We start from the raw sequence: 115,449 nt of genomic DNA, 5'->3' as shown, positions 1-115,449 counted from the left end.
GGGATTGAGGTTGTTTCTGGGAAACTAGAACAAGTGAGGCTACATCCCATATTGGTTTTAAGTAGGTCAACAAGGAACTTTTTCTGAAGGCCATCTTGATGGACCCACAAACACGGTAGGTGGAATTTTTATGTTTACATCTCCCAAACTTGTATTTTAAGCTGTCAATCCAACTCCATCCCTGTACAAATAACCAACATGGACCCCCTCCTGCTGTGATGGCAACTGCATAGACTGATGTAACTGTTAATGATGGCATTTTTGCATATTTATTTGCACATTTTTTACACAGACAAAATTTTAAATGAGCATTCAGGGAAACTTTGGACATCCAAATCCCCACACATCCGATCTCTCCCCTCAGCAATTGTTATTCTCATTTCTATTTCACTTTATTAAATTGATACTTTAGTTTAATTCAAATGCTGAGGAAGAGCACAAGAACAACAGAGCGTCTCGGTCACGGTGCAATGCTGGCTGCAGTGAAAGAAGTGATTGAAGGAAATAATCAGATTGGTTGCAAATAAAAGGATATTCCAAAATCAACACTGTTGAGAAATATAAATCAAATGAAAATATAGAATTATGTCAATTACATTATGCAAAGATTGTTTTAAAGTTATGATTTGGATTTTAAAGTTTAAAATAATTCAAATTTTTCCTGCTGCCGCTCTCGCTGGTTACAAAAAAAAACAAAAAAAACCCACAGGCCTTCCTCAGTGCATGCTGGTCATAAACCCACCTGTTTAAGCTAAGATCCCAATAATCAATTTTTCAATATATCCCAACATTAGACAACAAACTAATAAAGAGCTCCTATTCCTAGAATTAGCTTTTTTTCAGGGACCTATCCTGTAGCTCATACAGTTGACAGTGGCATCTCCTTTCAGGAAAGTATCAGGCATGATCAAACCTTCAGCCAGGATTTTCCTGAAACACGAGTAGAGTTTCACTCACCTGTCTCTACTGCTGTTGAGAAAGATGGTTCATGTTCTTCCAGTTCCTCATTTGCAGCAGCCTGATGGAGAACATAACTTGTTTCTCCTCAGGTCTAGGAATCCACTCCTTTAACAAGTTGTTAAAGAGAACCAAGTGGTGTCGTTCTCACCTGGAATAAAGGTTTTATAAGTGGTGGAGCTTAATTTCCATATGATGCTTGCAACTTAGCCAAAAGCTCCGTGTCTTCTGTTGGTAGCATTAACAGTACGTGCCTTTTTGGCTAGGATGAAAACTCCCTGTCCTGAGCAGCTTGATGATACCAGGCTGTTTTTGTTAAAGGACATGCTCTTGGGCCAGTGTATCTCCCCCATCGGCAGAACATTAGCAGTTTCTTTGTTAATCTGTCACCCTCCTACATTCCAGTAAGTGAGGCATCCTTTCACTTCATAGGCATGTCTGAGTGAAACCTTTGTTAGTCCATCCCTTTGTATGTCATTGTTCTTGGGCATCAGTTGATTCAATTCAGTTTTATTTATATAGCACCGAATCACAACAAACAGTCGCCTGAAGGCACTTTGTATTGTAAAGTAAAGATCCTACACTAATACAGAGGAGCCCAACAATCAAGACACCCCCCTATGAGCAAGCATTTGGTGACAGTGGGAAGGAAAACTCAGTTTTAACAGGAAGAAACCAGCAGAACCAGGCTCAGGGAGGGGCAGTCATCTGCTGCGACCGGTTGGGGGAGAGGAAGCAGACAGGACAGATGCACACTGATAATGTTGTAGATGGACTCATTGTAGGACTGTCACAATATTGCTTCAAACAATTGTGACCAGGGAGCTCACTTTTATAACATTATTGCCATATTTGTGGAAAACAGAAATCAGAGACTACAAGTGTTATTATTCAAATTCATCAGTAACTAGCACTTAAAATACCAGTGTGGGCATAACTGTACAAAGCTATCTCAAATGAACATTTATTAGGATGTTATGTGTGGTACTAACAGGAAATCAAAAATGTTTACAGTGTGCTGCGGCTGCTCTCAGGACTGATATGGGGACCTAGTTTTTTCATGGCTGTGGGTACACCAGTGAAAACTCTAACACTCCAGCCACAGCACACAAATATACAAGTCCAGACATGCAAAACGGTTACACTTTTATAAGAAAAGAGATTGACCCACAAAGTGAGTTCAAGCTTCATCTCATAGTAAAGTATCAACATCTCACATCCATGAGGTACTGAAGTTCAACATGAAGTACAACAGTGTTAAAACAGGCTATTCGGCTTTTAGCTGGAGTTTGTGACTGTAGATCTTTCTCTCTCAGCCACCTTATGGACGGTGTCACCTGAAGTCAAAGGCTTGTGTCCTGCAGAGAAGCAGGTAAATGGGACACAGCCGGGCCGTCATCCTCAGCACAAACTGCTGCTGACTGGACACCACCCTGTTCTCACTGAGCACTCAGGGTGCTTTTTACTACAAGCCACATTCATTACCTGCAGCATGCACACACTCACACTCCAGTGAATGCAGTTTGGGGTTCAGTGTTTTGCTCAAGGACACTCCAGTATGCAAATGGATGAGCCAGACATCCCTCTCTACTGTAATCCAAACTGCAATTTTGGTCTCAAGCTATTGAAGGGAGAAGTGTAAATAAGCCGCACACTAGACATACCATAAATATAACAATTTAAATAGAAATATAGCATCAAGTAGCATATTGCAGAATTAATCTTCACAACAAGGGGAAGGTGTTGAAATAACTCTGTACAGCAGACAGAAATAAGACTGCGTAGTAGAGAAACAACAAAATCACATGATTTACTGGAAAAGAATGTGTGTTTTGGTCTGATGTTTTTGTGTGTACAGGACCCAGATGAGGCCGTTAACAGGCGACAGTGAAGGGCACAGAAGAAGGAACTGATAAGCTGCTACATGCTTGCATATTTCAATAACTGTGTAACTGTGTCTAAGTCTGTATAAAAGTTGAACTAAGATAGAGAGCGGTGACAGACTTGTGTGAAGCTGCACTGACTGCATCAGGCAGCTTTGACAACTCTGAACCAGATTAATCTGTAAACTGTTTGAAATGGCTTTATTAAATGTAATAATTGGACTCCTTATTCCTGTTTTGTGTCATTCCTGTTCGATAAAATGAACACGCAGAAACCTAAAGGCTTAACCAGCAACACACACACATTTAACTATTGAAATTCCTACACTATGAAATTTATTTCTCTTAAACAACACACGCTAAATAATTTCTACCATCCATCCCAGCTATCACAGGGAGATACAGACAGGGCGTCATTCAAAACTACACTTTATTAACATGTTTTCATAAATTAAACTATGAGTGACCTATTAATGTCTGATTTGCATACATGAACGTGGTTGCTGTGATGTGATCACAGGGCACTGTGTGTGGGGTGACTTCATCTCAGCTGAGGAACCAAAGTCCCGATCACAGCCGAACTCATCCAGGAGTTTGAGTATTGATCGGCTGCAGCCGGAGGCTGGCAGGAGCCCCACCCCCCCCCCCCCCCCCACCCCCTCCTTTCCACATCATTTGTATTCTGAAACGATGAACTCCAGTAACCCGAACAAGTCACGCGAGGTCTCCGGGCTACGTCATAGTTGTGGGTCCCGCCCTTTAATCACCCTATCGCGCAACAGCGCCCGCAGGTCTGTAGTGATTGGACGAAGCCTCACATCCTCGCTCCGTGATTGGCCAACTTTCCATGTCATCCACAAGATGTGCCGCGTTGCACCTTCATTCATGTTCAAAATAAACTCCGGTTATTAAAATGTCTTCATGGTTCCTGCTTAAGTACAAACATCGCACGTGTGTTTCAGCTGCGGCCGTAAAACGTTTAAAAATGATGCGATAACTCAGTGCGTGCGTTTTCATTATTATCGTTATTATCCATCGCAGGCTAATCTATGACCTGACCAATGATCTTGGCATGAAATGACGACTCTTATAACGATCTCACGTTTGTTGTTGTGCCAAAACGACGCTGAACTCCAGTAACCCCGACTCGGTTTTTTGTGAGCGCATCCACCGAGTTGCTCCATCACTGGCTGAATCTGCGAGCCCTGCCTCTTTTCTCATTGGACTGTTGGGCCAAGCGGTTGTCAGCCCATGTGGCGTGGGCAGGCAGAGAGTGACACATTTAAATTCATCAGAGGAAAAAGATTCAATGAAGCACGGAGGCTAACGCCAAGCACAGAAAGCACAGCAGCAGCGCCGGTGGCAACTGAACGGAGCGGTACGACTCAAACAGGCGCTGAGCGGCTCCAGGTCGGAGTTTTTTCGGGAACATCCAAACAGTCTGCGCACAGGTAAGTCCGCTGACGGTACCTGCGGAGCCGGCTGCGGGGCCCGGCACTGTACTCCCCCTTCATCTCACATTACAGTCGACTCTGCTGCGCTGTTACATTAAACAGAAAAGAGTGCGTTACCTGCGGCACCTGAAATTTGCCTTCTGTCGGTGTTTCTTCTGCGTTGTGGTTGTGTTGGGCCTACATGCTGCAGCAACACGCAGCGTGTGTTTGAAGCTGTGCTGTGGGGTTGGCTGTTAACGAGCACGGTCACGCTAAATGAAGAAATGTTGAGGAAAACTATGCTAGAAAAATAGTTATCCAGCGGGCCTGAAGCGGAGCAGCCGCAGTCACAGACTCTGCTCAGACTTCATCACTCTGATTTTCCATGTTTACACTTGCGCAGTTTGGGATGCTACAACTGCGGATCCTACTGGGATGCAGGAAAACTTTGGGCCCGGGAGCAACCGGTCTCCCTCATGTGAAACCGGCTGAACCGGACTAAAGTGTCCGCTTACTGTGGATTACAGTAAATGGCCCAGCAGTGCACCTCTCCTAATGTGGTGCTGTCAGAGTGCGCAGGTTCATCCATCCATTCATTCATTCATCCACCCCACCCCCTCCCACCCTTTATCCCTTGTTTGGTGACCTGACCTCAGTGTGATAACAATGCGAATGACATTCATTTTTCCTACTCATGTTTTAGGCTCATCAGTCCTGCTGAAGTGGAGGTATATACACAGTACCAGTCAAAAGTTGTGTACCTGGATTCAATTCAGTTTTATTTATACAGCACCAAATCACAACAACAGTCGCTACAAGGCACTTTATATTGTAAGGTAAAGATCATACAGTAATGCAGAGAAAACCCAACAGTCAAATGCCCTCTGATGAGTAAGCACTTGGCGACAGTGGGAGGGAACAGCTCCCTTTTAAAAGAAACCTCCAGCAGAACCAGGCTCAGGGAGGGGCAGCCATCTGCTGTGACTAGTTGAGGGTGAGGGGAGGGAGACGGGACAAAAGACACACTGGAAGAGAGCCAGAAATTATTAATAACAATTATGATAATGGATTGTAGCTATACCATGGGGAGCTGCTTACTGTCCTTTAGATGGACTTGTACTGTATACTGTATATATGTTCCCAAGAAAATGCTAGTTAGACACTAACAGCAATACTAAGTGTAACTGTGAGCCAAGTCTTTTATTTCAGTCATCTTCTCAAGATTAACAGACTAATCCCATCAGTTTTTATAGGAGAACTTGATTAAAAAAACACACACACACAAACACTAGCTGTTGGCATGCAGGCATTCAGAGGCCTGGTTCCCCCTGAGTGATACAGTGCCACACTGACACTTTGTTCCGATGAACAGCAGCGACCAACACAGCGGATATCCATGGCTTCAGCTGTTGTTGCTACAGGTCACTGAACCTGATTGATATTCAGAGGTCTCCGGGCACCACATTGCTTCAGGCGTTAGCATTTCTATAGTGCTTTCTAGTCACTCAGACCCCTTTAAACTAGAAGCCACATTAACCATCCATTCATACAGTGCTTTATTCTATCCACTTCAAGCACTTCATCTGCCTCACATCCACATCCAGTTTCAAATCACTCATTAACCTGACATGCATGTGTTCGGACTGTGGGAGAAACCCACTCAGGCACAGAAAGAACCCGGCTCAGCTTCCCACCGGGAACCTGGCTGCTGTGAGGCGACTGCTAACCACGAGTGTCCTCATGATGGAAAAGTGGACCATTAAAATATAACAATATTTGTATAAACTTTGAATAAAATGAATACATTCATTCATGGCACTGTTTTAGAAAGGATCCACACATGACTTTTAGTGCCTGAAACCTCTGCAGACATGAATGTGTGGCAATCAGCTTCACAAAGGGAAACCTTTTAATAACAGCAGTATTATAACAGTGACTCACACAGGAGCACATAAGTGAAGAAGGTATGAAGGGTGACTTTGGGGCTTTCAGCTCGTGGGAAGGTGAAACTGATGTGGAAAGGAAATGAAATCCAGGAACAAGTTTTTCCTGTCATCTTAGTTCCAGTGTGGAGTAATTAAGGAAGCTGAGCAGACGGCATTATTGTTTGCTGCTGTGAAGATGGTGACAAGTTAGGTCTTGCTGTGGCATTTTGAAGAGTGAAATTCAGAGTCTTGACATAAAAGAATACGCTGGGGGAAAAGACCAGGAGGATATGCGATCAGTATAATTTGTAACTCATGAGGTGGGCAGACTGTCTGCAGTTACTGTGCAGCATAGCAGCCAGCGTGTAGTCAGCAAATCATCTCTGTGTGCCTGCAGCCATGTGTGTAATCTGGGTCAAGATCAGATAATGGACTGAAGAAGTTAGGTTAGATGTAATCCAAGGCCCGTTTATCCTGGAGTCCAAATCCCTTCAGCTCCTGAGCCTCAGAGAGGGTCAGTGTAGCCTGTCAGTGTTACTGATCCGTGTTTGCACTTCCACCTGATTTCCCTCATTATGCTGTAATGTTGAAGATGTCTGCGTTTTGTTGTTAGGCTTTGCTCACATTCAAGTCATCCATAAACATCTGTGCCATACAGTGAGGTATTACAGGCAATGAGCTTAATTTCACACAGTTGTGGAGGGCATGCCAAGCTGAACGCCATCTGGATCCAATCCGGATTGTGGATTTGCAGGCTGGGAAACTCCATTTAATGCATATTTTTGGCCTTATCTTAACAAAGGCACATCATCATCATTGGGTGCAGTAAAAGAATTCCAGCTTCATCAGTTTAAATTCAAAGTCATCTCTGCTGATGATGTAAGCTAACACTGACCACAAACACCACAGCTGCTCTGCAGCAGTCCAACACAGAGCTTTACTGTAAATTTACCACAGGGCAGCAGGCTAACCTGTTTATCCTGCACTAAACTGCAGTATTTTCATGCAACCTTTGAATAACGCAAAGTTAGTGTACCTCACTTTGTTTTGCAGGATGTTTCCCTCCATTTAGGCTCAGATTGGTTTGATGTTTGAAGGCGCAATGATGTGAAGTACAAACCTCCCCCAAAAAGTAACGAGCTTGTTTTGAAAATGTAAGGAGGAGAAAGTAAAAGTACAAAGTTGTCAGAAAAATAAAAACTCAAAGTACACATACCTGAAAATGCTACTTAAGTACATAAATGAAGTATTTGTACTTTGTTACTTCCCACCTCTGGTCACGTACAGTAACAGATGCAGCAGATTTTTTTTAAAAAACAACTTTGTGTTAACAGTTATCGTTTAGTTGTGTTACAAACATGAAAAGATCCACAAGTTTTTTTCAGTAACTGATTTTTACTCAAATGGGCTGCCAAAGATGGATCAGAAAAGTTAGTTTTATTGATCTCACACACACACACACACACACACTCTTTCTCTCTCTAGCTTTTGTTTTGTTTTTGTTTTTGTTTTGTGGGCGACTGTCCTGTCGTGCAGCCAGAGGTTCTGTACTGTGAGGTCATTGTGAGTTAGAGGACAGCATCGAGTAGTCTGACCTCCAGTATTGATCACGTTCATTATGTCTTTAAAATGCAGAATGTTTGTCACTGATTGGCTATGTCCTTTGTGTTTCAGTAATTCAGTATGGATGACATAGTCATAACTGGGATATCAGGCCGCTTGCCAGAGTCCAGTAACCTGGAGGAATTCTGGGAAAATCTTGTCAACGGTGTGGATATGGTAACAGAGGATAACCGGCGATGGACACCAGGTAAAACCTCCCATAAAGCTTCATTTAATCCTTTAGTTTAACTGTTTGTGGTCAGACATGCATTCCTGTGCCCTGTGCTGCAGTAATGTATTTATTGAATTACATTAAATCATATACAGTGACATCAACACATCTAATCCACAAACGGTCTGCGTACATTGTGCAGGTGTAGCGTTGCCTTGTGGTAGTTGCAGTCAGTGAGAATGAAATTGCCAAGAACTTGAGTTTATTAGAATTTGGTACATTTTAAGTTAAAATACCTAAAAATAACTAGTCTTCTGAAATGTGAGGTGGAGTGATACTCTTGGTACTGGCTGAGCCCGCTCAGGCACAGTTAGACTCATAGGTTGCTTTTTTTGTTGTTTTGTGAAACTACAGCTAAACTGAAAACTGTGTGTTTTGGACTTGACTGTAGCCGCTGTTGTTCCAGCCTCTCTGTCAGTACCTTGAAGCCACTTTTTTAGCTTGTACACTCCAAGCTGCTGGAGCAGTCTAGCACATCATGGCCGGGGTTCACCAACACATCAGCGGCCGTCAGTAAAACCTAATTAGAAACATTGTTTAGCCAAATCGTGCAGGGTGTGACTCCTGGTCACCGTGATGATTTTATTTAATTTTTTTGATTGTTTTCTCTATTTTAGCTTTTAGGTTTTATTCATTTTACTGGACTACTGTTGCTCTCAGTTACTCCACTTTACTACTTCTCCTTTTATTGATATGAATGTCTGGGTCTTAGAATTTTTAGTTGTCTGTTGTTGGTCTTAATCATCATCATTACTTTCTGTATGCATCCAACTTCTTGGTCTGATTATTTTTAGTGTCTGATTGTTACACTTTTTTATATTGGAGAACTGCTTTCCAGATGGTGCACAGCTTTACTCTGTGGATGGGAAAATTGTAATTTTTGCTTAAGAAGTACGACTCAAATCTGTAAGGAGGGAAAATTCTTCTGGGAATATTAGCTCCCTCTTTGGCTCAGTTTTGTCAAATTTAAGGAGTAGCACCTTTCTTTTGGTGTACAGAAAATGGATTTTTAAATTTCTGCATACACTGTAACCTGCTAGATGTCTGTGTTGTAAATCTCAGGAATAAGTGTTTATGAGATTGTGTGTTTGGTCAGTGAGCTGTAAACGAGCACTCAGCTCTTGTGAGGAACGATCTGGAAAGTAATGCTTCTCCTCCGTTGTTGTTATTCAAGGTCTGTACGGTCTTCCAAAGAGGAACGGTAAGCTGAAAGACATTAGCCAATTTGATGCAACCTTCTTTGGAGTCCACCCCAAACAGGCCAACAGCATGGACCCCCAGCTACGTCTCATGCTGGAGATTGCCTATGAGGCTATTGTCGATGGAGGTGAGAAAGCAAAAATGACTCAATTTTCTTTTTTCTTTTCAAACAGTGGTTTAGTTTAAAATCGGTCTGGCAATCTGAGTGAGACTACCTGCCAAGTAAATGTATTTTAAAAATGAATGTTGTGTTGCAGGACTGAATCCAGCCTCACTCCGTGGCAGTAAAACAGGCGTTTATATCGGTGTGAGCGGCTCTGAAGCTGGTGAGGCATTCAGCAGAGATCCAGAGGAGCTTCTGGGCTACAGCATGACCGGCTGCCAGCGTGCCATGTTGGCCAACAGACTGTCTTACTTCTTTGATTTCAGTGGTATATACACACACACACACACACACACACACACAGCTCAGCTTGTCTGTTGGTTTTCTCACTCGTTACAGGCCTTTGTGTGTTAATGTTCTTCTTTGGCTCCAGTTCTTCGAGGAGCTCGCAGTAGTGTTTTGTCTCACACCCATGTGTGTTTGTGGTGCAGTGGTGTCAAACTGGCCAAACACCACATCATTACCAAAGAGCTATTGAGTTATTTCAGGCTGAAATCAGCCCTCTGGTGTGGCTCAGGGTCAGATTTGATAATGTGTGTTATTACTGTTCATCAAAACTATTTTTTATGCATTTAAAAAAAAAAGTCAGGAAGACTTGGAAGAACTAAAGAAGTTTAAAAAAAAAATCCAATTATATAAAACAGAATCAGAGAAATTTTATGATCTCACATTGGTTTATCTTTCTTGCTGCAGTATGCAGTATTGTGAGTATGCAGTACTGCAGTAACCCCTCAGCAGCGCTCTCTGGTCTGGGGGAAACCTGGCTGGGGGGGGGCAGACAGCAGCCAGGAGTGCTGATTGTCTCTCCACATTAAAATGTTCATTTTCACAAATGAATTTTATAATCACATTTTGAATATTAGTTGGCTGCATTTGTATTTTTCTTTTTTTTTTTAATGGTTTTAAATGTTAGTTGGATGCTGAACCTGAAATGAATTTGGACGTCTGAACTAAAACGGTCTAAGCATGAACATTACTCACAGCCAGCAGTCTGTCTCACTTTTGTTCAATTCTGAATTATTACTGACTTCTTTTAAAATGAATTTTGTTTACTTTAGCATTTGTTTTTAATGAGATTCGTCTTCATAATTCGTTTATAGGATTGTCTCAGCAGCTGGTTGCTCAGTCCCGGTGATTTCTACTTTTGGTCACCTTGAGTTGTTCCACAGCATGTGGGTGTGCGTGCAGTATGTGGCATCTCGCTCTAATCCACCCTCATCACCTTTTCTTTCCAGGTCCCAGCACTGCCATAGATACAGCGTGCTCCTCGAGCTTGCTGGGTTTAGAAAATGCCTTCCATGCCATCCGCCAGGGCCACTGCGATGCCGCTTTGGTGGGGGGAGTGAACTTGCTTCTCAAGCCAAACACTTCAGTGCAGTTCATGAAACTGGGCATGCTCAGTCCTGAGGGGACCTGCAAGTCATTTGACGCTTCAGGTAAAATAAAATCATGGGAACATCGTTTGGTCTAAAAGGCATAACACGCCTTTTGACAGAATTAGTTTTGAAGCCTCTAAGTTGGAGCAGTGCTGATGCTCGACTGGTTGGTCGATGAATCGATTGCTGTTAAACACATATTATTCTTAGTGTCTTTAATAATATTCAGTAATGTGCAGCCTTTTCTATCACATTTGCCCATCTTTTATTCTAAAATTTCTCTCTTTGTACTTTCATGTATTAGGTGCACACGAGCACACTGCGTGGTTAAACCGTTACGTTTCTGTTGTCTGTCAGGAAATGGATACTGTCGGTCGGAGGCAGCAGTAGCAGTGCTGCTGACTAAACGATTGATGGCTAAAAGGGTCTATGCAACAGTGGTCAATGCAGGAAACAACACAGATGGATACAAAGAACAAGGTATGGTGGTCCAGTAAAAGCATTAAAAGTTCTATGCTACGATGCACGAGTACTACATCCCGAGAAAACATGTCAGCACTTGTGGTGATTGTAAATATAAACACTATTAAAGATCAGCAAATATTGTTTGTTTATGGGGGTTAGTTGTAGCCAGAGATGCTAGATATGGTGAGAGAAAAGTCGAATATCAAGGTGCACCTTTCTTTAAGCGCTGTTCTCAGTGAGCAGAGGGGAGCAGTGCACTGACTGGAGGAACGGTTTTGTTTATCGGTCTTATGTCACACATTCGCTCAGGTGTAACATTTCCTTCTGGTGAGATGCAGCAGAGGCTGGTTCGCTCACTCTACCAAGAGGCCAAGATAACTCCTGAGCAGGTGGAATACATCGAAGCCCACGGCACAGGAACAAAGGTCAGTGCACGCAGCAGTCTTGCTTCTTAATCGCACCTATAGCCTGGTTGTAGTGCTACTTTTCACGAGACAAACAGCTGATGAGACAGAAAGATGGACACTGATAAAATTAGGCTTTTATTTCTAAAACATAAACCATCCAACATCCGTCTAATGTTACCCACCAGATACATCTTCCATCTACACCCCCATCTCTGCTCTCTCCATGCAGGTCGGGGACCCACAGGAGGTGAATGGGATTGTCAGTGTGTTCTGTGAATCAAAGCGAGAGCCTTTGCTTATTGGCTCCACCAAGTCCAACATGGGTCATCCAGAACCAGCCTCTGGTCTGGCTGCCCTGGCAAAGGTAAGGGGAACAGCACGCTGAAGATTTGAAACATTTCTTTACCTGAAAATGTTTTTTTCATTGATGTTTTCACACAATGTAAGAATAAAGTCAAACAACTGGATTTAAGGCAAACTGTTAGACATGCTCCTGGAAGACATACATGGTTTGTTCATATTAAAAGAAGATCGATGTGATTGATGGGAAAAATGAGCCAGTAAACTTCACAAGGCAAATTATTTATAATCTTTTTAGTAAATATTAAATAAATGTATGCTCAATTTAAAGGTAAAAGCAGAGAAAGAAGCTAGCTCAGCAGTACTCCATGAACTGAATTGAGTTCATTGTCATTATTAAGAGAATCTGAATGCAAGAAACAATATCAAAAACCAAGATTGAATGGCTATGATCTTCAGTCTTTTAATTAATACTGCCTCTAAAACGCATAAAAGCATGTAGTGGAAGGAACACTTCTGAAAGTCAGTGAGCAGTAAACACAATAAGAAAGAAACTGTGTGGTTTGCTGTCAGCACGGTCTAAAGGTCAGTGTCTGTGATGGTTTTGCTCTGATGAGCATCAGTAACAAATATAGATTCTCAGAGCATCTTCACACCTGTAGTTCATTTAAACTGGTCCAAATCATTTGATGAGTTTGTAAACTTGTGCTTTGGTTTCTTATCGTACAAATAAAAATCCAAGTGAACTCTAAGCAAACTGCAATGTTCAGTTCACTTATTGGCTGGATATGTCCGGGGCAGTAGCAACAAAAGCAAATACAGGAAGAAGGTGCTGTGCTCTGGCCTCATTTCGCAGCTAGTTGCTAGCCCGTACTGACCTTTGCACTTCTACAGTATCCTGCCGCATCCCAGAATGCAAAGCACATCTGCTTATAGGAAGATATTTAGCTCAAACTTGCAACATACAGCAGGTAGTTGGGCCAGGTTGTGTTCAGAATCAAAGGGGTCTCCGTGTGGCTGTTTTGGTCCACACCCAGGTGTGATTACCATGTTTACAACTGCACAAACCAACCAGAGTTTGATTTAAATGGGCCACACACTGCAGGTGGAAAACACCCTTAGACTCAACTTTGCTCCTTGATTTCTCTTTGGGCAGAAAACAATTTTTCCACAAGGTTTAGGAGTGTGTTTGTATGACTTTTTGACCATTCTTCCATAAGTGCATTTGTGAGGTCAGACAGAGAGAGAGAGAGAGCGAGAAGTGTGATTCGTTTCTCCAGAGAACACGTCTGTACTGCTCTAGAGTACAGTGGCAGTGTGCTTTACACCACTGCATCCAATGCTTTACATTGCGCTTGGTGATGTAAGGCTTGGATGCAGCTCTTCAGCCATCAAAACCCACTCCATGAAGCTTTCCATGCATTGTTCTTGAGCTAATCTGAAGGCCACATGAAATTTGGAGGTCTCTAGCAATTGAAAGTTGGCGACCTCTGCGTGCTATGAGCCTCGGGGTCCTCTGACCCCACTCTGTCATTTTACATGGTTCACCACTTTGCAGCTGAGTCACTTTTGGCAATATAGTGTATCTCCAATGCTCTGCAAGAGTTGGTTTGCAGAATATGCATTTTCCTGCTTCAGTGCCACATAAGTTTGACAGTCATCAGCATAAAAATGTAATGTAATGTCGTGTCTTCTGAGAATTAATCCAATGGGAAGTAGGTACAGCGAGAAGAGAAGAGGGCCAAGTATAGAGCCTTGAGTCCCTCCACATGAAACCCTTCCCTAGTTCCCTCACATGCTCTTTTGAATGTTTTTATAACTATGACTTAAAATTTTAGTAATTTTTAAGTAATCATTATTAAACTCTTGGTCATGTATTTTATCTGACATGTAGGTGTTACTTTCTTTGGAACGAGGAGTCTGGGCCCCCAACTTGCATTTCAATAATCCTAACCCTGACATTCCCGCCCTCACTGATGGTCGGGTTCAAGTCGTTGACCGGCCCATTCCCACTCGAGGAGGGATTGTAGGGATCAACTCTTTTGGATTTGGAGGTTCAAATGTTCATGTCATCCTTCGTCCTGCTGAGAAAACGACTGCCTCAGCTTTGCCCGGGAGGCTTCCCAGGGTGCTTCAGGCCTGTGGGCGCACGGAGACCGCAGTGAACTCCATACTTCAGAAGGGGAAGGAACACAGTACAGATGACACATTCCTGTCTCTGCTGAATGAAGTGTCAGGAATCCCCACTGCCAGCATGCCATACCGAGGCTACGCTCTGATTGGCGCTCAGAGTGACGTCGTGGAAGTGCAGCAGGCGCAGGCCGCTGCCAGACAACTTTGGTACATTTGTTCAGGTGAGTGATTATACATGATCAAAAAGAAAATTCAAAAGAGATTTCAGTTCAAATCATAATTGTTTGCATTTATTACTTCTATAAATTATAGAAAGATAGTTACAGTTTTTAGAAAGCTGGCAGATTTTGAAATTGATGATTGGATTAATGGTGGAACGAGAGTATAAAGGAAATTCAATCCACTGCAGAATAACAAAGCTACACTATAATTTAAGTGTAATATGACGTTTAACACCTTGAGGTGACTGTCGTCATTTGGCGCTATATAAATAAAAATTGAACTGAAGTGAATTGAATTTGGATGGGTGAGTGCGTGAATACTTTTGGCAATATAATGCATCTCACCCCCACGGCTGTACTAATTGCACAGTATGTTCAGGCCATTTACAGAGCAGATGTGTTGTGGAATCTCTCTTTCTAGTGGCAATGCCTATTTTAGTGTTAGGATTGTGGTCTTCAGCTTATGGACGCAGCACAGCAATATGAAACAAGGTTTGTGGAACATTAGTAATGAGACTCAGTGCTGCTGCTGAGCATCCACCAGCAGGCCTGGAAAAAATGAAATACAGTACTGGTGTTTTATTTTAATTTAATTTAATTTCTGAATCTGAATCAAGTCTATATAAAAATGAACACATATACACCCCATGTTTTAAAAAACTGAAAGTCTATGTGCAGCAGGTGTCCCCAGCAGCTAATAACACGCTGCTCAGTTTTTGCAGAAGTGGACACAGTGAAAGCAGTCCAGGCTTTTTCAGTGAAAACACATTTAATTTTGAACTGTTCACTAAATGTAGACACATTGCTACATTAAGATGGATGACAATTTATTGTGTTAACAGGTATGGGAACACAGTGGGCAGGCATGGGTCGTAGTCTTATGCAGCTGCCAGACTTCAGAGACTCCATTCTGCGGTCAGATTCAGCGCTGGAGGAGACCGGCCTGGTCGTGTCTCGTCTGCTCATGGAGGCTGAGGACGGCACTTTTGAAGACACTGTTCATGCCTTTGTTGGTCTTGCTGCTGTACAGGTACAGTATTGCTGTGTTCAAGGGCAAAGTGAAATCATTTTTAATGTGCACTTTTAGTGAAGAGCTTTTCTTTTGTGGCGCTCTAAATATTTTGACCTCACTGGTCTGGCTTCTAGGCCTTCTCAATGTATTTCCTGCAGCCTCACGCACATAGTCACCCTTTACTGTGGCACAAATTGTAGTCGGGTTTTGAAGCTGAATGTTGACTGACTGAACATATGAAGTCCAGGAAAGCTGCTGAGACCCTCGTGACAAAACTCAGGCAAGCCATACCTGAGGCGAGCGTATAAGCCCATTCCTGAAGCATTTAGGGTTCGGAGCACTGACATTTTGCCCATCTCAACCCTGCTAAAGTGCACTCTGTTCCCAAAACACTGGCCAATGTTTTGGGATTTACAGACTCATATTTAGATATTAAACATGTCCTGATTCTTCTTGAATCTCACCTGTAAACACCCCATCCAACCATAAATGTTTGATGCAAATTTCCTCATGAATGTTTATGCATAGAAATAAAGCTGCTGGTCAACTGATAGCCCTGAATACTGCAAACAAGAAGCGGGTTCATATTCCCCACCTCACCAGGAGAGGGAGAGAGAGAGAGAGTGCCGATTTGACTCCAGAACTGTTGGAATGAAACGCTCGGCTGTATACATGTAACCTTTGGCTATGCCCAGGTCACTATATGCTGTTAAGGCAAAGTACTAGTGCAACATGCAGTGAGTTAACCAAACAAGGCAAAAAAGAGTAATCACAAATCCTCATGTCTCTGCTTGCTCTGTGCTTCATCTCCCGGCAGATCGCTCAGATTGATCTGCTCACCAAGCTGGGTCTGCAGCCCGATGGCATCGTAGGACACTCAGTGGGAGAGCTGGCCTGCGGCTATGCTGACGGGTCCCTCAGTCACAGTGAGGCCATCCTGGCTGCCTACTGGAGAGGCCGTTGCATTAAGGAGGCCAAACTTCCCCCAGGTGGCATGGCTGCAGTTGGTAAGTGAGACTGCATTTATTCTTCCAGGAGGAGCCTGGAAGAAACAAAAATAAATATTTAGCTGCACAAACATGCCTGTAGCATCATACTTTGGACGGGCGCTTCTCAGCAACATGGATCACAAGAGAGTTGAAGGGAGACTGAATGCAGCCTGATACGGTGGAGTATTTGAGACAAATCTGCTCTGTTAGGGCAGCTGTTCACCTTTCAACAGTTAGTTCAGCAGTAAACCAAGGCACACAGCCTGGAAAGAGCCTGATAGGTTTTGGAACAAGTCTTTGACTTTCCTTGAGTGGTCCAGTTCTGACTCTCCCAGTCGCTACAGAACATGTGAGATTTAAAGGTGGCTGTTAAAAAGCTTCTGGCAGTGCTTTTTGATAAGAGAGGACTAAAAGCTCTTATACTTATTCTAATGAATGCATGCTTCTTTGTTTTTTGTTGCCTTTGTGCTGTCTGTGTTGCAGGGCTGACCTGGCAGGAGTGTATAGCTCAGTGTCCTCAGGGAGTGGTTCCAGCCTGCCACAATGCTGAGGACACAGTCACCATCTCCGGTCCTCAGGTCACACAGTTTCTTGGTTACTTATTTGTCTTTTATTTAAATTCCATTTAAAGCTTAAATTTCACACAGTCTGACAGCTCAAGCTGCTTTAAGGCTGAAAGATTTATTTTTGCACAATTTGGAAATTGTTCCTAGAAGTAGCGGTGCTAGCTATTTTTTGATGTCCAAAACTCCTCTTGACTTTGTAAGCAGCATTTAATTCACTCATTTATTTTGAGTGATGGCAAAATGCAATAACTTAATTTTTAGGTACATTCAGCTGAATGGATAAATCTCTGTCACTGGACAGTGATAGAAATGCATGTAGTGCTTGCTAATAAATATGTGTAGGGTTTAAGAATTGGCAGCTTGGCCGATGAACTAACTTGCATGTGTATAACATGAACAAGCTGTAATGTATCAGGTTAATAGGATTTATCTTAGACGGTCCTTTAATCTCAGACATGTTTCAGCTTCTGTAATAAAATGCAGCACTGGGAACAGTCTGCTGTCGGTCACTTTCAGCAGCGCTGCTGCTTCGCTCTGATCGCCGGCAGTGTGCCACTCACTGCTTCATGAAGTCCTGTTATTATCTGAGTGTTTCGCCAACACCATCTTGGTGTTTTGAAACTGGATGTGATGCAGGAGGTTTGGATCTGACTCAATGCATTGTTATCACACTACTAGAAACAGGTGGACTTTAAGGTTCAGTCCCACACCTGCAGTTTAGATGGCTAAAATATGGCTAAATATTAAGACATTTTTAAAATACTGGACAGCAGCTGGAATGACAACTAGTAAGAAAAGCACAGTAATTGACCAACAGCTGGTTAACAAGCATTGAAGGAACTCTGTGAATGATACCATGATGATGCTTTGAGCTATGTAAAAATAAAGTGATGTTGAACAGAGTAACAGCACCTCTGCTGACTTCTTTCCTCGATGCAGAGCCATGTTTTAACAGCTGTGGTATGTCTGACCTTTCAGGAAGCAGTCAGTGCATTTGTATCCAAGTTAAAAGAGCAAGGAGTGTTTGCAAAGGAGGTGCGCAGTGCCGGGGTCGCTTTCCACTCCTACTACATGGCCTCCATCGCTCCAGCCCTGCTCGCAGCTCTGAAGAAGGTACGTTGCCCTGCTGCGTTTGAGGTGCGTGCAGCAGTCACAGCTGCTGCCTCACTATATTCTCATTTCAGCAGAATCAGGGCTTTGGCTGCTACAACTTCTGTTATTCTTTGCTAAACTTACTAGGAATTCACAATATTTGTATCATCAGTGTAACTATAGGAACTAATTTATGCAGACTAGTTGTTTTTGTGCAGTTTATTAATAAACTCGTCATGTCATTGTAGGTGATCAAGGAGCCACAGAAGCGCTCGTCACGCTGGGTGAGCACCAGCATCCCTCAGTCTGAGTGGGACTCTCCTTTGGCTCTGTACAGCTCAGCTGAATACCATGTCAACAACCTCGTGAGCCCCGTGCTGTTCCAGGAGGGCCTGAGTCTGGTGCCCGAAAACGCCGTGGTGGTGGAAATAGCACCTCATGCTCTGCTGCAGGTATGCTGAGAGTACTGTTCAGTACTGTTCAGTGCTGTTCAGTGCTGTTCAGTGCCACTGAACCACTTAGCCTCTGAGTGCAGCTGAAAAGTTTAAGGGCTATAGCCAGCAAATATCTAGACCTAGAGTTCAGTTTCTGTCTGCCAGCCATTGCTTATAAATATAAAATGTATTTAAAATTGAATTAAAAAAGGAAACCATCCTCACAGAATATCCGATGTTATCTCATGTGTTGCATACGGATGTTAACCAGCATGCAGTCACAGACTTCACTTTTCATCATTTCTGTTCTGAAAATGAAAGTTGATAAACTGTTGAATTTTTAAAATTTTATAATATTTGCCAATAAGCTGTTCAGAGTTATCTCTAACTGAACTTCAGCAAAAACAGTTGCCAATATAAAACTCCTGAACGTTGAATGGAGCAATTAAATGTGCACGGCCTGCAGGTGGTGCCATCGAAGAAAATTCTTGGGATGAAGAATCATTGTTTTAAAACAGTATGGTCACTGTTATGACTTTTGTATTTATTTTTTCTGTATATATTCAGTGGTGCATTTTTTTCCCCACAGGCCATCCTCAAGCGTAGCCTGAAGCCCACATGTTCGGTCATCCCCTTGATGAAGAGAGGCCACGCCAACAACCTCGAGTTTTTCCTCTCAAATATTGGAAAAATCTTCATGAATGGGTGAGTTAGTGCCTCACTCAGGTTTCATTTAGTGACCTATGCTGCACGAAGTCTTTGTAGTGACAGCTGCTGTCCTCCTCTCCCCTTTTCCCACTCACTCACATGATTCTTTTAATGCACCTCTGTAGCATCAATGTGGATGGCAATGGCCTGTGCCCAGGTGTGAACTACCCTGTGCCAGCTGGTACTCCAATGATCTCCCCCTTAGTGCAGTGGGACCATAGCCAGACGTGGGATATCCCAAAGGCTGAAGATTTTCTGTCTGGCTCAGGAGGATCCAGTTCTGCGATCATCTATAACATTGGTAAGAAGTCCACTTGTATCATAATAATAACAAATAAATAATTAATTATTTATTAGGAATTGATTAATTATTTCTATGGTGTCTAACTCATCTTTGACCAACAACAGACATAAACCCAGAGTCTGCAGACCACTATCTTATTGGACATAGCATCGATGGGCGTGTCCTCTACCCAGCGACTGGTTACCTGGTGCTGGCCTGGCGTACCTTGGTGAGAAGTCTAGGGGTTGTCATGGATTCCACAGCTGTAACCTTTGAGGATGTGACTATGCACAGGGCGACCATCCTGTCAAACACTAGTGAGTATAGCAGCATGGCGGAGCAGTGGGGTTCTGATGATGTTTGATGGCTGTGACTCAGGATGTTGGTAGTTTGATTTCTGGCTGCTCCACACTGTGTGTCAATGCATTTTTGGGCAAAATGCTGAACCCCAACTTGCTCCCGATACGTTGATCAGAGTGTGGTTGTGTGTGAATGTCAGGGGTCAAAGGGTAGTTATAGGAAAGTCAATGAATCCAAAACACCTGCTCAGTGGTGCTCTTGTCAGTTTAATCTGAACTATGGAGTCAAACTGTTTTTTATTTGTTTTTCATATTACATTTGAGTTGTTCATGGTTTGTTTTAAATTGACATGCAAATCTTATTATTTTTTTTTTGTGAATTATTTTGTGTTGTTATACACTTTGTAACCCTGTTTCTGATACGCGCTGTAAGATTTAAGCTTCATTGTTCTGGTTGTTGTTATTGATGTAGATTAAGCTGTTTGCTGTCTTTTCTTCGCAGGTGTCCAGTTAGAGGTGCGTCTCATGCCCGTCACCAGAATGTTTGAGGTTTCAGAGAATGGAAACCTCGCTGTCAGTGGTAGGTATTTGTACATTTCAGAAGAAGACAGCGATTTACGAACAGTTTGATTTCAGACAGGCCTTCCAATAAAAAGCCTAAAGTTTGTCAATCATTTAAAGCTGATTTTGTAATTGAAGATCAAACATACACAACATGCAAAGAAAGTTTTTTTTTTTTTTTTTTAATTTTTTCAAATATGTATTTTTATTTAACCCTTTAACAGCAGGCCATCGCAGCTGAAGTGCCCGTTACTTGACCTCAATAGCGGGGAACAGCTGATTGAGACATGGCATATCAGCGCGTAGTCGGCTGATCAAAGGAATGTTGATCAGCTGGCTTTTTATCGTAACTCTGCAACCATTTGTCCTATTGAAAAAAATGCAAACGGTACCTGAAAGCCCAGAAATTGCACATCACAGCGATATAGGGGTATTACGGTATTTGTTACCGGAAGTCCGTGAATGGTGGCACTTTTGAAGTATGTTGTGCCACGGCCGATGCATTCGGCGTAAAAGGGTTAACACTGATATCTGATCAGCCAGTCACATAACAGCAAGTCAGTGAATTTAGATATGTAGATATGGTGCCAGACGGGCTGGTTTGAGTGTTTCTGAAACTGCTGATCTGCTGGGATTTTTCCATTTTTTTGGACCATTCAACATAAACCATCTCTCAAGTTTACAGAAGATGGTCCGAAAAAAGAGAAAGTGCCTGGTAAGAAGCAGCAGCTGCTTCGAGCAGAAAGGAAGATGACAAGAACTCATGTAGCTATTCATTACAACCAAGAAGAGCATCTCTGAAAGTGCAACATGTTGAACCTTGAAGCGGATGCTACAGCAGCAGAAGACCACAGCGGTTGCCGCTCCTGTCAGCTAAGAAAAGGAAAAGGTGGCTACAGTTTACACAGGCTCACCAAAACTGAACGACAGAAGACTGGAAATTTTTTTTTGTTTGTTTTTTCCTGGTCTGATGAGTCTCAATTTCTGCTGCGGTGTCCGGATATTAGGGTCAGAATTTAGTGTAAACAACATGAAAGCATCGATCCATCCCACCTTGTATCCACAGTTCAGGCTGTGGGTGTGATGGTGTGGGGGATGTTGTCTTGGCACACTTTGTGCTACTTAGTACCAACTGAATATGATTTAAATGCCACAGCCTTCCTGAGGTGCTGTTGCTGACCATGTCCATCTACCAGCAGGATCAAATCATCTCAAGCTGGTTTCTTGAACATGACAGTGAGTTCACTGTAGTCAAATGGCCTCCACAGTTACCAGGTCTCAGTCTGATAGAGCACCTTTGGAATGTGGTGGAACGGGAGATTGGCGTCACGGATGTGCAGCCAACAGATCTGCAGCAACTGTGTGATGTTATCATGTCGGTATGAGCCAAAGTGTCATTCAGAATGGCACTGCTTGACTTTTGATGAACACTACATGAATTTGGTGAAGAGAAAACTGTAAAATGACTTCAGGCTGTGCTTCTGAAATGCTCCCCTGGTGATTTGAAGCAATATGAAGAATGGAACAAAACTCTGGTGTCACAGGCAACCAGCTGGTGTATTCTTAGGGTCAGCGTCAAGCACAGTATACAAGTTTGTTTTTCTTACATTTGCGCTTAGACAGTAAATGAGTAAGGGTCTGAAGACTCTGTTCCTGTGAATCTGTCTCTCATTCCACAAATTGTTTTCAGGTAAGGTGAGCATTCTGGAGGATGCAGCCCTCGAGTCGTTCCATAGTGAGATAAGTCGGCAAGCTGCCTCCATCACTGACCCCTCAAAGAAGCTTAAGGCACAAGAGATCTACAAAGAGCTCCGACTGCGAGGTTATGACTATGGGAAGACCTTTCAGGGGATTTTGGAGTCAAACACAACAGGTAACAGTATGTTTGTTACTTTGAAAGTTTTTTGTGTGTGTGTATATTTAAAATCTATCGTGTGTAGTAATCTGAAGCATTATTTTTCTGACTGGCCTCTGTAATCTGGTTCTTCTTAGCAGACAGTGGGAAGCTGGAATGGACGGGAAACTGGGTGACATTTCTGGACACCATGCTGCAGATGATTGTAGTGGGGCTGCCGGGTGGTAGTTTGCGTTTGCCAACCAGAATCCGCTCAGTGTGCATTGATCCAGCTGTACACCTCGAAAAAGTCTTCGAGTACACTGAAGGAAAGCAAGGTGTGTTTTACTCGTTCATTTATGCAATATGCATGTAATATGAAACAATAGGGACTCGTGTTTTCTTCCTAATCATTATGTTTAATGCAGCACAGTGGTTTGTAAGGTGAATTTTATATCCTAAAAATGCAGCAATACATGGTCTTTAAGCAAAGAATTATCCTTTTGTAGATGGAAAACAAGAACATATTAACTGGTACTGAATTACAACAGAAAGATACGAGATCCAGAAAGAATTTCATATCCGTTTCTTGGCTCTGTGTTTTTGCTCCATGTTTTGAGCTTTTCAGCAGAACATCTCTTTGATTCCCACAGCTGTTGATGTCCATGTGAACCGTCACCTTGACAACATCATCGCGGGTGGAGTCAAGATCTGTGGTCTGCATGCCACAGTCGCCCCCCGCCGGCAGCAGCAGCACAGTCCCCCTACCCTGGAGGAGTTCTTGTTTGTTCCCTATGTGGAGACGGAGTGCCTTTCAACCAATGGGAAGCTTGCAGAGCAGCTGAGGCTTTGCAAAGGTACAGATAAGCCCTCCATCATCTTTGTAGTGTATCTTTAGAAGGGGGTGTAATGTCTTTGGTATATTAGCACTTTTGTAGTTTTAATGACCACTTGAAGCATTGTTATAATCACTCGTCTTCTTTACTTACACACTTAGTGGCTTTATAAAACAAATCGAAAGCAAATTGATTTTTTGTAATGAGATAGCGTCTAAAAATCAGCAAGATGTGTAGAAGTCCGCCTTCTCTTTTCCGTCCTCTATATCTGTGTTTGTTTTTCTCTCCTCGTTATCTAGGTTTAATCTACCGACTGCAGCAAAAGTTGGCCCCTCATGGTGTCAGGCTCTCTGTCCCTGGGCTAAAGGGGGGGTCAGATGAAACTATTTCTAATGGTGAGCCTGCTGAGCCCGCTGAGCCCAGCCTGGTACGGCTGCTAACGCTGCTCTGTGGCCTGGAGCTCAATGGGAACCTCCATTCTGAGCTGGAGCAGGTGGTGGAGAAGGAGCGGGTGTGTCTTCTGAAAGACAATCTGTTACAGGGTCTGCTAAACGACAGCGCTCTCAGACATTGCCTCGATATCACAGTGGAAAACAGTACGCCTGGCAAGATCAAAGTGTTGGAGGTAACCCTAAAAAAGCAGCAGATTTGAATGGCTGAATTATGACTGTTATAGCATCAGTATATTTACAGTCTCTAATCGTTTTCATCTCTCTGACTCCTGCCAGGCTCTCTCAAACGATGGCCAGCTCTTCTCTCACGTCGTGCCCCTCCTCAACATCCAACCCATGCTACAAGTAGAATACACCGCAACAGCTACCGATCTGGATCTTTTGTCCCCCCATCAGGCTACCTTTGAGGAGCTTGGTGTTGCTTCAGTTCAGTGGAACCCTTTGACAGGCCCAGGTGTTGGAGACATGAGTTCGAGTGCAGACTTGGTGCTGTGTAACCATGCATGGGGTCCACTAAAGACAGACCCCAGGCTGCTGGTAGCAAATCTGGTATCTGGAGCCAAACATCATGGGTTTGTTCTCCTCCACACTCTGCTAAAGGGAGAGACTCTGGGGGAGACTGTTTCCTTCCTTTCCAGCACTGTTCAGAGCAACAGTCAGCAAGGACTCCTCACACAGGTCAGTGGAAGCAAAATCCAATCTTTTTTTTTTTCCTTTAAAGCTTCAGGCTCAAAATGTAATTATTATATTTGAATCCTATTCTCATTCAGGTGAGCTGTAACATGCTATAAGGTGATTTTTGTTCATATTTTTGCTTTCATTGCCAGGCTGAGTGGGAGAAAGTGTTCTCAGAGGCCTCTCTGAACCTGGTGGCTGTCAGGAAGTCTGTTTATGGCTCCGCCCTCTTTCTTTGTCGTCGTCATCAGTCTCTGGGCAAACAGCCCGTTTTCCTGCCCGTGGACAGCAAAGACTATAACTGGGTGGAAACACTCAAGGTTGGTACCATTTGTGTGCAGATACTGTTGAAACTGACAGTCTTTAAAGCATTTGAATGAAACAGGTCGACAGAACCTGGATGGATTCTTGGATGGGCTAACTATAATATTCACATTTGTTTTAGTGTGTCCAGTTTTTTATTTTGTTTTTGACCAGTTATTTTGTTTTTGACCAAGTTATCTAGTGCCTCAATTGAGGCACTAGATAACTTGAACTTGGTTGATAACTAAAGTTACTATTTCAAGTTGATATTACTAGACTCTGTTAAAGCAGACCAAATGATTTTCCGTTTGATTTGCTCATAATGCAAAACCTTCTAACCTTCTAACAAACAGGGCACTTAAGGTCAGTAAGCTTGCTGAATCGCTCTCTTACAGTGTAATGTAAAATGTTAGCAAAAAGTATGGAAAATTTGTGTGTGTATGTATTAAAAACCAGCCCTTGAGTGGTATAACAGTGTGTCGCTGTGATCTGCAGCAGGAAATGATGTCGGAGTCATCAGACCATCCAGTGTGGTTGACTGCTTCTCAGGCACACTGTGGGATTGTGGGAATGGTCAACTGTCTACGGCAAGAGCCAGGTGGCAACCGGATACGGTAAGACAAAACTTAAGGCTTATCTGTGATTTTGAAGTTTCTGTGTTTATTGGAAGGGTTTCAGTCAGGCTTCAGTGTGTATCATATTACAGAAACAGCACTACTGAAAGATGCATTTCTATTGCTGATCGTAGCTGCTTATATTTCTGTATTAAGCCAAATGGCTTAAATCAACTAGTTAAAACTACAGATATATCTGAAAGACAGTCTGCATGACTTCTATATTCAGACAAAACTGAAGGTTATCGTATCCGGCCCCAGAAAATCAAGGAACATGGTTTCAATATGAATCCAGAATTTTCAAAATTAGAAACATCCTGTCTTACATTGATGCTGAAAAATAAATGTGTGCAGTACAGGCAAGAACTAGTTGCAAAACTAGTTGCAAATCTCATTTTATTCGCAATAGAACGTCAAAAACATTAAATGTTTTAAACTGAGGCATTTTACTATTTCATGAAAAATATGAGCTCATTTTGACTGTGATGGCAGCAACATGTCTCAAAGTAAAGAAAAGGCTGGTGTGGGGGTGCCTGTGGAATTGGCAGCTTGCACATCTGGAAAGCTCCATCAGTGGTATATACAGATTTTAGAACATGTGCTCCTATCCAGACATCTTTTCCAGGGAACTTGCATATTTCAGCGGGATGATGCTCACCCACATACTGCAGCTATTCCAACAGCATCATGATGTAGTAGAAGAGTCCAGATGCTGAACTGGCCTGCCTACAGTCCAGACCTTTCACCAGCTGAGAACATCTGGAGCATCATGAAACAAAGAAGACCCAGGACTGTTGTTAAGACAGGATGCTACAGAGTGGGAAATGTTTGCTGCCATCAAATTCAAACTAAGATGATAACGGAACATGTTATGTTTAATATTTAATAAGTAGCTGCTCCACATTGTGATGCTCTGCATGTGGTTGAAGGAAATATGGTGGTCAGAGAGCAGTTAGTCTGTGGGTGTCATGGACGATCAGGATAATGGGAACTTTCATCAGTCAATCCTGGTTCAACACTTTCGGTCATAAGTGTTGTAGATGTTATATTATTTGTGCATTACAGTATCTCCAACATCACACAGTTCTCACCATCCTTCACGTCATAATCTTCTTGTGCCCCCTCCCCTTTTTCCCTGGTTTGTCTCGCCGTGTCACCAGCTGTGTATTTGTGTCCAATCTAAATGAGTCTTCAGCAACACCCAACCTGCAGCACGGCCATAAGTCCATCGAGTCAGTGCTGGAGAGAGATCTGGTCATGAATGTGTTCAGGGACGGACGCTGGGGCACCTTCAGACACCAGCTCATCTCTCGTGGTATGAAAATATTGTTTACTTTGACTCATATTACACTCACGTGTTTTCCACATTAGCTGATCAGATGTAATCATCATGTAAGCACAGAAAAGCACAAGAATAAATAAACCTGCAGACCAGCTTCTTGCTAAAATATATTTTAAAAAATGTGAAAACTCAATAGTCAAAGTGGCCCTTCTCATTAACTTCAGTCTGGTTTAATTGATTGGAGTCTTTTTTTGGTTACTCCTGATTGCAGTTGGGTAAAGCTTCCTGTACATCTGTCCAAAATGTTGAAGGACATATTTAATGTGAATGAGATCAGCAACATAAAACGTATTTTATGGTGAATGTCTACATAAATGCAGGTAGTTCTTACCACTCTGAATACAGTTGCATTTTAAAACACTTCAGCTGCAATATTTTGCATTATGAAGACTGATGAAACTGTATTTTTGCAAAATTAAAATGGAAAATATGGAAACCTATTTTGTACTATATGGTACAAGAATGTTGCAGCACTCCTGTGTGGCTGTGTTATGCTTTGCAAAAAGCACTGACAGATGTCAGGTTATAGGCACCCTAAATGTTTTATGTTCTTTCATTTTCCTTTTCTGGTTTAAGATTCCTGCATAAGTAAATGCATGAATCACTGAGTTGTGCAGTCTTACAGATCCCTAAAGGCATTAAAGTAACACCTTAAGAAGGTTTGGAAAGCGTGTTTAACATTTTTAAATTCAGCAGAGATCGTATCAGACAGTATTTTCTCTTTTAGATTTTTGTCCATGGCTTATGTGCTCACTGAGGCATTTCTGTTTGTTGTCAGATCTAAATGAAGCGTTGACGGAGGCTGCTTACGTCAATGTACTGACCCGAGGTGACCTGTCTTCTCTGCGCTGGATTGCTTCCCCACTTCGCCACTTTGTGGCCAATAGCCCTAATGTACAGTTGTGCCACGTCTACTACAGCTCGCTCAACTTCAGGGATATAATGCTGGCGACTGGCAAACTGCCACCAGATGCTATACCAGGTAGAGTGTGTGTAGAATATACACAACATGTTAGTCTCTCTTGATTCTTCGTATCTTGTTTGTGTAACTATGAGAAAATGGAATTAAATGTGGTCATATTGCACGTTAATTCATGGCTAACTTTTTGTGTTTGTTATTGATTGCGAAGGGGACCAGGCTTTGAAGCAGTGCATGTTGGGTATGGAGTTCTCTGGTCGTGATCCAAGTGGTTGTCGTGTGATGGGGCTGTTGCCTGCTAAAGGCCTGGCGACAGTCGTGGATGCTGACAGAAGGTTCCTTTGGGAGGTTCCCCACAGCTGGTCAGTGTCGCTTTTTTCAGATATACTGATATATTTATGTGTGTTTAATTTGTAGATTTAAATCAAGAAACTGTTAGAATGAATCAATAAAAGACTTCTGTTTTTTTTATTATTATTGTACATCTCCAGACCTTCATAGATGCTCTGGTGATAGAAATAGTTACTAATTAACTAACTGACTAAATGAACCAATAAGCTAGGCCAGAGGCTGCAGTGGTGCCAGTTTCTTAAGATCTATTCATTCCCAGGTGATTGTCAGCATTTGTCATCATAGCTCCCTGAGCCACACTGCTAGCACTAAAGCTAGTTAGCCTTGACAGCTCCACTCTTTTCCTCATTCCTCATTCACATTTCAAAAAGTCGGCATTACACAGCTGTGTTTAATAATCAGGGGCGGCTGTGACTCATGTAGTAGAGCCGGTTATCTCCAGCTCCTCTAGTCTGCATGTCGTGGGAAAGATGCTGAATCTGAGTTGCCCCCATGCAGCCATCAGAGCGTGAGGGTGTGTGTGAATGCTAGATAAGTGTTTAGGTACAGATAGAAGTGTGTGTGTGTGTGTGTGAGAGAGAGAGAATCTGTTCAAATTGGATAGAAAGGTACTAAACAAGTACTGAAGCTCCCTAAAAGTCCAGTTTGAACCACTCCTAGTTTCACCATTTCACACACATCATTTAACCCAATGACAAGTGGCTTCACTGATGCAAGCTGGATCTCTGGGTACAACCCAGAGGCCAAGCGGCAGTCTTCAGTGGAAGCATCCATCATCCATGGTGTATGTGTGTGTTTACAGGACACTGGAGCAAGCAGCCTCTGTGCCAGTGGTTTACGCCACTGCGTATTACTCTCTAGTAGTGCGTGGCAGGTTACGACCTGGAGAGACTGTGCTCATCCACTCAGGGTCAGGAGGCGTGGGCCAGGCTGCCATCGCCATAGCACTCAGCAAGAAGTGCAGAGTCTTTACCACCGTCGGTTAGTATTTAACACTCACGCACAAACTCAGAGTAACAAAAATGAACTGATATTACTACTCATTCATTTTGGATGTAAAAGCTTCCTGCTGCTTCAAAAATCAGCCACTTTCTTTTTTAATAAATGCGTTTTTCTCATCAGGTGTCCCACACTAATGAGAAACTGCAGCGATATAATCAGAAATACCGTCTTTTTAACCTTAACTTTTGTGTGTGGGTCTCACTAGGCTCCACAGAGAAGCAGACCTACCTGCAGAAGAGGTTCCCTCAGCTATCAGCAGAATCTTTCGCCAACTCCAGAGACACCTCCTTTGAACGGCACATTCTGCTCCACACACAGGGCAAAGGTCAAACCCTTCCAATTGGAGTGTTTAGCTGCTTTTAATATACTAGGATTCAGATTTGTTTTTTTCTATACATACAGGTGACAAATGAAAATAAAATTAATTAAATTGTCATAGAATCTCAAATCAAGGTTTTGGATTACCAGTTTTTGCCAGGACACCTTCAGTTCACCTTGACATTAATTCTCTGGAGGGATGGAAGGTGATTCTTCCAAAAGAGCTTCTGGTGTGTTTATGACAGTGGTTCATGGTACTATTTAGAAGGTTCTGGGCTTAAACTTGTAAAATTGTTTGTGAAATTTGCATCTTGTGCCAGTGCGGGTTTCCTGCTAAAATCCAAAGACATGCTCGTTAGGTTAATTGGTAATTCTAAATTAACCTTTGTTGATTAAGCAAATGGAAGGAGAAATGCCAGCCTTCTGTATTAACTCTCTGTGAGATTCAAAAATAAGGATTTTAAAACACAGTATGGAATACAGTACATATACTATATGTTTTTTAATTCAGCAAATAACACTTGTTGACCACATTTCCACTTACTTATACTTTAACTTTGTAATATGTTATACAGTTGCTGTATGTGACGTGCAGGTGTGTGTGTGTGTGTGTGTGTGTGTGTGTGTTTCAGGGGTGGATGTGGTGCTGAATTCTCTGGCTGAGGAGAAGCTGCAGGCTAGTATTCGCTGCCTTGCTCGACACGGACGATTCCTGGAGATCGGCAAATATGACCTTTCCAACAACACCCCACTGGGTCAGTAGAAGGCGTCACAGAATCAGGCTTACAGTAACTGAGCCAGTGTCAGTTACTTTCAGCAGTAGAACATATATTTTTCCATCCATCCATTTTCTTCTGCTTATCCAGGGCTGGGTTGTTTGGGTTTATCGTATATATTAATGCAGCTAACAAAAGTGTTATGTGGCTGACAAAACTCTGGGTTTTCTTAAATGATTACTGAAGTAATTGAATTTAAGGGGGCAGCTCAAATAAATGCTGCCATGATAGTTGTCGTGTTGTTGTGATCTCTGCAGGTATGGCTTTATTCCTAAAGAATGTGGCATTCCATGGCATCCTGCTGGATGCCCTCTTTGAAGAGGGCAACCAAGAGTGGGAAGAAGTGTCCCAGTTGCTCAAGGAGGGCATCGTGGAAGGAGTAGTTCAGCCTCTAAAGACCACGGTGTATGAGAAGGACCAAGTGGAGCAAGCATTCAGATACATGGCTCAGGGCAAGCACATTGGAAAGGTCCTCCTAAAGGTGGGTTTCCTCTTCAGCCTCTGATATTTGATAAAGTGTCAGTGAAGTGTCATAATGTTTGTAATAAACCAACCAACTCTAAATGTAGTTCATATAATTGTTATGTTACTGTGACTGCAAACTGCACACATCTTCTTACTGGCCTTTTTTTTCCTCATAGGTCCGTAGTGAGGAAAAAGGGGCTGCTGTCCAGCCTGCTTCCCCTCTGTCTCTTCCAGCTATCTGTCGCACCTTCTGCCCTGCGTCCCACTCCTACATTATCACTGGAGGGCTGGGGGGGTTTGGTCTGGAGCTTGCTCAATGGCTAATAGAGAGAGGAGCCCGCAAACTGGTGCTGACTTCCAGATCAGGCATCAGGAATGGTAAGGCACAATGACACAAGGCCTGATTGTGTACATTAGTGAAAGAGCTTTAAATCACGACACACAAAGCTTGTGTGTAACTGATTTTACAGCTTTACTTTCTTAACTCTTCTCAGGTTACCAGGCGAAGCGTGTGCGTGAATGGCAGAATCAGGGTGTGCAGGTGTTTGTGTCGACCAATGATGTCAGCACACTGGAAGGAACAGAGCGACTGATTGCTGAGGCCTGTGCCATGGGTCCAGTGGGTGGTGTCTTTCACCTAGCCATGGTCAGCTTCCCATTTTTCTTTTATAAAATAACTCCATGCTTCTCAGAGAAAATTGCACCAGCTGCCTCGCTGTCTGACAGTCTGTGATGTTGGCCTCACTGTCAGTATTTGCAGCTACAAATTATTTACTACAAGAAAACAAAAAAGAACAATGCTGATCACGTGAACCCTTCAGTGTAATTTGTCATTTAACAGATACTAACACAAGCTAAGCTAATGCTAATGTTGACATTTAAACTGATCATTTATTGATGTTTAATATTGGTATGTTATTTGGTGTTTGGGGTTTTTTTTTATATTTTAGGTGTTGAAAGATGGTATGTTGGAGAATTTGACTCCTCAGCTTTTCCTCGATGTTAACAAACCTAAAAATGATGGCACCATCAACCTGGACAGGTAAGACAAAAACGGACTCCTCCTTGGGCGTCACTGAGCTGTCATGAGCTGATTTCTGGATCTTTCCATTCCCTCTTCAGAGTAACAAGAAAACTGTGTCCAGAGCTCCGTTATTTTGTGGCCTTCTCTTCAGTCAGCTGCGGCCGTGGCAATGCAGGCCAAAGTAACTATGGTTACGCCAACTCAGCAATGGAGCGTGTGTGTGAAAAGCGCCACTACGATGGCCTGCCTGCACTTGCGGTCCAGTGGGGTGCCATTGGTGATGTTGGGGTAGTTTCTAGAGACCATGGGTGGTAATGACGTTGTGATTGGTGGCACCCTACCGCAGAGAATCACATCCTGCATGGAAGTGCTCGACTTCTTCCTGTGCCAGCAGCACCCGGTGATGTCTAGCTTTGTACTGGCAGAGAGGACAGTAGTAAAGACTGAAGCAGGAAGCCGGAAAGACTTGGTGGATGCTGTAGCTAACATTCTCGGTAAGAGTCAAGTTATACAAAACTAGCATAGTTTGAAAAAAGTCTCTCTTTCATTTAGGGAATCTTTTTGGATAAATCAAAGGTTTTTGTTGTTCTTTGTTTGTTTTCCTTTTTTTTTTTCCATCACTAAACTCAGAACTGACGTCCTGTCACTCACAGGTGTGCGGGATGTGAGCAGTCTGAATGCTGACAGCTCTTTGGCTGACTTGGGTCTGGACTCTTTGATGGGTGTGGAGGTTCGCCAGACTCTGGAGCGTGATTATGACATTGTCATGGCCATGAGGGATATCCGCCAGCTCACCATTAACAAGCTGCGAGAGCTGGCCAGTAGCAAGCCAGAAGGATCAAATGGTAGCGTGAAGAGCTGCTCAGGATCTGAATCTGTTTTATGTCTATACCATATCTAACTGTCTATAATCTCCCCACACTACAGCTAAGAGGGATGGCGTTCGCGCTGTGTTGGAGTCTGATCTGAGCAAGCTATTAGTCAACCCCAGCAGCCCCACTGTGATGCCACTCAACGAGGTGAAGAACCAGGAGGGGCCGTTGTTCCTGGTCCATCCCATTGAGGGCTCCATTGCAGCCTTTAAGACACTTGCTTCTAAACTTAGCGTGCCTTGCTATGGTTTGCAGTGCACAAAAGGTACGTTATGCTTGTAGAAACATTTGTTTTGGTGCATTAAAAAAATATGTATACAGTGCTGTGCAAAAGTCTTGAGCTACCTGTCACTTTATATTTTGTGAGGAAAATGGTGCAGAGATTTATTGAAACGTGCAAACATACATGGAAATACAGTAAATACAGAAAAACAGTCTGTACAGTTGTAATGAGCTCAAAAGTCAGTGTTGGATGGACTATGCTCCCATACTACATGTCAAATAAGTACATGTCCAGATTTTGTACTGTACATACATTTAGGAGAAAGACAGTTTTTGTAGTTTTGCCTCTGTACACCACCACAGTGCAACACAAAAAAGGGGTTTAATTAACAAAAACGTTTGCATGAACTCTTTGAAAATGGGGGACTGTGTAGAAAAATTGCTGTAATTCTTAAAGTTCAAATTAATGGGACGCACTAACATCAATTTAATATAAATACTCTTTTTAATACTTGATTGCCTGAAGTCTGGAATCCATGGACATCACCAAGTGTTGTTACTCCTCTAGACCTTTACTGCAGCCACCTTCAGTTGCTGCTTGTTTGTGAGTCTCTCTGCATTCAATGTTGTATTTAATAATGGAAAAGCTGCTCTGCTGGGTTGAGATCAGGTGACCGACTTGGCCACTGAAGAATATCCCATTTCTTTGCCTTGAGGATCTCTGGGGTTGCTTTTGCAGTCTGCTTTGGGTCATTATCTATTTACACTGTGAAGCTCTGTCTGATCTGAGCAGAGAGTATAGCCCCGTACACTTTACAGTTCATCCTGCTGCCCCTATCAGCAGTCACATTATCAATAAACACTAGTGGCTCGGTTCCACTGGCAGCCACGTGTACCATACCGTATGCTGCCATGTTTGCCAGATGATGTGGCATGCTTTGATCACGAGCTGCTGCTCTCCTTTATGCTTTTCTCTTCCCATTATTCTGGTTACTCTTTATTTTATTGTCCAAAGATTTTTATTTTCAGAACTGTGACAGCTTGTGTTAGAATTTCACAACTGTTTGTGTCAGTCAGTCAAACTAATTTCTTCTCATCTGTCTTCTTTCCAGCTGCTCCTCTGGACAGCATAAAGTCACTGGCAGCCTACTATGTGAACTGTATTACACAAGTCCAACCAGAGGGGCCGTATAGAATTGCTGGATATTCTTTTGGTGCCTGTGTAGCATTTGAAATGTGCTCTCAGCTGCAGACCCAGAATCAGCCTGTGGAGAACCTGTTTCTCTTTGATGGATCACATTCATATGTGGCGGCGTATACACAGGTTAGAGAAAAATGCCAGTACACTCACACATCCATTGACTGAATCCACAAAATATTTGTTTTAATCCAATTGTCAATTTACATCTCAGAGCACTTGGCAACATTTTTGGATGAAACCACAGGCATTAATTACTCTGTGATAGGGCATGAAGCAGATATTTTTTGGGGGGGGGGGACATACACATACACACACACACTCTCTCTCTCTCTCTCTCTCTCTCTCTCTCTCTCTCTCTCTCTCTCTCTCTCTCTCTCTCTCTCTCTCTCTCTCTCTCTCCATCTCTCTCTCTCTCTCCTCTCTCTCTCTCTCTCTCTCTCAACTGAGGCCTAGTAGAGTTTTCAGTTTGTAGAGTTTGAGTTTGGATAATTGGCAGGGATGTTCACTGTTGGGAAGAGATTGTGGAATTGTGTTATTTGATAAATCGTTTGTTACACAGAGGTTGTCTCCAAGTGAAAAACTGTGACTTTGTGACACCTCAGCTGTCTGAGGTGATCCTGATTGATCCTATTTGTTGCACAAACTGATACCATGCACAGAAAACCTGAGCATGCAACCTGAAATTATTAATAACATTAGGTGTTTTTGAGTTTTTCTCTCTGTGGAGAGTTTGGCAATCTTCATAACCACAGTGGGTGATGTTGATGTGCAGATGTCACTGATGAGGTATTTTTATAAGAATAATAGAATCTGTCCAAAAAAAGATTATTTTTAAATAAATGATGCAGAGATTTGGTAAAGATTTCAGTTACAGCTTTTTAATATTCAATATTCTTATTGAAAGCTGGCGAGCAAACCTTTATAGTTCTTTGAAGCTGCTGCCAAAGTGCTACATCATTCACTGTTGGGAAAAACAACATATTTTGTCATAATATCTAAGCTAGTAATTGGAAGCTTGCCAACCAGTCTACTTACATACAACTGTTGTTGTGAGAGCTTGGTTTGATTTGTTCTCACTAAGTCAGACGTTTCACTGGTGGGTGTGGGACACCATCAGGGCTGCGCTTTGTCATCAATTCTGTCCATAACTTTTATGGACAGAATTTCTAGGCACAGCTTAGAGACACAGGGTGTCGCGCTAGTTAAGGTGGTCCCAGGATCTTGTCTCTGCTTTTTGCAGATGATGTGGGGGGTGGCTGTGGCTCAGGAGATAGAGCAGATCAGCTACTGATCGGAAGGTCGGCGGTTCGATTCCTGGCTACTCCCGGCTGTATGCCAATGTATCCTTTGGCAAGATACTTAACCCCAAGTTGCTCTCCTACGCAAGCGTTGGAGTGTGAATGTGTGTTAATGTTTGATAATAAAAAGCACTTATCTTAGTTAATGATGGAAGTGTTTGTATGAATGGGTGTGAATGGGGTAAATGTAAACGTGCTATGAGTGCTCAGAGTAGAAAAACGCTATATAAGAACTAGTCCATTTACCATGTGTTTCTGTTGCACACTGAGGCATGGCTCTCCTGTGGAAAGAGGTGGCATGCCCACTCCAGGTAGGGAAGGAGTTACTGAGGTGGAGAAGTTTTTCCTGACATGAAGAGGATTTGGTTAAAGAATTCATGCTTAGGATGTAGAACATGTAGACCTGTGATGGAAGAAATCACACAGCTGATGAATGTCTTAGTCACTGGTAGAATCTGGAGCCTGTCTTGGGGCAAAATGTGGGGTACACCAGGGTACACAGCTAAAACCTCTTGAATGAAAAGTTCATTAAGCCATGATTTGCTAACCTTTCCAGTGTATGTGGGATGTATGTTTTATTTCTATATACTGTACCCAATATGTCAGACCAAACACATTAAATGTGCCTAAATCATCTGAGAGGTGTATTAAATAAAACCTATATTTTGTTATTTCTTGGACTGTACTGTACATTTAACTAATCCACTTTAAACAGCATAACTTGAGGGTAGCTTAAAAGGACTTGGAACAATAGGTGCTGGTTTTACTGTGCACTGCTGACACTGGAATACGTCACATTATCTGCATGTGAAGAGGATGCTTTCAGAAATAACTGAGGTGTCAAGTATCATGTCACTTTAACTCTGTGTTTATTTATTTTTTTTATTTCCAGAGCTACAGAGCCAAGCTAACACCCGGCAATGAGTCTGAGGCAGAAACTGAAGCCTTGTGTGCCTTCATCCAGCAGTTCACTAGCATTGAATACAATAAGGTATACAGCCTCAGACACACATGCACATATTCACCACAAATATCCATTAGTCAACCCATTGCAGCACAGTCTCTCAGACTGAATCTCGTGGAGGTTTTACCAAAGAATCTCTGGATACTGCGGCTCCTTCTGAAAAAACCTTCAAATCAAAAATACATGACATTACTATTGATCACTGATTGAAGAAAATAAGAACAACACGGGTTTCTTTCAGCACTGTAGCCAGGCTGACAAAGAGTCAGAGCTCTAGGAAGGCAAGTTTTCTTTTAACCTTAATTAATGCTTCAATTTTAAATATAATCAGTCTATCTCTTAATGGTCTAAATACCACAGCCATTTAAGGTGGCTGTAATAAAACATTACTTAGAAGGCCATCACTTGATCCAGCTATCTTACACAGCTATGCTTCCCTTAGGCAGTATTAGAACGCACTGCACACATTTTCATTTATGCAGATGACGCCCAGCTTCATCTGTGCATGACACCAGATGACACACATCAGTTAGTTAAACTGCAGGAATGTCTTAAAGGCCTGGATTAGCTCTAATTTCCTGCTTCTAAATTCAGATCAAATTGAAGTTCTGCTTTCTTGCATTGTGCAATATTTCTAAAATTAGCAACATCCTTTCTCAGAGTGATGCTGAAAAGCTAATTCATACATTTATGACTTCTAGGCTGGACTATTGTAATTCATTATTATCAGGCTGTCCTAAAAGCTCCCTGAAAAGCCTTCAGCTGATCCAAAATGCTGCAGCTAGAGTACTGACAGGGACTAGAAAGAGAGAGCAGTCATCTGCTCTCGTTCTCATTAAAAGTTCTTGTCCTCGTCGTGTTTTTGTCTTACTCTGCAGCTTTTGGAGACTCTTCTACCACTGTCAGACTTGAAGGCCCGTGTCAACGTGGCAGTGGACCTAATCACCTCCAGTCACGAGAACATCAACCGAGACTCTCTGCACTTTGCAGCCACCACCTTCTACTGCAAGCTAAAGGCTGCTGATACATATGTACCTGCTACAAAATACCATGGCAGTGTAATGCTACTGCGTGCCAAAACCAGCAGTGAATATGAACAAAACCTGGGAGCTGACTATAAACTCAGTGAGGTAACAATGCACATTACACACACTCACACATATCCACACACAAAATATCTTTTTCTCCTTGAAAATATCATCGTGAGGCTTTGAATGTTAAAGGTGTGTCATCTGTCTGTGTTCAGGTATGTGATGGTGAGGTGTCAGTCCACGTCATTGAGGGAGATCACCGCACATTCCTAGAAGGAGAGGGGGCAGAGTCCATCAAGAGCATCATTCAGAACTTGCTGGCTGAGCGAGGTGTCAAACCAAGGGAGGGTTAAACATGCACAGTCCAACTACATCCTACACCCTAATTCCACATTCCACAATATTCCCAAAAATTGGCCTGTAAATGTAATAGTTCTAGGAAGTGTTTGGACCCCTTATGTTTACATTCTGTGCTACCTTTGTCCTAATATCCCCAATGCTGCTTACTGAATTTTTTCAAATGTTAATGGTTAGTCAAGTAAGAGGACACCCTATGTGAAAGATGGTATCACCCTGGGGATGCCTGAAACATGTTGTGATTTGCATCGACTGTAGTGCAAGATGTTCTAAGGTATGGGCCATATATCCTAATTTTAAATGCAGAAGGCCTACTGATTCCATACCAAAACATAATTTGGTTAAAAAAATCTATATATTATGTAATTACTGCAATATTTGATGCATTGCATAACATTCCTTAATGGTGTTCTTGCATAAGCAGACACCAATAGGACAGACAAAGAGGAACGTTATTCCACCAGCTCGCTCCGTTCAAAACGAGCTACCATCCCAGAGTGTCTACTCCCAGCCTAATGACGTACACAGTATGGAAGGCTGGCCCTGTAGCATCTAGCTTTCTGTTATATAGCCATGTACTCGGTTTGGTTGGCTGTTAAAGGCACTGCACACTAATTATTGGAAGCATCTGTTTGTTTTGTCATTGAATTCTTGTTATGTGGATGATCATGCAGTCTTCAGTTACTCCATGTACCAACCAGCAAATGTTTTTGGTTGTCAAAAATTGGTGTAGACTTTTAATTGTAGAACCTATTTCATAAATGTGTTTTAATAATAAATTACATTAATTATGTTCTGTAACTGTAATTCACACTGCAGTGTGGACCATAGTTGGTTTCCACTAATTTAGAAGACAAAACAGGGTTGTTTTTCTCACAAGTGATGGACTGTATTGTGAACACAAGATAAAGGCAGCGTAAAGTACCAAATTCGTCACTACAGATGTTAATAAGAGACTGTAAATGGCCACTGTAGTATCAGAACAGTGGGCTCGTATTTACTGAGAACTGTTTCCTCAAAGGCTTTGCCCTAGAGCTGTCTCAACCATATGACCTCAAAAACCGAAGAATCCAGTCCCTCAGTACAAAAGCTAGCCTGAGACCTCTTATTTGGTCAGTGAAGGATCTGGTGATTGGAGACAAGTGCGCTGAGTAATTAAAGGAAGAAGGAAGTAACAGTAAATGCCTGTTTTATTGTAATATTTCTGCTATGTATTGTACAACTAATAAAGGACTCACACTATCCATTTTTTTCTCCTTTAATTCTAAAAAATGCAGCATGTGGCTCCTATTAGTTTTATCTTTGAAGATTATCATGTGTATAATTCCGTTCATTACTGTCATAATTTGCGTTACTGTTTGTGGTGTGTTTTCTTTTGTCTGAGTCCCCTTCAGACAACTTGATCTTTTAAAAGCTGTTCCTTAACCCTGAGAAGGGGCCAGTTTATCATATGGACAAATAATCTTGGCCCTACCAGCCCAGAAAGTGTGGTGTGTGTGTGTGTGTGTGTGTGTAATGACAGGGTTACAAACAGTCACCTCAAGGCTTCTTGCCGTGTAGCCCTATAGCTTCATGTATGAAAAACATTTTATACAGTTAACCTGCTGAGCTGTACGTTACGAACACCAACAAAAGCAGACGTAAAGTTACAACAACGCAAACTGCACAGTGTAGTCACAGGAATTCACCCGCTTTCAGTTGGTTTTGGAGAAAATAATTTTATGCTTGATCTTAAAGTGCTGACAGCTAATAGAGGGCAGATTAGAAAATGAATCAGTTTGTTTATAAGCCAGTTATCACTGAGAATATATCAGTAGTAGTAATAATGTCATCCAATATCTGTATGAGGGCTATGGGCCAGTGTTACACACAATCTCTTACAGGAGCTACAATATATCAGATATGTAATAAATAGTGCCAAATGTACTAAAGTGCAGAATGCACTCTTACTTGAACCTGCAGCTTAAAGTCGTGGTGATTAAAGAAAGGTGGCAGCGATGTAGCCGTCATCTCTGTCACGTCACCTCTCAGGATGAACTGTAGTCTTTAAAGGTTTCAGTATAGTGAGCTTAAAAGGGTGTGGTACATATGTGGCTGCTAACCATAAAAACACCACATGGACACCCTCTTAAAATAATGGCCTAAGTCAGTTTTTCAGAAAACACAAAAAAACAACACATTGAAAATTTGATTCAGGCACAAAAACACAAGCATTTTGGTCAAAAAAGGTATGAAGGTAAATGATATTAAATATTGAAGCTAATTAATGATAATACTTGTTTGGACAGTCACCACAGCGACGCCTCTTCACATTTGTTGGTGTTGAAGATTTGCCTTTAATGAAAGCGCAGCAGCTCTTTTATCTCAACATTAAAACATTTGCTGTGTTGTCATCAAACTATTCAGTTGCATTCCATTCAACTTTATTTTTTATCGTGCCATCCCACAACAACAGCGCCACAAGCTTTATATTGTAAAGAACTACAATATCACAGGGCAAACCCCAACAATCAAAAGCCCGTATGTGTGGCACTTTGCAACAGTGGGAGGAGAACTCCCTTTAAACAGCAAGATACCAACAGAAGCAGGCTCGGGGAGAGGCAGCGAGCTGCTGTGAGTAGTGGGGTGGTCAGAGGGACGAGGAAAGGACACGAGAGTAGACAACAGTTAAGCATTGTTGCATGTAAACTATTGGCAAATGCCTTGTTAAGAGTATGCTGTATTATGGGATGGACATACACTTAACAAAATGATACAAGCCAAATGTTCACTGGCAGTAGCAAACATTACCCGTTTGTGTTATTTGTAGTGTTTGAAGTGCCCCTGGCCTCATGGAACCAAATGAAATATTGTCAAACTTTTAACAGAAAAGTTTACAGTTAACTGTAAAACATTGTAACCGTATAGTTACAGAGACAACAGCCAAAAAAAAAAAAAAGTATGGTGCTGGTTTGGTTGAAGGCAAACTGAAATTTCCACATTTGGTAACAACAGGAACACCTGTGTGTTCAAAAAGACATTTAGTAGCTAACAGCTGATCCATGCACCACCAGCAGGGGGCGCTGGGAGTTCCACTACAAAGTTCAATTGAGCAAACCACAAAGGTAGCTACTGAATTTGACTTTGATGTTTACCATCAACATCAAACTTTACAAAGATGGAACTGAATTTGTGGTAAGTAAAACAATATATTACAACTAAATATTAAATTACTAAATATATGGATATGGGTGCAGAATCCAGAAAACATGAATCCAAAACAACATAACAGTGCATTTTATTTTATTTTATTTAAAAATGCACTAAGAGTATGCTTTGAAAAGTAATCAAATTATTTTAGTGTGATATTATTTTCTAGCACAAACACTGTGCAAGGTCGAGGCTTTGTGTGTTTTAATCCATACAGAGAAGAATTTTGTTTCAGTGATGCATTTCCAGACACCTAAAAATGGTGATATAAGGGAAACCCATAAATCCTACTTCTTAATCAATGCAGCTGATGTTCTGCTTCCTGCTTTTAGGTTTTAGCAGTCTGTAAATTGTGAAATACTGCAGAGAAGCAATATGTTTTTATTTTTTACTAACAATATTCTTAAAGTCTGTTCATTTTGAACACACAAACAGGACTAACAAACAGTTTAAATGTGCAACCTGTGTCCTTCACTCATCGTTAGCCCTGGACTCAAGGTGGAAATTATTTACATACCGAACATGATATTTAAAAGAAGGAAGTGTCTGTGGAGAAGGCCCCTGCCAATCTAAACTCCTCTCTCATCAACACACAGAAGAGTCGCTGGGGCAAAGCCTTGGAGTATGGCGCTGGCCGTGGGACACAGGTGCGCAGCAAAATCTCCCGTCCTGCCGGAGGAGGGAAGTCAGACACTTTGCTGCTTCCTCCAGTTGGCTTCTTGTCAGAACCCAGGTCCTCGTCCACTGGTGATAGGAGGGCAGCCTAAGAGGTGAAAGGTGAAATGTTACCGAGTAGCAATAGAGTGGAAGAGAAGATTCTGAAGAAATACGCATGCGGTTTGACAAACTCCAGCCTTTTGCACCCATTAAGTAATAATAAATAATAAACAAACCAAACCCCCCCCCCCCAAAAAAATGAGACCTCAACCAAACTATATGTTAATCTGTCTTTATCATTTCTGCTCTGCCTCTCTTCTAACTTCCTGAAAAGAACTCACAAATTTAATGGGCCACAACACCAGCATGCTTACAAACAGGCATCCATGATACTGGATTTAATTATAAATTCTTCCAACCCATCTGCAGAGTAAATGCATTATGTATAAATATGTATAAAAGCTACATATATATATATATATATATATATATATATATATATTTTTTTTTTTTTTAAGCAAAAAAGTATTCAGTATTGGATAAACTCCACTGTCTGTCGTCCAAAGCGGAGCTAAAAATACAAATAAAGTTGGTGTGTGAGAGATGGACTGCATTAAAGGTTCTATTAACGAGCCATCAAACTTTTAAAAAATCATCAAATACATGACAGCTTCGTTTTCTCATCTTACAGTAACCTTTTTATGATCAGGGGTAGAAGTACTCCTGTGTACAATAATAAAAACTGGATTTAAAATTTTCCATTCCTATACTTGATTCTATCCGGGTGAACCAGTCGATACTGAACATTTCATTAGCTGGAAATGCAACTCCAGTTTAAAACGCAACCAAACCTTCCTTTTTGGTCTTTTTCCTGTGCACTTAATGCCAAGCTAAGCAAACGATGGCCTGATGCCAGCCAGCTGCAAAATCTAGACAATAAGCTCATAATTATTGGCTGACTGGTTGTAGATGCTACATGTGCAACTGTGTCTTCATTTGCTCAGTGAATAGCAGGTTTTGTTGATTACACAGAAGAAAACAGGATGTTTGAGATGCACACAGGGTCACATGGTATGAATATGGTTACATGCACACTACACATTTTGTCCTACTGGTAATTTGACATCCATGGACAACCAGTACATTTGGGAGTTTACAGTATTTTTTTTTCTATATGCATATATATACACATATCCAGGTTTCACTGATGAGTACTTCAACTCTAATGCTAAACAAACACGTAAAGTTACTGTTTTCATTTTAATGTGTCGAGAAGAAACAAGTGTGATTTTTAGTGGATTTACACACAATGTGTTTCAATTTGTCTAACAGACGGGGACTACAGTGACTCACAGAGACAAACAGATACAGTCCTGTAGACAATTTAGGAAAGTCTACAGAAAAAGTCTGAAGCAGACAAAAAGAAGCAGAAATCACAGGAAGGTCAAAGCATGCGGGGGGGAGGGGGGGGGGGGGGGGACCATACCCCAGTAAATAATCGACCAAAGGAGAAAGGAAAATGCAAATGATTTGGTTCTATGTGCTCCGTGTATAAACACATCTATATATGTGGTATATGCGTACTAATCAGGAGTACTGAAACACGAAGACGTTTAGCTGGAGTAGGATTGGGACACGAAAGTGAAAACGTCTCTACATACAACACAGGTGCAACAACACTAAAACATGGATAATATTTTACTGTGCAAACCTCCATGTCCCCAAAAATACTCTGCTTTCAAAGCAGGTTCCCATCAGAGCAATGCAAGAGAAAATAGATGAAATACACGTCTATTAGAACGAGACATCTGAACTTTTGAAAGTGCTTTCAGTGCTCGATGTTTGAGGGGAATGATTTTCATTTCTTTAATCTATTTGCACAGGACAAAACTATTTTTAAACAAACAAAGCCACGCATGAAGTCTACATATCTGCATGTTCTTCACATGTTTGTATGATCACTAAAAAGTTAACAGTTAAAAGATGTTTGGGTGATATTAAGGTGTCAGAATAAGCTGTATTTGGACATTCAGTGGACACAGAGAGGACGGCAGCTCTGCTTTTAGTTCTTAGTGACCATCAACTCCAGATTTGTTCTTTATATAATTACTTATTTTTCAACTCTGGAGCATTGTGGACACCACACACACACACACACACACACACACACACACACACACACACACGTCAAAATAAATACACTACAGTCATTTGTTTGCAATGTACACAGATTTCTGGAGCCCAGTTATAAATGTTTACATTCATGATAAATAGAAAACACTCTTTCAGTTCTAAGGTTTATGTATCACGACATGATAAAAAGTCATCTTATCCTTAGCACGTCTTCAAATTAGGTAACAAAACAAACACACACATACAAAACAACAAACAGCACCTGAAAGAGAAGAACACAACAAACACACACTCCTGTTCTGTTGCTTGCGTGTGTGTGTGAGTGTGTGTTTGGGGTGCTAGAAAATGGTTTCTTTCAGTCCACCTGAGCTCACCGTCTCCGTAGTGGCTCCGCCTTTTACAGACAGACTCCTTCTCCACATTAAACTGACAACATCGTCTGTGCTACTGTTGTGTTATCGGTCTTTGAAAACACACGCTCCTAAATTTTTTATTTCAGGTCTGCTTGGTCGGAAACGTGGGTGAAACGCTCGCGCTCACATGGCGACACCTGAGCGCTACAGATTTGTGGATTAAACGAAGCAATGAAACAAACAAAACTGTGTCGGGAATTTTTTCATAATTGTGTTATTCGATAAATCGTTGCTCTTAATTTGAGGTTGAATATAAATAAATATAAAAGCTGGATCAGATTATTTTTATTATGTCCTGATACACAAACCTTAGACCTGACAGAGGATCTACTTTACCATGACTGTGTCTGCAAATTCACCATGTGTGACTGCTGTTGAGGGCGTGTGGATTTATAGGGACAGAGTGGGAGTTGTGAGAAAAAGTCTTATTGCTCAAGGTTACCTCATCACTTGTGAAGTCAGCCAGCTTGACGCAAGAAGCAGGAGGAAAAAAAAAAAAAGAAAAAGCAACACACAAATGGAAAAAATACACAACTGTACACCCCACCCCCCCAACGACACAACACAAAACAAAAACACATTTGCTTCAAAATTTACTGAAACTGTCTAAAACATTTTTTGATGAAAACTGACGATGCAGCCAGCTGTACGAGCTCTCCTTACAGCTTTTCTGATCCTGGTTCTGCCTGATGGACATTTTGCTACAGTTATTAGAGCAGGCTCTCATACAGTGGTCTGATCTGACGGACCTTACAACATTAGCCCTCAAATGATTTATGAAGCAGTGTTTTGATCCTGAGTTCCTTCAGTTTGTAAATTAAAGTGTTACGACACTGAACCCCAAACTGCCCCAGACGGTGTTTGAGTGCATGTGTAAGAAAAACTGAAAAATAAATTTGCTTATTGAACTGCGCACAGTAAATGAAAATACTTTGTAGCTCAAAGACAAAGTGTTTCTATTAGAACTGTTGCCAGACATATAAAGTAGCGACATGAGAGTTTTGAACCTGAAATTTAATCCTTGGGGTGTTATGACAGTAAAAGCTTAAGGTGTTTCCAACATGGTTCACCTTCAGGCATGGACCTTTGCTGCACTTCAGACCCTAACCCTATCTATCCTATCTCAAAGAAGTTCACTCTTGACTTTGTAAACTGTAACTGAGTTTGGACTCTGCCAAGAATACGAGCTGTGACTGTAAGCTCAGGAAAAAGATAAAAAGTGGACCCTGAATTATGAATTTTGAGACATTACCTGTATAATCCTTTGTTGTACAGCAGTGGAGCACTTCACTCTCAGACTGAAGGCTTACTTGTGGTTCTTATAGTTTCCAATACTAGAACAGTAGCAGCTACCGGCCCTCTACTATGGAACCAGCTCCCATTTTGGATTCAGGAGACAGCCAGCCTCTCAGGTGACCCTGAACCATCCCTTTCTCTCCTCTTTCCCCTCACTCCACAATCCTCCACAGTCCCTCCATGAACCTGGCTCTACTGGAGGTTTTTTCCTGTTAAAAGGGAGTTTTTCCTTCCCACTGTCACCAAGCGCTTGCTCATAGGGGTGAACAACATTAATATTACTATAATAATGCAGGATCTTTACAGTATAAAGCGCCTTGAGGTGTCTGCTGTTGTGATTTGGTGCTATATAAATAAATCTGAAATGGGCTGCACATAAGCAAAGAGTCTTTATCAGAGATCTTAGAATGATAATGACATAAACAGTAAAGCAGTAACCACAGAATACAATGTTGAATCAGGACATTCGAATGTTATTTAACTAACATGAGAAGAGCGCAGGACCGTCATGTGAAGCAAATGGAGACGTGCTGATTCCAGGCAGAAACAATGTCGGAGAGATGTTTGGATGTTTTAGACAAAATTACAGGCTTTTTAAGAGATGTCAGAAACAACTAACAATTCTGCAGTAAATAAATACATTTTTCAACAGAAAATTAAATATATTTTTACGTTAAATGGACTGATATTTATATGGTATACATTTTTAATGGATTTTCTACCCTTAGTGAGAACTCAAAGTGCTTCTATACTACAAATATCATTCACCCTTTCACACACATACAGCACTTTAACTGTATGAACTGTATCCATAGTGTAGTGTTTTGCATACCCACTTAACAAGCAAAAGGTTCCTGGTTCAATTCCTGGAGATTAGATTCCAAAAGGAGACACAAATCCCTTTGGGGTTGTGTCAGAACGGGCACCAGGCATAAAAATCTGCCAAATCAAACATATGGAGCTACCTGCTGTGGGGACTCCTTATCAATAAGAGACAGTAGTTTTATCTATCAGGCACACACTCATGTTCTAGTAGACGCACCGGAGGCCACTGGGGATTCAGTATCTTGCCCAAGGACACTTTGACACACAGACTGAAGAAGCTGGGGGATCAAACCACTGATTTTCAGATTGGCAGAACTCTCAACACTGCAGACAGATTTCCTCATACACGCACATTAATAGATGTTACTGCACAAAAAGCGAAAGAACCATCAAAGACAGGATGGAGATGTGCTCCACTGCTGAGAGACTTGGCAACATCATATGCAAACTATTCTAAAATTACAGACACTGCAAAACAACAATTATCCTTCATGTACTTTGCACTTATTATCTGTGTTTTCAGCAGGAATTTCATGTTTCAACTATGATGCAAGGAGGAATATTTCATCAGAATTTTTCTCTCCTGATACTTGTGAGCTTACTGATGTAAGGATTACATCATGCTTCTATTCTTTGTTTTGAGTTTAATCCAAATGATACCACAAACAAATAAAGGACTGGGACACCTGCCTTATTCTTAATGATGAAATCTCTTGAAATCTGTATGCAGTTGATGGGTGCATCTCTAAAAATACACTAATGTCATATACAGTATGACTCCAAACTTTTGACTGGTACTGTACATAATTCCTTGTATACATGAAACTGGCAGCAAGACACTAGAAGGACAAGGAGAAGGATGCTATATGAGGCAGAGAGAAAGGGATTACTTACCCTCTGAGCATTGATAAACAATCTGTGAATTATGCTGCCAGCCGGGCCCTGACCTCCTCCAGTCACCACCACCTCTGGTTCTTCCAGCACAGAGCTCACAAACCTGAAGCAAAAACATTAAAAACTGCCATGCACTGGAAAATGTTTAAGAAAATATTCCCACATACACAAACCAAAGCAGTGACGGTGAAAAACTATCAGACAAACAGCATGTGGTGAGAAAGAAAAGTGTAAATCAATCGTGACAATTAAGACCTGATTAATGTAACCCAAACCAAAGTTGCTAATATATCAGTAATCTTTTCTCAAGGCCACCTGTTAACAACCAGCTATTAATAGTGAATCTTATGAAGATGGTTAAGATATTACCAACAGTGCAACAATGTGCAAAGCTGTCATCAAGGATAAGACCAGTTGGCAATGCAAAATATCAATAAATATATTAATATTTTTGATCTTCTACTCAGGCTGACATTCTTCTTTCTCCCTTCTTCTTCTGGCCACTGTGTAACCACACGGCAGCTCAGACTCTGTAACTCACTTCTTCAGTTCATCTGCAGCCTCTCCGCTGTCGTCCTCGCTGATGGAAAACTTGGCCTTGAGTGAACGAGCTTGGGTGATGACCGTCTCTATGGTCAGCAAATGGTTAACGAAATCCTACACACAGGAAAAGGGTGGAAATGCATGCTGTGAGAACAGGAGCTGTTTTTGGTCAAAAAGCCTGAGAATACATCAAGGCTTTAATTATATAATTGAATAATAAGTAATAGTGGGGAGAGCAAGCAAAACAATTTTACATTCTTTTAAATCCAGTTATTTGTGGAAAGTCCAGTCCAGCCTTCACTGACCTCTAACTTCTTGTAGTCGTGGTTGGGGGGCTGCAGGAGTTTGCTGGCTTGAACTGTAGATTGCAGAATGTTTTTTTGGACTGATGGAATGTCTTCTGTGGACTCTGAAAGAGAGAATAAGGAGGAGACCTTAAAAAAAACAAAACAATGACAGTGATACTTTTCCAAGACTGACTGAAAGGAATGACCTGCCTGCTGTATGTGTATTTTATTTTTTTACCTAAAATACCAGAGGAGAAAAAAAAGCCTGAAATCATAGTAAAGCTGTAATAACCTTAAAACAGGCTCTACCTGGTATACATCCTTTTGAAATAAACAGAAGTTTTATAATATCCCCCCCAACAAGCAGAGTCCCACAGGCGAGTGGGAACCCTCAGTATACCAAAGTGTTCAAGAGCCAAAGGCGAGGCCATCTGTTCGAGAGATAAAGCTCGGCCAAAACTGAGTCATGCAACAGGACAATGATCCAAAGCACAGCAGCAAATCTACAACAGAACGGCTGAAAAAGAGAAAAATCAAGTTTCTGCAATGGCTGCAGGTCAACCATCACTGAGCTGATACTTTATTTTTTTACAAATTTCAAAAAAATTTAAATCTGTCTGGAACATTTTGCAGTCCTTTGACTAATGAATACTCCTCCCAAGTTTCAGAAGAATTCAAATGTAAATGACAGAAGAGCAGCAAGTTTAGAAAAAAGCTGACAGGCGATGGACGGACACCAGAGAAATTAAAAATCTAACATTGTAGGACCTAAAAGGGTTATTTTATCTGATTGTATTTCATATGGAATCACCCACAGTATTTTTCAAACAAAACAATTTATGTTCACCTTCCTCTTTCAGCTTCAGAATAGCAGCATGGAGTATACAGGGCAGAAGATGACGGGCCAGGTCTGCAGGTTTCTGCATCGTCAAATAATGAAGAACCTAAAGACAGTAAAAAAAAACACAAAAACCCCCAAAAAACAAGGTTTAGTTCCTCCCATCCATATGGTTTGTTTTCTTTTTGCTTTTCCAGATGTAGATGTTATTTTTACACATGCTAACATGCACTATATTGACAAAAGCATTCACTCATGCATCCAAATCACTGAATTCAGGGGTTCCAATCACTTCCATGGCCACAGGTAGAAAATCACAGTCAGTCGCTTCAGACTTCCAAACTTCATGTGACCTTCAGATTAGCTCAAGAACAGTGTGCAGAGAGCTCATCCAAGCCTTACATCACCAAGTGCAAAGCTTCAGATGCAGTGGTGTAAGCATACTGCCACTGGACTCTACAGCAGTGGAGATGTGTTCTCTGAAGTGATGAATCACACTTCTCCGTCTGGCATTCCAATGGACGAGTCTGGGTTTGCCAGGAGAACGGTACTTGTCTGACTGCATTGTACCAAGTGTAAAGTTTGCTGAATGGGAGGATTATGGTGTGGGGTTGTTTTCAGGAGCTGGACTCAACCCCTTATTTCCAGTGAAAGGACAGCTTCAGCATACCAAGACACTTTGGACAATTTTATGCTCCCAGCTTTGTGGGAACAGTTTGGAGACTGCCCTTCCTGTTCCAAGTTTGATGTGGAAGAACTTGACTGGCCTGCACAGAAGACTTGTGGAATGAATTAGAGCGGAGACTGTGAGCCAGGCCTTCTCATCCAACATCATTGTCTGATCTCACAAATGCACTTCTGGAAGAATGCTCAAAAATTCCCATAAACACTCCTAAACCTTGTGGAAAGCCTTCCCAGAAGAGTTGAAGCTGTTATAACTTCAAAGGGTGGGCCGACATCACTTTAAATGCTATGGATTAAGAATAGGATGTCACTCAAGTTCATTTCTCCAGGCGTGGCCTGCAGCCAGACAGGCAACATTAGTTTGTTTTTCAGTGGTGGTACAAACAGAAACTCCTCGCTCTCCTTTTCTCGTGTGGAGAGTCTGTGCAAACCTCAAACACAGCGCCCTCTTGTGATGAGGAAAAAGAACTAAACCCTGAGTCACTGTGCTGCCATTACTGTTTTTCTCCTACTGATAAAGCTGGCTTAAGGTTATTCATTATTAATGCTTGGTGAATGCATGGTGCGGGCTGCTAATACTATCAGCCCACAAAAAGTGGTTGTGAGTCAGTTAAACATCTAATACTAACACTGTATGCTGACAGTCTGATGCTGCAAAGTCCAAACCAACTTATATAATATCAGTGAAATCTTTGGCAATATCGAGGCCTTTTTCATTAATATGTGAAAATGTGTCTTGGAGCAGACATGTATGCTAGAAAGGGTTTTAACTTTACCTTTTCTGCCTCCTTAGTGTCATCAAAAAGTCTTTTTTGGCGTCGTGCGGGGTAACCCTGGCAGTCTCCCAAGCCTCAACCCACATGTTGCCTGGGATCTTCATCCTGGACTAGTGTTCCTCTCACCTCTGTGTTACCCTTCTCATCGACCACCTCCTCCTCCACGTAATCCCTCGGTGAATACCAGCGCACAAAGTCCTCCAAACACAGCCTGGATTGGCTGCCTGTTAAAAGAGACAAAAACTGTTTCATTTCATTCTGTCCTGAAGTTACCTGAAAATATATTCTAATTTAATAAAACTACCATTAACATCACTCTGAGCCAATGATACCTTATATTAATACTCAGGTAGGGCCAACATGACTCTGTCCTCTTAAACACCTACAACTGTTAACTGATTAGATAAGATAATGTGGAAATTGAAGGGAGAAAATATTAACTACAGTGAGAACATCCAGTTTTGTGGCAGCACAGTTGTGTTCATCGCACCAAATTCACATAGAAAATACCTTGAACTCTAAAACTAGCAGATACAGCACCAGTCCTGACTGAACTTATCTCATGGCATGTGGTGGCAAAAAACATTTCTAAAACACGTTTTTCTTAAATTTGTCACTCAGCTGTAGATTAAATGTTTGCATTTTGCCCATCTCACCTTGAAGGACTCCATGTCAGATAACAGCAGGCACTCTGCATTCGTGCACGCAGGTGGGTACCTTCAGCTGACGTGCCCAGTTTGGTCAGTACTTCTGACTGCTCTGCTAACAGATCCTCTGTCATGGGAGCTGGTTCCTGAAAATCAAACAAAAGCACACATACAGCACCTCCTGATGTCATTCTAGTTTCTCAGTCACTTCGGCAGGATCTTTACCTTACAATATAAGCACCTTCTTGCCTGTTGTTGTGAGTTGGCGCTTAATAAATGATAATAAAATAATAATAAGTTCATTAAATTCCAAGATAGTTTTGGTTGATCAAGTAGGCTTTCCATCTTATGTACTCAATCCTGTTTCTATGATAACTGTTTTCATACGTGTTCCTTACCAGGTTGCAATTAGACACAATCCAAATACAAACTGTGGAAAATACAGAGTTTCTGTTTGTGGCCACAAGTTCACTGAATTTTGCTGCAGTCTAAGATGTCCTCACTTATGTTGGATGAAGTTTGTACTTTGAAAACTAACGTTGTCTATAAAACTTAAAACTGTATGATAATATTTTTTATTTTTATTGATATGGGACAATGTTACACTCAGTGCTGTTGCTATACTTATAAACAGTTATTGAAGGTTGCCTTGGTGCTGTCATCACCACTTTCCTTTTAAAACCTGAACTACATAAGAAAAATTCTAAACAATAGTACTACAATATTTACATACATAAATGACTAAAACAAAGATTTTATGAATGTGTTTGAACGGGTAAGTGTGACAGTGATTCTGACCTGTGTGACTGGAACATAGAGCGGCTCTGCAGAGTTCAGCAGAGTCATGTTGTTATAGGGGTGCAGCCTGCCCTCAGCTTTGCCTTTGCTGCCCTCCTTGCCTTCCTCAGTATGTGACGCCTCAGTTTCCCCCTGGTCACTCAGGCACTCAAAGAACTCGTCCTCACTGTCGCTCCATGAGTCCCAGGATTTTCCTTGAGACCCCTCTCTTGCTGAGGTGGAAGCGGTTGTTGCACACTCTGGAGCGTGGCGGCTCTTCTGGCAGGTACCTGAGACCCTGCGCTCTCTCTCTTTGCCCCGCTCCGGCACCTTGTGGGATTCATCTCTTGCCCCTCTTTCTTTCTATGCCAACAATTTAGCATCTGTCCAAGAACAAAAAACCATTTTCAGACATTAAAACTTAACATGCTGTTAATGTTAAACAGACTGCTTGTTGTCAGCTGTTGCACACTCTGGTCAGTTGTACATTTAAATAAGTAATTTCAACAGTTACTGCATCGTCTGCCAGCAGTGTGTGTCTGTAAATGGGTAGACTGGCTTTTCCACAGCTCACACAGAGGAGTTGTGTCTAAATATGAAACCACTGTCAGTGAGTTCAGTTACTGTGGAGCTGAAGGTACAGAGTAAGAACAGGTTGCCATAGGAGGCTTTGTACAAGGCTTATAATATAAAGTGCCTTGAGTGACTGTTGTTGTGAATTGATGGAATATTAGTTGCAGTTGGCCCCAATGCATACAAAAGTTTGTTTTTATAAACAAGATAAACAAGTAGCAAATCTATAGAAAGTGTTACAAATGTGTTTATGTAAATGGCCATACTGCTTATTTCTTGCTGTAACTTTAACTATTTTCTGCTCTCAGTGTTACAGTTTCCTGATGATCCTTTGTTTGGTTTTTGTTTTTAGATTACTGCTTTTTCTTTGTGAAAATGTGGCTACCTGAAACTTCTGATGCAAAAGACAACAGCGAAGATCAGGAGGTCCACCTGCCAACCTGCAGATTAGGAAGCAAAGAAGATCGATCGCATAAGTGTAAACATCACTGCATCAATAGTTCAACCCCCCCCCCCCAAAAAAAAAAGTCTAACAAAGTAAAAGTTTGACAAAAAGAACGTAGGTTTGATCTTCACACATCAGACTGGTACAGCATCTGAATCACTGCAGATGCTCCACGAAATACTGGAAGTCCTCCACTTGGAGCAGGAACTCCTACCAGGGCACCATCCTTTTCTGGCTAAGAACTGTGGCCTCAGACTTGGAGGTACTAAGTCTCACTCCTGCTACTTCATACTCGACTGCAAACTGGAGGTCTCCATTAATAAAGACAGAAGATCATCCACAAAAAAGCAGAGTGTTGATGCTAACGCCACCCAACTGGAAACCCTCTGCTAATTGGCTGCCCCTAGAAATCTGTCCATAAAAGTCAGGAAGAGAATCGTGACAAAGAGCACTCCTTTAGACTCCATCTCCCAGGAATAAGTCTGACTTACTGCCAACAATGTAACCAAGCTCTCGCCGAGGTTCTACAGGATCCAAATGGCTCCTAACAATAGGCCAGTCACCCCACACAGGACACCCTGAGGGTTGCAACAAACAACAACAAAACGTGTGCATTGTATCTCCTGGATCCCCAGACCAACTAATGGACACTCTTCTCTCCAGTACCCAGGCACCGGCCTTCCCAGGGAGGCAAAGGAGTGTCATCCCTAAGTTTGACCACACCCTCCAATCCCCCTTCTTAGAAAGGGGAACCACCACCCCAATCTGCTAATCAAGGTCACTGTCCCCAACTTCTAGTGGTGTGCCAACCAAGACAGGCCCACAATGTCCAAAGCTCTGAGAAACTAAGGGGCTCCACTCTCCACCCCAGGGACCCTGTCACCAAGGAATTGTTAAGTACCTCAGTGACCTCGTTACCAGTGCTGGGTTAACTGCCCCCCTCATCCCCAAACTCTACATCCTCTACAAAAGGCTTGTCAGTGGGATTGAGGAGATCCTTGAATACTCCTCCACTGCCTGAATATATCCTCAGTTGAAGCCAGCACCATGTCTTTCAGACATGTCTATATCAAAATGTTAATATGTACAATGCCATGCACACACCCTTTAAACTAAAAGCAGCACAAGCATGCGTTGTACCTACCCAAAAATGAGATAGTTATTTTCCCACCGGTAGCGCAATTCTAGGACAAACTCCTGCCAGAGATGTCCAACAGCCCGCAGCCCACCGTAGTAGTAGTTGACCAGACACACACACAACGCCAGACGGTAGGTCAGACTATCACTGGGTGCTGACTTTAGCTGGTGGAAAAGGTTCTAGAACGAGGAAATAGATGAATATGTAATCAATCAAACATCATTCTGTGGAAAAGACCAGGAAGCAAATACAGAGAAACACAAATAAAAAATTTTTTAAAAAACTTCTGACATCGATTTTGTCACAGAGAATGGAACAACAACAAGTGAACGCACAGCAGCATTCTGACACTACTGAGGGTCTTTCCATTCTGGGACTTCCTGCCGAGCTTCTATTTCAGCTGAGTGGAGCCCCAGTCTAACTCCCACTGTGTTTGAGTGGTGAAAGGGTGAACATACACAATCAGAACTTTTATCTTGCTGCTCTGATGTCCCACAGGAGCTTGATGGTTGAGTGTCACTCTTAAAACACTCTGATGACTTTTCCACAGCAGCATCTGGGAAGAGATACTGAGACAAAAAATAAAAATAAATAAATAAATGCAATTTAGTAACATTTTGGATTTAAAGCAGGCTATCAGTCTGAATCTCTTGTGTCTTATATGGATTCATTTTGATTGAACCAAGTTTGACTGAGCCTTTGCACTAAAAAAAATTCAGTTACAAGTGTGATCTAAATGTGACTGGACAACAAAAAGAAACAAACAAGACCCATCACTGATTGGGATATCCTCCTGCCATTAATGACAATATAAAACAAATGCAGAAGTCAGGATAATATTACAGCCTCATTTCATAATAGAAACCCTTCAGCAGACATTTTATTACCTTCTGCAAAACTATCCTGCCCTAATCTGGAGGCTTGCCCTTAAACTTTTATCCATATATTTTAGTCACCCCTGGGTTAGTAAAGCTATAACACATATTTCAGCAAGAAGTGTTTTTGATGTTATCAAAACTCACTGAAACAAATCAATTTTAAATATGCTGTAAGAGATATTGTGTGATTATCTTTAACATTTCTACAAATACTTTTTGGTAACCACCTCCTCTTTTTTTTCTCCCATCAAATTAAAGATTTTGGCACCTAAATATTTGCACCCATTTCATTACAGCCAAGCGTGAGTCACCAGTGCATTTGCTCTAATTTATGAGAATTCTAGCTTTTTGTTAGACCTAATATGTGTGGGGAGGTCTAGAGGAGAGCAGAAGAGAAACAGTTAACATTATTTGAGTTGACAGCAACTTGTGACCTCACTAAAACTAAAGATGGAGAGCTGTCAACCCTGGACAGTTGACATGAATAACCCTTACCAGAAGGACAGAATTGAGTATCTCAGTGTTAAGAGGTGACTCATCGATGCGGCGATGGCGGCGGATGTGCTTTCGGGCACTGTGCACCATATTGGAGACGGACAGTTTGGAAATTGGCACAGTTGCTGCTGGCTCAGTGAGCTTGGATAAAGCAGAGCTGATGTCGTTGTTTTCTGTAGGTAAAAAATAAAACATCCAAGAGTTACCAATTAGAAATTTCTTCCATCCATCCAAACATCTTCAATTAGATTAATCAACCAGGTCCGGGTCAGCAGTCTAAACAGAGATGCACACATCTCCTTCGTCCTAGCCACCTCTGCCACCTTTTTTACAAGGACACTGGGGCTTTCTCAAGCCAGCTGAGGACATGATCTCTCCAGCTTACTCTGGATCTGCCCCAGGATCTCCTTCAAGTGTGACAGGCCCTAAGAGGATGAGATGATATCCTGAGGTTGCAGAACCAAATACCCTACACCCCTGTTTCAGTCACTGCGAGAACCGCACCTTGTTTGGCCTGTTGGTACCTGTCAGCTGTCTCCAGAGTCCCATAAGCCAGCCAGGCATCAGTGGACATCTGGGAGCTTCTGGCAGATATTCCCAGTGCAGTAACGTTTGGGCACACCAGGCCTGTCTGACATTCTACCCTGTTTCCTGATCCAACTCACCTACAGGTGTTGATCGCTTGACAGCTCAGAACCTCTCTTCACTCAAATGTCCAAGACATGTTGCTACTGGTCTGATGACAATTATAAAATTAATCATCAACCTACAACCTAAGTCATACTCATGCAAAGTTCACCTGTGGATCCCCTTATGGTTGAACATGGTGTTTGTTTTTAACTGGGGTTAGCACTAAGTCCAGTAACAGAACACCACTGGTGTGGTTCATGGTCAGAGGCTCCAAGGGTCCCTAGTTAATTCAGAGTCTTCTCGCAGTCTCTCTCGACCCTTTATGGAGAGAGGAAACTCAGGAGCAAAGGACAGAGTCACCATTCCCTCCCACAGTGTCATCAAAATCATTCAAGTGCTGAACAAGTGTGTGGAGGCACCACAATCTCTGAGGCTCATTTTCAAGGTTCACCAAAAGAAAACAACAATTATTATCATTTTAACCTTGTACTCTTTGGTTTTGGTGCATTTTCTGTGAAAATCATTATAAAAAAGAAAAGAAAATGTGTGGAAAAAAATTCCACAGATTTTCAATCACTTTAAACCACACCCCTAAATTCTGTTCTAAGTCTAAGTGTGTGGGCCCAAGACAGACAGGAAGACAGAGGATAGTACTCAGTGCAAGAAATACATATGCAACAAACTCAACAAAACAACCTCTAAGTAAGCATCAACAGTGTTTCATTCATCCGTGCTCCCCCACAATATGGCTATAGTCACGACTCAAAACTACTGACGAGATAATCAGTTTTTGCGGGAGAAAGCTGTGGAGAGAGTGAAGTTGTCAATAAGGCAAAAAAAAAAAAAAGTGCGACTATTCTGAAGAAATATAAAATATTAAATATATTTTGTTTTTGTTACATATTTCCATTTATATTTAAAAATGCTAACCTCTTCAGTATCATTCTACCATGTAAAGTTCAATAAAAATAAAGTAACAAAATGTTGAATGAGCAGGTCAATCCAATCCTTTGACTCTACAGCATGTGGAAATAAGTCTCTGCAGACGTGAACAAATTAGTAGGCTTAATCTTAGAGTGCAGTATGATTAATGGCATTCCAGTGTTAAAACGTAAAGCTAGGAACCTGACCTTTGCCCTCCTCTTCAGCATATCCTCTTCCATGAATGTCGTCTGTAGACTCGGTCCTACAGCAAAGTTTAAGAACTCTGTCACCACCTCACCTATATGGAAAGATGAGAATGTGTCAAATCCAGATTTAACTGCAAATTAAACTGAAGCATAATAATATTATTTTACTAGTCAAACTTTCCATAAACAAATTCTTTCCCACAGCAAATTTAAAAAAAAAACCCGTGTCAAAGATGGCTAACATGGGTGGACATTGCAGAGGAAGCTGACACTAGCACAAACAAAAGTCCACATCACATCACATGTACACATGATTTTTTATTTTTTTTGGGCCAAAGAGCACCTTGATAACAACCAGGAGTAATTTAAGTATGACTTTATTCTGAAAAACACACTGAATTCTTTAAACACAACAGTGGAGAGAGCACAATGATGACTGCTTTGCTACTGGACACCATCACCGAGACATTCACGTCCAAGCTTATTAAGTTGGAGCTTCGATAGAAAAGAAATGTTTGTGTGTGTCTCAGTCTTAATCTTATCCCAATTATGATAAACAACCTCAAAAGGATTCTAAAATGAAGCAGTTTATGAGGAAAAATGATCCACATTTCTGCTTCAACATTGTGCCAGTTTATCATATTTATCAAAAACATCTGTCTAATATTAATGATGGTAATTGATGATCAACCAGTTATTATATTCAAGGTTTGCTTACATTTCTACCAGCATCGATGTTTCTTTAGTCAAAAAAAAAGAAAGAAAAAAGGTGCACGCTCTCTTGTTTAAATGTTCATAATCAATCATTTAAGGGAATATATGTAGATGCTCATTTTAAACAACAAAACAAAAAGAAACAAAACAATCTGCTATTCTATACACAAAAATCTACATTTCCAACAAAGGTCCACCAGAAAAAGTAAGCAGAGCATTTAAAGAACATTTAAAGAAAATACAACAATAATCAGCATGGTTTACAACAACAAAATGTTTTTTTTACTGACTTTCCATTCAGTTCACATCTTGTACACAATAAAAATTAATTAAAAAAATTTATCAGTATTTTAATATATAGATTCTTTCGAGTGGAAAGTTTGATGTCGCTTGTCTTAACTAGTGTATATCATTTGATCTTTTAAATATCGTTGCACAACATTACACAATGATGTTGTGCTGCTTTTGCAGCTCTGTCCAATGTGTCGGAGTAATATAATATAATATGGAGGCAGTTTTAGACCATTCCATGTGACTCCATGTGTGCCAAAGGAGGAACATCATTTGTTGAAATGGACTAGTATTTCTACAGCACTTTTCTACTTTTTTACTCTACAAGCCACATTGACCCATTTACACATACAGTCATACAGCTGTATTTATACACTTCAGGCACATTTTATTGTATCAAGTATACTTTAATGGATGCATCAGCAGCAGTTTAGGGTTCAGCCTAAGGACACATCTGGACAGAGGTCAAACCAGCAAACTTCTGAGTAACAGCTGGCCCATTCTACCTCGTGAGGCCAAAAAAACAAAAACACTGATTATAAAACATAATGGGCCTCAATCGGGCCCCGAAAATACAACAATTAATTTGGACATTTTTAACCCTCCTCAATCAATAAGTATGCTAGTTTCCTGATCCAGCTGTTTTACTGTAACTTCACATCACAAACAGAACCAATATCTGATTTAAAAATGAGGACATTACATATAAGCTTTAAATTTCCAGTTTATCAAAAGCTGCTAAGCGGTCCTTACCTTTAAATCTAACCTCTCTTCATCCTCTCCTGTCCTGTCTTTCTTACATCTTTCTCCATCTCTGGATGAAGTTATCTCTCATTCTTTTCTCTCTCTGGGAAACACAGCAGCTCTACCTTCAGCTCGCAGACACAATGTGTGACAAACTGCACACAGTTTATGTGTTTACTGATATTTGTTCAGCTGACAGAAATTTTGCATTGGAAATCACCTGCTACAACATGTTACTCCCTTTAAGGTCGCTCTGTAGTGACAGCAAGATGCTGAAGTACTGTGACCACAATTTACAGTCATGTCTGCACCACATACATCATTCCTGATCGTTCCCGTTCACTTTAACTCCTGAGAATAGCACTGTGAATAATGCATTAAAATATGTAGTTTTGCCTCTTTTGATCTATTTGTACACGATAAGCCCCGGTGATGGACACACCAGTAGACTGTTATGTGTCACTGTTCCCTCCATTTAGGTTCAGATCAATTTGAAGGTGCACAGTGAGGTCAAATAAAAATTCCCCTCAGATGTATTAAATCTAAAGTAAGGAGCCTGTTCTGAGAATGTAAGGAGTAGAAAGTACAGAAATTTAGGAGGGAGTAAAAGCAAAAAGTTGTCCAAAAATAAATACTCAAGTAAAGTACAGATGTCTGAAAATTCTACTGAAGTACAATAACAAAGTATTTGTACTTCGTTACTTCTCACCTCTGGTCTGGAGGATATATTTGAGTTACCATATTCCATAATTAGCATGCAACCCCTGCAGGCATGATTTAACATTTAATTCATGTAAGTAGCCAAACTTTATAAACATGCTCTGTCAGTACTCGTAACTGAGCTTTGGTGCAACACATTCAGAATCATCACAATTTTTGCTGCTAGGTAGGCCAGAAATTTTCCCCGATGCATTTAGTGGTGTGTGAATTTGTGTGAATGGATGAATGTGGCTCGCAATCTCAAGCATGTTAGGTTACCAGAAAAGTGCAACATAAAGGTTAGAGTATTTTAGCATTTAACAGTGTTGCATATAACAGTTGCTCATCGACTGAAATAAAGACTGTTAGCTGAGCAGTAAAATCTTTGGTCGTGGTCTGTCCCAGAAGCAATATGATCCTTACTGTATGTCTGCTGGACACTGTTGAATTTAACTTACCCAGTAAACACTGAGGGTTTTCAGCCGTCCTGACTCGAACTGACCAGTGAGGAGCTTGGAGAGGGTCAAGGTCACTGTTGGATGATAAACAGAGGGCATACAGTACATGATACTTTTTTGGATAAAGACACAGAATGTTTAAGTGCAGAGTTTCAGCTTTAATTAAAGGGATTTTATCACTAAGTAACTGGTCATTTTTACACAATACTCCTTCACAAGGGGCTGACAAGTAATTAAAATAACTATACATATAAGGATTAACTTATAATATGTGGATTTTTTGCAGACTGCTAAAATGCTGGAATCCAAAAATGCTCAATTTCCTCATTAAAATGTTTTGCCAGACCTTTAATGCTTCTAAACTGCAGTTAGAATCCAAAACAGTCCCTTGTTTGACAATGGCCGGGAAGGGGGCGCAAAAGGTCACTTTCCATAGGGTATGATTTTACTTCACAATGCATGGTCCTTTTTGAGGTCCATCCATTCATTCTCTTCTGCTTATCCTGTCACAGGGGGGCTGGAGCCTATCCCAGCTGACATAGGGAGAGAAGCAGGGTACACCCTGTACAGGTAACCAGCCCGTCGCAGGGCCAACACAGAGAGACAGACAACCATTCACACCTATGGGCAATTTAGAGTGGCCAATTAACCTAACCCCCAGTAACTGCATGTGTTTGGACTGTGGGTTTCCTCCCACGGGGAGAAAATGCAAACTCCACAGAGAGAGAGAGAGGCCTGGGCCAAGGTGGAATCGAACCCAGGCCTTCTCGATGTTATTCTAACTGAGGCAGCAGCGCTAACCACCGTGCTAGTAGGTTTCCCCATGACACTGCTGGTGGCACAATTGCAGTTGTTAGGCTAAGTGTTGCAAGTTAACAATAAGTTATCCTTTGTATGTTGAAGTTGCTTTGTAGGGCCGTGTCCTAGAACACACATTTACAGCATACACTGTACACAGCCTCACCTGTACACATCATTATCCACAACTATGCCCTCGGTAAGATGAGGCCAGGTAGTAGCGAGATGAAGTTCACTACAAAAGCCAAAGACACATGCATATTTAATTTTGTTTGGCAGAGAGATTATCGTTTTATTACACAGAAACATAGTAAAAGAGATACACAAAAGGAAAGTGAACAAAAAGTTCCAAAACAAAACCTCACATCCCCCACCCACATGCCAAAAGATATCAAGCATCTCAGTGACATCAAGTGGACACAATACACCATGTAATACTGCAATAAAGTCACATTTGCTGCACATGTGGATAACCGAAATCTTATTGAAACCAAAATGCTGTTTACACAAAAATATATTTTTTAAATGTATTATCATCAAAATTACAATCTTTTTTACCTTATTGGCTCCTCACAGGCACCAAATGGAAACTTCCCAAACTCCACTCCCCCCACCTCTCCACCAAGAAGTGCATCAAAGTCTGAAAAATAAAATAACAGCTATACTGCACAGTAGTAAGTTTGTCAATAAGCAAAGAACAACAGCGTCCACCCGGGGCATCCATGGATTCACAAACAGACAAGACAGTCAGGTCTTCAAATACATATTGAAGATGTATATAATAGTTAGTTTGGGCCATAATTTGTTTTGTATTTTGGCCTCTGAACACCACCACGGTGGATTTTAATCAAACAATCCTGATGTGACTGGTGCAGACTTTCACCTTTAATTCAAGGCATTTAACAGAAGTACTGCGTTCATCCATCCATCCATCATCCACTTACGCTTATCTTTTTCAGGGTCACGGGGGGGGGGGTGGTGGCTATTGCCTTAATGTTTAGGAATTACAGCCATTTTTATACATAGTCTCAAAAGGCTCAACAGTAACTGGACAAAATGGAAGCTTTAAATAAAAGACTGCTTTTAATACTTTCACAGCATTCACATTATCAACAAACACTGGTGACCCAGTTCAGCAGCCACACATGCTCATGCTGCCTCCACCATGTTTGACAGATGATGGGGTCTGCTTCGGCTCATGAGCTGTTTCTCTCCTTCTCCATCCTTTGCTCTTCTTGTGGTACAAGTTCATCTTGGTTTCATCTGTCCAAACTTGTTTTTCCAGACCTGTGCTCGTTCTTTCTGATGTTTTCTGGGAAAATCTAATCTGGCCGTCTTGTTATCGAGTGTAACCAGTGGTTTGCACCTTGTTCTAAACTCTCTGTATTTCCATTCATGAAGGTGTCTCTCAATTGTATCTCAATGTTGTGAATTTATTTTATTTTTTTTTAAACAAAGACAGAATTCTGCTTTAATCCACATTAGTTGCCTTGTGTGGTTTTTGTGCCCTTTTGTGTGTTGCTGAGCTGGCCAGTGAATTCAATCTTTTTAAGAATGTACCAGATATTTAATTTGACCACTCCAAAAATTTTTGATCCCCCTGAAAAATGTATTGTTTATTTAGGCTAATGAGGCCTCCTTCACTTGCACTGATATCTCTTTGGGCCTCATATTTAAAATTACTGTGAAAAACTACTAAATAAAACTTAATCTCATCTTCAGATATTATGTTGCTATTATTTCTTTTTTTGTCATGGAATAACAAGAGAACAGGCCTCATGTGGCTATGAAACTGTTGTCAGTCAAATTAATTTTAAGACTAAAAATGGGGGACTGTGTATAAAGATAGCTGTAATTCTTAAACATTAATGCAATACTTTTGTTAAACCCCTTGAATTAAAGATGAAAGTCTGTACACATATTGATTGTTTGATTTAAAATCCACTGAGGTATGTACAGAGGCAAAAATACAAAAAATCTGAACCTAACTGCATGCTAGATAGCACAAAGATCGTTTTATTTCAGAAATTCAAATAATTTCACAATAACAATATTAGATTTTCATTACTTTATTTGTACACTGATACCACGACAGGTCAAGCACTACTTACCTGGAGGCTGCTGTGGCCATGAATACTGCTGCCAGTCTTGGAGAATATAGGTAAAGCGAATGGCAATGTTGACTGGAGGCAGAGGGAACAGGGTACAACCCTGATGAGAACAGAAAAAATAAGATTATGTTAACACACTTTCAGCACTAATCTTTCTAGGGGCAAAAGAGGGTCTTGTTAAAGATACTACAGCTCTCTGTGTATTTTTACCCCTGTCGGCCAAGCTGTTCCAGGAAATGAATAGAACACATTCAAACAATGTTATCTATCATTATCATTATTGTGTTTCTAATAAATAAAAATAAACCTCAAAGACTAGGCCAAGAATAATACAACCTGATCAACAAATTATCCCCCCCAAAAAACCCTACTGAATATATATGGAGTTGGACTGTATGTTAAAATGATTTAAAGTTTATCCCATTAAGGGCAGTTCACTTTACTGTATGATAAATTCAAAAGCTGTACATGAAATTAAACTATATTCTTAGTTCTGCACATAACATTAACATGAAGGTGTTATTTAGCATTTAGCTAAATGCTACATAACACCTTAGCAATATCCATCCATCCATCCATCCGTCCGTCCATCCATCCATCCATCCATCCATCCGTCCATCCATCCATCCATCCGTCCATCCATCCGTCCATCCATCCGTCCATCCGTCCGTCCATCCATCCATCCATCCATCCATCCGTCCATCCATCCATCCATCCGTCCATCCATCCGTCCATCCATCCGTCCATCCATCCATCCATCCGTCCATCCATCCATCCATCCATCCATCCATCCATCCATCCATCCATCCATCCATCCATCCTCTCCGTCAGCTGAAGCACAGGTTAAACAAAGATTCTCTGCCTTCAGTGGAACCACAGTGTAAACATGAAAAATCCAGTGATTACAAAACATTCCATGTTTCCACAGTCATGCAGTACACGGCGAGACTAGCATGCAGTATATTTTTATTGTACTGTATATTTTCACAGTATAGCAAGTTACTATGCCGCCTATTCTCACACTCAAATCTGTTTTCTTTTTCCTTTTCTCTTGTATTTACTTGGATACAACAAGACAAGACAGCGTCTTTGGAAAATTTGCAAAAAAAGGCAACAATATCTGACTCCATAGCACTTACTATCTTAGATTTGAAGATGTCAAGCAGGCCAGACAAGTGGTTGTATTGCACAGGCGCCCTGCGGAGATGGACAATCTCAAAGTCAGTGCGCACACCTGGTCCTTTGCACTCTCCAGCATACATCCGCCTCCACTTCTGCTGGATCTGCACAAACATGGGCACCTGACTGAACGCACAAGATAAAAAGAAGCAGACATTACTACAGACATCCAGCTTCAGTCCCTCTCACCCAGCAACATTCCAGCAAAGCTTAACAAAATAACCTATGTGTCTCACAGATCCCTGAGAGGGCTGAGTGAGGAAGGGCATCCAGCATAAAGATTTAATAAATCAAAAAACACGTGGATCCATCTGTTGCAGCCGCCCCTTGTGAATAAGGAAGCAGCAGAAAGAAGCTTTAGTGATGAACCTATGAATCTTTGCCTCATTATACTTAAGGGTTCAGAAATAATACAACAATGTCAAGAGGAGCGTCTCAGCACCATTACTGCAAGGCTCCCTGAATGCTGCACAGGCTGTTCTCTCAGTCAAGCTTTCAATGTGTTGTGTATATCACAGTCATCATGTTCATATTGCACACTCATGCTAAAAGTCTTCTAAGAACCCCCCAAAATCCATCACAGGAAATGCAGGTAACTTTTACAAGCTCTGCTCAAATGCACAAGGCGGCAATAAGAAAATCAATTGATTGGTTGATTTATTTTAATTCACTTTAGAATTCAAACCCAAGAAAAAGCCTTTGCTGCCCTCTAAGAAGAAAAAGAGCAGCTAATGCTTGGCACATATTCAATATTAAAAAAATCGAGTTTGGTAGTTTTTCAAGACAGAAAAATCTTAAACCACCTATGAAGCAATGCTGTTACAGTCCAGGTCACACTTTCTCTATAGCAGCTTACAGAAAGAATAAGACTCATTATTCCTGTTAAGTAGGGCAACACTACCTTCTCAGGCAAATGGTGTGCTGAATAATACTTCATCTATTGCTTTTTTTAAATAAAAAAGTAACAAAAATATATATATATATTTCCATGAAGTGATTTTCAGGTAAACCGCCACCATAACCAACAATTATGGCTGGATATGCTTGACATGAGTGAAGCTGTTGTGATCTGAATGATCATTAAAGTAACACATCAAAAAAAATTGTGACAACATTTATGAGGAAGCATGGGGCAGTCACTTACCAGCCACTATTGGCCAGAGAAACTGAGATGGAGCTGAGGAGCAGATTGCATTTCGACTCGCTGATGATGGCCTCACAGTTCGTTCCGGGGGTGATGACCACAAACTCTCGTACGCCATACCTGTCGGCACATCCAAGATCACAGCGGCACACACAGATGAGAAACATTTTTTTCTCTGCTTCATTGCTTCTGATTTCTAACAAACAGTTTACATTTCCAGTTCATCCTTTTGTTACAGCTGGCATTGGGCCAGATATCCACTACCTCCACTGCAGGGCCTTAAAAAGTCAGCAGAGTCTTCAGTGGTTGCCACATTTCTGCCATTTTAATTTTATCAGTAACTTTTAAAGCTAAAAGCTGCATACTGTCAGATACATTGGTAACACTTTATAAAGACCATCACTAACAAATGGTATTGTTATTTTACTGAATGACTGATTTGTACATTAATCTATGATCACTGTGTACATTGTGTATAGTGCACATTACTTTATTCTTTACACTTTACCTACCTCCCATCCTTGACCAATTTAAAATAACTAATTAACCTACTGTAACATGCATGTCTTTGAATGGTGGAAGGCAGCCAGAATATCTGGTGGGATTTGACCCAGGAACCTTCTGTGAGGAGAATGGCTCTCTCGCAGTTTAAAACAGAGCATTTAAACTGTTTACGTGCAACTCTGCTCAGAGGGCGAGAGGTGGACACTGAGGAGTTTATTTCCTCCTTCCAGCAAAAGTAACATATCAGTGGGAGAGCAGTGAAACAATCCTCCTGTTAACAATTTTGCTCTTGTTTCTTAAAGTCTTAAAATGGTTAATGGGAGCAGTAAGCTAATAAGATAAATTAGATAACTTAACAATTATAGATTTGACAATTTTGCCCTGTCTAAAGTGAAGGAAGTCCTAATGGTGGTGGTATAACGGTTTGTAGATGACTTTGTTGTACGCATGAGGCCCTCAGTACCAAATAAAAATTGTGGTTTGAATGTCAGAGCTTATCTGCCCTGACAGACCTTTAACCACCTGCCAGTATGTGCCAAAGTACCTTTTATAATGGATGGAGCCATGACTTTGATGAAGGACTGAAATCTTGATGACTGGTCTTCTACATATAAATTACCTTATTCGATTTCTTTGAGTGGCTTGTTTTAGCATAAAAATGTAAAGACTAAACTCACCATCTGACCAGGCAGTGGGCTCGTGGAGGGAAATCGTTGTTCATACAGAGAAGATCCTGCATTGCCATCGGTAAGGCATCTGGTCAACAGAAGAAATGTGTCAAACATGCCAGCTTACATGTTACTGATAACTGTTACCAGTCAACACTGATTATCACACGAGCATAAGAATAACGAGGGAATGACAACACCCCCCCAATATGCTCAAGTGTCCTTAGGCAAGAAACTAAAACAGGTGAAAGGTGAGAAAACACACATTTTAAAGAGCTTTGTAGAACCTAGCTACGGTTAGAAGAGCTACACATGAGCTAAATAACGAGTGAACCATTTTCTAAATAATGAACTAATGAACTAAGAACCACAACTTAAAGACATTTTAAGTTTTTTTTTTAACCAAATGACTGAAGGTTTAAACTACAGATGAAATGATCATAATTACCTTTCAGCAAAATCCAAGGTGTGTGACAGTAACCTCAACTTTTATTTACAGTTTTTATTATTATTACTAATATTATTATTGAGCATCTACATTTTTAGACAACCTCACCAAATTGAGGCCTTTATACAAGGACTTTAATTTGCATGAATTTTAAGCATGTAGGCCCAGTTTCCCGCACAGGGATTGTGTCTAATCCTGGACTAAATACTTTTTCCTATTTTGGTCTTCATTGACTTTTTCCTTTTATTCTAGGATCATGCTTAATCCATGACTGGGAAACCGGCGGCTAGTGTGTAAAGGCCTTTACTCATTTCCAGCCTCTTTCTCACAGTGAGGAATGGAGCTCATGAATTTAACACTGGCACTGGAGTGGTGTTCGGTATGGATATCCTCCATACCAGCTGAGATGGGTTAGGATGAGCTGGACCACGGAGTGAAGGAAAAGCATGCCGACAAGCTCCACAATGTTGTGAATAGTACAAACAAAGACAAACACCTGAGCGAGTGAATGTGTCCAAACTTTTGACTGGAATTGACTTTGACTATACCTTCCTCAAGGTCGTCCTTCCCGTCGTCCTCCTCACATTCTTGTTTCAGAGAGTAGTGAGTTATGTAGAACTTGAAGTCAGCAAAATTAATTTCCTGAGACTTCTCCCCCCAGACACCACTGGTGTATTCCCCCTGTGTATCAAATAATGCATCATCATATTAGAATGAATGTGAAGTGCGTACTTTCAGCATGCGTCACACATATTTTCAACTACAAATTAAAAATAATGAATGAGAGAAAAATACCTTTTCAGGAGATAACTTTCGTGCAGTGTTCCCTGTCAGCTTCCAATCATTAAGCACTTCCTCGACTCTGGACACAAAACTTCAGGTAGATGAATGGATTAGCTCAGCAGCTGGTATTGACTGGACATACAAATTACCTGATTTATGCATGTACAAAAGATAAATATGCACTGAAACTGATTTTTAGAAAGTCATTTACTTTAAATTATTACCCCTGTAATCATTATGATTACATATATTATCTTTCAAATAGTTTAGTGGTTCCATAGTGTAGTGCTGTGATTCCCAAAGTGTGGGCTGGGGCCCCCTTGTGGGCCGCGAAGGTACTGCAGCTGGGGCGCAGTAATATCAGAAATTCAGTTTGAAATTACTCCCAAGTATGTACAAAACTGGTAATAGGAGGTGGTTAGTTTGTGATATTACTCATTACTCTGACTTAAATTTACTACTGTTGAAGTTTGTGTCTCAGTGGCAAGTGGATCACATAGTGGCATTATCACTTTACTGTGTAGCATTAGCAATTTATAGCCAACAGCCTGTGTTGTTTATGTTTTTTGAATAAAAATTTATTTTGATTAGAGTGAAGCTTCAAGATTGGGTGGGGGATTTTCTGGTTTTTAAGTGGGCTGCAGCACTCCTGACTTTGGGAATGGCTATTGTAGTGGTTTACACATTAGCTTAACAGATTTTAATGCTTAAAAGGTTGGATCCTAGGTTGGACCTTATGTATGTATAAACACACACTTTATGACAACTGTAGTTTAATTAATTTTTGTACCAATGAAAGCATCACTGTGATTCACCATTCATTTACTCACACTTTTACCTTGAACTTGTCACCCACTTTGCCAGTATTTGGGAAAGAAGGAATATCTTGGACAGTGATGGATTAACTAACACAAGGAGCCAGAACTACTGGTTTACTATATTACACACTGACTGAAGTTGATAATTTTCACAGTATACATTTGACATGTTAATGATTAATTGATGACATGTACTGACGTGTTAAAGTGATTGTAAACATAAGTTAATCAAGGAAAGACTCCACACATTTCTGCTGTGTAGACACTTACTGCACACTTTTCTCCTTTGCACAAATTAACCAATGTTTTCTTGTTATAAAAGCATACTACCTGGCATTATATACGTAGGAGTTTCTTAGTATTAATAAGACAAATTTATAATATAAGAAGTAGTAGAAGTGATAACTCGCGTTACTGCTGATAACATTAACTGCAACTTTTTCAACCAAATTCTGTTTGTTAGATGATACTAAAAACAATGCAATTTTTTTAATTTAAATAAAACCCTGTCGTTATGTTGGGTCGGCCTGAGGAAATCAATAGTGCCTCCAGAAGTGAAATCTGAGTCAAGGAGATAGCTGTGCATAATATTCCACCCTGTGGAGTGGGCAATCTTAGTTTGTTTTTAGGCAGTCTTAGTAAACACAGGCTGGCGTACCGTTCCCACTCTGATGCTGTGGTGAAATCGGTGATCTCAAAAACCTCTGACTCGGGCTGGAAAACAGAAACAGGTTAACATTAAACACAAATTCAGCTCTCCTGTTTTACGATGTGCGTTTAGAAAACTACACTAACATTTTGCAAAATAACTCACATCATTGTCAGCAGCCATATTGCAGCTTGTCACTGCCCGATCGGTTCCGGAAACTATTTGTTTTTCTCCACGCATGTGCGAAAAAGTGACAGTTTCCTGCAAGGTCCTTTCACAATAAAATCCTTGATGTCATTATTAGCCATTCCAAATCTATGCTGCTCAAAATAAAGTATGTAATAGTGAAGGCTATGATGGAAAATTTAAAATAATGAAAAGTTCATGTGCACGTGGACTGTCAACTACATTATTCTGTAGGTAACAGAGGAAAAAAGGTAATGAAATCTTACCAAAGTGCAAAGTCTGCACTGCAGAGCAAACCGTATTTTCTCACGGTGAATAAGGGCGTCAGCTATTTGTTTAAGCCATAATTTAAAAATGGGAACCTCCTTCTTCCAAAATGTCACAATTATTATTATTATTATTATTATTATTTAGCTGTAATGAGATAATTACACAATAGAAAAGAAGTTGCTTATGTGCTTTTCTTAGTAGAAATACTGAATCTGAAACTCCCAGCAGGCTGGGGCAGGCTCAATATGAATCCTAAAAACGTCAAAGGTTTTCAAAATTTTCAACCAAAATCTTCCTGTCATGTTCATCCAGTGTTTGCTATGTTGTCCTTGATAATTTTCTATGTTATTGTAATTATAGTTTGGATTTATTCTGGAGTTTCTAGTTTATTGTGTTCTAGTTCTGGATTTTTAATAGTCTGAAGAAGGGCATGGATGCCAAAAGTACCTTCAAAGATGAGTTACTCATCTTTGAAGGTACTTTGGTAATAAATTATCTCCCGGGAGCGCTCTGGTGTGTGGTGTGTCTTCTTCTGGATTTTTAATTTTTCCTGCCTTCCCTATTTCCTGTATGTTGTCAAGTCTCTGTCTCTGGTTGGTGTTAGTTACATCCATCCATCCATCCATATAATCTCTCCAGCGTGTCCTGGGTTTACCTCGGGGCCTCATCCCAGCAGGACATGCCCGGAACACCTCACCCAAGAGACGCCCAGAAGACATCCTAGTCAGATGCCTGAGTCACCTCATCTGGCTTCTCTCGATGTGGAGGAGCAGCGGCTCTACTCTGAGCCCCTCCCAAATGGCCACACTCCTCACCCTATCTCTAAGGGAGAGGCCAGCCACCCTTCAGAGGAAGCTCATTTCTGCCGCTTGTATTCGCGATCTTATTCTTTCGGTCACTCGCTCTTACCTTTGGTTCCAACGCAGCTGCAGGTTAAGAGCACGTCGTACACCCTTGTTGTCTTCCTCAGCGTCAGCGTGGAAAATCTTTCTAACCCTATGGGTTATTCCTGTGGTTCTGGGATCCTCTTGCAATGACTGGCATGAACCCAAGTTGCACGACCTCCGACCTTAACTGCTGTCTGTGTTGTCAGTAGTACCTGGAATGGTCCTTGCCAGCATTTTTGCTTCCAGCTGGTCCTCCGGAAATCTTTGATCAGCACCCAGTCTCCTGGTCTGAGAGGGTGTAGGTTAGATTGGGCTGGTTGTGGAAGAGCTGCTTTAACCTGCTTATGGAGAGAGGTCAGAGCAGATGAGAGATTTTTACAGTAACATAACATTTCATCCTCACAGTGTTCTGTGGTTGGAAGAGGATGCCCTGGGGGCCCTATCCCCATATTTGGTGGACGTCCAAACAAAATTTCAAAAGGGCTGAGGCCATATTTGACTCTTATTCTTGTCCTCATGTGCCTTAACACGAGAGGTAAGGCTTCTAGCCAGCTGAGTCCTGTTTCTGCACAACATTTGCTCAGTTTGCTCTTTATAGAAGCATTCTCTCTTTCCACTGCCCCGGCACTAGCTGGATGATAGGCACAGTGATGTCTGATGTCCATTCCAAGGTAGTCGCTCACCTGTTTTAAAGCTGTGCTAACAAAAGCTGGTCCATTATCACTGCTGAGCTTACCTGGTATTCCCCACCTTGGGATGATTTCTTGCAGTAAGGCTTTGGCCACTGCACCTGCATCTTGTTTGCTAGAGGGAAAAACTTCTACCGATTTTGAGAACATGTCCACGATCACCAAGCAATACTTTTTACCTTCACATGGTGTGAGTTCTATGAAGTCCATTTGTAGATGTTCAAAAGGCCTATCTGGAGGTGGATGTGCTGCCGGTGAAGTTTGAATGCCTCTGCCTACATTATTAGTTGCACAGATCATACAAGACTTACAAAATTTGGGGGAGTAAATTTGGAATCCCTTTGTGAACCAGTGTTGCTACATTTGTTCTACCATACCCCTTTTTGACACATGGTCCCTCCCATGTGTCAACTTAGCATAATGTGGGAAAAAATGTTTGGGGAGACATGGTTTATTATCAGGACCATACCAAACCTCACCTTTTATGTAAGCCCCTGCTGTCTTCCATACCTGTTTCTCCTCTGGGGTAGCCATGCTTGTGATAGCCTGTAAATCTGTGTTAGGAGATGGAGTTAGTGTGGTTTTGATGTTAATGCTGTGGTCTGGTTTCACCTTCTTTTTAGCTGCTGTCTTTGCTGCTGCATCGGCTCTGGAGTTGCCTTGAGAAACAGAGTCTTTTGAGTTAGTGTGAGCATCACATTTACAAACAGCTATGGTTTTTGGGAGTAATAAGGCATCTAGCAATGCAGCCACTAGTTTGTGATGTGCAATGGGTTTCCCTGCAGCAGTCAGGAACTGCCGTTGTTTCCACAATGTGCCAAAATCATGCACTACCCCATAGGCATACCTGGAATCAGTGTAAACAGTGACTGTTTGGTCCTTAGCAATTTCACATGCTTTTGTCAATGCTACAAGTTCTGCTGCTTGAGCTGAAAGGTGAGATGGTAATGAACCAGAGGCTAGAATGTCATGTTCTGTGACCACTGCATAGCCTACTTGATTTTTACCAGTGTCTGGGTTGCGTGATGCCGAACCATCCACAAAGACCACCAGATCAGAGTTAGTCAGCGGTGCATCCTGTAGGTCAGGCCTGGGGGAACAGATTTCAGAAATAGCTGCTATACAATCATGAGGTTCACCATCTGCTTCTGTGGGGAGAAGTGAAGCTGGGTTTAGCACAGTGCATCTTTTAACTGTTACATTTGGCATCTCCAGTAATACTGTGTGGTACCTTAACCAACGAGCAGCTGATAAATGTGTAGTTTTTTGCTCTAGGAGGATCAGTGATACAGAATGTGGTACCAATAGGGTTAAGTCAGAGTAGCCCACAAGGTCACGTGAAGCTAGAACTGCCTTTTCAGCTGCTGCTACTGCTCGCAGGCAAAGGGGGAGGCCTGCTGCTACTGAGTCCAATTTGGATGAGAAATATCCCACTGGTCTTTGTCGCCCTCCATGTTCCTGCAATAAAACAGATGTCATGTATTCACCCTTTTCATTCACTGTCTGGGTGAATGGTTTATCAGGATTTGGTAATCCTAAAGTTGGAGCAGTCTGGAGTGTCAGTTTTAAGTCAGTGAAAGCTTTGTCAGCATCTTCAGTCCAGTCTAGTCTGTCATGTGCAGTCAGTCCCCTCCCATGTATCATTGCTGACAGTGGAGCCTCTCGCGCAGCATAATTGAGTATCCACTGACAGCAATATGACGTCATGCCAAGAAAACTCATCATTTGTTTCTTTGTTTGTGGTTTTGGAATGGATTGAGTCTCTGCAATCCTTTTTGGAGAGAGGGACTTACCGTCTGACGAGATCACGTGTCCCAGATAGGTGACCTTCTCCAAAGCCCACTGTAATTTGGAGAGGCTCACCTTGTGACCGTTTTCAGCGAGGTATTTTAACAACTCTTTTGTGTCTGTCTCGCAGGCCTGCTTGGAAGGGGAACAGATCAGCAAATCATCAACATATTGCAACAATGTGGAACCCTCCAGAGGGAGAAAACCTGACAGGTTTTCTTTTAGTGCACTGTTGAAAACTGTGGGGGCCTCATTTAGGCCCATGGGGGAATGTGTCCAAGTATAACTTTTCCCTTGGAAAGAGAAAGCAAACCAAAGCTGACTGGCAGGATCAACCTTTATACTGAAAAACGCGTTAGCCAGATCAATCACAGAAAAGTATTTGCTTTCTGGTGGAACCTGTGCCAATATGGTGTGGGGGTTGGGAACTTCAGGTGCCCTGGCATGTATTGCTGCATTCACTGCTTGAAGATCTTGCACAAAGCGCCATTCTTCAGGCTGCCCTTTGTCCCTTATTTTTTTTACAGGAAACATTGGTGTGCGGACTGGGCTGTCCTCACAGGGGATGATTACTCCTGCCTTCACTAAAGAGTTGAACACAGGAGTAATACCCTTAACAGCTTCTGGCTTTTAAGGATATTGATGCTTACATTGTCTGAAGTCAGACTTAGGAGTCACCACCAAAGGGGGGGGCACCTTTCATTTCCCCCACATCATATTTACTGGTTGCCCACAAGTGCTCCGGGATATCACGCAATTCTGGAGAGTCTGGGGTCAACTGGCATGGTTCCACCTGCTGGACATAAAGACAAGCTTTTGTTAGCAACTGCACAGTCCTCATAACACAAACTACTGCTGTCAGGTGCTTCTTAAACACCCCATTGCAGTGTTTTACTCCTGGAATGTCAGTTTCTTCCCATTGTTTATACTGTTGCACTCATTTTAGCCACGGCCCCAAATCTTGCCAATCATCTTGCTCAGCTTTTGAAAGAGAAACATGTGGAATGCTGTCAGTGGATTCTGTAAAAACTGTTTTGTTCATCTGTGAGGATAATTTTAGCTACACATCTATCTTTTGTCCAAAACACACTGTCTATTCGTACCCTTTCAGTATTCTGCCTCTCTCTGTACCACTCTATCTCAAACTGCTCATCAGCTCCCTCACACACATGTGCTGTTACATGTAACGAGTCTGCTGCCCTGTAATCAGATGTGTGTGTGTGTTGTTGTGCAAGCTTTACCAGTTCATCACAAACAGGAAACACAGCAGTCTGCTGGAGTCTCCACTCATATGCATACAGCGGCAGATCTGAATCATATTTAACCATCTGCAACATTCTGTTCACCCGTGTGATGATCAAGCCATCTTTCCCCGACACAATGACAATCGCAAGTTTACACAACAAATCTCGACCCAACAAGTTGACAGGACAACATGGTGATAGCAGGAATGCATGTTTAAAGAGCCACTTTCATTATCTTCACATTGTAAATCTCTTGTGTATTGTTCAATTATTGGAACACCTCCTGCTCCTACAGTTTTAATACATCTACCACTAAGTTTTGGTTTTGGGTTTAAATCTGCTTGTCTGATCACTGATTCAGTAGCACCGGAGTCTACCAAAAACACAACCTGTTGTCCTGCAACCTGGAGAGTTAGTTGTGGCAAGCGTTTGTAAGCAGTGGATGAGCTCAGCATTTGGTAAAAGGTGTGTCTGTTAGGCCCTTCAGATTTAGCAGTGGTGTGATGTACGGCCATATTTATGAGTGTAAGCTGGTCTTCTTTGCGTGTGTTTGTGTGTGTCGTTTTTATTGCATGTGTGTGTATGTATCTTGTTTTCATCCTTTACCTTTTGATGCGATGACTGGGTACCCTTCCCTTTCTCAGCCTCCGCCCCAAGTCAGTCAGCCTCAGTTTCCTACATTTCAGGGCAATCTCTAACCCAGTGTCCTGTAGCTCCGCACTGAAAACAACTCCCTCTATTTCTCCCCTCCACTTCTTTCCCTCCAGCTCCTCTCTGCCGTCCTCTGCCTCTCCCACGGCCTCTCCCACGTCCTGCAGTGCTCTGTGTTTGTGTCAACTGGAGGTTTTCTTCAGTTTTGACTTTCCTCTTGTTATCTCGCTCCATTTCTTCCCTTGCCATTTTTTCTCCATGAATGGCAAATCTCTCAACCTCAGACAGTCTTGCCAAGTCCCACTGCACACAGTGTTTGTGTACATACGTTTGCACTTCAGGTCTTAGTCCTTTCACAAAGCGATCTCTGAGATGCACTTCCCAGTTCGTGATTTGGGGTGCGTCTCTCCATCCTGCCGCCTGGGTGTCCAAACCACTGTGTTTTGAATGTATTTCCATCTGGACCCATGACTTCAACCATGTGCATGGTCGTAATGCTGTCATCCAAACTGATAGCCTGTTCACTCATTCCTGGATTAAATTTTGTTCCCGATCTGGTGACATGAGGGGACAGAGGTGGTGCAGTTGCTCCAGCAATCTCTCGTGTAGGCTGGGGGAGGTTGGTTAGCAGTGATGCTCGTTTTCCAGGGTCAGAGTAAGGCGGAGGTGAAGCTGCGGAGGATTCTCCCAGGTCTGATACTGGATAAGATGATGTTGGTTGTGTTGGTCTGTTGTGTTGCTCTGGCCTCTGTGCTCGGGGAGGAGGTTCATCCAGGTTCGGGTCTACCCTGCTTTTGACACACTGAGACACTTGATTAGCAACATTTTTTGGCCCTGCCTGTCCACACTTTCTCTCCCTGAGTTTTGCTTCATCCAGCCACAGTCTGCACGAAAAGGAACAAACATTGAACTGCTCGCTGTTGGTATGAGACCGCACTATCTTCCTCGGGAGTTTTCACATGTTATTGTGATAACTGTGTATGTGCCGCCCTCTGCTAACGCTGCTGCAGCCTGCGATGTCCTCCATGCTACTACCAGCAGACTCCAAACACAGCACCCACAGGCCCTCTTTCTGATCTCAGGGGACTTTAACCACGTCTCCCTGTCCTCCACTCTCCCCACCTTCACCCAGTATGTCACCTGCCACACCAGGAATACCAACACACTGGATCTACTGTATGCCAACATCAAGGAGGCATACAGCTCATCACCTCTGCCTCCCCTGGGGGGCTCAGATCACAACCTGGTTCATCTCCAGCCTGTGTACAAACCCTTGGTACACAGAGAACCAGTTGTGACACACACAGTGAAGAAATGGTCTGAGGAGACTGAAGAAGCTCTGAGAGACTGCTTTAGCTCCACTGTGTGGGAAGAGCTTTGTGCCCCTCATGGGGAGGACATCGACAGCATCACGGACTGCATCACTGATTACATCAATTTCTGCGTGGAAAACACTGTGCCCACCAGGAGGGTACGGTGTTTTTCAAACAACAAACCCTGGATCAACTCTGAAATAAAGGCTCTCCTGAAGGAGAAGAAGAGAGCCTTTAGATCAGGAAATAAGGAGGAGCTGAGAGCCGTGCAGAAGGATCTGAGAAGGAAAATCAGGGATGGAAAAAACATCTACAGGAAGAAGATGGAGGACCAGCTACAGCAGAGCAACATCAGTGGGGTTTGGAGGAGTTTGAACTCAATTTCAGGCCACAAACCAAGCCCTAGGATTGTGGGAGACTTAGAGTGGGTTAACAACCTGAACCAGTTCTTTAACAGGTTTGACCAGCCACCCACCCCTCCCCCAGCCCAGTCCCCCCTGCTGTCAGCCCCACCATCTTTAATGACTGCCAACCTTTCTTCTTCTTGGGACCTCACACCTCTCAGCTCTCAGCCATCACCCACCCCCTTCACTTCTGAGGACTCCATCTCACAACCCCCATCCCCCACCTCCATCTTGTCCCTCTCAACTCATCATGTGAGGAAGGAGCTACGTAAGATCAAGGTGCGAAAGGCTGCTGGTCCAGACGGCATCAGCTCCAGGCTCCTGAGGTGCTGCGCAGATCAGCTGTGTGGCATCATGGGATACATGTTCAACCTGAGCTTGAAGCTGGGGAAAGTACCACAACTGTGGAAGACCTCCTGTGTGGTACCGGTACCAAAGACCAAACATCCAAAGGATCTCAGCAGCTACAGGCCGGTAGCCCTGACATCGCATCTAATGAAGACCCTCGAGAGGCTGGTCCTCAACCATCTACGCCTCATGGTGTCGTCTTCGTTGGACCCGCTGCAGTTCGCCTACCGGCCTGGCATCGGGGTGGATGACGCCATCATCTACCTCCTGCACCGAGCTCTGACCCACCTGGAGAAGCCTGGAAGCACTGTGAGGATCATGTTCTTTGATTTCTCCAGTGCTTTTAACACCATCCAGCCAGGACTTCTGAGAGACAAGCTGGAACTGTCAGGAGTGGACCACCACATCTCCGAGTGGATACTGGACTACCTCACTGACCGCCCACAGTACGTGAGGACACAGGGCTGTGTCTCTGACAGGCTGGTCTGCAGTACGGGGGCCCCACAGGGAACTGTGCTGGCACCGTTCCTCTTCACCCTCTACACTGCAGACTTCTCCATCAACTCCCCACGCTGCCATCTGCAGAAGTTCTCTGACGACTCTGCCATAGTTGGCCTCATCACAGGTGAGGATGACTCAGAGTACAGACAGTGGACTCAGGACTTTGTGGACTGGTGCCAGCGGAACCACCTCCTGATCAACGCCGCTAAAACCAAGGAGCTGGTGGTGGATTTCCGCAGGCGCAGACCCACCACACGGACACCGGTGAACATCCAGGGAGTGGACATTGAGATAGTGGACTCTTATAAGTACCTGGGTGTTCACCTAAACAATAAACTGGACTGGACTCATAACACTGATGCGCTCTACAGGAAGGGTCAGAGCAGACTCTACCTGCTGAGAAGGCTGAGGTCTTTTGGAGTGCAGGGGACACTACTGAAGACCTTCTATGACTCTGTGGTGGCATCAGCCATCTTCTATGCAGCAGTATGTTGGAGCAGCAGCTTGTCTACAGCTGAGAGGAAGAGGATAGACAAGCTCATCAGGAAAGCCAGCTCTGTCCTAGGATGTCCTCTCGACTCAGTGCAGGTGGTGGGAGACAGAAGGACTCTGACCAAAATAACATCACTGATGGACAAGGTCTCCCATCCCATGCATGAAACTGTTGCTGAGCTGGAGAGCTCCTTCAGTGACAGACTGCTGCATCCTAAATGCACAAAGGAGCGTTATCGTAGATCCTTCCTCCCAGCAGCTGTAAGACTTTATAACCATCACTGCTCCCAACAAAAACCAAAATAGCCTACACAATGTAGGATAATATATAATATACTGTAAATAGTCCGGCCTGTTAAGGTTCAACACACAGGCACATCATGTACATTGTATATAGTGTTATTATTATTAGTAGTATTAAGGTTAATATTGTTTGTTGATTTTATATATATTCTTTTCTTAATAGTGTGAATTATTATATCTTTATTTATATTTATAATAACTGCGGCTGCTGTTACACCCAAATTTCCCCTCTGTGGGACAATAAAGGCTGTTTCTTCTTCTTCTTCTTCTTCTTCTTCTTCTTCTTCTTCAAACTTCTTTTTTTCCTTCCTCTTCAATTGATTGACTTTTTCTTTGTCTTCACTTTCCCTTTTTCTAGTGATCGTTTTAGTGCATTTAATTCCCTTATACTAAAGGACCCTTCTTCTGGAAACCCATGTTCATTTACCCACACATTTAATTGCTGCAAAATTTCTTCACCATGTTTGTTCTTCATAAATTGCACATTTGGACTACTTTGGTTATACTTCATTTGTGCCGGCTTTTCTGTTTTGGATTTTGAGTTCCCCATTTAGTTCCTGGCGGTATACATTTTAATCTTAGAGAGCCACTCCCTAGATTTTCAAAGACATCCGATGCCTAATTGTGATTCGGCCCCAGTAAGTCGTCACTTATGTAATCCACAATGCTGTTAACCTGCATCTGCCTGGCAATCAGCGCAAACCAACCATTAGTCTGTGTGTGCCCACAGCGATCAGCCCAAATTAACTATGTCAATTTGCGTCTGCTGGTGGCAATCAGTCCAAGTCAACAGTGTTGATCCCAGATCAACTGTGTTTACAGAACTTTTCTCTGAATGGCGGACCCTCTTACCAAACACAGAATAATTTCAAATTTTAATTAAATTATTTGTCCTTAAAATTATAGTGCAGTCAGGAAATCAAGTTGGTCTCACCCGCTCTCCACTCTGAGTTCTTTATCAATTGAGATTTCAGCAGTGATTCCCCCTGCTCTCAGTTGTCAGGTGCACGTCTCCTCAATAATGGGCTCGAAGGTAAGCACTTTTCAGACTGGTTGAGTTTACCTGCGCAGGTTTTCCTGGATCAACACGAAAGCAGAGAAGAAGTCACGTGAGAAATCCCATCCTTGTTGCCAAGATTGTGGTGGAAAAAATAAGTTGAGCTCTGAAACCAAACTGATTTTTTTATGATTTATTGAAAGTAAGAATATAACCTTTGCAAAGGGGTCAATACAGCACGAACAGCCTTCGCACCAGCATTGAACAAAGCACAGAATAACACCCATTCCCTTATACTATTGTGTTGATACAATCTTGTTCCACTAGCCATGGGGAGTTCAGGTTCCCCCCACCATGTAGGACCTGCATGATAACAAAATGCGCTATGGCCTTGGACACAGCCTACAGTCAAGCTGTTTTTCCCATCTTCACACACTCGGTCTTTTTGCTAGAAAATTACAATTACAAAAAAAGAAGTACACAGAGGTTATTCAAGTTCAGAAACAAATTTTCCATTACAGGAACCATATATGGTAACTTCGTCGACCTTGATTTTCTATATGAAAATGAAACATTTTGAAAAATGTCACAACAGTAATTAAGTTTTGTTATGTCCCCCAATAACACTGTATAGTTGAAATTCTGAATTTCAAAGTATTTCAATGAGTGCCCTATAAAGGGTTAAACAGCCCAGAAACCCTGGACACTCTCTCTTCTCCCTGCTCCCATCAGGCCAACATTACCACTGCCTGAGGACTAAGACTGCTCAACTCTGAGCCCTAAACTGGATTGTCATGCCCTAAAATACACTGTAAAATATTCTGTTCTGTTTGACTTGCACTATGCCATGCCATGCACTTACTGACACAGCTGTAATAATATACCCTCGTGTAAATACCGACTAGAATTTTATATTTTACCCCCCATAGCTCCTGCAGAAAAGTATTTCTGGAGCCGCCACTGCAGATGTCTCTAGTCTGGATGAGAGGGAGGTATCTAAAGACTATATAGATTTAGCCCATAGTCCAATCTGACCTTAATTTTAATTCAGTGGACGCCCACTAGATTGTTACGGAAATAGTTGCTAACCAGTGGAGCAACATACAATTACGAGAGAACTGGCAGCGACATGCGCCAGCCCCTGCATAACCCGTGGCCCCCTATTTCAAACTGACTCTAGTCACAAGACTGGTTCGGGGGGGACCATGGAAGAATAACCCTGAACCCTAACCCTTGAATTTAGCCCCCACCCGGTAATTTAACCCTAACCAGAGCCAGCCATTAAATGGAGGCCCAAACTTGTAATCGAACCCTAACCCTAAACAAAAAAAGGGAGGTTAAATTTAAAAATTAAAAAAACATTTCATTAAGAATAATGGAATCTAAAAAACAAGTTTAAAAACAATAGCTTAAAAGCACGGGTTAAAAGACAATATTAAAAGCAATTGGCTAGAAACTGTCTTATAAACAAAAACTTTAACCTTTTGATTAAGAACAATATGATTAAAAAATACAATTGTTAACAATTGTTAACCTTAAAATAAGTTTTTAAAAAAAAAACCAAACATTATAAATAATTTACACATTAAAAACTACATATACTGTTTTAAAATTACAAACATAATTAAAATATATAAATAGCTTTTAAAATTAGTTTATTGGTTTTATTTCAGTTCATGTCAAAAGGTTACAAGGTTAAAAACAGTTAAAACAATTCAGTGAGTTATTTTTGCTTTTGAGAAACACAGACTATAAAAAGGCCAACAGCATCAGTCTGTTCATTCTGGCTTGAACATTGGAGGGAGAAACATCTCACAGCATAATCACAGCAGCCTTTCTCTTCTTTAACAGTGTGCCTAGGCATGAAGAAGACCTTTCAAGGTTGAAATGTTGCCGGTGGGCACACTATTAATTGGCCTTTTTACTAAAAAATAAAGACAACTTTTTTCCTTGTTTCTTTATAGTTAAACTTAGGTCATATATCTCTCTCTTAATAAATGGTAGATATAGAACAACAACACATTACCATAACAAAGGTGACTCAAAAACCGCCATGAGGTGGAACAGTGAGGCCCAAGGATGGACCACGGTGCATTATGGGAGACGACGCCAACTCTCCCAACAATGTAACCAGCGTTGGGGTGGCGGGGGGAACCATGGGATGGACCGTGCACCTCCTGGCAGGTTTGGGGAAGGAGTCATTCCCCTATCCCTAACCCTAACCCCCTCTAACCCTAAAAGGTTAAAAAGGTAGGGATAAATGACAGATAACAATTTTTCAGTTCATATAGGGTAATAGTTAAAGGGTAAAAATATGAAGGGTTGAACCAAAAGAAAGAAAACATGATTCATTAGTTAAAGATAGAAACTTTCAAATTACAAAAACTGAACACTACAAAAGGAGCGTATTTGCTTCGAGAGCTCATTTTTCACTTGACATTCAAGCTAGCCATTCATAGTTTTTTGGTGTGTCAGACCTGAAGAAGATCCTTTCAGGATTGAAATGTCTTTTTATCGGCACACCCTTCCTTAGTTATCTATTAAAAAAGAATATTTTATTTCGATCATCATTTTCTTTCACCTTTTGGGAAAGCACTTTGAGTTTAAATTAAAAACACAAAACATAGTACACAAAAAAACCCACAACAAAAACAAACCTATGGACAGGTGGACAGTGGTGCGCCATGGTAGGAGGCACCAGCGCATCCGTCAGTTTGATGGGGACCAGGGGTACTGAGGGTCCTATGGGCAGATGGACCGTGCACCTTCCTCCTCCTTCGGGAGAAGGGCTCTGACTCCTTATCCTAACCCCTCTAACCTTAACCCTAACCCTAACTCCTGACCCCAAACCCTAACGGGAATTTAGCCCTAACCTTAAACACATCTGACTCCCAGTGTCTAAGATAAATGTGGTCGGCGGGGATGCTTCTTGCCCGGGGCGTGGACGGGACTGTACGACTGTCTCAGGGTCCCTGGGGGGCTGTGTGCTCTGGTTGGGCCTTTGGGTGGGGGACTGACTCCTGACTCCAACCCTATTTGGGCCACCACAAATAAAGTAGCCCATCTTAAAACCAACTGACACGTAGGTCTACACGGAAACATAAAACACGACCTCCAATATATAAGGTAATTGGGGTCGGTGGGTATGCTTTTGGCCTGGGGCCTGGGCTAGATTGTGCGGCTGTCTCAGGGTCTCCTGGGGGCTGTGTGGTCGGTGTGGGCCCTTGGGTCTGGAGCTAGCCCCTGACCTGTAACCTGCCCCTAACCTGAACATTTAAACCCTTCGCCTTAAACCTAACCTTAAGTGGAGACTCTAACTGGGATTTATCCCTAACCGTAACTCTATCTGTTAATAGCCTAGGAATGCCCACCAGGATTCCTGCTGTTTCTTCGCGCCCTTTCTCCCTCCTTCGACTCCACCTGTGGTGATTGCTTGGTGGGTGACTAGGGCACAGGATACGCCTAATCTGCCGCGGTTGTGGTGAGGCGCAATCTCGCATCCCACTTCTGATCCCTGCAGAGGCTTCTAGCGTGGATGAGAGGGAGGTGTCTCTAGCTGGCTTCAAATCTAATCGATCCATTTCAAACAGTGCGGGAATGTGGCCCCCTATTCCAAACCGATTCCAGTCACTAGACAGGTTTGGGGGGTGGACCACGGAAGGACAACACTCAATACCTAACCCCTAACCCTAACCCTAACTGGCCCCATAAATTCATAAAGGAAAAAGAACAAATTAAATACTTTTGTTATTGTAGAGGGAATACAAAACATACAAGTTCAGACAATCTAGAATACAAACAATAAATACATAGGGTGGGATTGACATTAAAACTATATTGGTTAGGTAAAAATTAAAAATTGATTGGCTAATTAAAAAGGATTGATAAATAAACAGGTAACATTTATTCAATTCATATAAGGTAATGTTTAAAGGGTAAGAATACAATGGGTTGAACCAACATGAAAGAAAACAATTCATTCAAAGATAAAACTTTTAATTACAAAAACCGAACAGTATAAAAGGACCGTATTTGCTTTGAGAGCTCACTTTTCACTTGGCTTTCAAGGAGTGAACATCACGCTCTCCCCAGCCATTTCAAGCTTGCTATATTTAGTTTTTGGTGTGCCAGACCTGAAGAAGAGCCGTTCATGTTCAAAACATTGTCTTTTTTTTGTTTTGTTTTTTGGCACACTCTTCCTTACTTGTTTATTGAAAAAGAATATTTTTATTTTGATAGTCATGATTAAATTTGCATTTAAACACAAAACAAATTACATAGACATAAAAACGCACAACAAAACAAACAGATGGATGGATGGACAGTGCTGCACCATGGTAGGAGGTACCAGGACAACCACCAGTTTGATGAGGACCAGGGGTACTGGGGATCCTATGGGCAGATGGACCATGCACCTTCCTTCTCCTTCGGGAGAAGGGCTCTTACCCCATATTCTACCCTAACCCTAACCCAAACCCTAGCCCAAACCTTGAACGTTGTCCTAACCCTGGCCATTCTGATCCCTATGGCCTAACCCTAACTGTTTTTGGACTTTTTGGTTGTGTCTTTTTACAGACATGTAAGCCCTCAAGCAACGTCCAGGAATTATCCATGTGAGGGGATTTTTTTTTTCATTTTTTTTTAAAGAAACAATTTAAATTTTGTTTTCTTTGTGGTTTATTTTCATTTTTATTCTCACACTAACTCAAAAATCAAAATTTTTCTTTTTCTCCATGGTTTGTTTTGCAAACTGAAAAAAAATTTCCTGTTAATACAGGGTTAAATAATTTAAAAAGGTAACTTAAGTAACTTAAAGATGAGCATCTTGCGTCTTGTACAGGAGTTTTCTATCCCAAAGGGGTTTTCTTCTTAAACTTGCTTCAAGCCCTGCTTGCCTTTTCCCATCAATAACCACCTCTAAGCCTGAAACAACTTAAATGTGCAGATGGGAACCTTGGTCTGATGTAGTGTTAATTTCGTTGACGAAAAGATTTTCGTCATGTTTTTGTCGACAACCCTTTTTTTTCATGACGATAACGAGACGATAACTAAATAAAAACTACCTAAAATGATTAAAATGATAACAAAATTAATTGACACTTTCGTCAACGAATGAAAACGAGACAAAAATGCTTGGCGGGGACGACATCCAATCAGAACTGATTTAATTTTGTGACAGGGTGGGAGAAGTTAGGAAAACATCCAATCAGAACTGATTTAATTTTGTGACAGGGCAGGACAAGTTAGGAAAACATCCAATCAAACGCACAGTTGCACAAATTTGCTCTAAACCCGGGAAGGACAAACTAGCCTGTGATTTGTCTTTACTTCCGATAGAACTAAGCTATGTAAACAATGTCAGCAGGGAGAAAGAGAAGAGCCGATGTATGGACACATTTGTCCTTTGATACCGTGACAAACAAAACGATGCGTAAACCATGTGGGGCGACTATCTCGGGTAAAAACACGATAAATCTTAAACATCTGCAAACCAGTCACCCAGATCTCCATGCAAAGGTAAGCATTTTAATGTCATGCAGGGTAAAGTGTTTTTTCCCAGTTTAGCGTTTGTGTTTACAGAAAATCTCCACACCGCAGTGGATTAGCCTTTCCTGATCTTAGTCCTGAACACTGCCCTGTACCTTTCAGAGTGTGTCCTGCTGTAAAACGCTGGTATTATCTCAGTAAGGTGGTGTTAATGATCAGGTGTGTGGGAAGCAGGTGAAACACTAATGTTGAAATTATTAATAATATTTAATAAATGTTTAATTTTGTGTAAGTGTGTATAATGACTAATTCAAGGGAACTGAAGAAAAAGCATTTACATTTTACACCCTTTATATTTTAGTCGACTAAATCGACTGTAGATTTAGTCGACTATATTCTTAGGATAATTTCGTCGACTAGACTAAAACTAAAACTATTCAGATGACTAAATTATGACTAAAATTAAATTACATTTTCATCAAAAGACTGTGACTAAAACTAAATAAAAATTTGCTGTCAAAATTAACACTGCTTAACAGTATTCCCTGAAAGCCCCCTCCTGTCTGATCATTTATTAGTAATGTCAGGTAAACAGGTTTTTGTGAAGGAAGACACCTGAAACACTTTAATTAAAAAAGTAAAACATTTAATATATTAAAGGATCACAAAAAGTACACATGTATGTGGGGACTCAGAAGAGACAGCCTGTGTGTGCTCTCTCTCTCTGAGCCGGTGTTCCTGTCTAACCAAAACATTTTTATACTCCTGTTATCTACGCATAAACAATCTCTGGGTGCTATGAGTTGACCTTCGTCATTCACTCTTGTTCTGGCTGGTTTTTCATGACGCAGATTCCTCTCAGTCATAGGCACATCTTCTTCCTGATGTTCTAATTTAATCAATACAGAGAAATCTTGTCCAGATTAATGACAGAACATGGTGACGTTGGTGATGTTCTAATTGTATATTCGGTGGCCGGTCCTCAAGATAAGATGCTCTGAAAGAGAGAAGTTAGTCTAGAACTTTCTGATCAGTTGCTCTCTGTCTAATGTATTATTTAATTGTTTATTATTTGGTTGATCCATTGTTTATTAATTAATTTACTGGAGTTTTACCTTTAAACAATTGTCCTTTATTCACTAAAAAAAATAAAAAAAAATAATCCCTAACAGTAACATTTACTTTAATGGATTACACAGCAGTGGGGAATAAGTTTTATTACAGTAGAAGTTTTTGTGAAAGTGCTGTAACTAAGTTTAAGAATCTAATTCCTTCATTATTATGCTCTTCAGTGCCATGTGCCAACACAGTGCAGAGCAGCTACCTAAACTCTGCTCCCACAGTGAGGTAGATTATCTCGTCAATAGTTTTACATCCTCACTGCGTACGACTTTGGATACTGTGGCTCCTCTGAAGAGGAAAGCTTCAAATCAGAAGTGCCTGACTCCGTGGTATAATTCACAAACGCACAGCATAAAGCAGATAACCCGTAAGCTGGAGAGGGAATGGCGTCTCACTAAATTACATGATGCTCATTTAGCCTGGAAAAAGAGTTTGTTGTTCTATAAAAAAGCCCTCCATAAAGCTAGGACATCTTACTACCATATTTTTCGGACTATAAGGCGCACTTAAAATCCTTAAATTTTCTCAAAAATGAGCAGTGCGCCTTATATATGAATTCTTGTTGTGCTTACTGACCTTGAACCAATTTTATGTGGTACATTGCGCTCAAAAATCTGTCAAAATGTTTTAGTACGACTTTGGTAAGAGATGCTTAACAAATATCGATATTTTCCAGAGCGTACAAAGCATACGACGGGGGGAGGGGGTAACACCAGCGTACGCTTTTCAAATAGTTAGAAAATGTCGGTTGGTCTGTGTAATTTGAGCACTGCCGTCTGACCGCCGATGGCACAACCAAAACAAAACAGTACAACCCGGTCTCACGGCAGTTGAACAGTAACAACAACGAGACTGACTCGAATAATGACGAGAGGGAACCCGGCATGCTCGATGCCGAAATCGCCCAACTGTTCAACTCAGACAATGAGGATGAGGAATTTGATGGATTTGTGGAAGATGAATGATTTAAAATGTGAGTGTATTTTTCTGTATTTGTTAAAACTGAACAATATTCTGAGTTATTGGGAGTGAGTTGAATAAAGTTCAACTTACCTGATGCTTTTGTTTCGTTCTACATATGTTTTATCGTGCGGCTTATAATCCGGTGCTCCTTATGTATGAAAATAGACCCGTTCATTGATATTGCGCCTTATAATGCGGTGCACCTTGTGGTCCACAAAAGACAGTACTCATCATTAATTGAAGAAAATAAGAACAACCCCAGGTTTGTTTTCAGCACTGTAGCCAGGCTGACAAAGAGTCAGAGCTCTGTAGAGCCGAGTATTCCTTTCACGTTAACTAGTAGTGACTTCATGGATTTCTTTACAAATAAAATTTTAGACATTAGAGAAAAAAATATTCAGAACCATTTCAAAGATTTATCTTCATGTTCGGCTGCTTTCAGCACTGCTGGTATTTGTTTGGACTCTTTCGCTCCAGTTGATCTTTCAGAGTTAACTTCAAGGTCAAACGTCTGGTGTCCTGGTGCAGCCACAATAACCTGGGACTGAACGCCCAGAAGACAGTGGAGATTATAGTGGACTTTAGGAAGCACACAGCCCCTCTACCCTCCATCATCCTGACTGACACCCCCATCACCACAGTGGACTCTTTTCGCTTCCTGGGAACTACCATCACCCAGGACCTCAAGTGGGAGCCCACCATCACCTCTGTTGTCAAAAAGGCCCAGCAGAGGATGTACTTCCTGCGGCAGTTGAAGAAATTCAACTTGCCAGCAAGGACCATGGTGCAGTTCTATACTGCCATCATTGAGTCCATCCTCACCTCCTCCATCACTGTGTGGTACGCTGGAGCCACCACTAGGGACAAACAGAGACTACAGCGCGTTGTGCACTCTGCTGAGAAGGTGATTGGCTGTAACCTCCCATCTCTCCAGGACCTGTACACCTCCAGGACACTGGGGCATGCAGGTCGGATCACAGCCGACCACTCTCACCCTGGGCACAGACTTTTTGACCCTCTCCCCTCAGGCAGGAGGCTACGGTCCATACGGACCAGAACCTCCCGCCATAAGAACAGTTTCTTCCCCTCTGCTGTTGGACTCATGAACAATTACCATAAGACTGTTACCACCACCCTCCACAAACGCTGATGACCCTATGTCTATGCACCTGTCTGATTGCACTGATGTACATATTAGTGGAATATAGTCTACATTCTTTTATCTTTTAATTAGTCTCTGCACTGTATATTTTGTAATTTTGTAATATTGTGCTATAGTTATAGCTCTAATATCTCTGTATATTTGCAATTTGTATACTTGTATATTGTCTTATAGTTTTTATACTTATTTGTTTTTTTTCTGTAAGCACGAAGTACCGCAGCAATTTCCTAATGCTGTGAACCTGTTCACCCATATGGCAATAAAACCTTCTGATTCTGATTCTGATTCTGAATAGTTACTTCCTCCAAACCAGCAACATGTTTGTTAGACCCCATTCCTACTAGACTGTTCAAAGTCTTTCCAATCATTGATGCTTCAATCTCAAAAATGATCAATCAGTCTTTATTAGTTGGCTATGTACCACAGACCTTCAAGGTGGCTGTAATTAAACCGCTACTTAAAAAGCCATCACCTGACCCAGCTGTCTTAGCTAATTATAGGCCAATCTCCAACCTTCCTTTTCTCTCAAAGATTCTTGAAAGAGTAGTTGTAAAACAGCTAACTGATCATCTGCAGAGGAACGGTTTATTTGAAGAGTTTCAGTCAGGTTTCAGAATTCATCACAGTACAGAAACAGAATATAGGAAAAAAACATAGGAGCTAGAACTTGTGCAGTGGAACTTAAGCTTTGCATATTTCAGTTGATAGACTGCAGCCTGTTGAAATGTTGGGAGTTTTATTGTGAGAAGCAGAAGAAAATGAATGGATGGATGGATGGTTAAACGAGAAACAAGCAGTTTAAAAATGTCTAATCAATAATTTTGTTTAAATTTTATTGATATTAAATTTTAAATGCCTACATATATATATGATTCATATTTTTTAAATGTTAAGCCTCAATCAACAGACGGTTAGCTAATCTACCCACACAAACATTACTCCACATTCATAATTTCAAAAAGTCATTATCAGCTCAATCAAGTCAAAACTCTGAATATCAGCTGATCAAATTTAATAACAAAGAATGAAAACATCAGGCAAGTGAGTTTTACATCCACGTGGATTCGAATCTCACATCAGCTGGAAGAAAATAGTAAAAATAAAAGAAAAGGTCAAATCTCATCAAACCATCAGAAAGAAACAAAGCTTGGATTAACAAATCCTGAACAAATTAAAGGCTTTGATCAGGATGAAACTGCAGGATCAATGAAGGAATAAATGGCAAAAAGACAGAAAAGTTACTACAAACTAGGCGAGGGTCAAAATCTTTGCTCTGTATCATCTCATCATTACTGCTGCAAACGTGCAAACGTGCAGGTGGATGGATAAACACATTTCTATCTGTTACTGTAAGGACACATTTATATGAATACAATAACTCCAAAACAATATCTAGCAAAAATAATCTGATTAAATTTGATGGGTGCATCAGTTCCTCTGTTTAGTAAAAATGTTTTAAATGTCATGCACATCGGCTGGTTGTTGTATATTAAATGATTAAATGCAACTAACATGATGGAGCTCCACACATCAGTAACACAGCACTGATGTAAAAAGCTGAACTGGATTCAAACTGAATCATGTGGGACCAAATTTACAGACAGAGGAACACCTTACTGTTTGTAGGCCAGACCTTGAATGCAGGAAAAACGGGCTCAGAGAATTTGGTTCTGAAGGTGTGAATGTGGCTTAGTTTATTAAATGAGACTATATAGTAGGACAGAGTGCCTGCAGGCCAATCCAGAAACACCCCCAGTCGGGGGCAGCCAGCAGGAGGAACAGGGTATTTATTGGTCACACCATCATGCTCTGCATAGAAAGTTGGGTTTGGTTCCCACTTGTGGCCCAAAGACCAGGAGATGGTATTCCACCCAAACCCACACAATACACCATCTCTTTTCCTCTCAACTGTTTTGTAGCAAACAGCAGCAGCAGTATCAGTACCCTCGGTTATGCTCAACTCCACCTCCCAGTAACAGCGCCCAGTCAGAGCCTCTCTGCACAGAACCTGTGGCAAAGGATCAAACCTCTCAGGAAGGTCAGGATACGTCCGCGCCTCTCCATGTGTCACCATCTGGTTTCCTTCAGACAGAATGAGTTTGTAGTTTGCTGTATTTGGATCCAGGGTGAGATCACAGGCATCTGATGGAGAGAATGAGACATGATCATAATTCATAATTCATGATGACATCACTGACTCCTCCTTAATCTGTTTTTAATCCATTTCAGATCTCTGTCCTCAAAGCTCAGCTTGTCTTTTTAAACTCTGATCAAATGAAGTGGAACAACTGAAGGGAAGATCTGGATTCTCTCCTACTGCTCATTAAGATCTTTGTACAAACTGCAGTTCTGTCTGAGTTTGATTATGATGATGGATTTTATCTGCATGTTCTTCCACCTTAAAAACTCTGATTCTGTGTATCACAGTGTGCTGCTTTCATCACAGCTCATACTTTTCTCTGTGTCACCTTTTACTATTAAACATTTTGATGACTAAATGTGCTTTTAAATATTTTTATGCCTTTAAAAGCACATTATTTATTTTCTATGAGATTTTGGCACATCTGGTTGGATAAGCCCAATCAGATAGGCTTATTCTTGACGGTTTGTTTTTCCATAAAAATTTTGAGATGTTTGAATCTAGTGACTTAAACCAAGGAAGAGTAGGTTTATTAGGGATCAATGAAAATAGATAATTAATTTTTGGTAAAACCATCATTTTAATGGCAGCAACTCTCCCATGAGTGATATAGGTAAACTGTTCCAACGTGTGAGATCATCGTCTATTGTTTTTAATAAGGGAATATGATTTAATCGTACCAAGTCTGAGAGCCTGGCGGAAAAATTTATGCCTAAATATCTAATATTTCCTGACTTTAGTGGGGTCCTAGAGGTTCTCTGGAAATTACAATTCAGAGGCAAAACTGTTGATTTACTCCAATTGATAGAGTAATCAGATATAGATGAGAACTTATCTATCAGTGTGATAGTCTTCAAAAGAGAGCCTTGTGAATTCCCAAGGAAAAGTAATACATCATCAGCATAAAGGCTAAGTTTATGGTCCATATTTTCAGTTTGAATCCCTTTAATATTTACATTTTGACGGATTGCTGCTGCTAGCGGCTCAATGAAAATTACAAAAAGAGAGGGAGAGAGTGGGGAGCCCTGCCTAGTGCCCCTCTGCAGACTGAAACTTTGTGAAATGAGATCATTTGTCCTAACACGCGCATTCGGAGAGCTGTGTAGTGTTCTGATCCAGTTTATAAAGGATGAACCGAATCCAAATTTTTGTAGAACTGCTAGTAAGAATTTCCAATTTACCCGATCAAATGCCTTCTCTGCATCTAAAGACACGATTGTCGTCTCTAATTTGTTAATAGAACAATAGTCTATTATATTTATCAGTCGACGTGTATTATTGGCTGAGTGCCGACCCTTGATAAAGCCTGTTTGATCTGGATGTACAATAAATGGAGTAATACTTTCTAATCTTTTGGCAAGGGCTTTGCAAATTATTTTAAGATCTACATTAATGAGAGAGATTGGCCTGTAGCTGGATGGGAGTGTGGGGTCTTTGCCTGGTTTAAGAAGCAGGCTAATGTTAGCAGAGTTTAAGGTTGGAGATAAGATGTGATCACTCTGAATCTGAGTTACCATTCTGAAAAAAATGGGAGCTAGCTCAGACCAAAATTCTTTATAAAACTCGGCTGGAAAACCATCTGGGCCTGGGGCTTTATTATTTGGGAGATGCTGTAGGGCTTCACTAAGTTCAGACAATGAAAGAGGTAAATCCAGAGCTGCAGCCTGGCTGTCATTTAGTTTTGGTAGATTTATATTATTAAGAAATTCTTCAATTTCAGTATCAGATGGGTTAATCTGTGGTGAATATAAGGCTTCATAGAAGTCTTTGAAAGAGTTATTTATTTGTTGTGGGTCATGAGTAATAATACCAGTTGAGTCTTTAATAGAAAAAATAGCTGTTTTTTCTTTATTCAGTTTTAATTGCTTGGCCAGGAATTTTCCAGATTTATTTCCATGCTCAAAGTTTTCCAAACACAGCCTCTGCAACATAAATTGTGTCCTTTTATCAATTATTTCATTTAGCTCCAGTTTCAGTTTCCTCAGGCTGATAATTGTATGTTCTTGTGGTGAAGCGGCATAGGCAGTTTCTAAAGATTTAATTTTTTGTTCTAATTCTAACACAAGTGCTTTTTCTTTATTTTTCCTATGCGAGCAGTAAGATATTATTTTGCCCCGCATTACTGCCTTTCCTGCTTCCCAAAGAACACATGGTGATATTCCTGGAATATCATTATATTCTAAGTATGCTGACCATTCCTTTTTGAAATAATTAATAAAATCTTCTTCTTTAAGTAATGATGTATTAAATCTCCAGTTCCTGATTGGTGGTGTGACTCTTTTCTGTGTCAGAGACATAGACACCGGTGCATGATCGCTAATAGTGATAGGGTGAATCTGAGTGTCTGTGATATCCATCATTATGGAGCTGCTAACTAAAAAGTAATCTAAGCGGGAGTGAGACTTGTGTACTGGTGAGAAAAAACTATAATCTCTCAAAGTAGGGTGATGTGAACGCCAAGCATCGCAAAGTCCAAAATCCTTCATGTACTGTTTAAGAATGTCTGCAGACTGCCAGTTCCTCTGACTCACTGCTGTACTGAGCCTGTCAATATCTGCATTAAGTACCAGGTTGAAGTCTCCTCCTATTACAAGTGTGGTGTCAGAGTGATCTGAGAGTGAAGTGAACAAAGCATGAAAGAAGGAGGGGTCATCAACATTTGGTCCATATATACTAGCAATACATAAATCTGTATTCTGTATAGATAAATTAAGTATTATAAATCTACCTTCAGGGTCTATTGTACTGTTGCTAATGTTAAAGTTTATCTTCTTGTTAATCAATATAGCTACACCTCTTTGTTTGGAGTTATAGCAGGCTGAGTACGTGTGAGGGAACTGTGGAGAGGAAAGAGTGAGCACAGATGTTTTGGACACATGTGTCTCCTGTAGAAAAACAACATCTGCTTTAAGTCTTTTAACCGATTAAAAATTTTTAGTCTCTTTTCCCTCGAACCAGCCCCGTGCACATTCCATGAGACAAATCTGAGTGTGCTCATATTTAAACTAACTGATGGACTGTTGTGTGCTCACTAAGGATGTGTGTGTGTGTGTACATATGTTCTGTATGTTGGCGTGTGCCCTTTATATTGATGTGTGCGTGTGTATGTGCGCTGTATGTTGGTGTGTGTGCATCTGCGCTGTATGTTGGAGAAACTCTTTGACTGTTGAACATATAATTCCATCTGTGTATGTCTCTCTTTCAGTCAGATTCATGGATTCAATCAGTTGTTTGAAACCGTTCTAAATGATTTCCTGTAAACCTCTTCCTCTTTATTCCCTTAAATATGGAAGCTACGATTTTTCCAGGATCCATATGTTGTTTTTCTGTCTTTTTCCACTCAAAGCTTCACAGTGAATATCAGTATGTTGTGTTTCTCTGAAGCTCAGTTCACAACCAGCTCCTTGTATTTCAACAGGTCTGAGCTCATTAAAATGAATCCAAATGTTTGATTTTTCTTTCTTAATGTGATTTATGGGGTGGCTGTAGCTCAGTAGGTAGAGCAGGTCACCTACTGATCGGAAGGTCAGCGGTTCGATTCCTGGCTACTCCAGGCTATATGCCAATGTATCCTTGGGCAAGATCCTTAACCCCAAGTTGCTCTCCGACTGTCCTGTCGGAGTATGAATGTGTGTGAATGTTAGTTAATTAAAAAGCACTTAGCTTAGTAGAAACATGGAAGTGTGTGTATGAATGTGAGTGCATGGGTAAATGTAAAACGTGTTGTGTAAGCGCTTTGAGTGCTCTGGCTGAGTAGAAAAGTGCTATATGAGAGCTAGTCCATTTACCATTTTTCCAACCTCACCACATGCCCTTAATATTTGACTGATTTTTGGAAGCTGTGATGGAAGCAGGACAGGAAGTAAGCTCTCAGTGGGAACAGGTTTTCACATTAAGAGCACATTTTTATTTGCTCCCAATTCATGAGAACAGACTGTGTGGAAATTCCTTGACCAAATAAGTCGTACTAAATAAGTTGTACTCAGTGTATGAAACATTAAAGACATTCAGTAACTCTGTGTTAATGCTAACACTTCCAAATGCTGCAGTAAAAAGAGCAACAAAGTAATGACAGATGTTTGTGTTTCATAAAAACAGGAAAATCAGAAGGAATAGATGACCCTTTATCAACCTTCCAGCTGTTTGAGGAGAGATTTGGGAGTTTCCCAATTCCACCTAAATGCAGCGCTAATCAGTTTTTGATCCCAATAAATGATGTTGTATGTATGAACTGGCCCCTCTCTTCTTCAGTACCAAGACAAATTATATAATGTTAATTAATTAATCTGGATATTTAATGTGGATTCTGTTAATTTCCCTTAATATTTATAATGTAATTTGTTGTTAAGATATTTTTATGAACATGTTTTTAAATCTTTTTATATGCAAGTTTAAATATTGATCTGTGATTAGAGATCTGAGCAGGTACAACCTGTTTTCTCCACTTTGACATTTGACGTCCTCCTTTTTCTCTTCTACACCACCAAAGCAGAAGTCCTCCTTTATGCTCCAGGTTACCTTTGTACTTTTCTCTGTTCAGAAGACCCTTATGGAAATGTCAACAAGGGAATGTTGTGGCTTGGTGTCGAGCTAAGGTGGACCCAAATGCAGACAAAATACAGTAAAGGCAATAAACCAAAAGGTTTATCCTTTCAAAGCAGGGAACAAACATAACCAAGAGAGGACAGATGTCTTCAGGAAACTTCCACTGCTATAACCAGCCTCCGGGGACGGGCAAGGGTGCTATGGGGGGGGGGAGCCAGTCTGAGGAGAGAGAAATAGTTTTAAGGCAGGAGTGCTACACAGAGGGAGAGACGGCTATATGAGGGAAAGCTTACCCAGAGACAGAAGTCACTGGCAGAGGCCTTTCAGTCTAGCAGCAGAGAATATCTAGGTAGATAAGAGTGTTCATCTTCAGCATCAGTTCATTTTAACTTTAAAAGTGCATGTTACTTAAGTCATATGTTACTGGAGCCAACTCAAAAAATGCATAATTAAGACATTGAAATAACCTAGTACATTTATTCCATTGCAAAGTGTTATCTAAGATATGAAGGAATTTATACTAAGAGTGTGTGTGTTGCTGTTTAACCCTTTTGGTTTCTGCGTGCTCGTTTCATCGAACAGGAATTGACACCAAACAAACAGGAATAAGGAGTCCAATTATTAAATTTAATAAAGCCATTTCAAACAGTTCAGATATCTGGGTCAGGACTGCATGCCATTGAGTATGACATGAAGTACTGGCACATTCTAATTCAACTTACAGTTTCATATAGTCACAGCATATCAGTCTTGATTACATCATTTACAAAACAGAATGTGGAAAACAGAGAAATTCAACAACAGGGTGACCTCGAAGTCTCCATTTCTGTCATTGTTTAGTCTTCACAAAGTTCATGATGACACGAAACATTATAAGCTTCTGTATTTTTAATCATTGTTATTTTCCAGACAAATTTCTCAGGGAAGTAAATGTATGTAAGATATATATATATGTGGCATATACCATGAATATTCCTTCAGATAAGATAACATTAGCTAAAGCTGTAATTATCCCACAACAGGGAATTTTATAGAATTAAAGCAACAGGCAAGTGCACACAGTGCAAACAAAATTGCATAAGGATTGAAAGATATAATATCATAAGAGGTGGACTAGAAAAAAACATTATGAACAGAACAATTTAACTCCAAGGAATATTTACACAGCCATACAAGTATGAATTTTATAGAGACTTTAAACATAACCGAGGTAAAAAACAAACAATAAAACCATTACATTAATTATTTTCTGAAATTGAAACAAATATACTAAATATGGTACAGCTCAGACTTACTTTACACTCTTTATTTAAGAAGAAACGTAGAGAAGTGCACTGAAGGGAAGAAATTCCTTATTTTTGTAGTATTTTGTTGTATTGTTTGACTTGAAAAACCGAATAAGTTTGAAACTGTTTACGGTATTTGTTGTGGTGTGTTAAGTTTGTTGTATTATGTTTTGTCAGCCCTCTACCTCAGGAGATTTTGTTTTAAGTCATGTTGAGTGATATTTTTTTACACTCTGTTTAAGAAAAAACAGAATTGCACTGAAAGGAAGAAAATTCTTTATTTTTTATTGTTTTTCCTAAGAACAATTCTATTTGAAAAAATAAAGAAAAAAGGAACTAGAAAAGATGTCTAGTAAGGGGAGAATATTTATTTTATTTTTGTATTGTGGTTTCTCCTTTTCTACCTCGAAAAATATTTATTTTCCTAATGTTAAGGCAAACTTTGTTTTGTTACTGTTCCATTGTTTCTAAACAAAAATGTGATTGTGATAAAGTATTTTGTTGTCACGTACAATGTTTGGCGAAATTCTATCCTAGGTCTTTTGGATCCTTTGGATCTATGAAGCTTAAATATGAAAAAGTATCGGTATCGTATTGATATTGGCAATACTGACCCTGCATTTACTTGGTATTGGATCGATACCAAAATTCCCGGTATCGCCCACCTCTACTGGCCAGGTATTAGCCTGTGGAGCCCAACTGGGCGCAGCCCAAAGAGATGATATGGGCCCGCTCTCCTGTAGGCCCACCACCCCCAGGAGGTGTCGTAGCAGCAAGCCAGGGGGGATACAAAAAACTCCAGTAAATTAATTAATGAACTGTGGATCAACCAAATAATAAACAATTAAATAATATATTAGACAGAGAGTAACAGATCAGAAAGTTCTAGACTAACTTCTCTCCTTCGGTGCATCTTATCTTGAGGTCCGGCCACAGAACGTACAATTAGAACATCGCCAATGTCACCATGTTCTGTCATTAATCTGGACAAGATTTCACTGTATTGATTAAATTAGAACATTAGGAAGAAGATGTGCTCATGACTGAGAGGAATCTGGGCCATGAAAACCAGCTTGAACAAGACTGAATGACGAAGGTCAACTCGTAGTGCCCAGAGATTGTTTATGTTTAGATAAATCAGAATCAGAATCAGGCTTTATTTATCAAGTATCCCTCACACAAACAAGGAATTTGTTTTTGGTTATGCTCGCAGTGCACGAAAAATACAGTAAAAACAATCTTATTCACACAGCTCACTCTCTCCTTACACACACATTCATACCCGTAAATCTAGAAAACATTTAAAATATTTAGCATGTGCAATTTACCTTGTAATTTTAAAAAGGTGCAGTTTGTGCAGTATAAAAACTATATAAAATATAAAATATATAAATAAAAAATTGAAGTAAAGGTGAGAATCCTGTGTATGCCCTTACATAAATTAAATAGGTAATTTTTGATATACAAGTGTCCCAAGTATTAACAGTTCAGTAGTGTTCAATTGTTCATGAGAATAATGGAAGTTGGAAAAAAGCTTCTCTGTAGCCTGGTCATTCGGGTCTTCATATGGCTGAAACGTTGGCCTGATGGAAGGCACCAAAACAGGTGATGGCCAGGGTGAAACGGGTCAGTGATGATTTTCTCTGCATGCTTCCTGATTCTGGAGGCATGCAGGTCCAGCAGTGTGGGCAGCTTTACACCGATGGTCCTCTCTGCAGACTTGATAATACGCTGCAGTCTCTTGGTGTCATGTTTTGTGATAGCGCTGCCCCACACTGTGATGGATGTGGTGAGGATGGACTCTATGATGACTGTGTAGAACTGCACCATCAGCTCTTTGGATAGGTTGAACTTCCTCAGCTGGTACAGAAAGTACATCCTCTGTTGTGCCCTCTTGATGATGGAGTTGATGTTGCTGTCCCACTTCAGGTCCTTGGAGATTATTGTGCCCAGGAACTTGTAGGACTCCACAGCCATCACAGTCCTGTCTAGAATGGTGAGTGCTGGCAGGGTTGGGGGGCTCCTGCTGAAGTCCACGGTCATCTCCACTGTTTTTGCTGTGTTCAGCTCCAGATTGTTCTGACTGCTCCAGAGGACAACCTGATCAACCACCCGTCTGTAAGCAGACTCATCACTGTCACTGATGAGACCAATGACTGTTGTGTCATCTGCAAACTTCAGGATTTTAACAGAGGAGTCCATGGAGGTACAGTCATTTGTGTATAGCGAGAAGAGCAGTGGGGAGCGTACACAACCCTGTGGGGCACCCGTGCTGATGGTTCGGGTCCCTGAAGTACACTTTCCCAGCCTCACCTGCTTTGTTAACATAACATAACCATAACATAAAGATGCTATGGTTAGACAGGAACACGGGCTCAGAGAGAGAGAGAGAGTGCACACTCTGAGTCCCCACATGGCCATGTGTGTGTTTTTTCTGATTCTTTAATATATTAAATATCTTACTTTTTAAATTAAAGTGTTTAAGGTGTCTTAACTGTACTGCAGCTAATCCTGTAAATTCGCCCAGTTGGAACTTGGTAGTAAAAAACGGACGACGTATGAGAGCCGAGAACCATCCTGCTCCATCAAAGCGCCCTGTTAAACTCGAGCGTAAAAGGCCAGCGCCAATTATAGGTACTGGAGTGCAAAGCACTATAAAAGTGGTCAGAACGAAGCTTGTAACTGTTTTTGCAACTAGATTTCTTCCAGATCTTGACGAGGAGATATTAACTACATATCTTAAAGGAAAACTTGAGCGTGATGTACACTGCCAACGTATTGCTACTGGGAACACAAGATATAGCTCCTTTAAAATTAGTGTGGAGTGTGAGAACGTTGCAGAAGTGTATAACCCGGAGCTGTGGCCTGAGGGTTGTGTTGTGCGGCGTTTCTATGAGCCACGGAGTAGGCCCAAAATGTCCAAAGGGTCTGGTGTGTCCATTTCCAGTGATGCCACAAGGTCGGATGCAGTGGCTGCAGTGTACCCTTTATAGGTTGAATAATGCGTGTTATATCCTATAACTGTCGGGGACTGCATGTTGGTAATACAGCAGGCAACAGAGCACGGCGTCTGACGGTGAATAAGCTGTTGCAAAAATGCGATATTCTTTGCTTACAAGAAACTTTTTTTATCGAAGCAAGATTTGGGAAGATTGAACTCTATTAATGACTGTTTCTGTGGAGCTGGTGAATCTACCGTGGATCTTACGATGGGTATAGTGAGAGGACGAATCGCAGGAGGAGTAGCCACTTTATGGCACAAAAAGCTGGATCCATTTCTAAAGGTCATCAGGACTGGTGTTGACTGGTGCATTGCTGTTCACTTAAGAGTTGAAAACAAAGAATTTATAATTATTAATGTCTATACACCATATGAGTGCCCTCAGAATGAAGACATTTATCTGGGTAGACTTGCTTTCCTAAATTCCCTTGTTGATGAGCATTATTCTACCCCAGTGTATGTAGTAGGTGATATGAATGCAGATATATCTGATGGGCATTCTTTGTTTGCCAGACATATGTGTCAGTTCTGTGATGATAATGGTCTCATACTGTCCAGCCAGCTTCTGCTACCTGCAGATAGCTTTACTTATATTAGTGAAGCATGGCATACGACATCATGGCTTGACCATTGCATTAGCACTGCTGATGCCCATGCTGTTGTAAAATCGATGGAAATTTTGCATGCGTATTCTGTGTCAGATCATGTTCCATTTTTAATGGTGCTGGATATTAAAAGCTTGCCAGAGTTGATATGGGGGGTGAATAGAGATCCCACAGTTAAAATTCAATGGTCCAAACTCTCAAAAGATGACCTGAAGATATATTGTATGGAAACTGATCTTCTTCTGAGTAATATAAGTCTTCCTTTACAAGCGGTTATGTGCTCAGATGTTAACTGCAGCGATGTCTCTCATTGTAAAGACCTTTTTACTTTGTATGATTGTATTGTGGGTGCTTTGACTGAGGGCACAAGACCATATCTTACAGGTGTAAAGGTTAAAAGAAAAATCAGGCCAGGTTGGAATAAGCATGTGTCAGTCTTTCATGCAGAGGCTAAACAGGCATTTAAGATGTGGGTAACAGCAGGTAGACCCAGAGCTGGGCCTTTTCTGGACTATAAAAAGCTTACCAATGCACAGTATAAATATGCCATTAGATACATTTCCAAATGCGAAGAGAATAAGAGAGCAGATTCCATGGCTGAAAAATTGCTATGTAATAATGTTACTGGCTTTTGGAATGAGGTGAGAGTTCTAAACAGGTCTGCTGCTTTACCTCCCAGTACCATAGATGGTGTATCTGGGACTCAAAATATAGCAGAGCTCTGGAGACAACATTATTCTGCCTTATTCAACTGTGTTAAAAGTGAACCCTATGAAACAGGACGCATTGCTAAGAGTGATACTGTGGTAATCACCCCTATTGAAGTCCAGCAAGCTACAGCATATTTGTGTGAGAACAAGGCAGCAGGTTCAGATAGAATCTCAGCGGAGCATCTGAAGTATGCATCTGAAGTATGCAAGCAGCACAGCAACTTTATCACTTGCATACTTCAGATGCTCCGCTGAATCTCAGCGGAGCATCTGAAGTATGCAACTTTATCACTGAATCTCTTTATCAGAATCTCAGCGGAGCATCTGAAGTATGCAACTTTATCACTTGCATACTTCAGATGCTCCGCTGAGATTCAGCGGAGCATCTGAAGTATGCGGCGTCTTGTCTGTTTTCCCCATGACGACTCGCTCAAAACACCCGTCGATGTACCGCAGCAAACTATCCAGGTCCTCTTCACCGTCCTCCAGATTGTTGAAAATAATTTAAGTTAGGCTAAGAAACTACCTATATTTTTTGGTTTTAAGCCTGTCTAGTTATAAATTGGCGAAAAAAAAAAGGCTAATCACGCAAATGTTTGCTGATAGAGTCACGCCGCCATTAACGATACTGCCGAGATTCACAAAGTCTCGCGTGACTACAGCATAGTCTCCTCTGACAGCAGACCTCTCTCCTCTGACCTTTGGGGCAGGCATGTTACTCAGAGGTTGATGAGATGGGCCGCTGAGGTGGCCCCACTCGGATCCTCGTCACTGTCTGTCTCCAAATTTTATTTGCACTTTAGACATGGAGGGTTTTGGGGGGGCAGTGTGGGCAAGCGCTGACGACCAACAGTTGGCGCTTGTGGCATAACTGTCCCCTCAATTTTAACTGCACCCTATACACCTCATTCACTCACAAACATTAACACATAGACCTACAAGTTGGGGAGGAGGAGGGGTGGATGGGTCATCTTACACCCCGATTTCTTGCGTCTCGCCCGGGGTAGGGGTCGGGTGGTTCCTTGGGGACCGGGCTGGTGGCGTCCTGGGCTCGCTGTTGGCCCTGGGGTGGTTTCCACTTGCCCCGCCTTCAGAGGGTGGGTAGCTATGGATGAATGTGTGTCTTTGTGTATTTGTCACCGTCTCCGTGAGTATGGGTGGGTGAGTGAATGTGTATGTATGGCATATCTGTGTGTGGGTAAGTATGTATGGGCATGTATGAGTATCTGTGTATAAATGTGTACATGGGTGTCTGGGTGTGTTGGTATGTATGGCTGGACCTGGGTCTGGGCCTTGTGCCTTGCCTCCTGGCCGCTCCTTGCTGGTTGCCTCCTCCCCCCTACCCCCCTGGGATGGGGGTGCCTCGGGGTTCCTGGGTGGGGCTGGGTGTTCTGGCGTGGGTGCTGGCCTGCCCCCCTTGGGGGTGCGGTGCGGGGCTGCGTTGGCTTCTTCGGCGTGGGGGGGGGGCTCTGTGGAGGGTCGGGCGGTCCTTGGGTGCCGTGGGCCCGGGAGCCCTGCCGCCGGCCAGTGCAGGGGGCTGGCCGCTGGGGGGGGGCTGGCTTCTCATCGCCTTGGGTTCCCTGGAGCCCTCGCTCCTCGACTGGGGGGGCTCCGTCTGAGACCACCCTCTCCCGTCTGCTGGGGTAGGTGTGCGGTTGTCTTTGGACTGAGTGGCCGGGGGTCTTCCTGGCTCTTGGTGGGCTGCTGGTGGCCTGGGGTTCCGGGGGCTTTCCGTACCTGCCTCTGGCTTCTGATGGGTGGAGCTGCAGCGTTTTGCCCTCATTGGTAAGTACGTTCCATGACACAGACACAAACGCCCACTCAATCACAACTCAACAAAATTGTTGGTGTGCGTAACATGCTTTGTTAGTTTTGTTTTTCACACACAAATTTATTTTTGCAAGTATTGATAGTATTTTTTTATATGTTAAAGTGATGAAGTATCTGATTAATAGACTTGTGCTCTTTCCCCTTTTTTTTTTTGCTCCCTTTCTCTCTCCCTTTTTCTTCTCTTTATTTTCCTCTTCTTCAGCCTGTCAGCTCTGGCTGTTACATAGTATGTGGAAAAATAACTCAGATAAATAAAATAAAGGGTTAAAACATCAACAAGAAGAGCCTATTGAGAACCTATAGAGCTCATCTTGAAATAGCAAATATGTTTGGCACAACAACGCATTCAGATCACAGTTCTGCTTGCAAGATCTACCAGACATGACAGGCTTAAAAAAAAAAAAAAAAAAAAAAAAAAAAAAAAAAATATATATATATATATATATATATATATATATTTATATATATATATATATATATATATATATATATATATATATATATATATATATATATATATATATATACATACATACATACATACATATATACCGTATTTTTCGGACTATAAGCCGCTACTTTTTTCCCACGTTTTGAACCATGCGGCTTATAGCCCGGTGCGGCGTTTCTGTGGATTTTTCTTTAACCACCAGGGGGCTCTTTAGCAGGATATGAATCATGGGACGTCAAAGTTGGAAATCAAAGAAGAAAGCGCCAACAAGTGCTAGCAGCAGGCACAAAAGAGATTTTTTTCAAACTCCCTCATCATGGAAACCACAAAAAGAACTTCCTATGATGCCGCTTTTAAGTTGAGGGCTATCGACCTGGCACTACAGGAGGGAAATAGAGCCGCTGCACGTAAGCTCGGCGTGAACGAATCAATGGTGAATTGACTTGTTATAACTCAAATTTGGGGTTGTCTGTCCCCCTCTGCTGAGTGCCGAGTAATTGTGGAAAACCGAGAGCGGCGGAGATACCAGCGGCTTATAGCCCGGTGCGGCTTATATATGTACGTTTCCAGTTTTTTCCAAAAAATTTGTAGGTGCGGCTTATAGTATGGTGCGCTCTATAGTCCGGAAAATACGGTATATATATATATATATATATATATATATATATATATATATACATACATACATACATACATACATACATACATATATATATATATATATATATATATATATATATACATACATACATATATATATATATATATATCAGGTCAGTAAAAGTTGTACATCTTTACTGAAGTAAGGGTAAAACAAACTACAGGCTCTGAACTGTACTCAGAGATTTGCAGATGGGGAAACCCTGAGATCATTTGTAGTCGAGGGAACAGAATCACTTGGAAATAAATCCTAGTAATTTCTGTTTTGAGCTCTGGTTGATTTTTCTTTGTGTGCAGGCTGTGATCAGCTGACCTGCTGCAGCTCTTTGTGGACTGACACAACTGAATTCAGATAAGCTAATGTGACATGAGCCATCATGGTTGATTTCCATGTCTGCCACCCTTGACGTACCCTAACACTGACAATGAACACTATAGGTGATCTGCACTGATCCAACGTGGTGGATCACTGTAAACTTCACCAAAGTATTGCAAACTAACTCGTGTAGCATGCACTAAACTAGCTTGGATTTTTAGCAACCTTTGACCAACACAAAATTAGCACAGTTCAATTTATCTTGCAGATTTGATAATACATGGAGAACATAAGAAGAGTTATAACTAAGGACACCTAAAGACTAAACTAAGAGAAATAAGGAATAAATACAAAGGTGAAGACTGAACAGTCAGCAACGTCAATATAAACGATGACAAATAAAACCCAGAAGTCCAAAAAACATAAAATGTTGATTAAAATGCTTACCTTTGCATGGAGATCTGGGTGACTGGTTTGCAGATGTTGTTTAAGATTTGTCGTGTTTTTACCCGAGATAGTCGCCCCACGTGGTTTACACATCGTTTTGTTTGTCATGGTATCAAAGGACAAATGCGTCCATACATCAGCTCTTCTCTTTCTCCCTGCTGACATTGTTTACATAACTTAGTTCTATCGGAAGTAATGACAAATCACAGACTAGTTTGTCCTTCCTGGGTTTTGAGCAAATTTGGGAAACGGTGTGTTTGATTGGATGTTTTCCTAACTTGTCCCGCCCGTTCACAAAAATTAAATGAATTCTGATTGGATTTCTTCCCCGCCAAGCATTTTGTCTCGTTTTCATTCATTGAAGAAAGTGTCAATTAATTTTGTTATCCTTTTTATCCTTTTAGACAGTTTTTATTTAGTTATCGTCTCGTTATCGTCATGAAAAAAAGTATCGTCGACGAAAACTATGACAAAAATATTTCTTCAATGAAATTAACACTGGCTTCTCCAAGACCCTACATTGTGAGTGATGTGTATTCTGCATGCGTGTGTGTGTGTATTTGTGTGTGCATGGGGAAGGGGGGGGTTTAAGACCAGGAAGAAACGAGGAAACCTGGAGGAAGATGGCCAGCTGTCCACTGGCTCAATAGGTACCCCGACCTCCCACAGCGCAGAACAGCGCAGGGGGAAGGTGAGCCGGGGCGGGGCCGTGGTGACAGCATCACGGAGCACCGCAGCACCCGCGACCGGTGCCACTGCCCCCACAGCAGAGGGCAGCCCACTCCCACTAGACACCATTCACTCGACAATAGACACAAAGAAGCGACAGGACAACTGGCCTGAGTTGGAAATACAATGCCCTGTCCCCTCCAACCACCCCACCACGCCCCCCCCAACTCCCCCACAATGCAGGCACCCCAGAGCCCCAAAAGCGCAGACCGGACACCCCGATGCAGGCCAGACAACCCACCCCACCTGATGGTTTCCCAGGACAGCAGAGAGCCCCCCAGCACTGGGGGGACCCACCCCCGGTGCTGGGGAGCCAGCGCGGCCCCAGGGCCCGGGCCCCAGACCCAGCCCCCGAGCCACACAGGGAAGACCAGCCAACTGGCCAAGGGCTTGCCCCCACCACCCCTAGCTCCCCAGCCTACACCCCAGGACCGTAAGGCAGCACCATCCAAGCCCACACCACCATCAACCAGGACAAGCTCACAGACATCACCAGAAGGTCACCACAGGACTCCAGTCTCAGGAGGCTACCAGACGCAAGGGCCCCCGGAGTCTTCCCCCAACCGCCTACAAAGCACACCAGGAGCAGAGTCCACAGCCAACCACCCCCACTAAGTAATGGAGCTGATCAGTGGGAACCAAAGAGAGTCAAATTCCTCCAATTGGTTTTTAGAAGAAGCAGACATTCTCTCTATACTAACATGAGCTACTAAGAAATTTTTGTATTGAGTAATACAGAGTTTATTTTTTGACTTCCAATTCATGAGGATAGTTTTCTTAGCAATGCACAAGGTGGTAAAAACTGCGTGTGATGTATTTGACTCCGTAACTAATTCACTGACATCACCTAAGATGCATAGTCTGGGGGAAGTTGGGACATGACAGCTAAACCATGTGGATAGGTCTTCACATACCCTCTGCCAGAACTTCTTAACAGGTATACAAGACCATAAAGCATGTATATAATTCTCTTCTGAATTGCGTTTACAGTGTCTGTTTGAGTGTGTAAGGCCCATTTGGAACATCCTTTGTCCAGTATAGTGTGTTCTATGGAGAATTTTATATTGTATAAGTTGTACTTGGGGACTTTTAGTCATTTTGAAGATATTTAAACATATTTCTGTCCATAAGTTTTGATCCAGTTTGACAGAAAGATCACGCTCCCATTTTGCAACTGGGAGGGAAACTGAATCATCAGTTTAAGTAGTAATTTATATAATTTTGACAACAATTTTGGCATACAGAGGTTAAGAAATTCTGTTACCCATGTAGGCATTTCTAAATTCACTTGACTGAGATTAAATCTTCTCTGTAAGACTGACTTAAGTTGTTGATATTCCAGAAATCTACCACTGCCAATTCTATATTTTGATATAAGTTCTTGGAAAGTAATAAGGTTTCCATCTTGGATAATATGTTCTAAATAATTTACACCCTTATCACACTATAACGGAAACTTCAGCATTTTCTTTTTCTGACAAATATCTGGATTGTTCCAAATGGGTGTTAGTTTACAGGGGATAAGTGAAGACTTAGTTATTTTCAAAAATTCCCACCAGGCTGTCAGAGAGGTGTTTATACTAAGGCTTTTATAGCAGTTATGTTATTTAATACTAGGGCTAATGTGTTATACGTACAACACATTTACCTTCACCCATTCATACAAGCACTTCCATATATAACTAAGCTAAGTGTTTTTATTGTCTAACATTCACACACATTCATACTCCAACACTTGCAAGCAACTTGGGGTTCAGTATCTTGCCCAAGGATACGTTGGCATACAGCCAGGAATCAAACCACCAACCTTCTGATTAGTAGGTGACCTGCTCTACCTCCTGAACTACATGAGAGATATGTTTGACAGATTGTAGGCCAAAAAGTCATTTACACCAGTTTAAATACAGCAAATATGTATTTATTTATTTTTTGGCAAATACCAAAAATGTCTCTCTGTATTATACGTGCGACAGCCTGGCAACCTGTACAGGGTGTACCCTGCCTCTCGCCCTATGACAGCTGGAGTAGGCTTCAGCCCCCCCCCAACCCTGAAAAGGTTAAGTGGAAGAGAATGGATGGATAGATGGATGGATGGATGGATAGACCAAAAATCACTTTTTGGCACAACACCGGTAAAAAGGCAAGAGAGAGAGAGAGATGCTGTTATCGGCGGTCACACTGAAGCTCAGTCAGCTCCAGCTGTAGGTGTAGCTGCAGGTGAGGTGGAGGGTAAAACAGCAACATGTTCTTTTCAGTAGCAGCAAAATCCCCAACAGCTAACTGCTGTACTATACCGCTTTGTTTGCACACCCATACTGACAACCATGACCTCCAGCAGAGCTATGAAGCGTGTGGTGCAGGGCTCTGTTTGTAACAAGTGTCCCTGGAAAAGTTTCAGCTTTGTTTGCAGCGAGGTCTGGGGGGTGGAGGGGTGTCCCCTCTGTGCCAAAGTGAAGTATGTACTGAAGAAGGGAGCGCTGTATGTACACGGAACAGGGCATCAGTGGAGGATTTCAGCTTTCTGGGCTATCTCAAAAAGTCTCTAAAAGTTGCCAAAGTCACCGGAAAAAGTTGCTAAATCTCTCACTAATCGTTTTTTGGGGGGAAAAACATTGAAAAAGTCTGAAAAGCTGCTAAATTGGCAATACTGTGTGTTACCTCCACCCAGGCACGTAGCATCACAGAGCATGGGTTGTGATTGGTTAATCATTCAATCTTCTTTTTCAGGTTTTGAAGCAGTTGGCAGACATCTGTCACACGACACTGCCTCCATGAGTTAAAAAGAGGAATAGTATGCTGAGCTGAATTTATTGCTTGGGTCGTGGGCCAAAACTAACACATGTATGAACAAGGGCCATAGTTTGGACACCCCTGATTTAAGTCTTCTTAGAGTAGCCACTCAACTAGTATCAGGTCTGAAAGCTAAAATCTCTTTCTGTGCCTCTGTCCAAACCAGCCTGAATCAGCAGTTAACTTATCCCCACTAACTTGGACTGTACGTGGAAGCCAGAGTACCCAGAGAGACATGGGGAGAACATGCCAACTCAACACAGAAAGGCCCCGGCCAAATGGTGACTTCAAACCTAGGACCTTCTTGCTGTGAGGCAGCAGTGCTCACCATGGTGCTGCTGAAAATCATTCTGTGAGGGGAGGAGGGAAGTTGTAGAATCTACACAAACCAAATCTGTCCCTTGTTGCACTTTCCCTGTTTGAAATAAACTCAACAGAGTCTCACAAGAATGAACATGTTGGTATGAAATTTGCATCAGTTCTGTTTGATCTGATTTTTTTCTTTTTCAGAACAGTTTGAACTAATTGTTTCTCATACCTTTAATGAACCAAACTCCCCCACCTCGGCCAGTCCGACCATCTTTCCCTGCTGCTCACCCCAGCATACACCCCCCTCAGACGGAGAGCCAGGCCTACTGTACAAACCATTACAACCTGGCCTGAAAACGCACTCTCCGACCTACAGGACTGCTTTGCATACACAGACTGGGACTTATTCGAACACGAGGACCTAGAAACATTCACAGGGACGGTACTGGACTACATTAAGTTCTGTATCGGAAATGTGACTGTCAGCAAGAACATCCGGGTTTTCCCTAACCAGAAACCCTGGATGAACAGCCAGGTCCGTTCACTCCTCAAAACCCGTGATGCTGCCTTCAGGTCAGGCGACAGAGCTCTGTACAGTGCTGCTCGAGCTGACCTGAAAAGAGGAATTAAAAAAGCCAAAACGGATTACAGGAGGAGAATAGAGTCCCATCTGTCCAGCAATAACACACGGGAGGTGTGGCAGGGCATTCAGAACATCACAAACTTCAGAGGCTGTGATGTGACTGCAGGAGACCTGAGTGTGTCACTAGCAGAGGAACTTAACTGTTTCTTTGCTCGCTTTGAGATGCCTCAGGACCACCCATCTGCTCCAGTCCTGCCCCCCCCACCAGGCTGCACCCCACTCACTGTCCAGGAGCATGAGGTACGGCGCATGCTCCTGGCAGTGAACCCCAGGAAGGCTGCCGGACCAGACGGAGTACCTGGCAAGGTGATCAGAGCGTGTGCCCACCAGCTCACCCTGATTCTCACCAGGATTTTCAACCTCTCCCTGGCCCAAGCAGTCATCCCCCCCTGCCTAAAAACAGCCACAATCATCCCCGTCCCCAAAAGGTCATCTGTCACCAGCCTAAATGATTACCGCCCTGTGGCCCTCACACCGGTAATCATGAAGTGCTTTGAGAGGCTGGTTCTCCAGCACATCAAAGACCATCTGCCCCCCACTTTCGACACCCATCAGTTTGCATATCGTGCAAACAGATCCACAGAGGACGCCATTGCTGTAGCTCTCCACTCTGTGTTGAGCCACTTGGAGCAGCAGCAGAGCTACACTCGCATGCTCTTTGTGGATTACAGCTCAGCGTTCAACACAATCATCCCGGACATTCTCACCACCAAACTGCACACCCTGGGCCTCCCCCCTCTCACATGTTCCTGGATCAAGGACTTCTTAACCAACCGGCCCCAGACTGTGAGACTTGGCCCCCATCTCTCCTCCACCCGCACACTGAGCACTGGCTCCCTACAGGGCTGTGTGCTGAGCCCCCTCCTGTACTGCCTCTACACCCATGACTGCAGTCCGGCCCACAATAACAACCTCATCGTCAAATTTGCTGACGACACCACAGTGGTCGGACTCATCTCGAAGGGAGATGAGGCAGCTTACAGAGAGGAGGTCTTGAAGTTGACAGTCTGGTGTTCAGAGAACAACCTGGTACTGAACACCATGAAAACCAAAGAGATCATCATCGACTTCAGGAAGCACAGGACTGACCCAGCTCCCCTCTACATCAACGGCGAGCGTGTGGAGAGGGTCCACACCTTCAGGTTTCTTGGTGTCCTCATCTCTGCTGATCTCTCTTGGTCAGATAACATCACAGCTGTTATCAAGAAGGCTCAGCAGTGACTTCACTTCCTGAGGGTCCTCAGGAAGAACAACTTGGACTCAAACCTGCTGCTGACCTTCTACCGCTCATCCATTGAGAGCCTGCTGACGTACTGTATCACAGTATGGTACGGCAGCTGCACTGAGGCAGACAGGGTCAGGCTTCAGAGGGTAGTCAAGACAGCACAAAGAATCGTTGGCTGCCCTCTCCCCTCCCTGATGGACATCTACACCTCCCGCTGCATCAGCAGAGCCAGGAACATCATCAAGGACAGCTCACACCCTGGCTTTGACCTGTTTGACCTGCTGCCCTCTGGCAGGCGCTACAGGTGCATCAAAGCCAGAACAAACAGACTCAAGAACAGTTTCTTCGCCAGAGCAATCACCACCCTGAACTCACACACTCACCCACTGTAACTGTGCAACACCCACATCTCTGTGCAATATTAGATTATTCATACTGAACAATATCTAACATTCCTATATTGTGTAATATCCAGTATTCATTCACTAGTGCAATATTCATTCACCAAGTGCAATATTCATCATCTTCATTATTATATGTATACACATATTTACTTTTCTTACAATGTACAGATGCACCAATGTATGTATATATTTTTATACATTCTATTTTTTGTATATTTTACACATTGTTTATTTCTGTATATCGCTTGATTATATTGATTATACTAGATTATAATATTTTTATAATATTTTTATTTTAGAGAGTTTGATTTTCTGTTACATGGCACTGAACAGGAGTGGCCCTCCAATCTCATTGTACATCCTGTATAATGACAATAAAGGCATTCTATTCTATTCTATTCTATTCTATGTGCCATCCTGGATGAGCTGCACTACCTGAGCCACTTGTGTGGGTTGTAGAGTCCGTCTCATGCTACCACAAGTGTGAAAGCACCACCAACATTCAAAAGTGACCAAAACATCAGCCAGAAAGCATAGATACTGAGAAGTGGTCTGTGGTCCCCACCTGCAGAACCACTCCTTTATTGAGTGTGTCTTGCTAATTGCCAATAATTTCCACCTGTTGTCTATTCCATTTGCACAACAGCATGTGAAATTGATTGTCAATCAGTGTTGCTTCCTAAGTGGACAGTTGATTTCACAGAAGTTTGATTTACTTGGAGTTATATTGTGTTGTTTAAGTGTTCCCTTTATTTTTTTTGAGCAGTGTGTATTTTTTTCTATTGCTTTCAAAAATAGATATTCATACCCTGTGAGTGTGCCCGCTGACTTCTTGGAAATAGAAACCATGCAGTGTTTTGTCTCCTCATCATCTTGATCTCCACACCTCACACACCTCCTAGAAGAGCATTTCGGAGATTTTTATTGCTCTGTAGAAACTTTTAATTTATGAGCTGTTTTAAAACCCAATTCTTGTTTTAATGTTCTTAATGTTCTGAAAAAGACTGAAATCGCCACACTGATGTTGATAATATTGTACAAGTGTTCCATCATCCCAAAATTCTTGTTTAAAATATAATAATCTGCTGTCAGCTTTGAAGATTGTTCAGGAAAGAAGTGAATTGGAACTATACTTTCTGTAGTCCACCATAAAACTTGCCATGGACCATCCTTGGCTGGTTCGCCCAGAGAAATGCCTAGGGACTCCTCGTTGCACCACCTATCCAGCACATTTCTCCAGCTGACCCTTCACCCAGTCCCCACACTTTTCCTCTCTCTCTTTCTCCTCCAGTCCCAGCAGCTACAGGCACTGCACTCTGCTCAGGATTTCTCAGATGGACAGGCAGGAGTATTGGAGGTGTAGGTGGGCTGGACACTTCTGCAGTAAGTGTGGAGTTTGGAAGTCATGGAAGTGGGCCAGGTGGTTGTGGCTGGCCTCTCAACACGCTCCCCCAGTCCAGAAGGGACTTTTGGTAATGTTTCAAGGGAATACACACACACAGCAATGGTGGATTCTGGCTTCACCAGTCTCTAATCCAGATTTTTTTTCAAACTGGGGTCCTTGAACCCCAGGGGCCCACAAAATAATTTGCAATAAATTAATAACATTAAGGCAAATGCACACCACTACATTATTCAAATATACATACTAAACCAATAAAAACCGATATGATTGTGATATATCACGCAAATCTATCATGTATCACTCACTTTCCTCAGGACACACTTGGCGCACAGCTCCAGCATATCTACCTAGCAATGATGAATATGTATTGAATGTGATCTACTTCATCAAGTGCTGCTGAGCCCAAACCAGCTAAACTGAGAACATATGATGACAGTCTTCCATCTAGTTTTATTGAGAATAGTAATGTAAGACCAAAATGAGGTAAATTAAATCTTAAAACCACCCAAGCTACCTACTGAACGGAATGCATTCATGTCAGCAATTTTCAGTTGGTTGAATGGACATTTCCACTATGGCTCACATGACTGTCTTGATCTGCTTTGCCTCAGAAGGGGACATTTTGGAGGAATTCCTGTTGCTGAGCACGGCATCAGATGGGGAAATATTCAGACTTTTGAATGCTTTTATGACTGAAGCCAGACTATTTGTGCTGATGGGGAGAAAGAGTGGAGTTACTGAACAGATAAAGTCTGTCAACTCAAAGATTATGGCTACCCTGGCTCCCGACATGGGGCCTATCTGCATGCTCTAGACCAGGGATCTTCAACTCCAGGCCTCAAGAGCCCCTGTCCTGCAGGTTTTAGATGTGTCTCTGCTTCAACACACCTGAGTCAAATATAGAAGTCATTAGCAGGACTCTGGAGAACTTGACTGCATACTGAGGAGATAATTCAGCCATTTGATTCAGGTGTGTGGGATCAGGGACACATCTAAAACCTGCAGGACAGGGGCTCTTGAGGCCTGGAGTTGAAGAGCCCTGCTCTAGACAACCCTTTGTGATGGGGATGGTGGGTGCTGATCTTGGGTGTGGTGGGGCCTTGTTCCAGTTTCTCACCCTCATTGTCAAGTAGATTTTGAGACGCATGCACAGATATTCAGGGTCATACACATACAAAACACAGTGAGATGGTACGTTGGGTTGTGTATCCTTTTTTTTTTTCCTTTTAGGTGCTGTTTGTTTTTTGTATGTTTGGTTACAGGTGCAGCAGTTGGTGACCCTTTCATTTTGCTATGTCCTTTTAGTTTGATCTTTTCTCCTATTCCCCCCCCCCCCCCCCCCCCCTTTCTGTATGTCCATCTTTTTTTTCCCCCCTTTCTTTTTACTGCTTCTACCCCTCCCCACCACATTTACTAATTGTGAATAACAAACAAACAAATAAAAGACTAATAAGAGGAGCCTAGAGAGAGTTTATAGAGCTCCTCTTGGCAAAGCAAATGTGTTTGGCACAACAGTGCAAACCATGATTCTGGTTGTAAAAGCTGTGACAAAGAGTTTAAAAAAAAAAAAAAAAAAAAAAAGGAGTCTGGCTGCTCGCTGTATGCTGCATAGGTGTCACAAAGACATGGAATCAGATTTTCACTGTGTTTTGAACATAGTTATGACTGGGGTTAATTTTCTGAAATCAAAGGGCACTACAGCAATAATTGTTTGGACAACTTTGCCGGGATATGAATGCTGGACATAATACGCTGCTGTATCACTCAAGGGTGCGATGGCTCTCTCCCAGTCATGTTTTGCAGGGGTTGCTTGAGCAACACAGAGAAATGGCAGAGTTTACAAGACAGTAAAAACCGAACATTGCATGATTTTTTTTTTTTTTTTCACTGACTTGGAGAGTACATCCAAGTTTTATATCTTTTAAGTAGAGATGAAGACACGCACAGTCCAAAAAATAAAAAACTGGGCGCCGGACCGGTCTTTTTGCTTACCTCGTGTCCATTTTTGCCTTTGGTTGCGGCTAGCTTTTATCATTTCACTTCTGTAAAGCACTGCGTAACTCTTCCTTGTCTTTAAAAGGACTATATAAATCAGCTTTACTTACTTATGCATAGTGATCTTAGCCTGCAGCTATCCAGTGTATCCTCAAAAAACAGTCACTGACTGTGTTTTCAACTTTAGAGGTTTTTGCTAGTTTGCTAAATCATATTAGTAACAAAAATATATTTTTCTCTTTAAACATCACAGGACCTGTCATGGTGAGTGGTGTGATAGGCAGAGATGGACCCAGATCCAGGACAGACGTAACTTAAAAACTGTTTACTGGGTAACAAAAATAAAAGTACAAAAATCCTTCTGGGAGTCAGACATAGAGCAAAAACAGAGGCAAGGCCACACAAGCACTCCAACATAACACAACAAAGAACTTACCAGGATGCAGACAATATATACACACTAAGTAACAAGGGGAGTGGAAACATGAGAGGAGCACAGCTGAACACAATGAGGCTAACAAGACAAGGGGAAGCACAACTAAACACATTGTACAAGAAACCAGACACTACCAAAATAAGACAGGAAGTGGACACAAAGACCAAGATTAATGTCATGCAGGGTAAAGTGTTTTTCCCAGTTTAGCGTTTGTGTTTAGAGAAAATCTCCACACCGCGCTGGACTAGCCTTTCCTGATCTTAGTCCTGAACACTGCCCTGTACCTTTCAGAGCGTGTCCTGCTTATCTCAGTAAGGTGGTGTTAATGATCAGGTGTGCGGGAAACAGGTGAAACGCTCATGTTAATATTATTAATAATATTCCATAACTTTTATTAAATGTTTAATTTTGTGTAAGTGTGTATAATGACTAATTCAAGGGAACTGAAGAAAAAGCATTTACATTTTACACCCTTTATATTTTAGCCAGCTGAATCGACTGTAGATTTAGTCGACTATATTCTTACTATAATTTTGTCGACTAAACTAAAACTATTCAGATGAATAAATTATGACTAAACCTAAATTACATTCAATTACGTCAAAAGACTATGGCTAAAACTAATTTTTGTTGTCAAAATTAACACTGGTGCGGGGCCACACGGCCACTTGCCTCTCCTTTTTTAATTGCATTATAGTCGTTATAATTCACAACACATCCCGATACACACAGGACCTTTGAGGCAGGCTTGTTACCCAGAGGTTGATGAGATAGGGCCCGCGGAAGTGGCCCCACTCAGATCCTTATTAACTGTCTGTCCCCAAATTTTATTTGCACTTTAGACATGGAGGGTTTTCGGGGGGGGGGGGGGGCAGCGTGGGCAAGCACTGACGACCAACAGTTGGCACAACTGTCCCCTCAGTTTTAACTGCACCCTATACACCTCATTCACTCACAAACATAAACACATACAAGTTGGGGAGGGGGGGTGGATGGGTCATCTCACACTCCGATTTCTTACACCTCGCCCAGCGTGTGGGTCGGGTGCTTTGTTGGGGACCGGGATGGCGGCGTCTTGGGATCACTGTTGGCCCACTCACCCCATCTTTGGAGGGTAGCTATGGATGAATGTGTGTCTTTGTGTCACAGTCTCCATGAGTATGGGTGGATGAGTGAATGTGTGCATATGTGTGTATCTACGTGTGTATCTATGCATATATATGTGTGTTGGTGAGTGTGTATGTGCGTGTATGTGTATCTGTACATAAATGTGGATGTGGATGTGCATGCGTGTTTGTATGTATGGCTGGACCTGGGTCTGGGCCTTGTACCCTGCCTCCTGGCTGCTCCTCGCTGGTTGCCTCCTCATCTCCTCCCCCCTGCCCCCCTGGGGTGTGGGTGCCTTGGGGTTCCTGGGGGGGGCTGGATGTTCTGACATGGGTGTTGACCTGCTCCCCTGGGGGTTGTGGCACGGGGCTGCGTTGGCTTCTTCAGCGTGTGTGTGGGGGCTCTGTGGGGTGTCGGGCGGTCCTCGGGTGCCTGGGGGCCCTTGGGGCCCTGCCGCCGGCCTGTGCAGGGGGCTGGCCGCTGGGGGTGGGCTGGCTTCTTGTCGCCTCGGGTTCTCTGGGACCCTTGCTCCTCAACTGGGGGCGGCTCCGTCTGGGACCTCCCTCTCCCATCTGCTGGGGTTGGTGTGCGGTTGTCTCTGGAATGAGTGGCCACGGGTCTTCGTAGGTCTTGGTGGGCTGTGGGTGGCCTGGGTTTACTGGGGCTTTCTTTGCCCACCTCTAGCTCATGATGGGTGGAGCTGTGGCGTTGTACCCTCATTGGTAAGTACATTTCATGAAACAGACACAAACACCCACACAATAACAACACAACAAAATTGTTGGTTTGTGTAACCATATGTATATATATAGACTAAATGGTAAATGGACTAGCTCTTATATAGCACTTTTCTACTGAGAGCACTCAAAGCACTTATACAACACGTTTTACATTTATCCATGCACACCCATTCATACAAGCACTTCCATATTAATTAAGCTAAGTGCTTTAATTATCTAACACTCACACACATTCATACTCCGACGGTTACGTCGGAGAGCAACTTGGCATTAAGTACCTTGCCCAAGGATACACTGGCATGTAGCCTGGAGTAGCCAGGAATTGAACCGTTGACCTTCCGATCAGTAGGTGACCTGCTCTACCTACTGAGCTACAGCCACTCCAATATATAGAAGGCTGTATATAGTAGTGGTGGACAAGCAGAAGAAGAAGGCCATAGTGATAGATGTAGCAATACCAAGTGATGGCAACATCTAGAAGAAGGAACACGAGAAACTCGAGAAATACCAAGGGC

General features: G+C 41.8%; 2 protein-coding genes across 2 annotated transcripts; one reads left to right on the top strand and one right to left on the bottom strand.

The window, feature by feature from the left end:
• Positions 1 to 4,066: 4,066 nt before the first annotated feature.
• fasn (fatty acid synthase) lies at positions 4,067 to 38,339 on the top strand. The gene is given in 43 exon segments (XM_030754641.1): positions 4,067 to 4,291; positions 7,873 to 8,008; positions 9,207 to 9,359; positions 9,490 to 9,663; positions 10,631 to 10,831; positions 11,129 to 11,251; positions 11,546 to 11,661; positions 11,873 to 12,007; positions 13,838 to 14,297; positions 15,140 to 15,327; positions 16,127 to 16,316; positions 16,782 to 16,876; positions 17,843 to 17,977; positions 18,205 to 18,408; positions 18,980 to 19,095; positions 19,224 to 19,399; positions 19,507 to 19,698; positions 20,183 to 20,260; positions 21,932 to 22,114; positions 22,234 to 22,413; positions 22,729 to 22,932; positions 23,211 to 23,536; positions 23,640 to 24,041; positions 24,191 to 24,358; positions 24,837 to 24,955; positions 26,116 to 26,270; positions 27,076 to 27,279; positions 27,428 to 27,578; positions 28,370 to 28,548; positions 28,775 to 28,894; positions 29,520 to 29,642; positions 29,921 to 30,144; positions 30,305 to 30,506; positions 30,623 to 30,774; positions 31,079 to 31,170; positions 31,251 to 31,446; positions 31,448 to 31,646; positions 31,806 to 31,997; positions 32,080 to 32,289; positions 33,359 to 33,570; positions 35,638 to 35,736; positions 36,588 to 36,839; positions 36,956 to 38,339. Coding segments are annotated over 42 exon segments (7,545 nt in total). The 5' UTR covers positions 4,067 to 4,291; positions 7,873 to 7,881; the 3' UTR covers positions 37,094 to 38,339.
• Positions 38,340 to 39,442: 1,103 nt separating this feature from the next.
• On the bottom strand, positions 39,443 to 68,609 carry rab3gap1 (RAB3 GTPase activating protein subunit 1). The gene is given in 30 exon segments (XM_030755353.1): positions 39,443 to 41,049; positions 43,932 to 43,955; positions 46,505 to 46,607; positions 47,046 to 47,161; positions 47,353 to 47,456; positions 48,182 to 48,278; positions 49,633 to 49,688; positions 49,691 to 49,743; positions 49,745 to 49,838; positions 49,841 to 49,856; positions 50,289 to 50,314; positions 50,317 to 50,425; positions 51,078 to 51,294; positions 51,297 to 51,439; positions 52,015 to 52,069; positions 53,219 to 53,391; positions 53,671 to 53,781; positions 54,586 to 54,758; positions 56,346 to 56,432; positions 59,252 to 59,325; positions 60,216 to 60,284; positions 60,608 to 60,689; positions 62,161 to 62,260; positions 63,300 to 63,465; positions 64,484 to 64,603; positions 65,665 to 65,743; positions 66,652 to 66,784; positions 66,899 to 66,977; positions 68,363 to 68,418; positions 68,519 to 68,609. Coding segments are annotated over 30 exon segments (2,967 nt in total). The 5' UTR covers positions 68,537 to 68,609; the 3' UTR covers positions 39,443 to 40,815.
• Between the last annotated feature and the right edge of the window lie 46,840 nt (positions 68,610 to 115,449).

Source organism: Archocentrus centrarchus, chromosome 19, assembly GCF_007364275.1.
Source record: "Archocentrus centrarchus isolate MPI-CPG fArcCen1 chromosome 19, fArcCen1, whole genome shotgun sequence".
Lineage (NCBI taxonomy): Eukaryota > Metazoa > Chordata > Actinopteri > Cichliformes > Cichlidae > Archocentrus > Archocentrus centrarchus.
Note: the sequence above shows the minus strand (reverse complement) of the source record. Positions and strands in the feature narration are given on the sequence as shown.